Raw genomic sequence first — 144,179 nt, 5'->3', positions numbered from 1 at the left:
GCTAGAGTGCACTGGTGTGATCTCGGCTCATTGCAACCTCCGCCTCCCAGGTTCAAGCAATTATCCTGCTTCAGCCTCCAAAGTAGCTGAGATTACAGGTGCCCACCTTCACGACTGGGTAATTTTGTATTTTTAGTAAAGACAGGGTTTCACCATTTTGTACAGGCTGGTCTCAAACTCCTGACCTCAGGTGATCCGCTCACCTTGTCCTCCCAAATTGCTGGGATTACAGCCATGAGCCACTGCACCCTCTGCTTTGATTTTTAAACCATTCTACTTTAGAGAAAGTGCAGATGGTTTTCACTTAGCTAATCTTACCTGCAGGAAGCTTTTGATTTTGAACCCTGAGCCCATGTAGAGTCTCAGAAACAATAAATCTTCACAGTATTCGACCTGCCCATCCAAGCTCATACAGTGTGGCCCACACCCCAGGGGCTTTGAGTCCTCCTTCCCACCACCAAGAAGCAGCTTCTTCAGGCCTAGATTCCCTGGCAGGAAGTCCTCCCTGTGAGAACACATCACATCTCCAGCAGTGGGCAAGGGGAGCCCTGGGCCTGGGCCAAGCAGAGAATCATCTTCTGTGGGTTTACTGTTGGGGCACCGGGAAGACCCAGCCCCAAGATCCAAATTCTATCTCCTATCCCCCTAGCACTGTTACCTGACACTCCTCCTCACCACCCTGGGAAATGAATTACTTTGCATTAAATATCATTTCCCAGGCATTACTCTCAGAAGTAATCTTTTACTCCTGAGAGGAATAAAATAGTATCACTGTCAATTTAACGCGAGTAGATTTAGCAGACGACTTTTCTCAGAGTCAGGAAAAGCCCAGTTTCTTAGCCCGTTTTCTGCTGCTATAACAGAATGCCACAGACTGGGTAATTTCTAAAGAATAGAAGTTTATTGACATCCTAGCCTGCAAACGCATATGCATACCTTCAAAATGAAAAAAAAAAAAAAAAAGAATAGAAGTTTATCTGGCTCACAGTGCTGTAGGCTGGGAAGGCTCAGAGATGGTGCCAGCATCGGGCAAGGGTCATGCCACGGCAGAAGATACCACATGGCAAGCAAGTGCACCAGACACAGAGAAAAATGGGGCTGAACTCACCCTTTTTATCAGGAGCCCACTCCAGAGATAACTAACCCACTCCCATTATTATGGGATTAATCCAGTTATGAAGGCAAAGTCCCCATGGCCCAATTAGCTCTTACTACTGTTATAATGATACTTCGGGGTTTTTACATTTATTTCATTTTTCTATATGTTATTGGGCACGGGCAGTATTTGACTACGTAAGTTCTGCAGTCGAGGCTTGTGAGATTTTGGTGCAACCATCGCCCAAGCAGTAGGCACTGCACCAAATTTGTAGTGTTTTATCCCTCACCCCTCCCCCTCCTCCCCTCAAGTCCCCACGTCCATTGTATCATTCTATGCCTAACAATTAAGTTTTCAACACATAAACTTTCAGGGAACACATTCATGGTCTCAGAACTCCGTATGTCCAGCAAACATGGAAACTAGCATGCAGGGAAGCTCCTGCTACAAATACCACTAACATGCTCTTCCTTCATCTCCAAGTTTCAAGGGGTAGACAAACAGAGAGGACCCCTTCCTTCCCAGAGCTCGTTCTCCCAACTAGGGAGATTACGGGATTATAGAAGGGAAAAAGCGGGGGGGAGGGGAAAACAATGACAATATTGCTAAAGGTTTTAAAAGTCTAATTTACTGAGCAATTCTGTGTGCCTGGCACTTGGAAATACACTTTGCTGGCAAAGTCTCAGGTACTCCTCACTCCAGCTCCATGAGGTAGATAATTCTTATTGCCTGCATTCTACAGATGATTAAAGAACAGAGAGGTTAAGTACTTGCTTAAAGTCGCACAGTATGAGTGATGAAGCCAAGAGTATATTCAAGATAGCAACGTTTTTTTAAAAAAAAAATGCCCCAAGAATCAAGAGCAGGACCTTGGGTGGCCTCAGAGCCTCAGTTTCCTACTCCATAAAATGAGAGGCAGGTTGATCTCAGGGCTCCTCCCAGCTCAAACATCCTACAAATCTATTGAAACATAATCTTCCCATCCAGCCAGCCACTCTCTTGAACAGTGTAATTAACAGCACTTTGTGCTAGCAAGGAATAAACACAGTTTTCAGGAGGCAACCAAGTGTTAGGATGGCTTTTTTTCATTCTTTAATTAAAAGTGGCAAAGTTACTGTAGCACTAATAAGATCAATACCTGGGCATTCAAAGGGTTGGCTGGAAAAAGAACTATCAACCTACTGAGTGGACGGGGAAATCTGAAGTCGTGCTGTTGTGTTATGACACTGTGTTGCTGTAACCAAGGCTTGGGGAGGCTTAGTGCTTCAGCTGTTCCATCAGCTGGGAACTATTCATATTTCTCAATCCTCAGAGTTACTGTGCCTTAAGCAGAATTATTTTCCACAAAGACACTTAACAGGTGGCCGAGAGTCCCTGTTTGGTGCCCAGGACAGTCAAAATAATCAGTCCTTACTGCAGACAACTTTTCAGAAGAGGAAGTGCCTTTCTTTATAAACTGGAGGAGACTTCCTCTGGGACCTGCCTCTTGTTGATTTCTCTTAAGTATACTTTTATCATTCTGGGGACGCTCCATGAATAAGCTACTCCCGGCTGTGGCTACGGGCTCACAGATCTCACCTCAACACTTAATAAGAACGCCACCATGGTTATGTCACCTAACACCTCCAAACCTCAGCCTCCTCACCTGGAAAACTGAGGTGCTAGTTGGTGCAACAGTAATTGCCGTTTTTGCCATTGTACTTTACAGGGTCACTGACAATATTAATTAGGGGATTCTTTATATGAGAATATGCCTAGCATAGGGTTTGTATACACTAAGTATTGCATAAGCATGTGTTAAATCTAAATGGTAAGTTGCAAATCTCACAGCCTGGAAGAGGAAAGTTAAAGATTTTATGTCACGCAGAGGAAACTTCTTTTGGAACTCTAGCCTCCAAAAGTCATTGGAAATTTAATGCCATTTATTCAGCCAGTCTTTATTGAGTACCTGCTGTGTACCAGTCACTGTTCAAGGCATTGAGGATACAGAGATGAACACAAGGCAAGAATGTGCTCACATGGCACTTAATGTAAGCTACTTGGAATTTTCAAAAGTTTAAATCCACTTGGAGACAACAGTATCAGATAAAACTATTAGGTCATTTTTTTAAAACCCATCTCAGGCTGGGCACAGTGGCTTACACCTGCAGTCCCAGCACTTTGGGAGGCCAAGGTGGTCAGATCATCTGAGGTCAGGAGTTTGAGACCACCCTGGGCAACATGGCAAAACCCCGTCTATACAAAATACAAAAATTAGCCTGGCATAGTTGCACACATTTGTAATCCCAGCTACTTAGGAGGCTGAGGTGGGAGAATCGCTTGAACCCGGGAAGCAGAGATTGCAGTGAGCTGAGATCGCACCACTGCGCTCCAGCCTGAGTGACAGAGTGAGACTGCCTCTCCAATAAAAACAAAAACAAAAACAAAAACAAAACAAAACAAAACAAAAACCTCCTCTAGCCTCTAAGCTTGGCTTCAGCAAAGGGCAGCCACAAGCTGTTACAACACTTTTCTTGGTGGCCCTGTCAGAGAGCAAATTCCTGGGCTGGAAGGACGATACTCTCACCCAGTGTGACATTTCCTATGTCCTCAGGTATCCTTTCTGGCTTCAGTGGACAGGCAGCGTGGCCTAGCACAGCCTCTCTTTCCCAACATGTGTTCCTCAAGGCATAACTAGATGAGCAATGGAAGCAGCCACAAAGTTCAAGCAACAATGAACTGAACCAGGTTAAACAGGCTTCTCTGCTGCACACCTTCTCTGAGACTTTAGCAAGCTAAGGTGCTTATGAATCTCCAAGATAGAATTTGCAAAGTGCAGCCTTCACCTATTGGTTTGACCATGGAACGTTCTTTATTCCAGAGGAATGTGGTTCTTCTATTTTTTTTTTTAATTTATTTATTTATTTATTTATTTATTTTTTTTTTTTTTTGAGATAAAGTCTCATTCTGTTACCCAGGCTGGAGTGCAGTGGTGCAATCTTGGCTCACTGCAACCTCTGCTTCCTGGGTTCAAGCAATTCTCCTGTCTCAATCTCCCGAGTAGCTGGGACTACAGGTATGCACCACCACACTCAGCTAATTTTTGTATTTTTAGTATAGATGAGGTTTCGCCATGTTGGCCAGGCTGGTCTTGAACTCCTGACCCCAGGTGATCCACTCACCTCAGCCTCCCCAAGTGCTGGGATTACAGCCATGAGCCACCATGCCCGGCCAGAATGTGGTTCTTTATTCTAGCATGTTCTTCATTCTAGAGCAAGAGCCCCCAAAGATCTCTTTCAAGAGGAAGACGTCTTCAACAGCACACATTTGCAGGCTTGGAAAGAAGTCCAGAGCCCCAAGTTCTGGTCCCAGTACGACACTGACTCACTGTATGACCTCAAGTAGGTCAACTTACCTCCCTAAGGCATAGTTTCCTCAGCTAGGAAATGGGTTTGTGCCGTTAAGGTGGGCTAGGAAGGTATTAAAGAGGAGAGAGGAGGCTGAACTACATCCCCTCAAGGGTCTCTTTTAGGAGGACGACTTTATCATCAGGGAGGCCACCTACACCCTGGTGTACAAGCAGGCTCAAGACGTTCCACTGGCCTGCTGAATTCAGAGATCCCTCACCACCAGGACGCTGTGTTCGACAGGGCTGCATTCTCCATCCCAAGGAGAAGCTCCTGCTCCTCGCCTTCAAACCTACGAGAGCCTCTCCACCCGGTTGCCTGCTAGTTCTCCAAAGCCCCTCCATAGCCTGTGTCATCAGCAAAGAGGAGCCTTTAAGATGGTACCACACAAGCAAGAGTCAGCACAGTCTCATCTGAACTGTTTCTAGACGTCCAGGTGAAAATTGTACAAATAGTATTCACATTTCTGGCACGACCAACCACATACAAATCATATATTGATCTCTCTCCCTTGAGAGAGCTCTCACTTTATGCATAGATATCTATGGAAATGAATACAGAAAGAGATAATCTAGAGTAAGTACAGCCAATACAATAAAATATTAACAGTGGTTTTCTTTGGGTTATAGGACAAACCACTGCTAATATTTTATTATTCAAAATATTAAGCTTATTTAAATGTTTCTGCATCCCCTAAATGGCCTTTAATAAGCAGGTATTATTTTGATGGTGCAAAAACAAAACTAGCCCCTCCCCTCCCCACTTTGTAAAGTCATCTAGTGTAGGTTTGAGTGTGGAAGAAACCACCCAGCATTTTGTCAGGTTGCCCCAGCAAGAGTCCTCTGTGTTCCTGTCTCCCATTACTTTGGCTGTCTTCCCCGATTCCTAATTTTCAACACCAACACCCAAGGAGTTTTTAATAGCTCCTCAACTGACTTCCCAGCATTTCCCTGCAACCTCCTGCAATCGGCTTGTGCAGGCCCCAAGGCCTCAGAGTGGCCACATGTGGTTGTGCAGATTGTCCCCTGCACAACTCAAGGGGTTACAATTAGCATATGACAATGTAAACGGCACCTCCTGAGTTGTGCAGTGCACAGTCCACCCAACCGTACATGGCAGCCTTGCCTGGTCCCCCGAGCCATTATCGTAACTGTCTAAACATTTTGTTACATGAGGTGCTACTCAGAAGATGAAAGTCACCGGGCTTGGGAGGCAGCACACAGATATATCACAACATGGGCTCCAGAATCAGACGGCCTGGTTTATACACAGCTTCTGCCACTTAGCAGATGAGTGGTCTTAGATAAATTACTAGTACAGCTTCAGTTTTCTTCCCCGTAAAGGGAGATAATGCTAGGACTTACCTTCTACTGTTGCTCTGTTGATAAAATAAAGTTAAAAAATAGTTCACTTAACTTTCTGTCCCATGATAAGCATTCAGTATATGTTAGCTATTATAAGTGATTCATTTCCTGTGAAGTCACACACGGAGACCTAACACAAGGTCTTCCATGCTAATTACATCTTGCATTTTTATTTAGCTTTCTCTGGGTGGGATGTGGGGCCAGGCCAGCTAGGGTGGGGGTACATTCCATAGGATCAGAGCCGGCTCATGGGTACTCACCAAGGCTGCAGAGTCCAGAGAGCCAGAGGGTCAGGCTGATTCAGGGATGCTGAGGGTTGCCTAAGAATGGATTTCAGCAGCAACGGCCAGAGGCAGGACAGAGAGGAGGGCAGGGACGCCAAGACTGCAGCATCCAATGGGAAAGACACTGAGGAGAGCAAAGAACGGAGGCGACGGCTCCTGAGCCACCGCTGGGACACTCTTGGGATGCTCCCAGCTAGCGTGTGGAGACACTGGGTCTGTTGGGCCTCCTCAAATGTCCGCGTTAAGCCCGTGTCTTTCTGCAATGGTTAGGATTGGCTCCAGCTGTGCGTTTTGAAAACACCTAAAATAACAGTGGCGTGGCTGGTACGGTGTCTCACACCTGTAATCCCAGCACTTTGGGAGGCCAAGGTGGGTGAATCACTTGAGGTCAGGAGTTCAAGGCCAGCCTGGCCAACATGGTAAAAACTGTCTCTACTGAAAATACAAAAATTAGCCAGGTGTGGTGGCCCGCACCTGTAAGCCCAGCTACTCAGGAGGCTGAGGCAGGAGAACAGCTTGAACCTGGGAGGCAGAGGTTGCAGTGAGCCGAGACTGCACCACTGCACTCCAGCCTGGGCAACAAAGTGAAACTCTGTCTCACAACAAAAACAAAACGTGGCTTGAACAAGATAGAAGTTTACTTCTTGCCCAAGTGAAGGCATGGAGGTGGGAACCCTCAAAGCTGGTCCTGTGGCTCTGCTCCCTCCACTCATGCCTCCAGTCTTTGCAGGGTGTGGCGTCAACCTCGTGGTCCAATTAGCATCCATGTCTAGAGAGTAGCGGGGGGCGGGGGGGGGGAAGACATAAAGGGAGGGAGGGGGTCTAGCATTGCCAGAAGCTGCCACACAACGCTTCCTCCTTTGCCCAGACCTTAGTCATGGCCATACCTGAATGCAGGGAAAGCTGGGCAGAGTCCTTTTTATTTGGGGCAGTATATTTGTTTCCTATTGCTGTGTAGCAAATCACCATAAACTTAGCAGCTTGAAACAACACAAATCTATTATCTTACAGTTCCAGAGGCCTAAAGTCTAAAGTGGATCTCCCTGGGCTAGAATCAAGGTGTCAGTATGGCTGGTTCCTTCTGGAGGCTGTAGAGGAGAATCTATTGCGCCTCTTCCAGCTTCTAGCTGTCTGCACGTCTTAAGGCATCGTCCCCTTCCATCTTCAAAGCCAGCAACGTCTGGGCGAGTCTTTTTCCCGATGGCGTCTCTCAAGTTCTGCCTCTTTCTGCCGCCCTCTTTCCCCTTTAAGGGCCCTGTGATTACACTAGGCACACCTGCATAATCCAGAATACTCTCATTAAGAACAGTTTATTAGCATCCTTAATTCAACCTGCAACTTCAATTCACCCTCCCCACCCTTTCCATGAAACATAACAGACGCCCAGGTTTTAGGAATTAGGATCTGAACATTTTTGGGTGTGGTGGCAGGAGATTATTTTACCTACCACAGACAACTGTGGCAAAAATTGTCTCACTGTAGAGGGAGCAAGGACATGCCATATTGTCCAACCAAGCTAAAATTTCAGAGATGGTGCCAATCAGAATTCTGGATGAAGCAATTGTTTCAGGAAATGGGCCTGTGACCCAAGCCAGGTCAGACATGTCATTTCTGGTACTTGGGCTGGAATTTTGATACTCTTTTTTTCTAGGATCATCAGTTCTGAGGACAGTGAAAACAGGGAAATACTAGCGGCCATCTTTGTCACCACTCAGAAAAGCCCTCTGGTGTTGAAGCCAGTGCCGAAGTGAGCAAGGATCTGAAATGGAAAAAAAGAGACGGAGACGGGATGTCCAGCCATGCCCACAGCCCAAGATCCACCCCTGGGCTTTCAAGCACATGGTCCAATACATCTCCTCCGCTCTTGTGTTTTTCCTTAATTTGAGTTTCTTTCATTTGTAGCCAAGTGCCCTCATTAATATACTCAAAAAATATATGTTGGGGTCGGGCATGGTGGCACATGCCTGTAATCCCAGCACTTTGGGAGGCCAAGGTGGGTGGATCATGAGGTCAGGAGTTTGAGACCATCCTGGCCAATATGGTAAAACCCCATCTCTACTAAAAATACAAAAATTAGCTGGGCATGGTGGCGGGTGTCTGTAGTCCCAGCTGCTTGGGAGGCTGAGGCAGGAGAATCGCTTGAACCCGGGAGGTAGAGGTTGCAGTGAGCCAAGATCGCACCACTGCACTCCAGTCTGGTGACAGTGTGAGACTCAGTCTAAAATAAAAATACACATATATATATATATATGTTGGGACAAGTCACAGCTTCCCTGAACCTTGGAGTGTCTCCTATCATTCTAAATCAATGATTAGGACTGTGAGTCCCTTCCAGCTTCTATATGTGCTAATTAATATTCAAATGTCCTTGACGCCCCTTGGCCTAGCTCAGCTCAAAGGCATACACAATTTCTCCAAGTCTGTTATTCTGCATGGGAAATGTCTCATGTAACCAAACTTGCCTTCTCTCTTCCTTATGCATCTGCTAGAAGCACTAACAAATACGCATGGGTAAGTGCAGGTCTCCATGCCTCTCGTAGGACATCCATATGAAAACCTGTGGCAGCAGGAAGAAGAGGACTCCAGAGAGAAGGAAGAAACAGCTTGCTTTCTTTGAGTGGCAGCTGCAAGGGAATGGAGGTATTTCCTCTCTCCCCGAGGCTCGGGGCTCATCCCTAGCACAGCATTTCATGGCCGAGACTCTCCCTAAAGTCCAGCTCTTGGCTCTGTTCCAAGTGAAAGTCACATCTTGAAATGCAGCCTGAAGCAGGAATACTACCTTCCAGGAATTCAGCCATTAAGAAAGACATTTAGGAGAGATAAGCATTACCTAGCCATCTGCTCTGCAGCGTAACGTCAACATCAGAGCCTCCTGGAGTTACCAGAAGAGGCTGTGGAACTGAAGAATTTCCCGAACCAGTGAGAAGCCATGTCACTAACATAACTGTCCCATTTCAGAAGCCCCTGTGGGTAGTGTCCCTGGCTCATGAGAGCAGGTGGGCACATCCCTCCACAGACTTAAACATGTCCTCGTACCCTTCACATTCTCCCGAGTGGATGGGACCTTCTCCATCCTGCAGGGCTAGAGAGCCTTGAGGTTTCATCTGGATTCTGGTGACTATAAGGACACCAATATCCTTTTAGGTCACTAATTAAATTAGAAATTAATATTCTGTCTAAAATGAAGTGTGAAATCATACTAATAACCACCATTTATGCAGTGCCTCCCACGTACCAGGCACTTGATGCCATTACCTTCTCTAAAGCCAACTACAACCTACCAAGGAGCCCTTATCATCCCCATTTTACAAACCCAGAGAGGGTAAGTTAGTTGCCCAGGGTCTCGCTTACAACAAGAAGGTGTGTGCTCAAAAATAACTCAATTCTACTGAATTAATAAATTTTATCTAGCATGTAATTCCAAATGAATGTCTCATGGTAAATATACGATAAGGTAGAGCAGCTCTGTACTGATCTATCTTCTATATGACTTTATTCTGAGAAAACTCCCTTGATGACATGGAGCCTGAAAACTATGGAGGTTGTACAAAGACCCCAGATCTTGGAGAGAGGGTTTTGGATATAACTCTGGCTCTGCCACTAACTAGCTGTGCAATTTTGGACCAATCAGGTGCTACGGTATGAATACTTGTGTCTCCTTCAAAATTTATACTGAAACTTAATTCCCAAGGCAACGGTCTCAAGAGGTAAGGCCTTTTAGTGTGTTTAGGCCAGGGGCGCTCCACTTTTACGAAGGGATGAATGCCTTTACAAAAGGGCTTGAGGGAGCATGTTTGCTCCTTCCGTCCCTTCCACCACTTGAGGATGCAACGATGTGGCACCGTCTTGGAATCAGAGAGTGAGCCCCTACCAGACGTCAAATCTGATGGCATCTTGATCCTGGATGTACCAAACTCCAGAACTGTGAGAATTAAATTTCTGTTCTTTATAAATTACCCAGTCTAAGGTTAGCGCCATGAAGAGAGTAAGCGTCAGGTAAGCAAGCTGAGCTTCAATCTTACGTTGAAAATTGGAGCTACAAATACCCACCATGTGCTCATTGCTAGGTACTTCACAAAAATTATCTAAAATCCTTTTGGAAGGAAGTACTCAATTACATGTTATTATAAGAACTAAGCATGATAATTGATTGACCTGGGACAAAGTAATGGGCTCCACGGATGGGCAGATGGTGAAGGCAGAGAACCCACTGAAAGAAAGCCTGGGAGATCTACAGTTAGGGCACTGGATGGCCAGCCCAGAGCAGAGGTCACCAGACAGTAAGATTCGAGTGCAGGGAGGTGCAGAGGATGAGAGGCTGTGGGGACAGAGCTGATAGCCATGGAAGAAGTGGTTCCATTACCAACATGCCAAAGACGCCATGACTCAAGAGCTGGCAGACAAAACCCCCTCTAAGACCTCTCTTCCAGAAGGCACACTTACCTAGATGATGACCTAACACCAAGGCTCTTGAGTTACTTCCTATGCAAAGCGGCTGAGACTCAAGCAATTCAGCTGCTCACTTGCTCCTCCATCACAAGATCAACAGCCCCTCTGCCTCTCCTATCCCCTTCCCCCATCAACCTCCAGGAGGCTGAGTTGATACATTGTCTAGAGCCGCCTTTCCTTTGCAAAGCATGGCAGGGAGGCTCTTAAAAATCAAATATTCAGCCTCATAAACATGTCATAAATCTATAACCAAGTTCTCCGTGTTCTTTGTGTTTTTCTGTGATACATCTAATATCTTTCTATCCATGACTTTGAACCCACATCTTCTAGGTTCAGGTTACTAAGAAGTGGCTGTTCACAGGATATTTTATTACTATTATTACTTTTGTGTAGATGGAGAGGTTGATTTTTTTATTCATCTCCAAGAAAAATATATTCCCTGATGATCTCAGATAAAACCTATCAGACAATATTTTTTTAAGAAGTTGCTTCTACTTCTGGTAGGTTATTGTGTGATCTGGATTTTCCAGAAGGTGGATTGCCTTCATGGTTTGAGAGTGGTGACCATTGTGTGGGAAACGATTAATACATTCGTTTTTTTCCCCTCAGAATGAATGTGCTCAAGATAAGTGCCATCTGATGCCCAGCAGTCCCCTTGCAAATTCTGTCCATAAACATCCACGAATGAAAAAATGCATGGGAGCCAATTCTTGGTTAACCAGCATTCAGCACTCCCAGACTCAGTTATTCAAAGCTTTGTACATGACTTCAGAGGATACGACTAAGAACATGGAAGAAGTTAATATTACAAGGTTTGCTCTAGAAACCAAAATCTTCCAGTGGGTATTTTGATAATGGCCAATACTTACAAGGAGCTTATGGGGTGCTGGACACAGTGTTAAGCAGCTTTTTCTTTTTTTTTTTTTTTTTTTTTTTTTTGAGACAGAGTCTCCCTCTGTCACCCAGGCTGGAGCGCAGTGGCATGATCATGGCTCACTGCAATCTCTGCCTCCTCACTCAAGTGCCCCACCCACCTCAGCCTTCCAAGTGGCTGGGACTATAGGCACACGCCACTACACCCAGCCAATTTTTGTATGTTTCATATATATGCGCTTTTGTCATGTTGTCCAGGCTAGTCTTGAAATCCTGGGCTCAACTCAAGTCACCTGCCTCAGCCTCCCAAAGTGCTGGAATTACAAGCATGAGCCACTGTGCCCAGCCTACACACATGATGTAATTGAATCCTTATAACCCTTGAGGGAAGTAGTGTTATTGTCCCCATTTTGCAGATAAGAAAACTGAGGCTTACAGTGGTTGAATAACTTGCCTAGCATCACACAAGTCTGCCCTTGAACTCAGGACACTGACTTCTGAGTCCACAGGCTTAATTTATATTCTGTTGTTCTAGGAAATCAATAAATTCATGTCCTATGCCACAACTTCTGCAGAGACATTTAGAGCTGAAAAAGCCTATTCACCTCTCTTTTTATAGGCAAGGAAAGACATATCCAAATAGAGAAAGGAGTCCATCTGAACTCAGCCAGCAATCACCAGAACCAGGATTTGAAACAAGTTCCTACCAGCAGTGCATTGCCTAGAGGCTGCATGTTTAGAAAGATGACAGTCTCCCGTCTCCTACAACAGCCTCCCCTACTGTTTCTTGGGCTTGTTAAAAATAGGACAGTGAGATCTTATCTTTTGGACATATTTCCAATAAGAAAATTGAGAGGGGAGTAAGTTAATCATTTAAACTTTTTAATTAATCAGTTAAGTAACAGGGCCTAATCCAAGGTTCCTCTGGATGCTAGATTCAATAATCCAACGTGATAGATAACAGCCATGAAATACACACAATATGCCAAGTTCCATCCCAAGCAATTTACACGTTTTAACTTTGTTCATCCTCACAGAACTAATGAGGGGGGACGAATGTTGCCCCCACTTCACAGGTGATGAAACTGAGGCACAGGGAGATTAAACACTTGCTTGAGTTCTGTTAACTTTACCTAATATCCATATCATAATGCTTCCACACATATTTTCTTATTTAATGTCATAAGCTTGAGATTCACGGATAAATATTTTATTTTTATCCCCTCCATTTGTGGAAAACCAAAGTTTTTGCTTTGGCCCTGTCACTACTGAGCTAAGGATCCCTGAGCTTTTCCCCTCCAGGCCCCAGTTTCCACCTCTGTAAAGTGGGAGCCTTGGAACTGGATTGTTTCTAAGGTCTCTCCAGCGTAAATACCCAAGATAATGAAGAGACAATCTTGTTCTCTGGAATGTCCTTCCCATCTGGTCTGACAAATGTGAGGTCTCTTGGCTTAAATACAGGCAGGTTGGCATCCCCACCATGGTTGTAAATAAGTATGAGATTTAATTATCCATGTGCCCAAGGGCAGAGGAAAGTGGATGCATTTTGACATTGATCTTATCAAAGCCTGTTTAATTCAGGATGAGGCTTCTCATCTGGTGTAACATCTCTGTTTCCATGAGCACTAGATGTATGGTCTGGGGCAGGCTTCTCTTGAGATGATGATGAAGATATTGGAGTTTACTCATGAAAAGTCCTGGGGGCACTAGCCAAGAAACAATCCACGTGTTTCTCAATATATTTTCCTTTAGGACAGAGTGTAGGAGAATTTTTGCCGTCAGGCCACAACTCTCAAGGGCTAAGGCAGCAGGGAAACTCCCCACTCTCACATGCATGGCAAGATTGAAGTCCTAGTGTTTTTTCTGAGTATTTTTGTTTTGGTTCAGTTTTTGCTTTTTAAGGTGATTAATTCTGCCTATATTTAAAAGGGCACTGTGTGTTCTGGCAAGGTTTGCTTTTAAAACAAAAGGTGAGAGACAGATAAGAAATTAATAGGCCCCTTGAGTACATGATGACCTGTCATAGCTTTTGACACCTGACATTTGGATAGTGGGGAGTACATGGGAAATAATATGGTAAGCCTTTCAATTAATCAAAAGATTCAGGGAACTGGGCCTTTTGTCAGAAACTGTCCAACAACTATAATGTATTCAAACTTGGCTTTCTACCTATTACTAAAGTGAAAATTGTTTTTCTCCACCCAACACAGAGCCTTCCTGCTCTGCAGAACTTCCCCACAGTGTGTCCTAGGGGAAGGCAAGCCCACTTTTACTGTAGCAGCCAAAAAGACCGAATATTCACTTTCCTGGCTTCCCTTGCAGCTAAGTCACAGCCAATTAAATAGACCTATGGACTTTCCATCAGAAGCTGATGATGCAAAGAAGCATCAATGGAAAAGGCATTCTGGTGTGGCCAGCAGCAGTAGCCACAATGTCTGATATCCAGGGGCCAGGATGGTAGCAGCGATACACTTGGTGATGTCATTGGATCCGCGGGGGTACCAACAGCATCCTTAACAGGCTTTTCTCAGGTATGATTTTGGGCATGGTCTGGGCTGCCATCTTGCTTTCCTTGTTCCAACTGGTGTTCCAACCCTGGGTCTTTCTGGTGATTTTGTGAGCTGTCAATAAATTCCTTTGCTTAAATCAGCCACAGTTGGCTTCTGTTGTTTATAATTAGGAATTCTGATGGATGTACTAGTTACATGACTTGGATACGTTATTTAATCTCCCTGACTCAGTTTTCCTGTTTGTGAAATGAGAATCCTTCTCCTCTGTCTTTACAATGAAATATCATTCAGCTATAAAAAGAAATGAAGTACTGATACATGATACAATATGGATGAACCTTGAAAACATCATGCTAAGTGAAAGAAGATGGGTACAAAAGGCCAGATATTTCATGACTCCATTTCTACGAAGTGTCCAGAAAAGGCAAATCCATAGCAACAGGAAAGGGATTAGTGGTTTCCAGTGGCTAGAGAGTGTGGGAATAGGGGCTTGTAAAGGTTATAGAGTTTTCTTCTGGAATTTCCTTCTGGAAATAATGTGAGAGGCTCATATGATTACTGCTGCTGTTGCTGGCCCCACCAGAATGCCCTTTCCACTGGCCCTAGTTCTCTGCATCAACGGCTTCTGATTGAAAGTCCATAGATCTATTTAACTGACTTCTAATTTCCTTCTGGAATTAGTGGTGATGGTTGCCCAAACCTGTGAATATACTAAAAACCACTGAATTTTACATGTTTACAGGGCAAATTTTAAGATATGTGGATTATATCTCAAAAGAGGGCTTTCACATTTATTCAGTTCTTCATCACTGTTTCCCTTTATGCCCCACCTTTCTCTCCTAAAACTGATAGTTGTCCTCAGCACTGCTAAGAAAGCCTCTAGCAACCCTCCATGCTTTCCCTCTGGCTTGGCAGCCCGGTCAAACAGAGGCCCTCCCTCTCTGGGGGTCTCCCTGGATGAATTCCAAAGAAGTCTCTGATTGGCCCTACTTGGGTCACATGCCCATCTATGGCCCAATCACTGTTCCGAGGGGTAGAAACTGTAACTGGCTCAGCTTTGTTACCTGGCAACCCGTCGGTGCTGTGGGATGAGAGGGTACTGTGACGAACTGCCCCACCAGAACCACATGGAAAAGGGAAATTTTTCCCCAAAGGAAAGGAGAGGCAGTAAGCAAAAAAAAAAAAAAAAAAAAAAAACGAAGGATGAGATGGTGTACTTGGCCACCAACATCTATCCTGATCCACTGTGATCACTACAGAAACCAAGCCTGTTCTCAGGGTTGCCAGCAAGACTCTCCTTGAGGACATTAAAGCTGAGACCAAGAGAATAAGTAGAGATAGTGAAGTACCTGAGCAAGATTGCTACAGGCAGCAGGAATGCCTCACCGTAGATAATATATATTAAAATGCATCATCAACGCTAAACCACTATGTTGTTGTTATTATATTAGGACCCAGGAATCCTGACTCCCAGATGAGGGCCCTTTTTACTCTGCAGAGCTGGGACCCTGCCTCAGGTTCCCCTTCGAAGCTCAACCCTGAGAGCCATCCCTGTCAGTGGAGTAACTGCCTAATTCTTGAAGACTCTCCAGCTGTTTAGTATCATAAGCACAGTAAATACCATTTCATGCCTGGTGTTCCAGCCATCTTTTCACATAAAAGTTATAAGCAGATATTTTAATAGTCCTTGCTTTCATCTAGGTAAAACTGCCCAAAGGGACGATAACATCGGCTCAAGCACATTGCTTGCATCTTGGAATGCTCTGCACTGCGGGCTTTTTTTTTTTTTTTTTTTTAACTGCAAAAAGCGGAAGGGAAAGATTGCAAGACTGGCCTGATACAGATTCGTAGACTTTCTGGGGCTGGAAGATAACATTAAAACCAATCCCCTGCTCATCTTAAAGTTCAGCAAATCAAGGAGAACTGACTGGAAGGCTTTAGTTGACTTAGTCAAATCCACACAGATGTTCCTGTCCCTTGAACTGCCCATTTCTGAGTTAGTCAAGACTCATTTGGTTGCAAAGAACAGAAAACATGAGAAGTCCACCGGTGGGGTTGAATCTGGGGCTGACACAGTGTCCTCAGGACACATCCTCACTCTCTCATTGGGGTTACCAACTGTCCTGGTCTGCCTAGAACTGAAGGGGTTCCCACAATGTGGAACTTTTAGTTTGAAAATCAGGACAGTCTCAGGCAAACTGGGATGCGTTTCTCACCCTAGTCGACAACTTCAGTTACGCTGTCCCCTGTGTTAAACTCTGTTCTCTGGCAGGTTCTCCCCCTCACAGAGGCAACTTGGCAGACAACAGCTCCAGGGTTACATTTCACCCTTTCAGCAATACCTGTGGAAAGCGACCTTCCCAGTCTCACTGGTAGAAGTCCTGCAATTGGCTCTGATTGGCCTGATTTGGGTCACATGCCCTGAATGCACCACTATATCCAGAAGGATGATTGACCAAGCTGGCGCTCAGCTTCCTAAACCTTCTAGAAAAAAACACACAAGCCAACGTACTGGTCACCCCATTCCACCACTGTAATTGTATGCCCATGTGTGATGCCTGAAACCATACATATATATGGTTACCCACCCTTTATTTAGGAATATTTGGATATCCCTAATCTAAAAATCCAAAATCTGAAATGCTCCAAAATCCAAAATTTTTTGAGTGCTGACATGACATTCAAAGGAAATGCTCTTGCATTTTGGATTTCAGATTTTCAGATTAGGGATGTTCAACCAATAGATACATGATATAACCATAGAAGAAGATATATAACCCAGGAACCATATAGCAACATGGCGCTGATGACCCAGGGACAAATTGTTCCTATAACCTAGATGTCAGATCCAGGTGACATAGCTAACAAAAGGACTTTTTGCAAGTTCATATCACTGCAGTGATTTCAACAGGACTTCCTCAGCCTGTACAGGCAGAACCCCATCACCATGAACCCAAATGTGTCTCCTATGAGAAAAATGAGTAACCTAAAGTAGTTCCAAAACATCTTCCAGCCTGAAACCCTCTGAGCACTTTGCTAAGAGTGGACCCTCTGTGCTTACCACATCGGTAAGATTGTGACTTCTGTAAGATTCAGGGTCGGCTTCTCCAAGCCTTCAACCCAGCCCTCTGAGAACTGTTTCACCTGGGCCCCATGCCCACACTGTCACCTCAGGTGGGGCAGCCCACTTGACACACATGTGTGAAGTATCTGGAAGGGCTGGTTCATCAAGGAAAATGGGGGTGCTGCCACCAAAGAAAGGAGGAAATGGGTGTCAGAGTGATCAAAACAACACACCTCTACTCCACCATACCAGAGCTATTTAACCTGTGCTTTTTCACATTATCCTTCATTCAGACTTTTATAAAGGTGATGTGTGTAAACGTTGAAGAGCTGCTGCTTTAACATGCAGAGCAGGCAAGCCAAGGGACCCGAATCAGGCATCTCTTCTTTATCACTTACTGGTTGCACTGGGTATTTTCCATTTTCCTTTCCAGACCCAACACTTTCCCCTTCTCTGCCTCAGTCTATGCCCTGGGAGGCTGACCCATATGGGCTGCATCAATGGGCTCATTTGGTCTCTAGTTTCTTGCTGGGCTTTGCCAATGAAGGCGCTGGTAAGAGATTGACAGGCAGAAGGAGAGTGAGTTCAGAATCTTGATTTCCCTTTTGGTTGCATCCTTCTACCAAAGGCCACGGCTCCCATCTGGAGGCCCTCCCCTACATCATAGCCCTTCTCTCCAGGACCCTGTCATTGCTCCTTCTGCCTGCCCCATTAGGCCTAGGGGTGGCAGCGTCCCTCCCCATGGATATCCCCAGGTTGCCCCACCATCCTTTGTTCATTTCCCTTGCGCTGCCCATTCCACTGTAAACTGTCTTTTCACTAAGCTGTTCTCAATCCCCCCACCATCTGCGAGTGCCATCTATTTCCTATAGGGACCCTGATTTGATACCCCAGCTAGGTGACCTCAAGCAAATTACTCAACTTCTGGAACCTTAGTCTTACAACTGAGATTGAGGACAACTATACTCATGTCCCAAGGTCATTATGGGATAACATCTATGAGCCCAGCACATTGTATGACACACAGCAGACACTCTGCCTGTAGGCATGTCTCCTACACTAGACTGGTCTGATCTCTCAGACCACAGGTATCATTTTATTCATCCGTGAATCAGTAGCAACTAACACTGAGTGTGGTATAGTCTATGTGCTCAATAAACACGATTTTATATATTGTCCATCTCTTTTTGGCCCTTCTTCCTTCCCTTTAGTCCAGGAAAAGAGATAAGAAAAATAAAGCAGCACTTGACATCGATTCCTAATGTCCGCCCATGCCAGAAGCTCATTCTTCATGTTGTATCTTACATTTCTGATATGTTATAAAAGGAAACTGATTGGGGAACACACAATCCATGCGCTTTCTCTAGAAGGAACCCTGCCAGGAAGGGATGCTATTTACACATGATTGTTCTGTACCAATATTTGGAGACTGTACTTCAAGACAATACTCTGGGGAAACCCACTGGTTTCCCCTTGCTTAGGGACTTCTAATGCAGCTTCAGCCATTTGAACTATTTATGGTAAACTGGTTTCAACATGCCTCCAATGTTCTAGCGTTGAACACCATGGAAGATGCTCACCTCACTCACATAGAGCTCTCTGCTTCTACTCTAGCTGAAGACTTCATATGGCAGAGGCAGGTCTTCACAGCAGGCCCTAACTTATCTTCTGCTCTTCCTCTGTATCTCCTTCCATGTAGCCTCTGCTCCAGCCAAACTGAGTTCACCACCTTTTCCAGAACACCACAGACACTCTCACTCTTACATGGCTTTGCCCTCTCCCTGGAATGTCAGCCTCCTCATCATTTGTCCAGTGAAATCAGGCTCCTCTTTGATTATGTTTTGTTTTGTTTTGTTTTGCTTTGTTTTGTTTTGTTTTTCTGAGACAGAGTCTTGCTTTGTCGCCCAGGCTGGAGTGCAGTGGCACAATCTCAGCTCACAGCAACCTCCACCTCCGAGGCTCAAGGATCCTCCCATCTCAGCCTCCCAAGCAGCTGGGATTACAGAGGCACACCACCATGCCTGGCTAATTTTTGCATTTTTTTGTAGAGATGGGGTTTCAGCACGTTGCCCAGGCTGGTCTTGAACTCCCGAGCTCAAGCAATCCACCCACCTCAGCCTCTCAAAGTGCTGGGATTACAAGTGTGAACCCCTGCACCAACCCCAGGCTTTTCTTTTAAATATCACCTCTTCCATGGGACCCTCCATACTTCCCCATAACAGAATAAGTTCTTTCCTTCTCTGCACTCCCTTCTTTACACACGTGTACATACCATGCACTACATTTTATTGGAATGGATCTGTCTCCCCAGTAGATGCTCATAATCTCTAGCATGTATTAGTCATCTACTATGTGCCCACCACTTCATTTAATTCTCATCTCACTTAATTCTCACAGCTCTGTGAAGGGGATCCCTGGACCACAAATGCCATGACTGCAAAGGTAATCTAGTAAGCGGGATTTATGTTTGTTTGGGGTATGTTTTGTTTTGATGCTTTTTCTTTTCTTCTTGTATTGAAGGATTTTGTTTTGTTTTATTTTGCTTTCTTTTCTTTTTTGGGATTTTTCCCCTCAGTCTTCTGCCTCCACTGCCTGTACTGGCACATAGCAAGCATTCAGTGAGTAACTGGTGAATGAATGAAAGACAGTATTATTTTTACACATGAAAACACTCTAGGCTGGGCATGGTGGCTCATTCCTATAATCCCAGTGCTTTGGGAGACTGAGGCAGGCCAATCACTTTGAGTTCAGGAGTCGGAGATCAGCCTGGGCAACATGGTGAAACCCTGTCTCTACTAAAAATACAAAAATTAGCTTGGTGTGGTGGCATGCACCTGTGGTCCCTGCTACTCAGGAGGCTGAGGCTGGAGAATCGCTTGAACCACAAAGGCAGAAGTTGCAGTGAGCCTAGATCAAGCCATTGCACACCAGCCCAAGTGACGGAGTGAGACCTGGTCCCCCCCAAAAAAAAATGCTGGGTGCAGTGGTTCATGTAATCCCAGCACTTTGGGAGACCGAGACAGATGAATCACCTGAGGTCAGGAGTTCAAGACCAGCCTGGCCAACATGGTGAAACCCCGTCTCTACTAAAAATATGAAAAATTAGCTGGGCGTGCTGAAAGGCACCTGTAGTCCCAGCCACTTGGGAGGCTGAAGCAGGAGAATCACTTGAGCCCGAGAGGCAGAGGTTGGAGGAAGTCGAGATAGCGCCATTGCACTCTAGTCTGGGCAACAAGAGTGAAATTTCATCTCAAAAAACAAAACAAAACAAGCAGAAATACCAAAAAGGAAAACACTCTAAAGCACAGACTTGAATGAACTTGCCCATGGCCCCTCACACTGTGCCCAGCTTATTCCTGGTGGGCAAAGGCCACAGCTCACTTATCTTTGTTTCACCAATGGCAGAGTCTTTGCGTGGCACTCAAAACTACCAAATAAAGGCACGGAAAAGGAATACATGAATGTTTGGTTACTGCAAATCCCAAAGGATTATCATTTGATGATAACCAATATAAAAAGGTGGAGGAACAGCCAAGTTCTACCACATGTCTGTAGAAGTCAATCTTCTCACTTATGACGCAGACGTTTTTGTGATAATTCCGCTAGGAGGAAAGTACATTTATCTAACTTTCTTAGATAAAATCAACTTTTAAAGTAGCCTCCTCCCCCTATTTTATATGACTCCTGGCATGACTTCTTGGAAGTCTGCATATAAATCAGCTGTTTGGAGAGCCAATTGACTTAAATATCACAGAGACATGTGTGTTCAAGAAATACTGTACATATCTTGTGGGAAAATGAAGACTGCTTCAATAAAATGAAATCAGTTCCCAATTTGTATCATATGGGGACCCAACAGGTTGCAAAACTCTGTTCAGATGTTTTGACTTAAGAGGTTTTTAATAACAGGACCAGTTACAGAGGTGTGGATAGGGTTAGTGGAAACTACGAGACCAGCAGCTGCAGGAAGCTGTTGCTACCTCTGGGTCTTAAGGGGCAAGGGGAGGAAAGTGATTTCACAGAATCCAGTGACAGCTGATATCAGGGCAGAGGGGCTGCCTGGCAGGAACTGAGGTCACAGAAGAACTAAGACTTAGGTGCTGAAGCCTAAGCTCCTCTCATCTTCTGCTAAGAACCTTCAGTGACCAACAGCAACTGGAAACCAGACAGCAAGAGAACCCAGGTGAGGCAGTTTGGAGGCCTCAGCCTCCTTGGGCCCAGAGAAGACTAGAGAACGGATTGGAGAGAAGTGGAGGGGAGAGCTACAGAGAATAACCTGCATGGTCCACCCTTTTGTATCCACTCAGTATCTATCTTGTCCCTCACTCAGGTGAAGAAACTCTCATCCCCTACATTTTCAAGACAGAGAGTCTCATACGCGGCCATGTCATGGTAAGAGCTGTCAATACAGTCACATTCTCACCTGGAACCTAAATTGTAATGTGCCCTTCACACAACGGAGCAGAAAGGCGAGAGGGAAAAGAACATTATAATGCATTAGATAAGATGAGCATGACAGTTACAATCCACACCTCAGTAGCTGGTCATGAAATGGAAGTAACACGCACAGCTTCCTCCTTCCAATGCCCGTTCCACCTCTCCTTACCCTCAGCATCTTAGATGGGTGGAGTTTTTACCCAACAGGATGACTCGACCTTTTATTGCCCAGGATCCAAGCCCTAGTGATTCTGTATTTACTGAGTTGTCACAGTTTGCCATTAACCATTATAATTGCACATAGGAGTGCTAAGAAGTGACCCACTGAGTCTTCTAAGCTCCTAAGCATGGTTTTTCTTGCCATCGTTAGATAGCAGTGACTTAATTTCCCTTAAGATCAATCACTCCAGTCACTACAGTTACCTTCTTGTCTGTCTGTTGACTGAGTGGCATGAGGATCTTAAAATGCCTAGGGGACAGTTTCAGTTTCAGATTTAATAGAAGCATGTCTGTGTTCCCCAGTGGAAATCAGAACCTCCAAATGCACCAACCCACAGTTTCAGGGGTGGAAACCCAAAAGGCTACAAGTAAGTTACTAGGTGTAATAGTCTCAAAGAGAGATGGGGCTACACTCATTCCTGCTGCCCTTGGTTCCAAGACCATGTATTCTGGACATAGGGAGAACAACACCATAGTGACCTCATTCTGTAGGCCAGTGCCCTTAAATTTTTGGAATGTTATTTCTCAGCCAGTCTTTAGAAGGTCATTCTGCAGTTCTATAAAGCTTCTGAGGGACGAGTTACTCAGAAGCTTTAAAGATCAGTTCATTTTGTCAAAAAGAAGGCAGGCCTGTACTTCTTTTGCTGCAACGTGAGTTTCTTGGTTATTTCGAGGTGATATTGTGTAAGTTACCAAGAAGTGATATTGTATGAGTTACCAAGACAATGAAAAACCAGTCAGCTATGCCTCCAGTCCCGATTCTCATTTACATGGAAAAAGAATGTTCTACTAAATTCTAAAGTCTTTCTAATACTTTTCTTCCCTGTTGACTTCATGAAATCTTTGAGAGGCAGATGGTATGATAGGAAGAACACAAGCTTTGAAGTCAAAACGCCTGGATTCAAATCCCAGTTCTGCCACTTGTCAACTGTATGATTCTGAGCAAGTCACCTAACTTAGTTTCCTTGTGAATACAATAGAAATGTTACACCTCCCTTGTAGGGTTTTGGAGTAAATTAAATAAACCAATGTAAGGCCAGAAGTAATGGCTCACACCTGTAATCCCAGTACTTTGGGAAGCCAAAGGGGGAGGTTCACTTGAGTCCAGGAGTTAAGACCAGCCTGGGCAATATAACAAGATCCTGTGCCTACAAAAAAATATTTAAAAATTAGCTGAGTGTGATGGCACATGCCGGTAATCCCAGCTACTCAGGAAGCCGAGGTGGGCAGATGCCTTGAGCTCAGGAATTTGAGGCAGAAGTGAGCTATGATTGTACCAGTGCGCTCCAACCTGGGTGACAGAGCAAGACCCTGTCTCAAAAATAAAATAAATCCCTAAACCAATGCAGATAAAAGTCATTCACACAATAGGCACTCAATAAATGTTGTTCCCTTCCTTCTGTCTTCAAACTAAATTTCACATCTGAAGCATGAATTTTAGAAATTGTTTGCAATGAAACACATGCCTTGGGTACATTTGTAAAATCTCTCCAAATGCACTTTCTTGGGCTCACCCTTGCTGCGGTGATGACACTCTTGCCATGGTTTTATAAGCAAAATCTACAGCTCTAAGCTTTTCAATGCCTCATCTTTGACTGTCACAGAGGGATCATTCAACATTCTTTTCTGTCTCAATATTTCTAAATCTGCCAGTTTTGTGCAAGGCAAAATCCCTCTGGGCTTGAGTCCAGTTTTCTCAGCAGATGATTTCTTCTGGTAAGTCCTAATACAAATCATTCTTTCTGGTCTAATTCAACTCCTGGCCCCCCATAAACACACATGAGCACATAAGATTGGAGGGGCTCTGGGGAGTAATGGGTGAAGGAGAGGGTGAGTGTGCATGACCCTGTCCCTGGATACCTCTCCTGCAAGGAATGTCTACACTGTCAAGACCAGTTTGCACGCAACAGAAATCAACCCTGGCTCAGACAAAGATTTTAAAAGACTATTTGGGTGCATAATGTCAGCAAGAGGCTAAAGACACAGACTTGGAAAATGCAGGAACTTAGAAAGCTCCAGAGAACCAGGTAGCAAGAACCATAGCAAAGCTCCCACAGTGGGAACCATTTGTGGCCAGCACCCCTCACCGATGCTGGCAGGAATGTCCTCCAACAGAAAACCTCCAACCTCCTTCCTTCACTCCCTCAGAAGAATGTGTCATCCGTCAAACCTTTAAGTCGCATGCCTGACCCTGGCTGGACCACAGCAGATAGTGAAAAGATCAGGTCCCTTTAGGTCCTGTTTTTGGAAGAGAGCATGACCTCCCACCAAGACTGCACACAGTGAAGCATTCTCTAAAAATCAGGGGGCTAGCAGAGCAGTCCTAACCAGATGGCAAAAATAAATAAATAAATAAAATCAGGCAGGCTGGGCACAGTGGCTCATGCCTGTAATCCTAGCACTCTGGGAGGCCGAGGTAGGTGGATCATGAGGTCAGGAGATCAAGACCTTCCTGGCTAACACAGTGAAACCCCATCTCTACTAAAAATACAAAAATTTAGCCAGACGTGGTGGCATATGCCTGTAGTCCCAGGTACTTGGGAGACTGAAGCAGGAGAATCGCCTGAACCCAGGAGGCAAAGGTTGCAGTCAGCCAAGATTACACTACTGCACTCCAGCCTGGGCTACAGAGCGAGATTCTGTCTCAAAAAAAAAAAAGAAAAGATCAATTTTTACCATGAGTTCATCGACTTGTTGATTTTAGGTAATTTCATTATTTGTTTGGTTAAAAAGAAAGTTTGTCATAACTATTTATAGAGAGAAATAGCACTATATATATATTCATAACATTTTTAAGGCATTTGAAAATGGAACATGTACGGGAGTGCTGTAACCACTGGCAGAGAAAGATCATCTTATTCAAGATGGATCAGATAGATGAAGATAACAAGAACTACCCCTTCTGAGTGTTATTCCAATACAGTTCCTGCCTCTTCCTCTGGGCAGGCCTGGGCAGTTAGGAAGAAGTCCTTCCAGCAACACAGGCCATCTCCCCAGGGGCAGAGGAAGCAGAGAATTTGTTCTGTTCTTGGCTCTAAAGCTAGCAAAAGTGAGTCTCTCTCAGAACAATGAGACTGTAGTCCTCAGGCTTCCACTCAACCACTTATTTCTTCTTTTACCAAAACCAGATTCTTGAAAGGCCCTGCTTGGCTCTTCCCTTTCCTCATCCCTTGCAAGGAAGCAGTCAGCGAGTGCCACAGTGCTTGCCTCTCAAACGGGTTGTCTGTCCCAGCAATCTGTGGCTCTCCGGGTTCTGCTGCTCATCAACTGCTGCCTGGAAACAGCCACATCCTCCTAACCAGTCTCTTGCCTTCTGTCATGTGCTTCCATCTCTCTACTCCACAAGAGAATCTCCCTACAGTGCTATCTGCCCATTGGTGGTTCCCGATTACAGCTCTTCCGCGGCTCCGTTGTTTCAGATAAAGCCAGGCTTTCCAGTGAGGCACATGGAGCCCTCTGCAATCTCATCCTTGTCGATTTCCCCATCACCAGCTCTCCTCATGCCTTGTTCCACATCCTATTCTTCACCATGTCCTATGCTGCTCCTCTCCCCTCTGCCATTGTTCCTGCTGTCTCCACTCTACCCACTCCTATCCTTCCCTCCGTTTGCTTGATTAGTTCCTACCCATCCTTCAAGACCTAGTTCAAGACCAACTCCGCAGTTTGCTCTGACTATTCCAGGCTGGTGGTTAAGTGCTTTATCCTCATAAGTGTTCCAATAGTATGCTGTCTCTCTCTCTCTCTCTCTCTCTCTCTCTCTCTCTCTCTGTCTGTCTCTCTCTCTCTCTCTCTCTCCTTCTCCCTCTCTCCCCCCGCCTCCCTGCACATAGGTGGTTTTAGGTATACATATTAATGTCTCCTCTCTCTCTTCTTATGGCCTGTTCACCTGCTAAGGGCAACTGTTCTTCGTGTTCTCAAATTTGCTTTAGAAGAGCACCAGGAATGTAGCAAGGATGTCATGCATCCCTGTTGAGACAATGAATGAGTAATATTTTATAACAAATTTTATCACCCCAAAAATGCTCTAAAACAGAACTAAAGATAAGCATTCCTATTGCTTAGCTGACAGAGGAGGGGGGGGAAATCTAAGCTATGTACCATCTCTTCAGCAAATACACAGTTTCAAGACATTTAGCAAAGGTTTTATGGCATACCATTTTTAGCAAAGCAGATGTTTAAAAGACTAAATTATTCCTTAAATTACTATCAACACTCAACCATGGTCGAAAATATTATGTCCCTTAAGGGACTGAATTTCTCAGGCTGTAGTTGGAATGAAAGAGAAGATGAACATTCTGTACTTCTTTTTAAATCACTTTCTTCTTCCTGAAATGAATGCACTATTTAAAAGAAATTATGGGTTCATTTGCTTTTTATTTGCATTGAATCACCTGAGAGAGGCAGAAAGATGGTTTGCAGTTGACGGGCCACAGATGACACACACTGAGATCTATGTGCCAAGCATCAGGTATATCTTTTTTCATAAAATAACTTTTATACAAGATTAATCAATCTGTTTACATATAAAAAACAGAAAGGATCTCATTACAGTTAGATTTCACATAAATTACACTTTAATTTTTAAAAACTATTATTCGACTTAATTTAAAATCCCTTTTAAAATTTTTATTTTGAGGCCAGGTACAGTGGCTCATGCCTGTAATCCCAGCACTTTCAGAGGCCAAGGCAGGTGGATCACTGGAGGCCAGGAGTTCAAAACCATCTCAGCCAACATGGCGAAACCCCATCTCTACTAAAAATACAAAAATTAGCCAGGCATGGTACCACATGCCTGTAATCCCAGCTACTCAGGAGGCTAAGCAGGAGAATCACTTGGACCCAGGAAGCGGAGGTTGCAGTGAGTCAAGGCTGCATCACTACATTCCAGCCTGGGTGACAGAGTGAGACTCCATCTCAAAAAAAAAAAAAAAAAAAATATTTTGAAGGCACAGTGCATGAAATAAAACAAAGACTGAAGCACTTGAGTGAGCGAGTGTTGGGTACCTCATATAAAAAGCTATAGATTGCTCTAGAACTGGGAGTATCACTTGGGAAAAAAATGGAGAGGTGAAAAGTTGAGCAGAATATAATGGCAGACTTTTGCTTTCTGTGAAAAAGTGATAGACACAACAAGCAGAAGTAGACAAGCCACCCAAGGAAAAGGATCAGAGGAATTGATCTTTCAACTGATTTTCAAATTGATTTTCTATTTCCTAATGAAAGCTTGTCATTGTTGTTAATGATTATCCTTCAGTGATCTCAAAGATCTATACAACATGGCTGGGCATGGTGGCTCATGCCTGTAATCCCAGCACTTTGGGAGGCCCAGGTGTGCAGATTGCTTGAGCTCAGGAGTTTGAGACCAGCCTGGGCAACATGGTGAAATCCTATCTCTACAAAAAAAAAAAAAAAATGAAAATGAAAATTAGCCGGACATGGTGGTGCACACCTGTAGTCCCAAGTACTTGGGAGGCTAAGGTAGGAAGGTTGCTTGAGCCCAGGAGGCAGAGGTTGCAGTGAGCCTAGATCATACCACTGCACTCCAGCCTGGGTGACAGAGAACCACTCTGTCTCAAAAAAAAGTACCATACAACCATACCATCTTTATAACGTGTGTATAAATGTGAAACCAGAGCACCAAACAGGCTACAGGACTTCTCCAGAATCCAGCAAATCAAGAGCTGACTCATATGAGGAAACACACTTAAATGACTCACAAAATGCTTCTCCAATCACTAGAGTCGACCAGTCAAAACATGCGGTGATGGCAAAAATGTGTCCAGGAATAACCAGCAGCAAATCTGCATTTAATCTGGTGGTCAGGTAAGGACTTACAGGGCATCTGATTTTCAAATCCGTTGTTTCTGTAGGATCCTGGCTGACTCTAAAGAGTAATTTGCTTTTGGGGCGTAAGTACCTGTTACTGTTTTTCCTGTATTCTTTGGACTAAACTCATTAGATGAGAAGTCATGAAAAAATTCAATCACTGGAATGTGTAAATCAGATGATCTGAACTCTACTTCAGAATTACATTTCTCAGCGACATTGGTCAAAACAGCAAGTGTAACAGAATATTCTATCCCTGTTGGTTTGGTTTCATGGTGTCTAATTCTGTTGCTACCAGCTAGCTCTGTGTACCTCAGTGAGTCTCACTTCTGTGGGACTTAGCTTCCTCACGGATAAAGGAGGATTGGACTAGGTCACCTCTAAGATCTATTCTGGGTTTTTTATCATTGTTTATTTTTTGTTTCTTTGAGACAGAGTCTCACTCTGTTGCCCAGGTAGGTCTCAAACTCCTGGTTGGTCAAGTAATTGTCCTGCCTCAGTCTCTCAAGTCACTGAGATTACAGGCATGAGCCACCACACCCAACTCCTGTTCTGATTTTTAAACAGACCTATGAGTAAGTTAACATATCCGAACCTCAGTCTCTCCATCTGTAACATGGGAATAAAAATATCTACCTTGCAAAGTTATATGAACATTGTTGATACAAATAAGTAAGCCACCAGACACAATACCTAGACAAATTTCAGCCCAAGCTATTTTTGCATACAAGAAATCTCAGAACTAAAATTAGACACTCACTCATCCAAGATACCATTTGAAGGATTACTGATAGGCTGGTTTTAACCAATTTCAAGTGCTAATATTGTATTGAAAGCTTTGTATAACATACAAATGGACTGTGACAAGTTTTGCGTCCTCAGTTTAAAATCTTTATTATAAAGATACACTAAAAGTTTGACCTATTGATATGAATGCTGTGGTTTCATTCATTTCCTTAGATTACACCAAAGTTAGCAGCCTTGTCTTCAAATCCTTTTTGCTACGTATTAAGAGAAAAAAAAGAATTTTCATTAAAACTGAGCAATTGGCCTGCAAACGGAGGAGGATTACAAAACGCCCTTGACCCTCTCCCAGAAACAGAACCAGGCCCACATTTGAGGAATGCCAAATGATTCTCATTAAAGTAATGAGCATATTTTCAGTGACATGTGTCTGACCGACTTTAATTTAATTGGCAGGACTTGTGGCAGCCAGAGACCCAAAAATAACACACAGCTGGCAGTTCCTGCTCACACACCTAACAGACGTATTTCACACTGTTTCAAGGATGCCACACCCTAGACAGATGGGGTGTAAGGTCATATGCAAATTGTTGTGACATTAAACACACATTCCTTGTAACCATACTAACAGGTTGAATTTAATACACTGAATTCCTCTAGCTCCTCCTTTATAAAATTCCCTCTAACTTAAACAGATTTAGTTGATTTCTGCTACTGCCCTACCCTACAAGCTAAAGTTATTTTTAACTTACAACTACCGCTGATAAGTACTTTTCACCCAAAAAAAAAAAAAAATCCCCTTTCAGAAAGAGAAACTATGAAAAAACAAAATACCCATTGCACTTTAGTGAGAAGTTATCAGTCTCTCAGCCAATGCTATAAATGAATGTCAATTTGGTTTAGAAGCAACAAAATGCTTTATATTTACGATTCTTTTCACAGTCCTTTCTACAAACAATTTCTGTCAACAGTCTTATGAGGAAGTAGACAGGCTAAATTTGTGTTGTGTATATGTTTGAAGATATAGTCTCCACGTTTTCTACAGAATAAGGCTCACTTCCATAACTCAAGTGTAATAAATAGTAACTAATAAAATGCAAGGAATTATTTTATTATACTTATACTCCCACAGACACATTTGTCCCACATCTGGAAATTTGTTGAATGAGCTATGCTCCGTGCCCTCAAAACTTACAGTTTGATGGGGAAGGTGGACATGGTTTAACCAAGTAAAAGATGGAGGTGCAAACACTACATAAAGATAATGACAAGAAAAAGCCATTGGCCTTAGCACTGTTAGAAGTTTTTCATATTATTATCTCAATAAATCCTCAAACATCCTTTGAGGTAGGTACTATTATCCCATTTTACAAATGAATGGAAACATGGTACGGAGGTATTAAGTAATTTGCCCAAGATCACACAGCTTTTTAAGCGGAGAATATGATTTGAACCCAGTCAGTCTTGCTCTAGACAGGGTTAGAGAGATACCTGGGTGCCAGCTGGAGTCCCACCGCATTTGCTAGGTGATCTCATGCAGGCTATTTAACTTCTCTGAGCCAAAGTTTCCTCATCTATAAAATGGGAATAGCAATTCCTAGCTCACAGGTTTTATGAGGCGTATCAAACAGGATTGTGTCTGCAAAGTGACTGGCACAGTGTCCTCAGCATGGCAGGTGTCCATCATCAGTGGAATAGGACATTCAAATATTTTTTTTTCTAAGATGCCGCCTTTTAGCAACCTTCCCTATCTGCTTCACTGAGCCATAAAGCATCACTGTTGGAGAATGCAGCTATACAAAGTGGGACTAAGGGCTGCCAACCCTCCCTTTGCCCCATCCTGCTATGTCCCTAGAAGTAATAAGATGTCAACAGGTAAACACATGGGAATAACAACCTTCCCGGTCAGCTCAACAACATTTGTTGATTTTTTTTTTTTTTTTTTTAGGAGTCTCCCTCTTGTCACCCAGGCTAGAGTACAGTGGCGAAATCTCTGCTCACTGCAACCTCCACCTCCCAGGTTTAAGCGATTCTTCTGCCTCAGTCTCCTGAGTAGCTGGGATTACAGGTTCTCACTACCACATCTGGCTAATTTTTATATTTTTAATAGAGACGGGGTTTCACCATGTTGGCCAGGCTGGTCTCGAACTCCTGACCTCAGGTGATCTGCCCGCCCTGGCCTCCCAAAGTGCTGGGATTACAGGTGTGAGCTACGGTGTCAGACCCATTTGTTGATTTATTGATGTAAATGTACCATGTACCAAGAACCTCGTTAGACACTGTGGCACTGAACTCCTAAGACACAGCCCTTCCATCAAGGAGCTCACAGTCCTAAAGGGGAAGAGAAAACACACAAAAAAATCAAATACCCAGCATGTAATCTGGGTAATATGTTGTACAAAACTGCGCAGGAGAGGTAGTAGCTAAGTGTCTAAGCAATGAAACACACAGCCGTGGTATACATACCGTGTATGCTGCACAAACCATTAGGCTGCACGAGATCCTAGCCAGTCTGTGCTGGGCCTCGTGAAATTCTGTGAGTATCTACATGTCACTCTGTCTTCAGCTTGAAGCTATAATTATCACTGATATTTTGCCTTTGGCAATTCTCAAATTCTGAGCTATGACAGAGCTTCCAAGCACAGAGTCTTTGCAAAGTCAAGGCAGCACCTGATGTGAAGGTAACTGTTCTGGACATAGTCTAGCAAATTCTTAACCTTGAAGGGTCCAGCATTACAAAACTCCCCAGTAGAAACCATGTGTTTAAATAAGTGGCAGCTGAGCATGGTGGCTCTTGCCTGTACTCCTAATGCTTTGGGAGGCCCGGGCAGGAGGCTCACTTGAGGCCAGAAGTTTGAGATCAGCCTCAGCAATATGGCAAGACCCTATCTCTCCGAAAAACTTTTTTTTTTTAATTAACCAGGCATGGTGGTGCATGCCTGTTGTCCTAGCTGCTCAGGAGGCTGAGGCAGGAGAATCACTTGAGCTCAAGAGTTCAAGGCTGCAGTGAGCCATGATTGCACCAGTACACTCCAGCCTGGGCATCAGAGCAAGACCCTGTTTCAAAAAAAAAAGAAAAGAAGTATCAAGGTAGCTTTTGCATGGTAAGAGAAATCTAAAGCAATCAATCATACTTCAGAAGAAGCCTACATTAAGACATGATAGCAACAACTCTGGGGATTTTTTGAGGAACAGAAAGCTGAAGGACTAGAGACAAACACTAAGGCTTCCTAAGATTACTTATCAGACAAAAGACAAGGATAAAAGTAATTCTAATTTCCTATTTGTACTTGAATTTTAGAAGTTAAACATTCACCAACTTTGAGCCACTCAACTCTTTATAGTAGTCAGCTATTGACACATTATGTATAACAATGGCGTGTAACAAAAAAAAAATCACAAAAATCTCAGTGGCATTCAAGACACATTTATTTCTTGCTCACACATCTGTGGGGTCAACTGGAGTATCTGTTCCACATGTCACATCCTGGGACACATGATGCCACTCAAGCCACTCCAGGAGCAGTGGCTACTCAGGGTATGCTCTTTTCATGAAGCAGGTGAGCACAGGAAATGTCAAGACCAAGCCCATACATCAGATCCTCTGCTCACATCACATCTATCAGCATCCTAAAGCCAGTCACATGGCCAAGCCCATTGTCAAGAATTAAAAAAATACACATCACCAAAAAGTGTGGGTGCATGACACTACCGGAAAGGAGGGAAGAATGGGTACCAATAACTCATCTACCACTGCTTTTAAACCATACTGAAAGGTAGGTATTATTGGCTCCATTTTTTCTTGACAGTTGAGTAAATGAGGCCCTAAGAGTTTAAGTCATTCATCCAAGGGAGGACAGGTAGTATGCTGCTCCAGCAGAATTAGAATTCAAATCTTCTACCTTCTGGCCATCTGTGGTTTCTACAGGGATGTAGTTAGCTTAACAATACATAACAAACACACATCTTTAATAATCACATCCCAGCCAGTCATGGTGGCTCACACCTGTAATCCCAGCACTTTGGGAGGCCAAGGCAGGAAGATCACTTGAAACCAGGAGTTCAAGACTATTCTGGGCAAGATGGCAAAACCCCATCTCTACAAAAAAAATATTTAAAAATTAGCCTGGTGCATTGGTGAGTGCCTGTAGTCTTAGCAACTGGGGATCAGGGACTGAGGCAGGAGGATTGCTTGAGCTGGGGAGGCTGAGCTGCAGTGAGCCATGATCACTGCACTCCAGCCTTGGTGACAGAAGGAGACCCTGTCTCAAAAATAATGATTATAATAATAATCACATCCCTTAATTATCCAGATACCAACTCCCTCCAACAGAGACCAGACCCAACACTGCCTCACTTGTTAGCACTATCACAGTGTTTAACATTTGCTTAGAACTTCCGCATGTTTTACAAGCTTTTTTTTTTACTATTACCACACTAATAAATTATTTACGGTGGGAAATCTAAATCAGAAAGCTCTGGCTACTTGAAAACAAACTTTATTAAAAACATCTTCCCAGTCCAACATGTAGCCTCATAGGGCACACACAGTTTCTTTGCCTGAGCCTTAAAGATTATACCGAGTCAATGGAAGGGATGATACTGATGGCTGCGGAGTATGGAAGAATCACGTTTGAAGCTGAAGGTAGAGCATGGGATTTTTAGTCTGCTGCTGCTGCCCTATGCAAACTAATTGCCAAATAGACCAGGCTGTAAAGCATCGTAACTAGAGGTGATGAAGGGCAAGAAGCCACCCTCATGCCAGCAGCCTCCCATATCCATTCACTTATTCACACAACAAATAGTTGTTGAAGGCCTGCACTGGGCCTGGCAGGGTGCAGGGGCTGAAATGCCTCCGGAACAAGACAGACCAGCTCTCAGGGAGTTTCTACTGCAGAGAGGGGTAGATTGTTACAACAGCAACAGAAAGTAAAAGCAAACGGGGTAGTTTCAGATTGTACTGTAGTACTGGCCCTGGGTACATCACTTAACCCCTCTCTTAGAGTGTTCGGGTGGTGGGGCGGGGCCGGGGGGGGCTGTTCTTTTTCTTTACTCCCACCCTGCGCGAACCCTCTCCTTCCCCTTCTTTGCCACCCTAGGGACAAGCCTGATGGAGGACTGGTTAGTGACAACTCGGGCCCAGGAGGGCTGGGAGGCTGTCCCTCCTCCCCCTGCTCCAACACCCGCGTGCCAGGGCGGGGTCCGGGCAATGAGTGAGGCCAGGAGGCTGCGCCCCCTACTCTGCCCCGGGCCATGCGTTGCGGGCCCCAGCTCTGCAGACGCCCTTGGAGGCTGCTCTGGCTGCGGAGGTGGATCCTGACAGCTCGGGGCAGGAGGAGGCTGGCCTTGCTCCCCACGCCCACCTAGCAGAGACCCAGACGCAGCTCCGGTCTGCTCCCTGCACCTCGCCAGCCCAGGAGCTTCAGGAGACCCGGGCGCAGCTTTCCGAGCACCTTGCCTCGCTTAGGGGCGGCGGTGCCCTGGGGGAGGGGAAGGCGTGCGGAGGTGGCAGGGGCGGCGAGGGACCTGGCCTGGCAGCGCCGCTTCAAGTTTCCACCCGCGCGGTTGTGCAACCGGGAGGGGAGCGGGAGCCGCGGAAAACAAGCCGAGCCCATAAACAAAGCCACGTGGCCTCCCGGCCTGGGGGCCGGGCTAAGAGCAGGCGGCTCTTCCGGCAACAAAGAGCCGCGGCCGGCGGCGGGGATAAATACTGCAGCGGCGACAGCCGCGCAGCACTCCCGGAGCCCGCAGCGCCCGAGACCCGCCCCGCGCCCGCAGCCCCGCAGGGTACCCCGCGCAGTTCCGCTGCCCCGCCGCCCCCACGCCAGTTCCCGGCCGCCGCCCCCGTCGCAGGCCCCTCACCCTGAGCATCCGCCCCGGGTGGCGCGTCCCCGAGGCCGCCAGGCCGGTCCCGTCTCCCAGTCCGCCCCGTCCGCTCGCTCTCGGTGCCATGCCATTCCTCGGCCAGGACTGGCGGTCCCCCGGGCAGAGCTGGGTGAAGACGGCCGACGGCTGGAAGCGCTTCCTGGATGAGAAGAGCGGCAGCTTCGTGAGCGACCTCAGCAGGTGAGGGGACCCGCCACCAACTTCCAGCCCCGCGACACTGACCCGGGCTGGTCTGGGGGCGCAGGGACGGCGAATGCGGGGCAGGCGGGGCTGGAGCGGGCTGCGGAGGGAGACCCTGACCGGGAGGGTGGGACTGCCGTGCCCGCATTTTTGCAGAGGTCTCCAGAGCACGGGAGACGGGGAATCCGGTTTCTCTTATTGTTCAACGTCGTTGTCCCCAAGTGGACACGACTCCTTACGGAACACCTGGTCCCTCTGAGAATCGGACGACATTCACGGGTAGTGTCCCCGAACGCTCGCTCGGACTTAATCACACAGCTTTAGTGGTCCCTGCTTTAAGGACCCCAGAGTCGCTCACTTTGCGCGTTTTGGGGCTCGGGCGGGTGGGCTGAGCCCCTTCACCTCCTTGTCGCCGGGTTCCCAGCGCCGAAGCGCGGTGGACGCGACCAGTGACGGGATGCGATGCGGGTCCCACCTGGAGCGCTTCCAGGCCCTGCCCAGGCCCGGGCAACCACGAAGGGGCCGGGAGGATGAGTAACCAGTAAGGGACAGCCAGATGGTCCCTGGGGGAGCTGCTTACTGGGCGGGCTGCGGAGGTGCAGAGGGGGCTGGGGGCAGGAGATGAAACTCAACAGCGCTCTGCTTCTGGGAGGACAGGGCTTTTGCACCTGTTTCCTGGTGGCCCTCTCGTTCGGTCTGCTTTGTATAGAGCGTGCACTGTTGCCAGGGGTGCCTGTCAGCTGCGGAAAGCCTGCCTGGCCTGGGTGAGCCTCTGGATTGGAGGTCTCATCTGAGCCCCGTGATCTGGTGGGAAACTTGAGGTCTGCTCCGCTCCCCTCTCAGCTTGGCTAATTACGCCAGCGCCCGCTAATAAGTGAGGTTGCCTGGAATTTGTCAGCCCCTGACCTCGACAGTTGACTTTCAGAGACTCTTACCATTTAGCCCGGTGGTGGTGGTGGTGGGGGGGGGGGGGCATGAAAGTGATTCCAGAAAGGACTGGTGCAGCCAGGGTCACCCCTGGGTGCCTTTTCCTGCCGCCTTTGGTTAAAACCATGGGCCCCTGCACTCTTAAATTGACTTCGATGGAGAATTCTATTTCTGGGCCAGGTTCCCACTTACTGAGATTTACCACTGGTTGCTTGGATAAAGCACTGGCAATAAATTTAGAGAAAACTATCAAGAATATGTGGTTATTTTGGCAGCTCGGCCTCCCGTGCCTCCCATTTGTTTGCGATTTGTAATGCGTCAAATTCCCATTGTCTCACAAAGTAAAGAAAGACATTATTTAATCCTGTAGTCTGTCCGGAGAGACCTGAACGTACTAACCGCCAGCATATAACCATTTATGTTGAAGTTACTTGGAGGCAGTCCCAGAGGAGTTTAGTGATCACCATAAGGAAACCTTATTTACACAAAATCAGGCAATTTATTTCCAGAAAAGACCAACTGCTATTGACAGACTGTGTCTTTTATTGACTGGAGTTACCAATTATGCCTGAATTATTCCCTCAACGAAATGGGAAACTTCCTTTCTCCTTGTTCATAAGGACAATGATCTAATATTTTGGTCCTTTATTTCTGTATACAAATTCAGGTACTTTCTATAAAGGTGCAGAAAGGGTCTGAAGAGCCATGTTAGAGCCGCTCACCCAAATATAATTGCAGGTTGCTCCTCAGCGGGGAGCAGATGATTGGGTTCAGCAGGAGAGGGTTTAAAATGTAGGGTCCTATTCATACTCACCTACCTGGGAGGCTGAGGTGGGAGGGTCACTTGTACCCAGAAGTTCAAGGTTGCAGTGAGTCATGACTGCGTTCCAGTGTGCCACTGCATTCCGGCCTGGGCCACAGAAAGAGACTCTATCTAAAAATAACTAAAAATTTAAAATTTATTTTAAAATACCCTATACCAGCATCAGAAGATAAACTGGTGTCAATCTCCTTTAGAAATAGTGATATCTCTCTCTTCACAGTATAGAAGACCTGAAGATGGTTTTAACTTACCACAAAAGCTTAGACTGGGCTGGGATCAGGTGGCTTCCTGCACAGCCCCCCTCTTCCGTGTCCCGTTCACTCTTGGCTTTCCTCCCGTTTCACACCTGAGCTGGAGCTGTCACCTCCATCATTACCGCAAATAGTCATTGATATTCTGACCACCTGTGGTCCTCTGAGTCAGCGTTTAAGAATCATTTGGTAGCCTCCTAACAAAACAGCTGGCTGTTTGTTTGCAGGGTTTTTTTTTTTTTTTTTTTTTTTTTTTTTTCCAGCAACTGTAAACAATCCCTTCCCTACTTAGCACGAGAAGCCTGCCAACTACTTAAAAGCAGTTGGCCTTCTGTGGTCTAGGTTTGTCATCTCAGATATCCTCACTGTTTTTGGTCTTGGTGATGTTTCCCTGTGAAGTCAGGTTTGGGCTGCATGCCTGGCGGCATAGGTGAAGCTGAATGCCTCTCCTGTTCTGAGAAAACAAAAGGTAGGTCCTTAAGCAGGGAGGAACCCTGAAACAGAGGACTGCAGAGACATGGTAGACCGACTTCTCTGATTCCATGGACCATTCTGTGAGCCGCCCAAACAAGAGCAAGGGATGAATGAAGGATGTGTTGGGCGGTTTTCATCCTGGGGCTGTTGTTTCGTGTTGACCAAGGCTTGCCCACACAGCGTACCCATTCTGGACTCAGCTGGCCACCCTCTCTGTGGCTCAGGACTCCATCCTCCTCCAATGTATGTTACAAATCCAGTCTCAGCCATGTGCCCAGGAGTGAGATCACAGGAGGATTTAAGATAAGCTTAAAGCAAAGAGCCCTTCTCAAAAATGTTGACATTATATAAAATACAAGGGGAATGGCAAGTGTTAAATACGGTGGGGCAGATTGAAAATGCAAGGAAAGAGCTTGGCGTGAATGGGGATGATCCAAGAATGCTTCAAGGAAGTGGTGGTTCAGGCGCCCGCACAGCCCTCGTCAGCAGCCACCCCCTCGCCGCCCACCCCCAGGATGAGTAACCTAAACTGTCTGAGCCTCTGTCAGTCTTCTCTAAGCCTACACTTCTGTCATTGAAAACTGACTCAAATCTTGCTTTACTGTATAGCTAAGGCTGGACCCAGAAGCAGGAAGTTTACCTTGGTGCCTGGGTAAAAATAATAGTTAAGATTTTATAAGAGCTTACTGTGTGCCAGACACTGTTCTGTGAGCGTTATACACTAGGCTGTTTGTTTCACCAGAGCATTCTGGGTACTAACCTTGTGAGTCTGGTGATCTAGAGATGCATGAGTCAATTAGCGTAGAAATCTCACTGGCTTTAATCAGGGCTCTGTAACTACAATTAAGCCTCTTGGGGCACGTCACAGCTTTCTTAAATGGTTTTTATTGCAAATGAAATGAAAAATAGGGCTCCATTTTTTTTTACATTCCCTTTATCTGCTGCCAAAACCATCTTATTTATGGTCTTATTTTGAAATTTTTTTAAAGTTGCTTTTAAGTGTCTTGGTACGTGGTAATGTGGGGTTGGGGTCTTTTTCTTATTCTAGACCTGCACCTATAAAAATCAAGATTAGTAAAAAGTGACACAAAATAGCAATTTGCTGGCTAGTATTGAATTTTGTGAAGAAAGCAGCCTCGTTGAGGTGGTTTTGCTTATTAAAAAAAAGAATCCAATGCTACAATTCCTAAATGGTAGTGGTTTTTCTTGTTAAAAATTTCAGTTGTAATTTTCCATTGGCTTTGCATTTCCTTGAAAAGGACACAATTGGACTCTCAGAATAGCCTCTAACTGAATATATTATTGCTTAAAAGAAAACATATAAGTAGGCAACACAAATAAACCCCATAGCCCTTCTTTCCAGGCCCTACCTCCAGAATCCAAAACCTAGTACCAAGTGAAAAGTATAGGGTTTCTCTTTGGTTCAAACTTTTCTACGTTCTACAGTGAGAGAACATCATCAATTATGTAAAATTCTTTCTAAACTGGCTTTTGAAATGAGTCACTCAGCCTTAAAGCAGGTTATTGTAGCTTCTGAGGAAAGTGAGTGCGCCAATTCCTTTGAAGAATGTTTTCAGTTGGAAAAGAATAAGATGAAATATAAATATTTGAACTTGCAAAGTAATGATCATAATCTACAGTCCGGGCTGGGCAAATCTGCTGCCGGACCTTAAATGTTGTCACTGAGACTAAGACAGCCTCATTTTATGATACTCTATATGTGGATTTATACTGTAGGTTTTGGTTGTTGGGGGAGTGTGTGTGTTCTTTCAAAGTAAGCCTTCATGTGGTATTTTTGCACACAAAATGTTCTAGCTTTGCTTTCTAAAGCTGTTCTCAGCTGTGGTACATCGTGGACCACTCAAATGACCTTCTATCTTTTGCTCTTTTTTTCTCGGCGTTGATTGAAATGTCTTAAGTTAGCCTCAGGGACTCAGTTCTGCTCTGTGTGCTGTCCCTCTTTTCCTTCTGACCTTGGAGCAGATAATCAACTGGTCAGTAATTCTGTACCCCTGTAGTCATGCAAGTAGACAGAAACACACTCATGTGTTATACAAAGCCTGGCCCAAAACACTCAACCTTGGCTTGCTTCTGAAAGTGCTTCTGAGAGGACGTTTCTGCAGGACTCTATCTGAAACCTAAAAATATCCCGTTTCCCTGAATGAACAGGAGAACGCTATTGAGTTTAGTAGGAAACTCAATAAATGGTATGAAACATGGCCTTAAGAAGGAAGATTAACAAATGATTATTTATCAAGTTTGTCCTGAAAGATCTAGAAAAGCAGCACTGAGTATATTGTTAGAGATGTCGCATGTAAGCATATTAGCAAGATACTTATCCCATTCGAAGTGCTACTTGAGAGACTATTGTCTTAATAACAAAAAGATACTGGAAATTGCTTCAAATCTTCTCTTTTCTTCTACCATTTACACAATGCCAAGGAAATAGAGAAGTGCAGATGTACATAATTGTACCCAACAGATGTATATGCAAAAAAGATAGAAATCAAATTACACTTTAAATTCAGCAGAGAAACTCAGAAAATTGAAGGAGTAGGAAATATCAGTAGTATAGACAAAAAAAAAAAAAAACCTAATTTAGGTTTTACCAGTTGGCATTATAAGTCCTGTTTTACATACTTCGTGGGGGTTGAGGGAGTTGGGAAACCTATCTTATCATCATACCTCAGTATTTCTCCCGCATTCTTTCTGTGGAAATTATTCAGAGATTTACTTGGCGGTTACATTGTATAGTACAGGCGTCCCCAGACTTTTTACACAGGGGGCCAGTTCACTGTCCCTCAGACTGTTGGAGGGCCGCCACATACTGTGCTCCTCTCACTGACCACCAATGAAAGGGGTGCCCCTTCCTGAAGTGCGGCGGGGGGCCGGATAAATGGCCTCAGGGGGCCGCATGTGGCCCGCGGGCCGTAGTTTGGGGATGCCTGGTATAGTAGAATAGCTCATTACCCCTCAAATGATCGCTCAGCACACTGAAGGAAATAAGCGCCCACATTGAAGCTGCCCATCCTTCAAAGACCTGTGAATTAGGCAGGGACATCCAGTGTCTGTTCAGCCCGTATAAAGTTATCAATTATAAGTTTACCTTGTTTAGTCAAGGGTCTTCACCTCGCAGCATGATGCCTAGTGTGTGTCAGTCCAGGCACTACCTAAAACTTAAGCAGCTAGTACTCTGCACTAAGCAGCTCCTAGAAATGGAGTTTATAGGTCAGATTTTTGTAAACATGATCATGTTTTAAAGACATGTTAGGAGGATGCTACTTAAAAGCAGCTTGGGTCTACTTTAAATGGATGCATTGTGTGGTATGTGAAGTTTATCTCAATGAAGCTTTTTTTTTTTTTAAGAAGCAGCAGCAGCTTAGGGTAGATGCTTTTGCAAAATGAAGGCATTGTGTAGAACATGATGTCAGTAATCACCCCTCCCCCCATTCATCATTTTTGTTTAAAGTAATATTGTAGTTCTCTACATTGCTCTTAGTTGAAGAGTAGAGTGCTGTATTTCAAATTACAATGCAAGGCACTGTTAGGGAATTCAAAAGAAGTAGAAGCCCCCATCCCTGCCTTCCACACAGATGCGAAAATGTTTCCTCCTGAAGGGGAAGTCTGTGCCTGTATAGGTTTTTTTTTTTTTTTTTTTTGAAACGGAGTCTCACTCTGTTGCCCAGGCTGGGATGCAGTGGCATGATCTCAGCTCACTGCAACCTCCACCTCTGGGGTTCAAGCAATTCTCTGCCTCAGCCACCATGCCCAGCTAATTTTTATATTTTTAGTAGAGACAGGGTTTCACCACTGGGCCAGGCTGGTCTTGAACTTCTGTCCTCGTGACAGGAGTCACGACCTCCTCAGCCTCCCAAAGTGCTGGGATTACAAGTGTGAGCCACCACCCATGGCTGACTTATTTTTCAGTGATCATTTTATTGTTTTATCTTGTTTGAGAAGCCTGTATGTTTGTTTGTTTTATAACTCACTAAGTTATTTATAGAAACAACTCAGGTTCATGTATAGCTTTTACATCTCATCTTCTTTGTCTTCTGTTATTCATAGTTACTGCAACAAGGAGGTATACAATAAGGAGAATCTTTTCAACAGCCTGAACTATGATGTTGCAGCCAAGAAGAGAAAGAAGGACATGCTGAATAGCAAAACCAAAACTCAGTGTAAGCCATTTGTTCTGAACTTAAGAAAAAAGCTGTTTGAAGATAGTTATGATTGGTTCTTGTAGGGAAAAAAAATAACACCTCCCATGTCACACATCTGCCTCAATGTTTTACTGTGTCACTGACAAAGGTTACTGGGATCCTAACACTCAGACACCTGGCTGTGCATTTTACAAGCAAGATTAACATGTTCTTTATAGTCTTGTTTATAAAAGTCAGTTGCTAGTTGAGGGCTTTTTTTCCTGCTAGTCATTTGTATTTGACATAGGTTATTTTATAGTGATATGGTCAGCCAAATCAGTTCCAGTGTGTACTTTTATTTTGAACTGTTTCGAGGCTTTGAAAATAGATTTTTCTCCCTCTTTCCTTGTATAAATCCTATTAATATTTCTAGATACTATAGTAAGTCTCAGCAGAGAGTATAAAGTTTTGTTAATCAGCAGTAATTATAGGTTATTTTATCTGTAATGCATGTTTTCTTCATGCTATCTGTTTGATTTCTACTTTTCATGGCCTTATATAAGTTTCAGGTTTGGCATTTAAAATAAACTTGTACTTGAGTATTAGTGGGTTTTGTTTTAATTTGGAGCTTTGTTAAAAAAAAAAAAAAAAATTTTTTTCTTTGAGACAGTGTCTTGCTCTGTCGCCCAGGCTGAAGTGCAGTGGCATGATCTCAGCTCACTGCAACCTCTGCCTCCTGGGTTTAAGCGATTCTCATGCCTCAGCCTCCTGAGTAGCTGGGATGATAGGTGCCTGTCACCATACCCAGCTAATTTTTGTGTTTTTAGTAGAGACGGGGTTTTGTCATGTTGCCCAGGCTGGTCTCGAACTCTAGGGCTCACGCGATCCACCCACCTCTGTTCACAGCATGTGACTTATTCTGTCAAAACCTAATTTCTTTTAATTTCTTTTGTTTTTGGAGGTGGGAGACAGAGTCTCCCTCTGTCGCCCAGGCTGGAGTACAGTGGCACAATCTCGGCTCACTGAAACCTCCACCTCCCAGGTTCAAGTGATACTCCTGCCTCAGCCTCCCAAGTAGCTGGGATTACAGGCACCCACCACTACACCTGGCTAATTTTTATATTTTTAGAAGAGATGGGGTTTCATCATGTTGGCCAGGCTGGTCTCAAACTCCTGACCTCTAGTGATCTGCCTGCCTCCACCTCCCAAACTGCTGGGATTACAGGTGTGAGCCACTGCACCCAGCCTGTAATTTCTTAAGACATAAGGTTTTAGAAAAAAATAATAATTTGGAGCTTTGGTATATGAAATCTGGCTAGCACAGATTTAGAGTGCTTCAGACAAAGCAACTGATAGTGTCAGTATTTCTACACTGCAGAAATGAAGCACTTGAAACTTCTTAGGTTGTTAGTAGAGTCATTATCTTTTTTGTCAATATTTTTAAAACTTTGGAATAAATGAAATGAAATGTTTTAAATCTTGGGCATGTTGCAAATGTTAAAGCTGTGTATTCTTTTTGTGCCTATAGATTTCCACCAAGAAAAATGGATCTATGTTCACAAGGGAAGCACGAAAGAGGTGAGCCTCTATCCATTTACTAAACAGTCATGCTAAGCCTTGTCCCTTCCTGATAGCATCGGGAGGAATATGGTAGGGAGGGCAATTGCTTCAAATCGTGAGTGTCTTCTTGGACGTGGGATGTGGCAGCTATTAGTCTACTATCCAGCCAACCATCAGAGTTTGGGACAACAGAGAGAAAAAGAGGCAAAAGACACTAAACGGACCCTCTAGTCATTGAATGAGATTATGTATGTAAAAGTGCCTTATAAAGATTCATGTGCCCATCTCAAAGGTATTATTATATTGTCCTGGGTTTTGTCTCAGGGCAGTGTCTCCCTTTTCTTCTAAGATGTCTTTGGGCTTCAACTCAGTTAAATTTCAGTACTGGAAGGGCTAATCACTAAATATAGTAGAAGTTGCCAGTGCCTGCTCAGTGACGTGGAAGGGGACAAGACATAATAACTGCATTTGTATGGCACTCTATAAAGCCCTTTTATGTATATTTTCTCTCCATGTAGGCATTTGCTAAAATAACTGGGATATAGGCAATATGGAAGAATTTCTATCACTGTCAGGGACCTTGGCAAACATCTAGTTCTCTCTGTGATTTAAGGCCCAGAGGAGCTCAGTGGTATTCCCAAGACCACCCAGATACGCTGAGCAGAGCTGGGACTGTGAATCAGCACTCTATACTCCCAATTACTCATGCGTTCTTAGGTGAAAAGATCAAAACTTCTTTCGCTTCCTCTCAAAACCTTAAAAACACTTTTGATGATCACAATGAGAAAAGCACTATTGGCATAAGGCAAGGTGGTGACACAGTTGACTCAAGTAGGTATAATTCTCTTCCCAAGAGTACGTTACTGTCATCAACCATCATGACCTCCCATATCCCATGTCCTGCTCCCAATCTCTTCTTAATAAGCAATTACTTGTTTTTCCAGACTAATGTGTGGAAAAATCATAAGCAAGGTCCCAAATATTATAAGTCACAAAAAGGGGGATTTTAACATGTGAGGGGCTGCCTGAGGCAGCTGCTGGCTGGGTTACCCATCTCAGTGGCTCTCAAGGGCTTGTGAGTAAGGGAAAGAAGCCAGTGCCCCAGTTCACCTAAAATGGGCATCAAGCTTATTCTGCAAACTCCGCTTGGGTTGTTCTAACTGGCTCATTCTGACTCAGATGACCTCTGCATGGCAGGAGTAACTTCTGTGCCTTTGTTTCCACGTTCAGCGTCATGGATATTGCACTCTGGGGGAAGCTTTCAACAGACTGGACTTCTCAACTGCCATTCTGGATTCCAGACGATTTAACTACGTGGTCCGGGTAAGTCTTAAATGCCTAAAGGCTCATCCTGGCTCCTTCTCAAGTTGAATCATCTCTTTGGGTTGTCTTGAAGTAGTTTCCCCAGAAAATAACTTTTTAGGACCCTAAGAATTTTGAGGCAAGCAGAAGACTGATCCCTCAATCTCTTTCTTTTCTTTTCTTTTCTTTTCTTTTTTTTTTTTTTTTTTTTTTACTTTTTTATTATACTTTAAGTTATTTACACATGTGCAGAACATGCAGGTTTGTTACGTAGGTATCCACATGCCATGGTGGTTTGCTGCATCCATCACCCCGTCATCTACATTAGGTATTTCTCCTAATGCTATCCCTCCCCTAGCCCCTCACCCCCGTTATCCCTAATCTCTTTCTTCTTCAACATACTTCAGGTTCTTAAGTGGGTCCTACTAGGATGTCCCTGAGATTGGCCAGGATGGGCAAGGGCCACCGTAATACCCCAGTGAGTCAGTTAGTGAGCCTCTCTCTTGAGGTGAAACTTCACACCAAGCCCCTTTCAAGCCCACCCTGAGGATACAGGGGAGCGTGTCACAGGCAGCACTGGCCCTGGCCACAGCCTTAGCAAGACAGAATTCAACAGGAAGCAAGCCCTAGAACACTCTGGCCTATTTCAAAACCCTGCCCTATGACTGTTCTCACTGTCTCCATCTTGTCCTACTGCAGCTGACTCTGAGGGGGGCCCCGAGGCACTCTCAGATGAGGCCACAAAACTGGCTGAGTTAAAGTGGGTCACTTCTACCCCCATGTGATAACAGTATTCAGTCCCGTGTCCACCTAAAGCTTAAAACTGCTTGTTTTGGCCGGGCGCGGTGGCTCACGCCTGTAATCCCAGCACTTTGGGAGGCCAAGACAGGTGAATCACCTGAGGTCAGGAGTTCGAGACCAGCCTGACCAACGTGATGAAACTCCATCTCTACTAAAGATACAAGAAAATTAGCTGGGCATGGTGGCGCACACCTGTAATCCCAGCTACTTGGGAGGCTGAGGCAGGAGAGTCACTTGAACCCGGGAGGCAGAGGTTGCAGTGAGCTGAAATCGTGCCATTGCACTCCAGCCTGGGCAACAGGAGCAAGATTCCATCTTAAAAAAAAAAAGAAAAAGAAAAAAAAAATCTCTTGTTTAGATCTGTTGCTTTCCATTTTAAACCATATTTTGAAATAAAAATAAGTTAATAAGCTTTAACAAAATATTAATGATGAAGGTAGTAAAGCGAATCAGTTTAACCATGGGATATGGGACTATCACGTTATTGATGATTTTTCATTGGTATACTGTTTTGTTCCCCCTGCCCACACTCAACGCTCCCTTGTGTACTTTTGTCAGCAGTTCAACCTGGGAGGTAGCAGCTGTTTGGGTTTTAGGCTCCGAAGTAGGGAAATTTCCCCCTGTGGGTGTGGGTTGGTTTGGTTTTTATTTTCTTTTTCCTGGGTTGTTGTGCTTCTCAGTGCCATGTTACTGAGTCAGATGATTGCAGAGGCTCAGCCAGGGTGATGACATTCAAGGCCCCTTGAGACCTGGATCCTTCACCTGTCATCTGGGCAGATGCAGGCTTGGCTGTCCAAAGTGACCTGATAAAAACCCAGGCCTGCAAGGAGCAGGTTAGGAGCTGTGAGCTGAGCCTGTGACCACATGAGCAGGTCCATTCACTCCAGCTAAGCTCTTCTTCCAATCCAAAAGGGATAAAAATAAGACACTTTCTTGGGTGAAATGGTCATGCCATTTAGTGTGACTTTGCAAGTTCATGGAGGTCACCTAGTCCTCCTAGGGCCCACAAACTAGTCTACACTGGTTGGACACAGGCCCAGAATGATCTGGAAACTTCCGTTGCTAAGAATACAAATAGTTTCCATCTTCTAGGTATTAGAGGAAGACACTTAGATCTGATGTCTTATTACAAACTGATCTTCAAAATGGTCAGTTTTTAGATGGTCTTCCTTTCTGCCTGCTTTTTTTTTTTTTTTTTTTTTTACAAGAAATAAAGCAAAGGAACAAGCATGGGGATAGTGATCATCTATTTCATGTATGTTAGTTTTCACCTTTTATCTTTTCAATAACCCTATAAAATGTGGTGCTTTTATGATCTCTCTTTAAACAAACGGCCGTACAGCAAGATAAAATGACTTGTCCACGGTCACAAAGGGATGAAATCAAGATTTGAAATCTGGGCAGTCTTAGAGTCAACACTTTTAACTGCTACCGTAAGTTCTCTGTGAGCAGAGGATCTGAAGTAAAATGGCCTGAGGGCAGGTCCCAGCTCCACTGATTTCAAACTGTCTCAGCCTTCCTAAGACTTGGTTTTCTTCTCTATAAGAAGGACTTACCTCAACTTTCCAGGGTAGCTGGGGAAACTCAGTGATATAAACAGAAGCACTTTGCAGCCTAGAATCTACTATGCAAAGTCAGCCACTAATGTTTATTATTGCCTACTTACCAAAATTATTCATTTCCCCCTAAAATGCCTTTTCAATTGAGTTAATTAAAATGTTTTCTACTTTTAAAAAAACAGTTGGCGAATCTGACCCTTGACTGAGACTCAGCACAGCGAACACTAAGAGTATCTAATTGTAAAATACATCGTGGGCATTTTGCTTTAAATAATCTAGAAAACCTGCTGAATGCTTTCAAAGTTGTTAGGTTCAGAAATAGTGGAAAAATATTTCTATTTTGCAAAGAACAAATTTTTCTCCAACACTATTAGAGACCTCTGTAATTTGAGAAATAATATGTTATTTTTATAAAGAACTTAAAAACATTTTAATGATAGCCACTGTGTTTTGAGGTTTTCCTTCTTAGGAACTCAATATACTTCTCATAAATTCTTATCCTTAAACCAACTCTGCAAAGTAGCTTGCCAGTATATCATCCCCATCTTCTACTTGACCTAATAGTGTTTAAATGCTACAATGATTACTGGTTTCGCTAAGGAGCTAAACCGATTTAAGGGCCATTTGGAAAAAAAAAAAAAAAAAAAAAAAAAAATTTTAAAGCCTTGAGAGCCAAATACATTTTCTGAAAATCTGTTATATTCATGCTGGTTGCCATCTTCCAAAAAAGACAGGCAGAGGTAATAAAAGAGATGGCTAACACTACTATCTCAAAATGTTATCATTTTTATCACTCAGCATGAAAATTTCATGGAATGTTTCAAGTCAGAAGATTTTTTACTATAACTTGGAAAGATGTTTATATAACATTTGTACATCATTTTCAGTGGCTTCAAGCTATATTTTTTGGCCCTGCTCCCTTCTCTACGCAGCCCCAGTGACATAAAGACAGTTCTAGCTATGTGTTTTAAAGATTTCACATCTCTAGAAGCAGCAACCTGCCGATTTGTGGAAGGACATTTAAAAAATAGTTTACCCTACACTTCAAGACCAGTACATTTTGGAAATTCTCATGGGGAGCTAGAGAGGATTCCAGAGGCTGAGCCAGTCAGACTGGAGGTTTGTAACCGTGAGGAGGTGAGTGCCAACCAACCAGGTCACAGAGAGGTCAGAGGATCAAGTGAGACTTGAGCATCAAGTCAACCCGGAGAAAGTTTCAGAGGCCACTACCCACTTAACGGCTCTAAAGTGAGCCTGCTATGACCCCAGTGATCCTTGCACATTTGAATCACCTTTGAAACTTGTTAGACTACAGAAGCCCACCTCTAGAACTTCTGATTTAATTAATTGAAGGTGGTACCCAGGCATTGCTACTTTTAAAATACCTGCCTGGTGATCCCAACCAGTTTTCAAGTTTACAAACCAGCTCAGAAACTACTCTGGAGCCTAGATATTACACTTTGCATATTAAGGAGAATTTTTTAATGAAGTGCCCTGAGACATTAAGCTCTAGGTATGACTTCTCGGGCATGTACTGAGGTCCATCAGGAATTTAGTGATGCAGAGGACGGCCCCTCCTCTATTCCAGCTCAGAGTTTGAAGCTTCTTTTTTGTGGTGCCGTCTGCAAATCGATCACTTTACTTCTCTAAACTGTAAAACTAGGATAAGCATACCTGTATTGAAGCATTGTTATGTGAATGAAAAAATAAAATGTAAAAATAAAGGCAACGGGTGTGAAAGTGTTACATAAATTTCAAAATGCAATGTAACTTACTTTTCAGAAAGTTAAGTAGGATTGTAGCATATGCAACCATCTTTCAAGGGTGATTGAAATTTGAAGACTCCATTCATAGACCAGATACAGTTGGGGGTAGAGATTTGCCTATTTGCAGTGGGATTTTTGAGGTCCTTAGAATGGTTATACATTTTTTAAATGTATAAGATGGAATTAAGATAAAAACTGGGCAGTACCTTAAAAAATATGACTTTAAAAGGGCAGAAAACCAACTGTTATAGAGTATCTGTTATTGCTGAGTACTGTGTAATACAGAGCTTGAACTTGAACTCAAACATATATTCCTCTAAAACCTGTATTATTTTCTCCAGGCCCTACCACTAGCCAGTGTGGGAAATAGATAAAATAGATATGACTCTGCCTTGAAAGTCTGTAGCAGGGGCCGGCAAACTTCTAGCCCTCAGCTTAATAGCCTGCCACCTGTTTTTATATGCCCCATGAACTAAGAATGATTTGCATGTTTTTCAATGTTTTAAAACATTGAAAGGAGTATAATATTTAATGACACATGGAAATTATGTACAGTTCAAATTTCAGTATCCGTAAAGTTTTATTGGAACACAGCTATGCTCATTCATTAGATATCGTCTATGGCTATTTTTGTGCAAAATGGCAGAGTTGGGTTCAGAGTTGAGCGACAGAAAGCTTATAGCCTGCGAGCTTAAAATATTTACTATCTGGATCTTTACAGAAAAAAAAATTATTGCCCCCTGCCATATAGTCTAACTGATAGCCTGAGAAGTATGCATTAAAAGAAGTTGGGGTAGTGGCTCATATCTGTAATCCTAGCACTTTGGGAGGCCGAGGCAGGTGGATCACCTGAGGTCAGGAGTTTGAGACCAGCCTGGGCAACATGGAGAAACCCTGTCTGTACTAAAATTTCAAAATTAGCTAGATGTGGCAGCACATGCCTGTAATCCCAGCTACTCAGGAGGCTGAAGCAGGAGAATCACTTGAACCCGGGAGATGGAGGTTGCATTGAGCTGAGATCACGCCACTGCACTCCAGTCTGGGCAACAGAGGCTGTTGTTTTAAAAACTCTGTCTCAAAATATATATATAAGATCATCAAAGCGTGTTGCCACGAGCTGTTTATGATGATCCTGGGCACAACTCACTCACCCATCTGTAAAATGGAAATCATGACACTAGCACCCTGCTCCTAGATATGATGAGGGCTAAATAAGCTAGCCAGTTGATATGGGTTAATCATGTGTAGTAAGAAGTTTATAAACACTAGTGATGGCTAGAAAAGGAGATTGGACAGACTTGAGAAGAAGCTTTGAGCATGAGGCTTCATTATCTAGTACGCAGGAGGAAGCCATTGGGAAAAAAAAAGAAAGAAAAGAAACAGAGTACCTTAGCCAAGCAGTGGTGCCAAAAGTCATGACTTCTAACAGGCTCTGGTATTCCCAGATGCCATCAACTAGCAAATTATAAATCTGTTACACTGTGGTTTACAAATTCCATCTTTGTATATCTATACCTTTGATAGGCACAGTCAGGCTGTAGAGTAGGCAAATGTTGTAAACCCATGTTACAGGTGAGGAAGCAGAGGCCAGGGAACTGGGTGGTTTGCACAAGGCCTGCCCAGGAAAGGATGTGGAATAAAGGCAGGACACCTGAGACTGCTTCTCCGACTCTTGCTTCCGTGCTCTCTCCTTTTGACTGAATTGCTCAGAGGGCAAAATGCAAAATGGAGCCTGCCTTTTATCATCACTAAAATATTTGCACACATACTCTCACAGGAGAAGGCCTTAATGCCAGAATGACCTTTGATCACTCCTAGCTCTCTCTATGGGATGAGAATGAGCCCAGCTATACAGTAACTGTAGCTGCCATTCACAGCCCAGGAAGGTCATGGAGAACTTGAGTACCAATTTCCTCACTGGAGTAAACTGACCCATATGTGCTAGTGGACCAAGAAGGACGAAGAGAAGCTTGCAACCCCAGTTTCTTTGTCCCCCTGCAGCAGAGCATCACGACCTAAACTGATGTATGTTCTTGTTTTTCTCCTGCATTACCACCCTAAGTGTATTTGAATGTTCCCAGCAAGTTACTGCATTCCTACCACCCCTGAAAGCATTTTCCAAAAACATGTTTTAGTTTAAGTTGACTGGCGGTTTGGCAAACAAAAGGCTGGAATATGGCACGATGAGTCAATTTTAAACCCAATGGCTTAAATTAAGGGCGTGCTGTTGCCAAGCCCTTGGTGGGCCTTCATGTGCATCAGCAGCCTGGCCCCTTCACACAGGTTCCTCTGCCACAGTGACTTTGGATTCACTTGAGGCTGTACAGGTGGTGGCCTTCCTCTGATGGAGGGTGGCCCTGGCCACCTGGGTTTCAAACTGGCAGCATCTGGGATGGAGAAAAGGCCAACCACTGTAACAGCAATAAAGTCAAAAGAGCAAAGCCACGGGCCCATTTGAAAATGATGTGCAGGGCCAGGCATAGTGGCTCACACCTGAAATCCCAGCACTCTGGGAGGCCATGGCAGGCAGATCACCTGAGGTCGGGAGTTCAAGACCAACCCGGCCAAGATGGTAAAACCCCATCTCTACTAAAAATACAAAAATTAGCTGGGCTGGTGGCACACTGCTGTAGTCCCAGCTACTCTGGAGGCTGAGACACAAGAATGCTCGAACCCAGGATGCAGAGGTCATAGTGAGCCAAGATCAGGCCACTGCACTCCATTCTGAGTAACAGAGGGAGACTCTGCCTCAAAAATTAAAAATAAAAATAAAGAAATAGAAAAAGGAAAAGAAGTGATGCACAGAAATGAGTGCGATCCCACCCTTCTGAAACTTCATAGCATATCTGCCTCTACCACAACTTGGTACTGGGGGCATTAACTTTGAGGGTACAGGGTGGATCCTTCAATGACTGGTAGTTAAACTGCTAGTGATTTCACAGGGGGAAGTCTACATCTCTTGAGATTTTTGGCTTTAGAAGTGGGGGACACTCACAGACAGGGGGACATGGCCACAGAATTGGAGGGGGCTGTGCAGAAAAAGGAGGCCACCTGAAGAAGTGGGAGATGCCCACATCACCCCAGAAGTAGGAAGGAACCCACAGAAATGGGGGCTTCCAAAGAAATGGGAAAAGACAAAGAGACTAGAACATATGGGCCTAATAGTACAAAATAACTTAAGCATGCACTCTCAATTTATGCATACTCATAAATTCACTTATCACTCATGTACCTCTAAAAGATGCCAGTCATGATGTCTACCCTGAAGTGTTGCTATGAGAATGAAATTGAACTGCAATCTGGAAAATGCTATAGAACCGCGCCTGGTATGTGATAACATTCAATGAGTGGAGTAGTTGTTGCTGTTGCTGTCGTCATCAGTGTTAGGTGCCTTATTCTCGGCATTAGAAAATACACAAAACCAGAGATTAAAGATGACATAAAATACTGCAATTTCTGTTTTATTATTTCTCTACCTGATTTTCTTTCCAGTACCACTTTGGAGACTGCTGGATCAAAAGTGTGCCCATTTTGTGTAATTTTTTTTTCCTTGAGGACTTGAGATCTAAACCTATACCTCCAGTATCCCGGCAATGTTTTGTAACAAAATTCTATCTAAGCATCTAGGTTCCATCGGGGGCTTATATCATGGGATGTGCCAAATTGGGCAGGTGAGCTGGGTTTTCAGTGCCAGTACCACTGACCGTTTCTCATCCAAGGAGAGATGCTCTTGAGAGTATTTACACTGTGCTCTGAGTATCTGGGCCCCAGAATCTGAAGGCCTCATGAATCCACTAAAGGACGAGGTCTCCCATGGCAAGGAGTGGGAATTGACCGCATCCTCCCACTAGGTCTGCATACATGGCAAATTGCTTCAAGTGAATGCTTTTGAATCCCCATACAGGTATTTCTGTATTGGGCCTGAACACCCAGTGTTGCTGTAGCCACTTGAGAATCATATCAGATCTGGCCCCTGCTTGTCAGGTACTTCTGGGCTACTCTGGGGGACAAAGTATAACTATTCAAATGGCAAGTTGAATTAGTACAGTCTAGGAACATTGGAGATGGCTTCTTGAAAGAGGTAGAACCTGAAATTCTCCTTCTTTGAAGGATGGCCAGGATTTGGCCAGATGGTGAGGCAAGTGGAAGTCTTTGCAGGGACAAGCGATGTAAGCGGAACCTGGAAATGGGAACGAATGACTGTGGGTCAGGGGCCAATGGCGATGTGACATTCAGCCTCATAAAACCATAGGGCAGAGGTAAAGGTTGCTGGAATAGAAGGGAGCTCAGTTTAAGGAAGATCACCAAGCCAAACATCGCTGTTCAGATTGATGCAATGGGGAATAAACTGCCATTGTCAATTTACAAGTAACCAAGGCCAGGTGTGGTGGCTCACACCTGTAATACCAACGCTTTGGGAGGCTGAGGCAGGTGGATCACTTGAAGGGAGGAGTTCGAGACCAGCCTAGCCAACATGGGGAAACCCCATTTCTACTAAAAATACAAAACAGCCGAGCATGTTGGCAGGCACCTGTAGTCCCAGCTACTCAAAAGTCTGGGGCAGGAGAATCACTTGAACCTGAAAGGTGGAGGTTGCAGTGAGCTGAGCTCACACCACTGCACTCCAGCCTGCACAACAGAGCAAGACTCCATCTCAAAAAAAAGTAACCAGGATACGTGAAAGATGAAGTGGCAAGTTTCTGTCTTCTGAGAATACAATTAATGCATGTAAACTTGGCTCTCCTTATTATTTTAACTGCCTCCGTTAGAGAGCTGTTTCACTTGCAAATAATATTTACCCGATCTTGACATGCCTGCAGATTATTCATGTCGCTGAAATGTTTTTCTCTTTCAACCTGTCAGTGTTCAAGCTCAAAGTCAGCACAAGACTTTCCAGGTTTTTAATCTCTGTTATCCATTGAGTAAATAAGGGTCTTGGAAGTGCCCAGCACTCAGAGCAGGGAGAGGCACTGCCTAGTGTAACTAAGGGTTTATTCTAGAAGATGCAGTCTTCCTATAGATGGGCACTCGACTTGGGTATTGAGCATGTGAGGCACAGCAGGGCTGCTTGAGGCTGGACTTGTTTCTGCCTCTGATAACTCTGGGAGATTTTCCAGTCAGACATATACCTCATACTGCAGCACCCACTGTCATATGACATAGAGGAATCTGGGGGTAAACTGTGTTCTTATTCTTAACAATTCTCTCTGGAATGATAGAGTACGCTTAGGCAACAGCCTTGTGGTTTTGTCCTTTGAAACTAACAGGTAGAGGAAGCTGCTATTTTTGTTGATGCTTCTGAAAGCCCACATGTTTACTGTCCCTCCAGACCTCAGGCTGCTTGCCCTTCTGGAAAGGGATCGAGATATGTTTACATTCTAAGTCATTGACTCCTAGGCCCATGCCATCCCCAGGGCATCAGTCTGGAACCAGTCCCCATATAGCCAGATGGTCCACCATTGACGTGGATATGTCATTTGACCATCATGAGCCGCCTCATCTATAGCAGGAGGAAATTTGGGTAAACTGTTTCCTGGATCCCTTCCAGCTATAACACTCTTAGATTAAAAAAAGACAAATGTATGTTAAAAAAAAAAAAAAAAAAAAAAAAACCACTATTTTCTGGGGGCAGAGGCTCACACCTGTAATCCCAGAACTTCGGGAGGCTGAGGCGGGTGGATCACAAGGTCAGGAGATCAAGACCATCCTGGGCAACATAATGAAACCCCGTCTCTACTAAAAATATAAAAATAAGCTGGGCGTGGTGGCACATGCTTATAATCCCAGCTACTTGGGAAGCTGAGGCAGGAGAATCTCTTGAACCAGGGAGCCAGAGGTTGCAGTGAGCCGAGATCACGCCACTGCACTCCAGCCTGGTGACAGAGTGAGACTCCATCTTAAAAAAAAAAAAAAAAAAAAAAAAAACATGCACACTATTTGTTGAGTGCTTACCATGTGCCAGGCTCAGGGTAGAGTGGGAAACAGGACAACACTTGCTGTCTTGAGGGTTCCATCCTAATTAGCCAATCAGCAAGTAAGTGAACAAGACCAATTCAGATATGCATAAATGGAACAATAAAGAACGATGAAACCATCGTAAGGTAAAGACGGCAACAGGGAGGTTTTCACATAGGATGGCCAGGGCAGGGCTCTCTGAGCCCAGGGCAGGCCACATTTGAACTGAGACCTGAGAGGTGGGATGGAGCCGAGAACGTAAAGATGTGGCAGAGGCAAAGGCCTGGAGGTGAGAATGAGCTTGGCCTATTCGAGAAACCAGCAGCCTGTGTAGCCAGGGCAGAATGAATTTATGCAAATTAGGCTGGAAAAAATGCAGAAACCAGATCAGGGAGAACCTTGCCAGTCATGGTAAGGAGCTTGAGTTTCTTCCTATGTGCAAAGGAAAGCCATTTGAGGATGCAAAGAAATAACGTGAACTGATGGATTTTTAAAACGATGAATGTTATGCTAAAATAAACTGCAGGGAAGAAAACGTAAGAAGCCTGCTCTTTACACGAGTGCAGGGAGCTAGGAGGGAAATCTCCCTTCTGCCCATTTATCTTGCACACACCACTTCAAACTTTAGTTGATATCCGCTCCGAGATTTGCTATATGATGTTGCTTGCAACTAGATGTTTCTCCTACTCATTGCCTCCAGAACTAGCATGAGCCAAAGCTGAAGGGCAGGATGTGGTTTCATCATGCGGTGACCACCATCCCTCCTTCCAGTAGCTCACAGCCATTCCTGGTACTGCACGGCTCATCACTGCAGATCCTGCCGGATGCCCAAAGTGCCCACACAATAATGACACCATGAAATTCCAGAGGAGCCGAGAAGCCTCCTCCTCCTTCCCCTTCCCTCCCCCTGCCTCTCTTTAAACATAGCCACAAGTTACTGGCACCTGGACTAAACTTTGCCCAGTCGAAAACAAGCAGCCACTTCCAAAGAAGACATTTTCCTCTGTTCTCTTTTTCTCTTGTGGCTAGAGGCAAAGAATCCAATTGGCTAAGTCATCTTTGTACACAGATTGCTAGATACAAACCTACTTTCCTAGCCACACAGCTCTCCTAACACAAATAAAACCAATAAATATGGGTTACACGTGATGGCTCATGCCTATAATTCCAGCAGTTTGGGAGGCTGAGGTAAGCAGATCAGCTGAAGTCAGGAGTTCAAGAGCAACCTGGCCAATATGGCAAAACCCAATCTCTACTAAAAATACAAAAATTATCAGGGTGTGGTGGTGGGGGCCTGGAATCCCAGCTACTCAGGAGGCTGAGGCAGGACAATCACTTGAACCCAGGAGGCAGAGGTTGCAGTGAGCCAAGATTGCACCATTGTACTCCAGCCTGGGTGACAGAGTGAGACTCTGTCTCAAAAATTAAAAAGTTTAAAAATCGGTAAATTCTGCTCTCTTCACTACCAGTTCCATCCATCACTACCTAGTAGTTCTGGGCCTGTAGAGTGATGCCAATATGGAAAGTAGACCCAGTGGTCTACCCAAAGCAATTGCCTCATCCTAAATGTGCTGTTAGCACTTTCTGGCCATTATCGTACCCTTAATATTAAAAGTTGATTACCAGTCACAGCATGATATATAAAATTTCTAGACTCTGTTTCCCCCAAACATAACAATAAATGGTATTGCTCCCATTTTTGGACTAAAATTTGGCCCTCCATGTAAATCGATTAGGCTTGACAACCTGAAGTCCTGAAACTATCAGAATACATGTTCTGCCAGGCACAGTGGCTCATGCCTGCAATCCCAGCACTTCTCAAGGCTGAAACAGGAGGATCACTTGATCCCACAAGTGCAAGGCCAACCTGGGTAACATAGCAAGACCCTGTTTCTACAAAATAGAAAAATTAACCAGGTGTAGTGGTGTGCCTCTGTGGTCCCAGTTACTTGGGAGACTGAGATGGGAAGATAGCTTGAGCCTCAGAGGTGAAGGCAGCAGTGAGCCATGACTGTGCCACTGCACTCCAGCCTAGGTGACAGAGTGAGACTCTGTCAAAAAAAAAGAAAAAAAAAAAAGGAAGGAAGGAAGGGAGGGAGGGGAAGGAAAGAAAATGTGTTCTCTGTTAAACATATCTGGGCTCAAGTCCTGGCTGTACCCCATTTGCTACTGCTGGTATGGCTTTAGATGAATACTCCTCTGAGCCTCAATACCCTCACTGGTTAAATGGAGAACCTACCTCATTGGGTGGTTGTTGAAGATAAACAAGATTATACCTGTGCAGTGCTTAGCGCAGTTGATGACACATAGTAAGCACCTTATTGTTGTTAGCAAAATAAAACTCCACGGTAGATAACACGATGCAAGTCATAAAATGTATCAGCATTAACTTTTCTCAACAGATAGGGTGCTATTAAATGAATCACCAACATAGTAAAATGACAGAGAGGACTATTCCATCGTAAAAGCATTTATGCATTTGTTTGACAACAGGCACAACTGAAATACAGTGATTCTGAAGGTCTTTAAAGGTGTTGTACTTTGCCCTGTTGACTCACTATTTCCTGACTGGCAATAATTTTACTTAGTAATGCTCTGTGTTATGGTAAAAGCTAATGATAATAATGTATCGAGTGTACCAGGCATGGTTATAAGTGCTATGTGAACACATTTAATCTTCACAGCAACTTTGAAGTAGGTACTATTACTGTGTATATTTTACAGATGGGAAAACTGAGGCAGGCAGTTCGCCTCTGGAGCCCTCATTCTTAAACTCTATGATATATACCAGAAACTCTATGATATAGCCTAGGTGCTAAATCTGGCCCTCCACCTGCTTTTTTAAATAAAGTTTTATTGGAACACACGCATGCCCACTCATTTACACATTGTGTGGAGCTGTTTCTGTGCTATAGCTGCAGGGTGGAGTAGTTGCTAAAGAGACCATGTGGCCCACAAACCTTAAAACCCCTACTCTATGGCGCTTTACAGAAAAGGTTTGCCAACCCCTGATGTCAACCTTAAACTTACAAAAAGATTGGAGTTTAGAAGGGAAAGAAATAATACCTAATAATAAAAATGCCTATGTTTAGTATTTACCATGGATTTATACATATTTATCTCACTTAATTCTCATAAAAATCCTGTGAAGTAAATAGTCTTTTTATTTCCATGTTAGAAATGAAGAATCTGGAGTTGAGGGATTAAATGACTTACACTGTAGGCTGGAGAGCAAACTCCATGAGTCTAGGGATCATGTGTCTTCATCATCATGTCCCTGTCACCTACCATGCTGCTAGGACAGGGTGGACACTCAGAAAATACTTGCTAAATGAATGACAGTTACAAAGGTCACCCAGCTACAGAATCCAGGTCTTCTCCTATTCCAGAGTTCTTTCTCCTGACTCCACAGCTGTCTGACAGTTAAAAAAAAAAAAAAAAAAAAAAAAAAAAAAGGCTGTTGGCAGTTGGGGGGGCAGGGTACTTTCCCTTGAGACAGAATGAAGCACAGATTGGTTAACATGTCATTATGCTGTCAGTTGACAAATTTTTGCTATTACCTCCTTCTCCTTAGTCAGAGAAGATAATCAGACCAAAAGGCGGTTCGTTTCTCCTCCAATGCACAGTCATGGTGTTGAGAGTTTACTTGTCCTTGTGATTGGTGCATATTTAGACAAGATTAAAACTGACACCCTCATGAGATGGTAGTCACATGGAATCTGGGTTTTGGATGGATTTCAGGCAGAGCTCTGGCTGCCTTCCTCCCAACCCCTTGCCCCACCTCCTACCCAGTGATGAGTCACAGTACACAGCCGACTACCCTTCAAGAGCCGACCCAAGGCTTTTGTTTTCTTTTATCTTGCTTCATGTTGGTCACGTGAGGATCAGAGTATTAATAGAACATTGCCTCAGCCTTCTGAATCTTGCTGTTGGTCAGGGAGATACATGAAAGGTTTGGCCAGCCCCTTTGGGCCATTTTCACTCCTTTGTTGACTATCACGTGCTGGTTGGTGGCAAAGCTAAACCACAGCATTTGGTGTACTCACCACCCATGGCCAAAGTCTATACTGGTGTTTTGATTTCCTGCCTCTTTTAGCGGGCACTCGGTGACCTCCTGACTTCCAATTAGATCACCAGTACTAATTGTAACAAAACACCTCCTCCTCCCAGTCAGCTAGCCTCATCCCTCCCTGCATGTGGAAAAGATACAGAAGCCAGGGAGAAAAAGGAGTTTGGTTTGGGAGTGTTCACATATATATATATGTGTGTGTGTGTGTATATATATATATATATATATATATATGTATGTAAGTAAAATTACATTCAGGAAATTAAAAGTCTGTGTGTAGTTTAACAGGCTCCTGAAGGGCTGCATGGGGACAAAAATGTTATAGAAATGCCATGGAGGCAGAGGTGCTCTGAACTGCCTAGGGCCTTGATCCAGAAGTTTCCATTCTCCTCTGCAACCCAATTTTTAACATTTCATTTTGCATGCTCGATAAACACTGAGCATGACACTGGGGTGGGTGCTGGAATTACTCAGACTTGATTCCAGCACCCACCATAGTGTCATGCTCAGTGTTTATTGACCTGAAGGGAAGTAGGGCTGAGGCCTGGCCAGGAGATGAAACTCTCTTGGAAAGTTTCCTCGGAACAGAGATCCTAGCTTCAACGTAAAGGAGGGGTCTTGGTTCCCTACGTCTCATCTATTGAGTCTCAGGCTAGATATTACCACAGTGGTTTTTGCATCAACCTAATAGTTTTCTCTGGGGGCCTGGTGGGTTCTCATGAAGTTAATTATTTTCACTTTACATCAACCTCTTTTGTTTGTTAAGTCTTTGAAAGCATGACGTGTGTCCTTTTACTCTCCTGTGTTGACATGGAGTCTGCTGAGTCCTCACTGGTTGTGGAGTGGCTCTTAAGATGGGTCTCTTGGGCCATCTGTTAAATGGATTGAATTAGATGGGCTCTAAGACTCCTTCTAGTCTAAAGTTTCATTTTTCAACAATAGAATCTTTGTGGTTTTTTTATTTTTATTTTTCGAGATGGAGTCTTGCTCTGTTGCCCAGACTGGAGTACAGTGGCGCAATCTCGGCTCCCTGCAACCTCTACCTCCAGAGTTCAAGCAATTCTCCTGTCTCAGCTTCCCAAGTAGCTGGGATTACAGACATTTGCCGCCAAGCCCAGCTAATTTTTTTTTTATTTTTAGTAGAGATGGAGTTTCACCACATTGGCCAGGCTGGTCTCAAACTCCTGACCTCAAGTGATCCACCTGCCTTGGCCTCTCAAAGTGCTGAGATTACAGGCATGAGCCACTGTGCCTGGTCTTTATTTTTATTTATTTATTTATTTTTTGAGACGGAGTTTCACTCTTGTTACCCAGGCTGGAGTGCAATGGCCCAATCTTGGCTCACCGTAACCTCTGCCTCCTGGGTTCAGGCAATTCTCCTGCCTCAGCCTCCTGAGTAGCTGGGATTACAGACATGCACCACCATGCCCAGCTAATTTTCTGTATCTTTAGTAGAGACGGGGTTTCACCATGTTGACCAGGATGGTCTCGATCTCTTGACCTCGTGATCCACCTGCCTCGGCCTCCCAAAGTGCTGGCTTTATTTGTTTTTTAATCTTTCTATGTGGGTAAAGAATTTTGCTATGGAAGGAAAGAAAGATTGGACTAAGTATGCATTAACTTCAGTTATTATCTTCATTTACTTTTGGCAATTGTGGGGGTGGTAGGAATGGGATATACTTTTACAACTAACAAACTGGCCAGGCACAATGGCTCACACCTGTAATCTCAGCATTTGGGGAGGCCAAGGTGAGTGGACCACCTGAGGTCAGGAGTTCGAGAGCAGCCTGGCCAACATGGCAAAACCTCATCTCTACTAAAAAGACAAAAAGAAACATTAGCCAGGCATGGTGGCATATGCCTGTAATCCAAGCTACTCAGGAGGCTGAGGCAGGAGAATCACTTGAACCCAGGAGGTGGAGGTTGCAGTGAGCCATGATCACACCATTGCACTCCAGCCTGGGCAACAAAGCAAGACTCCATTTCAAAAACAAAACAAAACAAAACAAAAAACTAACCTTTATTTAGGACCTAATTAGTGCCAGGCACTTGCTGAGGGCTTTATGTACATTCTCCCATTATTGGTCACAACAACCTTGGGAACTCTAGATATTATTAATATAGGTGAACAAACTGGTTGGGGCACCAAGGAATGTAGTAACTTGCCCATCATCACGGAGCTAATACACGATCAAATCAAGACTTGAATCTAAGGCCAAGAGCTACAAGGATCCTAGTTTTTAGCCACAGTGACATCAGACAAAATACATCCCTGAATTTCTCTCTTTTTCCCATGATTGACATCTTTCTACAAAAATTTAAATGCAATGAAAGAGTCTAATTAATAGACACGTTTATTGAACACTGCAGAAGCAGGAGGTATCGGGATAAGACTTTCTACTTCCATGGAAAGTACATATGGCTGCTGAACGTGGGCGTTAGGTGTCTTGCGAGTGGTCAGTGCCAATAAGGAAGAAGTTCATGTGGGGTCAGAAGAATTCCCGCTGGGAGGTGATTCTGCAGAACTCAGCCATTCACAGGTCATGGGAGATTTTGTTCCCTTCAGGGTACGTCAGCTTCACTTGCGGAAGTAGGACAAATAGAATGAATTAGCCCCGGCTGAAGCCAAAATTTTTTATATTTAAAAGAAGAAAAGCAGCTAAATATTCAGCCCGATCCTGGGTTTTGAATTATCCCATTTATCTTTCACTCTGAGCATCTGCTTTTTATTGCATTGTGGCCCTGCCTGCCATTTATCTCCCCGTCAGTCTGTATCCACGTGTCATGGGACTCAAAAGTGAAGATTAGAGGAGAAAAATATCTCTGTATTCTAAGCCTGGCAACTTCTATTTTTATCCTCAGCTGTTGGAGCTGATAGCAAAGTCACAGCTCACATCCCTGAGTGGCATCGCCCAAAAGAACTTCATGAATATTTTGGAAAAAGTGGTACTGAAAGGTGAGCCTTCTCTCAATCTCTTACCCCTTTTTATAGGCAGATGGGTTTTCCAGTGGAGTGGACATGTCATTTGATTTAAAGACATGTGAAGGGATGGAAATGAACGACTCCAGCTCCATTTCAGAAGCACTAGATTCCACTTCAGAAAGGGGTGCAACTCATCCTCATGGCAAAGGCTGAAACCGTCACCTTCCTGTCCTTTCTTTGGGATCATCCACTTGCCCTACTATAATCCTCGTAGGTTTCTCAGTGTAGGCACAGGTCCCAATGCTGGCTACGGAGCCTCCAGGTTCCAAATTCCTAGAAAATCAACCTATGTACAAAGTCAGAATAGATTCATAGACTATTTCAGCTGGAAGGAATGTTAGGTCTCTGGTTCAACTGTCTCATCGTACACGTGGGGAAACTGAGGCCCATGAGGAGAAGTGATTTGTCCATAATCATACAGAGTCAGCCAGACAGGATTAGAACCCAGGCTCCAAACCCCTGGAACTGTGCTCCTTCCATTGACTGTCCTACAGGGGGGTCACTTCTGGGCAAACAGAGCGGCCTTCTGATCAGGTGAGCCATGGCTGCTGGGAGAACAATGAAAAGAGAAAGAGGCTTTATAAAAAATGAGAGAGAAGAGAACAAAGAGGAACCTAGATAATGGAAACTCTACCCCTTAACCTCAAGTGCAGAAGCTTGGCCAAGCATACAATAAACACCAGTGAGAAAGAAAACCATATCCCCAGAGGCAGTGCCTGGGTAATGTGAGCAGAATAGAGACAGAGAAAAAAAGCTCATGTTTGAAATACAGGGTGTTCCAGAATCATAACTTCGATTATTTTTTTCTTTCCTACTCAAGTCCTTGAAGACCAGCAAAACATTAGACTAATAAGGGAGCTACTCCAGACCCTCTACACGTCCCTATGTACACTGGTCCAAAGAGTCGGCAAGTCTGTGCTGGTCGGGAACATTAATATGTGGGTGTATCGGATGGAGACGATTCTCCACTGGCAGCAGCAGCTGAACAACATTCAGATCACCAGGGTAAGCCAGCAAGCCCAGCCTCCTCCCGCAGTGGGTCCCTCCACAGAGACACTGGATAGCCTCGCCAAGACTTTGAATTCACTCCCGTGACAAGAGTCTAGTCTTTTCTGATCTGCTGCCTTGTCCTGGTGCTGAGGGTGGGCTGGGGAACCTCCTGATAAAGGGAGGTGGGAAGAAAAACTTGGCAAAACAGGATCAAAGTACATGAAAGATGACAGCCTGGTGAACCGTCGTGGGAAACTTGGCTTTTGGGGAGATAGATGCTGGCTGTCCTGCTGAAATCTTTAGCGGGGTTCAGCGATCTCTCTTTGCTCATTCCCTCATAAAGGATGAGTTGTTTGCAGCTTTAGGTTGCTGTCTTGAATACAACAGAGCTGGGAAGGCAGCGGCTTGGAGAACTGGTACCAGCCTTTTAAAATCCTAGTTCTGATTATTGGTAGTTATGACAAAGGAAGCCTTTGATTAAAGACTGTGAGCTTGCATGTTGGAAAAGGATGAGCAAGTCTCAAAGCAAAAAGAAAAGGCCCTGTATTACCAGTGAAGTTTGGCGACCTATAACAGTCGTTTCGTTTGGCTTTCACAACATAACTTGGCCCTCAGCTCTTGTCCTCCTATTAGCGGCAGGAGAACCGAGGCACAAAAAATAATAATAATAATAATAATAATAATGGGAGGAAGACGCTGGTGTAATCTCTTAGGGCTCAGTAATGGACAGACACACTCAGGCGGCTCATGAAGCACTTAGCTTTCTTATCTCATCCCTGACCATAGCTGGCTAAAGTGGTTTCCGGGACCCACACTGATATACTTTGAGGTTGCCCCCTATCAGGAGAAGGTAGCAGGAAGAAATCCTTTGACTTCTTTTAAATAACTCTTTTACTAGATGAAGTTTTTACAATGCATGTCCATGACTTTACTGGTAATGACCTCTCTGTACCTTCCCTTTTGAAGCTGCGAAACAGAGTAAGTTGAAGCCTCAGAGTTATGTGACTTCCTTAGAGTCGCTTAGGCTACGACACCTACACGCTGCACCCACAGACACACACGCACAGGGCGGAGCACAGATGCAAGTCATCTTTCAGAAACTGTCTCAGGTATTTGACTTTTTTAAGAGAATATGGGCCAGGCACAGTGGCCCACGCCTGTAATTCCAGCACTCTGGTAGACCAAGGCAGGTAGATCACAAGGTCAGAAGATTGAGGTCAGCTGATGAGCATGATGAAACCCCATCTCTACTAAAACTGCAAAATTTAGGCAGGTATGATGGTGCGCACCTGTAGTCCCAGCTACTTGGGAGGCTGAGGCAGGAGAATCACTTGAACCAGAGAGACAGAGGTTATAGTGAGCCTAGATCGCACCACTGCACTCCAGCCTGGGCAACAGAGCAAGTCTCCTTCTCAAAAAAAAGAGAATGTGCATATTTATTATGAAAATTAACCCAATTCATTCTAATAAGGTACCCCATTCCCACGGCTCAAGTGTAGGCACATAGTCTGACCATGTGAATGTGAGACCCAGGTTTCCAGCTTCTCTCACAGAAACCCACATATACTTTCTACCTGATTTCTGCCATTCTCTATGACCTGGAGTGACTGACTGGGATTATTCTAAGGCCAGGAGAGAATAGCCCAGCTAGTGATATCAACAAGCAGGTCCATATTTCCCAAGGTATCTTCCCTTTAGCAACTTCAGAACACCCATTTAGATGGTCACACTTGGCCAGGCGTGGTGGCTTATGTCTGTAATCCTAGCAATTTGGGAGGCCAAGGCAGGTGGATCACCTGAGGTCAGGAGTTTGAGACCAGCCCGGTCAACATGGTGAAACCCCATCTTTACTAAAAATGCAAAAATTAGCCAGACATAGTAGTACACATCTGTAGTCCCAGCTACTTGGGAGGCTGAGGCAGGAGAATCACTTGAACCCGGGAGGTGGAGGTTGCAGTGAGCCAAGATCATGCCACTGCATACCGAGCCTGGATGACAGAGCAAGACTCTATCTCAAGGGAAAAAAAAAAAAACCTCTAGATGGTCACACTTGCCTGGAGTTTGCCTCTGTTCCCTCTGTCCACCTCCAAGGACCCCTCTTGGCCACATCTGCTCGTATACCCCGCACTGCCATAGGCTTAGATCCTCAGAGCCCTCCTTAGCTCATCCACAAACACCCTTCAGAGGCAGCTATTGTAGCTGCTGTCACCCCTCTTGGAGTGGAAGTGCAGTGGGGACCAGAGATGCCCAGTGACGTTCTTAGCTATAGACAGCAGTTAGGGCCAGAGCTGAGGCCGGAACCCTGGACTCCCTATTCCTAAAATGGCAAAGCTTGCTCAACATCAGTGGTTTCCAAACTTTTTCAATCCAGCTTTCTTCCAGCTATTTATCCAATGATCCAGCTTTTTAAAAGACCCTCTTGAATCCAGTGAGATCCTATGAAGAAGAGATCAGACACTGAAGTTCACTCACTACTCTTCTGCACGGGCAGCTCTAGCCAAACCAAGCTATTCTCTGCATACGCCAAGCTTGGCCCTGCCTCAGGGCTTTGAAGCTTGCTGCCTTCCTTGACCCTCCAATCTATGGACATCACCATTCATCACTATCATGTCACCTTCTTCCGAGCAGTTATGATCTGAAATTTTCTTGTGTGTGCACTTTTCTGTCTCTGTCCACTGGCTTATAAGCTCTACAAAGAAAGTACATTACCCATCTATTCCCTCTTCCTGGCACAGAGCAGGAGACAGTCAGCAAATCTGAGTTGAATGAATGAATGGTTGAAAGGGAATCTCCTCCCATTCCCTGCCTGAGTACTCGTTCAATGGTCAAAGGAACACAAGTGGAAAATATGGCCCTGTATTATGCATGATGATAATAATTTACCAACTGCAGGATTTCTTTTTTTGAGGCAGGGTCTCTGTCACCCAGGTTGGAGTGCAGTGGTACAATCTCAGCTCACTGCACCTTCCACCTCCTGAGGTGATTCAGGTGATTCTTCCACCTCAGACTCCCCAGTAGCTCGGATTACAGGCATGCACCACCATGCCTGGATAATTTTTGAATTTTTTGATAGCCACGGGGTTTCACCATGTTGGCCAGGCTGGTCTCAAACTCCTGACCTCAAGTGATCCGCCCACCTCGGCCTCCCAAGTTGCTGGAATGACAGGCATGTGCCACCATGCCCGGCCCCAACTGCAGGATTTGAGGCAAGTTATTCAGTCTCTCCATGCCTCACTTTCCTCATTTGGAAAATAGTTGCAACAGTGTCTATGCATAGCCGTGGTGTGAGATGTAATCAGTTAATATATAGAAAGCAGATGGCGCAGTGCCTAATGCACAGTAAGTCTTGTAAGTGTGTCGGCTGTTAGCACTAAGGGCTGGCTCTGTGCAGGCACTCTTCTGAGTCTTTTACATGTATTAATTAACTCACCTAGTGAAGAATTGTAAATAGGAGTCATGACAGTGGCTAGCATTTACTGGGCACTGTACTATGCTTCTATGCATTAGCTCATCTGCCCCGCCCAGCAACACTGTAAGATAAGATTTTTTTCACATTCTAACTGAGAACAATTAGACCAAGTGGTTAAGAATAATTTGGCTGAGGCCTCACACTCGGTAGGATGTGGTACAAGGACTGACTCCAGGTCTGTCTGCAGAAGCTATGCTTTCAGTCACTGCACCTGCCTCCCACTGTCCTCTGTCCCAACCCTCCTTCACTCTGAGCTTCCTTATATTGAGAGCTGTACTGGAAACAATGAAGCTTTAAAGGGCTTTTCTTTTTGGTTTTTTTTTTTTTTTTTGGTTTCGTTTGTTTTGTTTTGTTTTTTGAGACAGGGTCTTATTCCCATTGCCCAGGCTCAGGTGACTCTCCCACCTCAGCCTCCTGAGTAGCTAGGACTATAGGCGCTTGCCACCACACCCAGCTAATTTTTGTATTTTTAGCAGGGACAGGGTTTCACCATCTTTCCCAGGCTGTTCTCGAACTTTTGGGCTCAAGCAATCCTCCCACTTCAGCCTCCCAAAGTGCTAGGATTACAGGCGTGAGCCATTGCACGCAGCCTCCACACAGATGCTCAACCCTCCAGAGGAAAGTGAAATTGAGAGAGAAAGAGAAAGAGAAAGGACTTAATTACTTCAGTCTGGACTGTATTTTACAACTTACTTTTTTTTTTTTTTTAACAGTTTGACCCAAAGACAAGTATGTTATTACATGCAAATATGAAGTCGACTTTCAGAGTAAATGCTTTCTGTTTTGCCAAAGTTCTATCTCAGTCTCCTCCCAGCATAAAATCTTGTTTTCCTGCAAAATTTTCGTATCTAATTCTATGGAGCCAATTTTTATTGGCAAAATGATTAATATAATAAAGAAGGAAGGAAAAAATTAAGAGAATGTTTTGAAGCATGTGAGGGGTGACATAGACCCGAGTGAATGTCAGCCAAATGCTTGACTACAGGAGCGAGAGTGACTATTTTTTCTTGTATGTGTTTAGTTCAAAAGGAAGAGGCATGTAAGAAGTTAACCACTTATCAGAAGGAAAGGCTCAGCATGGGTTCTGGGCAAGGATTTTGGAAAAGTTCAGGTTTAAAAATTTGACAGAGTGAACTCTGCCAAGTGGACTTGCCTTTAATAGGAGTTAATGTAATAATTGGCCTGGGAGTTTTAACCAAAAAAGTAGAGGCTTTGAAGTGCTGGAAACGAGAAGAAAATCTCATGGCAGTTTTATTAGCTCATATGATCAGCAGCAGATAATAAACGATAAATAGGTCTAGGGCCTTCTGCAGTTGGCAAAGACCCGAAGCTTGCAAACAATGGAGAGTTCTGCCCAGCAGCTTGGGGTAGAACCGAGGGGTAGAAATTGTCAAGTCATAGATACTTTGAATGAAATAGGAGGCTGAAGTCCTTCGACATCTGAGATTGTTGGAGCTGGGAGGGATCATCAGTCTCCTAAGCCATTCATTTTGGACATGGGGAAACTCCCCAGGGGACGTGGGATGCAGCCATGCTGCCTGTCCCTCCCCTGCACCTCCCATTCTTCTCCACAGCTCAGCCACCTCAAGCTCCCTTGCCACTGCTCCCTCCCCACCTCGGGCCTACCCTGCCTTGCTGGGGACAGAACTGCCCAGATCAAGTGTCTCCTGGAATCCCCCGTACGTTTGGGCTTCAATGTGCTTCGTACAGAGTTTGGCTCCTGTAAAAATGTGAGAAGGGAAATTGATACCCACTCTCAGGATATTTTCCCCTGAGCTAGGTATGGGTTTCTTCATCCTGTATTATTTTTTCTGTGAACTCTCAAAGGTCACAGAACATTGATGTAAAAATGTGAGTAGTCCAAAATCAAGGGCTCACCCAGAACCAGCAGGGTCTGGACAAGGAACTGCAGTTCCCAGGTGATCTGTTGACTGATCTGGATGGCAGCAGCCTGTTGCTGTTCGAGGCACATCAGCAAATAGATTTGCGGATCCCCGGGTCCAGATTCTTCCCACAGCACTTCGTGCTTCCCTCCATGACACCATTTACTGTATTATTTTATGTTACTTTACAGTTATTTGTTTCTGCTTCTGGGTCTCTCACCAGCCTAAAGAGCTCATTGCAGCAGCCTTAGCACCAAGCCATAGGAGGCACTCAGAAGAGGTGGTTTGTGCTGCGCTAGGCTACAAGGGACACAGAGTGAGACCCTGCCTTCAAGGATGTACATCTGGGCAGGATATCATAAGCCCATCAAAATTTAAAACAATAAAGGCTTAAATATATTAAGTTCAGGGATATACCAGAAGCTCTTGGAGAAGTTTGCGATTAATTGCCAAGATATTATCCACAGACCACCAGTTTTCAAAATGTTCCACGAAGCCCTAGGTTGGAATAGAGATGTCTCAAGGAAGGGTGGAGCTTGGGCCAAAGGCTTCTGGACCTGCCACTCCCAATGTGCGCGCGCACACGCACACACACACACACACACACACACACACAACCCAGCACAGAGTCTTTGTGGTGTTGCTTTCTACCTATTTCATTATTTGGGCTTCATTTATTCCACAGATATTTGTTGAGTGCCTTCTATGTGCTGGCCACTCTTATAGACACCCAGGACACAGTAGTGAAAAAAGATTAAAATTCCTGCCTTCATAGAGCTTAAGTTCCAGCAAGAACATTCCCTTCAAAGGTTCTTTTGGAAAAAAAGTTCATGTTCATGACAAAAAGAAGGATATTGCAAAAAGTGTCTGAAAAAGATCCCAAGAATCCTAGGAAGGTGCAGTGAGTAAAGTAGTCACAAAAACAGAAAGGCCTTTCAGAGGAAGCGGGTTTGAACTATATCTGAGCAGGAGGACTATGTGGCTGAGCAGAGAGGACTGGGAAGGTGGAGGCATTGAGTCCAGGCTGTGCCAGGCGTGTTTGGGTGCCAGTGAGTAAATCTACCTGGAGGGACCTGAGGTCTGGAGAGTGCCAGAGAGATGGGACTTGGGGTGGCAGGCTGGGCTACTCCATCCAGGGCAGTGAGGCCTTCAGGAAGGCAGCGAATCTTATAATTGTGTGAACTGAGTAAAGCATGAGGATCCAACATGCCATACTGGGAGAGTCTCTAAGAGTGAAGGTTGAAAGCTTCATGAAATGTAAGGAGATCCCTCTGGTGCCTCTCAGCTCAGCCCACCTCACGCTGTTCTTTCTGGGTGATGGCCATGGTCCTGTGTCTGCATTTAGGATGGAGAGATTTACTACTGCTTTCAACCTCTTATCAATAAACTGCCTCGAGGGTAGAGGACAGGGGGACAGCTGCATGGTTGGAGGGTGTGGTCTGGTGAATTGCTGCTCCCCGGCCCCTCACCTATTATCACCCTTCTCTCTGCAGCCTGCCTTCAAAGGCCTCACCTTCACTGACCTGCCTTTGTGCCTACAACTGAACATCATGCAGAGGCTGAGCGACGGCCGGGACCTGGTCAGCCTGGGCCAGGCGGCCCCTGACCTGCACGTGCTCAGCGAAGACCGGCTGCTGTGGAAGAAACTCTGCCAGTACCACTTCTCCGAGCGGCAGGTCGGCAAGGCCCGGCAGGCTTTCCTCCCACCCTCCTTCTCCATCTCCCACCCCAGCTTCCTTGGCACCCTACTCGAGCCTGAGGTCTGGGTTCCCCCTACTCCAGGTTTCCCTGTTTTTTGAGACAGCATCTTGCTCTATGGCCCAGGCTGGAGTGCAGTGACACAATCATAGCTCACTGCAGCCTCAGCCACCTGGGCTCAAGCAACCCTCCCACCTCAGCCTCCCAAGTAGCTGGAACTACAGGCTCATGCCACTGCACCTGGATGATTTTTTAATTATTATTTTTGTAGAAACAGGGTCTCTCTATGTTGCCCAGGCTGGTCTCAAACTCCTGACCTCAGGTGATCCACCTGCCTCGGCCTCCCAAAGTGCTGGGATTACAGGCGTGAGCCACCATGCCCGGCCTTAAAGTACGTTTATAGATATTATTTCATTTTATTCTAATGGCCCAGGGAAAGATAGGTATTGTTGTGCCCACTTTAAACAGATCAAGGGACTAAAGCCACAAATGGCTCAGTGACACATCCGAATTAGTGAAGTGGCTCTCTGGGTGAGGAAACTGGCCCTGACCTTGAATCCGGGCCTTCAGACACAGCTCCAAGCCTGTTTCCCTTCATCATGCTGCCTCGAGTCTGTTGGTCTTTTTCCAGTTTCTTTTTATGGATGTGTGAGTTCAACAAGTTCTGTTCATGAAGCCACTAATATTTAGATAGAAAATAGAGCCCTAGTGCCAAGCAGTTATTACAGCTCCCTGGAAATGATCACTCAAGGCTATAGCAAAGAAAAGATTGAAGTTGTTTATTGAAATCACCTAAACTTTAAAGGACCATCCAGCCACAGTTTAGTAAAGGTCACTAGTAACGTGTCACCAGCCACCTGGTTTTTTTTGTTTCGTTTTGTTTTAAGCTTGGTTAAAAGCTACTGTTTAACTGAGGAGAGCTAAGAAGATATTTCTTTCTATAATGACAGCTTTCCCCCCTGGCTATCGGAGAAATCAAAAGAGGGGAAAGAAGATGAGAGTAAACCTTTTCAGAACCAGAAAAACCACAAGCCATCTTCTTGACAAACTCTCTTGCAATTCCTCTTATTCATTTTAGATCCGCAAACGATTAATTCTGTCAGACAAAGGGCAGCTGGATTGGAAGAAGATGTATTTTAAACTTGTCCGATGTTACCCAAGGAAAGAGCAGTATGGAGATACCCTTCAGCTTTGCAAACACTGTCACATCCTTTCCTGGAAGGTATGTGTCTCAGAGGTGGCCGCCACAGACCCCCAGCCCAGCCCCTGAGAGCCAAGAGTGCCAGCCAGCATGGTGAGGCCAGCACGGGCCTGCCTCTTCCCCATCAAAGAAACTGATTCAGCACCAGAGAGGGTGGAAATGGAGGACTTTTACAGACCTCCATTTTCCTCACCTTCTTATGTTTATTTTTTTCTGTGTTCCACCCACCCACCCTTAAATCCTCCTCTCTCTGTGTGTACAGGTACGCACTTGCACATGGAAACACACAGCTCTTAATTTTTCCAGACCTGTAAAATTTTTTCACTGATGCATCATAGATGGACGTAGTTTCAGGTTCCATGTGATAATGGAATTCATGTAATTTGTAAAGATTAAATCAATGTACTTGACACATTCATAACCTTAAATATTTGTCACTTATTTATGCTAGAACCATTCCAATTCTTTTCTTCTGGCTGTTTTGAAATACTCAACAGATTTTTTTTTTTTTTTTTTTTTTTGAGACGGAGTCTCACTCACTCTGTCACCCAGGCTGGAGTGCAGTGGTGGAATCTCAGCTCACTACAACCTCCACCTCCCAAGTTCAAGCAATTGTCCTGCCTCAGCCGCCCCAGGTAGCTGGGATTACAGGCATGTGCCACCACTCCCAGCTAATGTTTGTATTTTTAGTAGAGACGGGGTTTCGCCATGTTAGCTGGTCTTGAACACCTGACCTCAAGTAATCCACCTGCCTCAGTCTCCCAAAGTGCTGGGATTACAGGTGTGAGCCACTGCGCCCAGCCTGAAATGATCAATAGATCATTGTAAACTGTATTCACTTACTGACCTAACAGCAGGTCTTACTCCTTCTATCATACCACATCCTTGTACCCATTAATCTACTTTCCTGCATCCCCTTCTTTTTCCCTTTCCCTGCTCTGGTAACCACCAGTTTACTCTCTATCTTCATGAAATCTACTTTTAAAGCTCCCACATACGAGAAAGAACATGCACCATTTAGGCCTGTGGCATTATTGACAGAATCGTTGCTTTGAAGCTAGAAAATGCCTTATGGTGCCAAAAGCCAATGAGCAGCCTCTGAGAACTTGAACCTAACCACGTCATAACCATGTGTTTCTTTCCAGGGCACTGACCATCCGTGCACTGCCAATAACCCAGAGAGCTGCTCCGTTTCACTTTCACCCCAAGACTTTATCAACTTGTTCAAGTTCTGAACCCCAGCACGTGACGGCACTTCAGAAGGATCCCCCTGCTGCCTGGAGAGCTGGGAATATGGCATTTGGACACTTCATTTGTAAATAGTGTACATTTTAAACATTGGCTCGAATCTTCAGAGATAAGTCATGGAGAGGACATTGGAGAGGAGAAACGCAGTTGCTGACGGGGAATTTAAGAATGTGCACTGCTCACTAGGATTGGTATGGAAAAGCAGAAATACTGTAAATAAACTTTTTTTCTAACAATTTGCCAGCAAGACTATAAGGGCAATAATTCTGTTTCAACGGTGAAAATGGAATTCTCTTGATGTTCACGGAAACTCCTTTAGAGTTCCCTAGGAAGAAAAAGGCAAAACTCAAATACAAAATAGAATGCTTTGTTTACAATGTGAAAGCGTGTTTAGAAAAAAAAGAAGAAGAAGAAAGAAAACTGCATAGGAGAAACCCTTGGGCTCTGGGGTTTGATCTGGTGTTTGTTTTGAGAAGGTGGAGGAAGCGCCACCCATCGTAAACCTGCATGGGCACAGAACCTTACCCTACAGAGATACCACACAATGGTCTACCTCTAAAAGCGTAGAGTGCCCTCTCTGACAAAGCATGTGATTCAGTAGGCAGTGTCTGTTTTCCTTGTAAGTGTTTTCATCACGATAAAAAGTGATTTAAAATGGAAAGAGATATTAGAGGCAACCGTCCTCTGGTTTCAGACTTCCTTTTCAGGCAAACAGGGCCCTCCTTGGAGTTGTCTGTTTACCAGAACAACCCCAAAGTACATGTTCCTTTTTTCCTGTCATGTTGTAGCTCATCTGGGGGAAGAGGAGGCTAATTTAAAACAATCCCCAGGGGAGAATTGCTTGAGCCCGGGAGTTCGAGGTTTGTAGTGAGCTATGATCGTGCCACTGCACTCCAGCCTGTCTCTAAAACAAAACAAAACAAAAAAAGCTGTCCCAGAGGACGTCCTGCTGCAGAAAAGATGATAGAATTAGTCACCCAATAAAATAGCTGTGAAGGCTTCCTTATTCCTGCTTAACTTCCTTCCTTGGGTATCTTCATGGATAAGCCTGTGTCTGTGGACTGAGTGGGGCTGGAGTGCTGAGGCTTGAAAGACGGGTTTTACAGTCAGCCAGTTAAACAGCTTACCAATTGCTGTTTCCCTTGTCAGGGAGATGAGCTGAGGAGCTTCTTTTCTTTAGGGCCAACATCAAAATTAGTCCATCCGAGCTGGGGCTTTTTGCAAAGGTGAGTGATTAAAAATCAAGGCTAGAGTTCCAGCTAAATAGGGAGAAGAGGTACCACGAGTTCATCTTAAGTTTGCTTCCGGGATGGGTAATTAAAACACGAAGATTCCAAGAGGATCTTGCGAGGCAAATATCAGCAGGTAACTGTGGAAGAAAGGAAATCTCAGGACCTAATGAGTTCATTGTAAAATATTCCTGGGAGCAGATGGGGGATGTTTTTGTTTTTCACTTTTTATAGAATATTGTTGCTTTCCTACAACAGTGTACATATATTTGCAGTTGTATATGCTTTTTTTTTTTTTTTTTCCAAATAAAGTTTGCATGCCTTTGGCAAATAAGTGAAGCAGAAATAGGAACCTGGTCCACATTCAAGTTGAGAAACAGTGTGTCTTTAAGAGGTGACCTTTGGGGTGACCTGGAAAGGGGGAATATGGCTAAGCATGAAGAGAAAGGAGGAAAGAGACAAGCTAGTGATAGAACACCTCTGAATCCCCGCCCTCAATAGCACACTACCCACGCATCAGCCTTCTGAAGAGAAGGAAACTACTCTTAGGTGCTCCTCACTTTGCAACATTTATGCTTACACCAGGATTTCTCAAGTTTTTTTTTCATTATCATCCCCCAAAGGAGAAAAAAACTACATTGATTTAAATTTTCCCTAATAAGAAAAATTAAATATGAAAGAATAGGATTTTGTCGGGTAAGACTGAGCTTTGGAGGGTCACGAACCACTGTAATATCTAAGGTTTGGTTTTGTTTTGTTTTGTTTTGTTTTTTGTTTTGCAATCTCCCTCCCCTGAATCAATCTCCCATTGGGAATGCGGGACCTAGACTGTTGAATAAAAAGCTACTTCTTCCGTAATTGTCAGGTTCTCTCCAATTTCTCAGCAGCTTCCTTAAAGACGTGGGGTGGAGCTGGGTGTGCCATCACTGAGAGAGCTCTGGAACCTTTGACTCTCAGTGACATTTTTTAGATTTAGGGGTTCGTGGCCTTCCACATCTCACCATCAACTTGTGATCTCTGCCCCTTCATGCTGATCAAGACAGAAACTCCTCATTGCCTTCAGGTTTGCAGTCCCAGAAACATTGCCTGCTGTGGACTGTCAGCACAAAACTGGGACAGTGGTCTCAATTAGACTGTCAACAGTGCACATGCCTGCACGATCAACCCCAGGCAACCATGTGCATCTGTGCAAGATGACCCCTGCCCCAAGAGAAGGGTTACGGTCTTCTGAAATGTTTACCAAGATGGTGCCGGTGGGCTCTCCCCTTGTCCTTTGGTGTTACTGAAGCTGGTATATGACAGAGTCAAGGAAATTTTTTAAGGAAAATGAAAAAGAAATCAACCTTTGTGGTTGTCTTTCATTGGAAGAGGAGAATAAGGAAGAAAATGGCAGGTAGCGAGGGAGAGGGAAAGGAATGGAAATGGCATGTCTTTAATGTTGTGGCTTGTGTGGGGATGATGGGAACAGCACAGCAGGCACAGTGTATCTGTGTTAGTGCCACGTGGTAGCTGTTAAGTATGGCCAGAGCCTCACATATAAGTAGAGTTAAGACAATTCTTGCTCTCTAAACAATAATATTAGCAAACCATCCCGGACAACCTGACCTATCAAACGAAAGCAAATAATGCCTGTCTCAGAACTGCTGGTCTAAAAGCCAGAAGGGGCACAACAGTGGAAATTGCTGGGAGAGAGAGAATGCTCTACTCTCTTTCTTGTGCCTACCTACCCCATCCTAAACCCTGTAAAACAGAATTCCAAAATAGATGTCAAATATGAAGTAATTCAGACTTCCAAATAAGGAAAGAGTTTGCCCAGGGCAGTATGAGCAAATCCACAGGGATGTTAAGATTTGGTCCAACTCAAAGGTTTATGGGCAGTGAGCCTAGAGTCTCTTGAGAGTAAGGCCCGGCGTTTGGGATAAGGAGAATACGTGAAGCTCAAGAGTGCTCACCCTAGAGAGCAAGACCCAGAAAAAAATCCAAAGGCATTTTAAACTAGATTGCATGATTACTCATTGCTGTTACTTTGAACAGACAAATCAATTGGATGGGAGGGCCAATGGCAGATGAACAAAAGCCATTAGGTGAAAGCATCCCCAATGTATCAGTTGTGAGGTGATTTTTGTGTAATGATGACCGGGTTTACATTCAAGTGGCTTGAAAGATGTATTTCAGAGGAACCGAGTTTGCACTACAAAACTCTGAACACTAGGGCAGGTTCTACTAGCACTTGGGAAGTAAGGTAATAGGTGTGCATTCTGCCACTGCCACAGTTCTCATCTTTGTGGATTCACATACCCTTTCCCATGAGGAGCTTGCTACTAACGGAGGCTCCTTGTATCTGTTGTTTTTATATGGGAGAAGAGACACAGCTTGGAATTTCAATTGTCTAAACAAGTGGTATGATTTACAAGGAGGCAAACAATTCAAGAGCTGTTCAATAGTATATCATTCTTAGCATTCAATACAATGTTTATTATAAAATACACACCTGAGTTTATGTTTTTCTACCAGGCTATAAGTGCAATAATGTCTTGCTACGCAAACACTCCATTTTATGTGTGAATTTTTTTAACTAAACTCTATCATCATTTTCTATGTTGACATCTATTTTTTTTTAATCTGTTTCCAACTCTCTGAGTCTGTGAACCATCTCTTCTGACTGGATGCTGGCCTAAAATCCTATTAGTGCTTAAACAGACCTCAAAACACTCTGAACCTCTAGGCCAATACAGAGATGTTGCTCTTTGATATATCTTGGGTCCTTGATGGTTTCAACAAACAAGGTCATAATTCCTTTAAATTCAGTGTTTTCTGTAGATACTTTCTTCTCAGTTTCATTAAGGAGAGTAACCCTCTTTGGTTTTCCAAAGAATGGAAACTCCTACCCCAGACTTTAGACTTAGAGCTTCTGTCTTTCAAGATGAGAAAGAGGTCCAGAATGTTTAGGGGACATGCCTCAGCCCACCTAGTACTCAGTGGCAGAGCTGAATGCCAACTTCAGCTGCCCCCAGCCCTCCACCCCAAGCACCTTTTGGTATAGCTGGAGACACATGACATTGGATGTGATTTTTCTCAAGACCTTCACTGTGGAAGGCATGGGAGACTGCCCAGAGTTGGTCATCTGGCCATTAACATGTCCATTTCAAGGCCCTGATTCTTACTGGAGAAGTTAAGGAGCTGCTTAATGTTTTTACAGAACTCTGATTCTGTTGTGAATGTGGCATTCCAATGAGTACAACCTGCCTGCTATAAAGAAAGCAGCAAATTTTGACAAATTTATTTTTTCCTTGGGTACTTAACATTTTTATTACAAAAACGGCCCTTATAAAAAAGACAGAAGGGCTGGGCAGTGGCTTGCTTCCTAGAAACTGAGATTCCGAAGCAGGCGTTTCCTCTCCCTGGACTCAGAGGTACTTTTAATCCATCTTCTCCATTTCCTCCTTCAGGACCAGCTATGAGATTCAGTGCATTTCTATCCCAGCAGATGTTCATTCTCCACTAAACCTCATCTTTTACTAACCAAAGGGGGATTATTCCATGAGGCAGCCAGGCGCAAGGGGCCGTGATATTCATGACTTTGTCTGCTGGGCATTTTTCAAAGTGTCCTTGAATTCACTCAGCAAACAAAGCTTCCTGGAGAATCTCTCAAAACTTAAGCCCTGCTCCATTTGGCCAAAAATGATGGCTGCTGCAAAACTCTGAACTTCTTGAAACTCCATCTGCTACAACATTAATTCTGGAGTTTAAACATGACTTTTTCTGTCTTTGAGTATAGATGTGTTTGTTTAATTAACGATGCACAAGTCTGTTAAGCAGAAGGCTCCAAGCTGTATTCTATACTTGGGAACCCTTGGTGCCATCTTTATTCTACCAAGTGCCAATCACCCTGGCTAAAGTGGGTGTATATTACAGCCTGTGTCCTAAGCTTAGAAGCTTTAATGTACTTTTTTAAATGAAAAATATTAGATGGGGTTGAACATTGTAACTAAAGCATACAGTTAGACCAATTACATGTAAAGATGTTTATTTAATAATGTGTGAGCTAAGTCCTTCTGTATAAATTATTTGCACACTTTTCTTGCATGTGAACTGATTTTTTATAGTTGTTTGTACCAGACGGTGGCATATTTTTGTAAAAAACTTTTGACACTGAATTGCAATAAATGTTTTTCCAACAACACACACTGGTGCATTTTTAGTGTGTCTCAATTCAAGTTGGCTTTTTATCATACCAAGTATGTTTATCTTTTGCCTGTTGAGACTTACATTCCTTCCCCAGAAACTTGTTACCATTTTTGTAAAATTTCTAGGAATCCATAGAAAAATCAGCTGGTTGCTGAATACCAACCTGAGTCTATAATAGAGCATTATGCTTAAACTGAATATTTTCATATACTGTTTGCACAGTAGAATATTTAGGGAATAATGAATTTTGAAGTTAACATCAATTTATTCATCAACAGGCATTCATGGAACAGCTACTATATGCCAGACCTGTGCAAGGCACTGGGAATAGGGTGGTGAATAAGACAGAAAGTGTCCTTGCCTTTTATGTGGGTGGAGGGGCGGGGGAGGGCGGGGTTTGTTTTTGGTTTTTTTGGTTTTGTTTTTTGGGGTTTTTTTTTTTGTTTTGGCAACAAAGATGGAATCGTCCTTGCCTTAATGAAATTTAGATTCTAGTAAGAAAGGCAGCCCAGGTGCAGTGGGTCACACCTGTAATTCCAGCACTTTGGGAGGCCAAGGTGGGTAGCTCACTTGAGGTCAGGAGCTTGAGACCAGCCTGGTCAATATGGTAAAACCCCATCTCTACTAAAAATACAAAAATTATCTGGGCCTGGTGGCACATGCCTGTAGTCCCAGCTAATTGGGAAGCTGAGACAGGAGTATCTCTTGAACTTGAAAGGCAAAGGTTGCAATGAGCTCAGATAGTGCCATGCACTCCAGCCTGGGTGACAAAGCCAGACTCTGTCTCAAAAAAGAAAGAAAGAAAAGAAAAAAAAAAGAAGGAAGGGAAGGGGAGGGAAGGAGAGGGGAGGGGAGGGGAGGAGAGGAAAGGGGAGGGGAGGGGAGGGGAGAAGGGAAGGAGGGAAGGGAAGCAGGGAAGAGAAGGAGGTAAGGGAAGGAGGGAAGGGAAGGGAAAGGAAATCAAGTACAAATTATTTGTAATAACCAATATGAAGGGAACAGACAAAGGGTTGCGATATAGAATAACAACTGGGACCCACTTAAGACAGTGAGGACGGAAGCAGCAGGGGCCTCTCTGATGAAGTGATGTTGAAGAAGCCAGCCCCAAAGGAATGAGGGCAAGAGCATTCCAGAAAGAGAACCAGCTGTACAAGGTTCAAATCATGGTCCTGCCACTTACCTGCAGAGTGGCCCTCGTCACCTCACTTCACCCCTCTGTGTCTCAATTTCCTTGACTCTAACAACACCTAACTCTTATGGCTCAGGCGGTTAAGTGAACTAACACATATGGAGTGCTTGGACGCAGGCACAGACTATGAGCTGAGTCAATGTTAATGATTATTGTTATTCCCTGAGCAACAAGAGTCTAAGAATCAGGTTCAGAATTGCACTGTGTTTCCAGGTGGGTATGATTTATTCAGGTGACTGATATGCAGGAGACTGGCTTACTTGATACTTTCACTCTGGGACACCCTCTGATCTGGTCAGTAACTGTCAATCAGAAAATGACAAAAAGTGCATGAGAGTAATTAGAGATCATTTTGTTAAACCTCCACCAGGATCACAAAATTTCGCCATTGCCTAAATATGACAAGACTTCTTTGCTCAGGTAGTGTGCCTACTTAGAATGTTCTTCCCCTACCATCTACCATTCATCTGATTAGCACCTTTAAGCCACAGCCTCACTAAAGCCTCTCCCAGCTGAGTAAATCTCATTTCCCATCACACTTCTTTGCCTAGGGACTTTGTTACATCATATGTGGCAATTGCATAGTACCTAGCACAGTGCTAGGGCTGAATGAATTAATAAAACTATATACACCAGGGGTCCCAATCCCGAGGCTATGGACCAGTACTGGCCCGTGGCCTGTTAGGAAGGAGATGAGCAGCAGGCAAGTGAGGGTCATCACCTAAGTTCCTCCTCCTGTCAGATCAGTGGTGGCATTAGAGTCTCATAGGAGCGCGAACCCTGTTGTGAACTGTGCATGCAAGGCACCCAGGTTGCGTGCTCCTTATGAAAATCTAATGCCTGATGATCTGACGTAGAATGGTTTCATTTCAGAACCATCCCCCCCGCATCCCTCTGGTCCACAGAAACCAGTCGTTGGTGCCAAAAAGGTTGGGTGTTATATACGTTAAGAAAAATACTCTTGAAAGTCTTAGGACCACATACCTATCCTTAACTAGACAAAAATTGGCATGAGTTTATGTGTATAGATAAATTACTTACAGCTTGTTGGTTTAAAATTAATGTTCATTGATAAAGTAACAAATACAGAGACCCAGTTTTCATTAAAGTTTCCTTTAAATTCATCTAACAAATCTTGATGTTTAATTTACAGGTCTCGTAAATTTTAAGACAAAATAATAGGACCTTTTATTACTCTTAGTAAACTCAAATTTAACAGACTACAGTCCCTCTAAAAAGTAATTCTCTTTTACAAACTTAATTTTAAAAATTCCTTTAAACATTTTAAAGCTGCAATTATAAATCTGATACATTTGATTTTTAAGCACTTCGATTATAAATTGAATGCATTTGCTTTTTAAAAAAGCACTGCAAATACCTGCTCAGATAAGCTTACAGCCTTAATAACCAAAACATTCTCAAGTAAATAAGTTACAAATTTAATAAATAAAGCATAAATATATTTTATCTCAAATTCTCTAGAAAGCTCTAACATTGTTAAACAAGTAAAATTATCATACATTTCCATTTAAAGCTATATCTTACACTAATTACTTATTTTAAATGGAAATCATAAGACCACCATGGTGGGTAAAATAATAGCTCCCTAAGGATCTCCACATCCTAATTCCTGTAACCTATGAATACGTTGCTACCTGTGAAAGGGAAATTGCAAATGTGATTAAATTAAGCACCTTTAGATACAGGGGTTATCCTGGGTGGGCCCAGTGTAACTATCTGGGTGGGCCCAGCGTAACTGTATTTATTTATATATTTTTTTGACATGGAGTTGCTCTCTGTCGCCAGGCTGGAGTGCAGTGGCACGATCTCAGCTCACTGCAACTGCCAACTCCCTGGTTCAAACGATTCTCCTGCCTCAGCCTCCTGAGTAGCTGGGATTACAGGCACATGCCACCATGCCAAGCTAATTTTTATATTTTTAGTAGAGACTGGGTTTCACCATGTTGGCCAGGATGGTCTCGATCTCCTGACCTGGTGATCTGCCCACCTGAGTTTTCCAAAGTGCTGGGGTTACAGGTGTGAGCCACCGTTCCCCGCCTTTTTTTTTTGAAACGGAATTTTAGTCTTGTCACCCCGGCTGGAGTGCAATGGCACAATCTCGGCTCATGCAACCTCCCAGGTTCAAGCAGTTCCCAGGTTCAAGCAGTTCCCAGGTTCAAGCAGTTCCCCTGCCTCAGCCTCCCAAGTATCTTGGATTACAGGTGCCTGCCACCATACCTAGCTAATTTTTGTATTTTTAGTAGAGACAGGGGTTTCATCATGTTGGCCAAACTGGTCTTGAACTGACCTCAGGTGATCTGCCCACCTCAGCTTCCCAAAGTGTTAAGATCGCAGGCATGAGCCAGCGCTCCCAGCCCCAATGTAACATTTACGGATGGGTCTTTAAAAGGAGAAGAGAAACGTAGCAGAGGTCAGACTGATGCAACGCAAGGACTCCACCGGCCCTTCCTGAGTTTGAAGGTGGAGGACGAGGCCACCAGCCAAGGTATGAGAGCAGCGCCTATCATCGGGAAAAGGCAAGGAAAGAGATTCTCCCTTTGAGCTCCCAGAAGGGAACACAGTCCTGCCAATATCTTGATGTCAGCCTACCAAAACTTACGTCAGATCTGACCTGCTGAACTATAAAAATAACAAATGTATGTTGTTTTAAGCCACTGAAAGTGCAATTTGCTGCAGTAGTAATAGGAAACCAATGTAACTTCTCGAGTATGTGTAGCAGCCCACCCCTGCAGAAGCTTTTCCCCCCCGGCAGTTCCATCCCCACCCCAGACAAACTCCCACCGTCCCTAATGCTACACAGCCCTCAGTCGAAGCTGAGCAAGGATCTGTCTGAAAATAAAAGGCGCAACCATCTTCACAGCCTAATTCATCAGCAAGACTTATTTCGACCGCCAGATACGTCAAAGTGCAAAAGCTAAAGAGGCGGTGTCAGCCTCTGTCCACGGTAGGCGTAAAGTTTTCTCCTTCCTTGTTTACATAGGCTTAAACTGAGGCTGACCCGCCAATCACGTTTCTGCCCAAGAAACATCACAAAGAATCAGTTGCAAATCGTTTCCAATGAGCAATGTTGATGAAGCAGCAGCGTCTTCGGCGCAGGGCAGCTACGCAGACGTGTGAGCTTAGGGCTTGCGCTCAGCAAACTTACCCCGCTGGTGGAGGAGTGGGAGGGGCTAGAAAATGTGTATCGATTACAATACAGGAGCCAGAGTGTTAAGTGCCCAGAGTCAGGTACAGCGTACTAGAGGAGTTCAGGTCGGAAGAACTGAGTTCATGTTTTTGAGGACGACAATGTGGGATGAAACATGAGCTCCTTCTTTGGAAGCCAGAAATGGGACTAGAAATCAAGGGCCGGAGACCAAGACTTAGACTTACCAACCAAAGTCCAATTCTGTGCATTGATAGATTTCTTGGGAAGGGAAAAAAAAAAAGTACTCTAAAGTTTGGACAGAGTTCTCTTTTAGAGAGAACTAAAGCTGTGTCCCCTGGGGTCTCAGTACCACAGCCTTCCCAGTGTTCTAGAAAACTAACAGAAGCCAAATGATCCCCAGCTCCCTTCAGGTGGTTCTGCGATGGTTAATTTTATGTGTCAATGGTACCCAGCTGTTTGGTCAAACGTTAGTCTAGTCGTTGCTATGTAGGTATTTTTTAGGTGTGATTAACATTTAAATTAGTAGACAGTGGGTAAGGCCTTCAATAACATGGGTACGCCTCATCCAATCAGCTGAAGGCCTTGAGAGGAAAAGAGTGACATCTCGCAAAGAAGGAATTCCGCCTCTAGACTCAAGATGGCAACATCACCTCCTCCCTGGGTCTCCAGGCTGCCAGCCTGCCCTGGAGAGTTTGGACCTGCCAGCCTCACAATTGCATATGCCAATTTCTTAAAATAAATCTACAGACATACTGCATTAGTCTGTTTCCATGCTGCTGAGAAAGATATACCCAAGACTGGGAAGAAAATGAAGTTTGATTGGACTTACAGTTCCGCATGACTGGGGAGGACTCAGAATCTCGGTGGGAGGTGAAAGGCACTTCTTACATCACGGGCAGCAACAGAAAAATGAGGAAAAAGCCAAAGCGGAAACGCCTGATAAAACCGTCAGATCTCGTGAGACTTACTCACTATCACGAGAATAGCACGGGAAAGACCAGCCCCGTGATTGAATTACCTCCCCCTGGGTCCCTCCCACAACACATGGGAATTCTAGGAGACACAATTCAAGTTGAGATTTGGGTGAAGACACAGCCAAACCATATCACATACATACATAGATGATAGGGATCAATAGAGATAAAAGCATAGCGAGTGATCAAAACATTTTTTTTTTTTTTTTTGAGACAGGGTCTTACTCTGTTGCCCAGGCTGGAGTACAGTAGTGCAATCATAGCTCACTGCAACTTTGAACTCCTGGGTTCAAGTGATCTTCCTGCCTCAGCCTCCTGCATATCTGGGAGTACAGGCACACACCACACACTGGGCTAGTCTTTTTTTTTTTTTTTTTTTTCTTTTTTTTGTAGAGATGGGGTCTCGCTTTGTTGCCCAGGCTGATCTCAAACTACTAGCCTCAAGTAATCTTCCCACCTTGGCCTCCCAAAGTGCTAGGATTACAGACATGAGCCATTGTGCCTAGCCAAACATAGGTCAATTTTAAGGAATAAAATATTTCACTTTACATAATAAAGTAGTTAAAAGAATAAAATATATCGGCCAGCTGCAGTGGCTCACACCTGTAATCCCAGCGCTTTGAAAAACCAAGGTGGGCAGATCACTTGACGTCAGGAGTTCAAGACCAACCTGGCCAACATAGTGAAACCTGTCTCTGCAAAAAAATACAAAAATTAGTCCGTCATTGTGACATGCACCTGAAATCCCAGCTACACAGGAGGCTGAGGCACAAGAATCGCTTGCACCTGGGAGGCAGAGGTTGCAGTAAGGCAAGATCGCACCACTGCACTCCAGCCTGGGCGAAGGAGAAAGACTGTCTGAAAAAAAGAAAAAACTACCTGCATAAGCATATATGGAGATGATAGATGAGAGAGAGAGACACAGACAGAGAGACAGAGATCCTAGAGAGAAAGAGAGATTTAGAGACAGAGAGATTATATATATAGATACATTTATAGAGAGACATGCACTTCCTACTGGTTCTATTTCTCCAAAAACTAATACAAGCTCCTAGAAAGAGAACAAGGGCAAGGAAAGTCTAGAGGAAGGTTTCAGAGGGCAGGGGGAAAGGGAGAAAAATCAGAGAGAGAACGGAATCCAGTGGCTGCAAGGGCAGTCAGCCAACCACCACATCCTGAGAACTCACGCTTGGCAGATGCCAAAGAGTACAACACAGTCACTCCTGACCCACATAAACGTGCCTGTGTGGCTCCCTCTTGTTTGTACTTAAAATGTGTATTCAGAGCCGGGCGCGGTGGCTCAAGCCTGTAATCCCAGCACTTTGGGAGGCCGAGGCGGGTGGATCACGAGGTCAAGAGATCGAGACCATCCTGGTCAACATGGTGAAACCCCGTCTCTACTAAAAATACAAAAAATTAGCTGGTCATGGTGGCGTGTGCCTATAATCCCAGCTACTCAGGAGGCTGAGGCAGGAGAATTGCCTGAACCCAGGAGGCGGAGGATGCGGTGAGCCGAGATCGCGCCATTGCACTCCAGCCTGGGTAACAAGAGCGAAACTCCGTCTCAAAAAAAAAATGTGTATTCAAATGTTCTCATTATATTTTACTATTTAATCCTTTCTTAATTTTGAAAATATCCTGAGGAGCCACTACTTCCTTCAGAGAGGCAGCATAGCACAGTGGTGAAGGGCACAGCATCAGAAGCTAGCCCACCACTTCCTAGCTGTTCAACCTTGACGTGCCTCAGCCCCTCCATCTGTAAAATGGGCATGATGACAGCGTCTGCATCATAGAATTGCCATGAGGAGTCATTGAGTTGGTGTGTTTTGGATGATTTGATACATTTTATGTCGTTAGAGTAGTGCTTGGCACACAGTAAGCTTCACATAAGCACTTGTTACTCACATTCACTAAGTCCACTTTTCTGTCTTTGTTTTGTATGCTCAGATCTGCCTAGCCCTATACCCAGTGTTAGGTTTTTTGGGTTTGTTTCTTTGTTTGTTTCAGAGATGGAATCTTGCTCTCTCACCCAGGTTGGAGTGCAGTGACGATCTTGGCTCACTGCAACCTCCACCTCCCGGGTTCAAGTGATTCTCCTGCCTCAGATTCCCAAGTAGCTGAAATTACAGACATGTGCACCATGCCCAGCTAATTTTTGTATTTTTTAGTAAAGACAGGGTTTTACTATATGTTGACCAGGCTCGTCTCAAACTCTTGACCTCAGGTGATCCACCCACCTCAGCCTCCCAAAGTGCTGGGATTATAGGTGTGAGCCACCACGCCCAGCCTAGCCAGTGTTCTTTTATGACACCACTGTTGTCTCTCCCACACAGCACCTAGTACAATGCTTTGGAAAGAGTCTGTGAAATACGTTTCCTGCACCAGATACCCAAGGTCTCTAGGATAAACTTTCATTAGCCTTGCCAACCAATGGGCTTTCGATTGGAGGAAGACTTGCTGACAAATAACTCTGAAAGAACTCTTGACTTGTGCTAATAGCCCTGCCTCTGGTAGCTGGGAATAGACTAATGAACACAATCCTCTCTCCTCCTTCCCCAGCTAGGATTTGTCCCTCTTTCTTTCTTTGTTTTGTTTTTTTGGTGGTTGTTTGTTTTTTTGTTTTTTGGGGGTTTTTTTTTGAGACGGAGTCTCAGTCTGTCTCCAGGCTGGAGAGCAGTGGCGTAATCTCGGCTCACTGCAACCTCCGCCTCCCGGGTTCAAGCGATTCTCCTGCCTAAGCCTTCCGAGTACCTGGGACTACAGGTGTGTGCCAGCACACCCAGCTAATGGATTTGTTCCTCTTTCTATGCCTGGCACTTCACAACTATGAAGTGCTTTGACATGAATGTAGTTTTTGAAACCAAGATGAGAAGAGAAAAAGCTTGAACTCAAGCAACCCTAAAACCATGAACTCTATAGACTCAAAGCTCTACCTGACAGATCTGAAGAGGCGACGCCATCCAGTTTCTGCCACGTTCCTAGAGGCACAGCCACCACCCCACCTCACGATGAAACAACCAAGACCTAGAAATGTGAATGATCTGTTCCAGAAAGACTACAATAGAGTATCTTACTCTGTAATTAACTAATGACTGCAATAGATGTTGAGTGGAATTTATCTTATTTTCCCAGAACTTTGGGTAAAACCTAATGCTGGCCAGCCATGGTGGCTCATGCCTATAATCCCCGCCCTTTGGGAGGCTGAGGCAGGAGAATCCCTTGAGGCCAGGAGTCCAAGACCAGCCTAGTCAACATAGTGAGACCCCAATCTCTACAAAATGTTTTTTTCAAAAAATTAGTCTGGCATGGTGATGTGCACCTGTGGTTCTAGCTACTCAGCAGGCAGGAGGACCATTTGAGCCCGTGGTTGAGGCTGCTGAACTATGATCCCACCACTGCACTACAGCCTGGGTGACAGAAGGCCCTGTCTCTAAAATAAACAAGTAATTAAAAAAAAAAAAACAACCCAGTCCAGAGGACAAATGGCACTGAGTATCCTCCTGCTATTCTGGTTTCCAGTTTCAATAACTTGCTAGATACACTGAACTCCAAGTTTCTCTTCAAAGAATCAGTATGTCAGTATGCTCAGCTCTCTTGTTCTTTAATTCTCCATTTTAAAGTTTAACTTCCTTGTAGTTTCAGTAAACAACCTTTTCCACCAGTTCTAATCAGTAGTTCACATCTGTTCCCCTGGTCCCCTGGTCTGTTCTGACTCATCCTGGTCACCTGCTCTGGTCATCTGCTCTGGTCACCTGCTTTGACCCCTGGTTACCTGCTCTGACCTGTCCCATAACTGTCCTGCCTGCCAAATTACCCACCCTGCCACTCCAGCTCATACCCCTGCTCTCTTTAAACTAGCCAATTGGAATTAGCCTAGACTGTGCAGTCTAACCCTGGCCAATAGGGGAATGACACAGCAGTAGGGGCTACCTCCATCAGGAATAAGAACCGCGTCCCCTCCCTTGTCCAGGTGTATACTCGCCATTGTTCCATCTGTGAGCTGCACCCTTCTATAGAAGTAAATGGCCTTGCTGGGGAAATTTCTATTCAAGTGCTACTTTCTTTGTGGCACTGAAAATTTACATATAACAAGTTGGAGCCAGCCACCTCCCTACAGGGCTTACCAAGAGGCCAGAATTGATCCTACTCATTCCATTCCCAGCATCAATATAAAAGAAGGGGTGAGGAAAAAGGACAGCCTAAAAAAGAGAACAGTATTTATGGAAAGAGCATATCTTCTCATGTAAGTCACACTGGGGACTCCAGGAGAATCATTCATAAAGCCCCAAAGTGAAACAGTGTCATTCATCTGGGGTGATACCTGAGATTCATTGTCTCATGGCCACAGAAAACTAGGACACAGACACACAAAGAGTGAGCTTAACAGTGGAAGCTTAATAGGCAAAACAAAGAGAATAACTCTCTCTGCTACAGAGAGAGGGGTCCCCAAAGGGTTTCAATTCTACAGTCAAATGCAGGAGTTTTTTTTAGATGACCTTGAAGTGGTGTCTGATTTACATAGGGACAAAAGATTGGTCAGACCAGGTGTGCCATTTGCATAGGGTATGAATTTCTGGTCACCCCACCCTAATCTTTTATTATACAGATGTTCTCTATCTGGCTGGCACCAGGTTGCCTATTTCTTTATTGTACATGTGGTAACAAATAAAAGGGAAGATGGAGCCTCCATGTTGGACCTGCCTGGCCCCAGGTAGCCCTTTTCTATTGGCAAAGCAGCTGGCATTCACCCATGGAAGCTTCCAGCTTGCTTATCTAGGTTTGCAAGCTTGATTTTTCAGGCTGCTCTTTATTAGAAAAAATAATTTCTTAGGCTGATTTGTGGTAAAAGGGAAGCCCTGCAGAGGACTCTTTTACCCTCAATGTCTGCCTAAATAATTCTTTTTTTTTTTTTTTTTTTTTTTTTTGAGACAGAGTCTCACTCTGTCACTCTATTACCCAGGCTGGAGTTCAGTAGTGACGTCATCTCAGCTCACTGCAACTTCTGCCTCCCGGGCCTAAAGGATTCTTCTGCCTCAGCCTCCCAAGTAGCTGGGATTACAGGCACCCGCCACCACGCATGGCTGATTTTTGTGTTTTTAGTAGAGACAGGGTTTCACCATGTTGTCCAGGCTAACTCCTGACCTCAAGTGATCTGCCTGCCCCAGCCTTCCAGAGTGCTGGATTACAGACATGAGCTACTGCACCCGGCCTGCCTGAATCATTTCTTTCCGTCTCCTGTACCAGAAGCTCCAGTGCGGAATGTATTGGGAGATGTTCCCAAAGGACTTGCTCCCATGACCCACGGGATAGCCAGCTTGGAATGCCTGCCCCAGGGAGACCCGCCCACAACAACCCACAGGGAAAGGAGAGAAACCTCTCTTGAACAGCCAAGTCAGGAGGCAATTCTGCCTACTCCTAACCACTGCCCCACCACGCCCTTATTCCCCAACCCCCACATAAGCTCCAGAAACATAGACAGCTACAAGGTTACCAGGGGCCACTGTAGCCACAGCCTTGCCCTGCCCTGTCAGGGAGAAAAGAACTGCAGACGGATGTGAGATGGACATTATGAGATCATGTCCTGTATCCGAAGTGCCAGCAGCGTGCAAGGCGATCAATTCATTGCCCTATGCATGGCTGTTGCAGCAACAGACTTGCAAACATCGCTTGAAGCTGGGGAAGAGGGACCTGAACAGGACAGAGGTCTGGGAGCTGGAGGGGTGGTGAGGCAGCTTTCATTTCCCCCCAGCAGCACACAAGAGTATTAGAGCTTTCCATGAATTGAGTGGATACCAAGAAGGTAGCTGGGTTTGAGCCATCTGCTGCATCTCATTAAGGGATGTCCCCCAGTTCAGTGGCCTCAGCAGCCAGGGAAGAAGGTAGGGACTGAAGTGGTGTTGGTAGAACCATCCCACCTCCCAAACAAGGGCTGCTAGTCCCTGTGATTACAAGCTTGCAGCCTGTCACTGGGGAGAAAAAAAACACGGATAATAGCTCCATCTGCCTGTGGAATCCAAGCTTTCTCTGGGAGCCACTGACATTCAAAACATCTATTTTTATTAAATAAACAGAATATAGCTGTCCCCTGCCTGAAGAGGACTGTGCCCTCATAAATGACATCATTTCATCTAGGGTAGCATTTTGTGAAACCAAGAGGCTCCTCTGAGGTTCCCAACCATACAAATCTCCCAAGTCATGTTCTTTACCCAAGAATAGCGAGTTCCACTTCATAAGCATAAGACATGCTCATTAATCCCTACTGTGGAGCAGGATTTCCAGTACCCAAATCCTGCATAGCATCTTAGATCCAGTGAAACACACTCGTGGCTGAAACACGATAAATTTAAAAAGCCATGAGATTCCTTTGGTATAAATTTATTCTTGAACTTATGGCGGCCTTTCATGACCATAGCTTCTCTAAGTATGTCCATTAATTTTTCCTCTTGGAAATACTTGACCACCTGTACCACTCCTTCTTCCTCAAGATGCCCTCTTTCACAGGCTTCCAAAGTCCCACACACTTTCTGTTGCATACAAGAGAGTAACTGGTTGATGGGCACAGAAGTAGGAAGGAGTCACTGTATACCCTGAGTAATTTTATTATTTTATTTGTTTATTTTCCTTTTGAGATGGAGCCTTGCTCTGTTGCCCAGGCTGGAGTGCAATGGCATGATCTCAGCTCACTGCAATCCTGGGTTCAAGCGATTCTTTTGCCTCAGCCTCCTGAGTAGCTGGGATTACAGGCTCCACGACCACACCCAGCTAATTTTTGTATTTTTATTAGAGATGGGGTTTCACCATGTTGATCAGGCCGGTCTCAAACTCTTGACCTCAGGTAATAACCTGCCTCGGCCTCCCAAAGTGCTGGGATTACAGGTGTGAGCCACTGCGTCTTGCCCCTTTTGTAATTTGAGATATTGATACCTTATAAATAAATTACATGTTAAAAAATAATTTAAAAAAAAAAAAAAAACTTTGGGAGGCCAAGGTGGGTGGTGTTCAAGACCAGCCTGGCCAAGATGGTGAAACACTGTCTGTACTAAAAATACAAAAATTAGCCAGGTGCAGTGGCAGGCACCTGTAATCCCAGGTACTTGGGAGACTGAGGCAGGAGATCACTTGAACCACGGCGGCGGGGGGGAAGGGGTTGCAATGAGCCAAGATCGTGCCCCACTGCAAGCCAGCCTGAGTGGCAGAGCAAGACTCTGTCTCAAATAAATAAATAAATAAACAATTTTCTTCTCTTTGGGAAAATCCACAAAATACTCCTTTTCGGATTCTGCATACCATCTTTCTTTCCTTAGGTAAGGCATAGAAAAAGTCCCAACATGTAGCACTACTTCCTTAGTTCCTAACCTAACAAGCCACGTCCTGGGAGTGAGCTCCATCACAGTATTTAAAATTGGGGTATATTATGTTATGGTTCCAAATGACTATCCTTTTGTGTAAAAGAATAATTCTTCCTAGCCCCATTGACATGGAGCTCTGACGCGTAACTTACTTCTGCCAACATAATGCAAGCAGAAGTGACGTGTGTCACGTTGAGTAGATGTTTCAAGAGTTATTACACGGTTCTACCATAGTTCTTCTCCATCTGCCATAGATTGGTGTGTCCCAGATATGGGCTATTCCTTCAGCCTGGATCCCAGTTGAAAAGCTACAGTGGACTCAAACACAAATTAAAAATAAGCTTTTGCTGTATAAATCACAGAGAATTGAGGGCTATTTGTTACTGGAGCAGAACCTAGCAAAAACTGGCTAAGATAGTAATAAGTTTACATATTTGTTTACTTTAATACCCATGAGATGGTCTTCCCCCAAATTAAAATCTATGAGTCACCTTAATCTCTCCCCTTTCCCTCATTCTCCACATCCAATCCTCATGGATCCAGTCTTGTCAATTCCAAATCTGTCCATCTGTCAATCTGTCAGCTTCTTTCTCTCCACAGCTGCTGCTTCATCCAAGCCACCATCATTTTTTGCACAATGAGGTCCAACAACCTTCTTATTCCATCTAGTCCTTTCTCCACATGGAAGTAAATCAGCTCATGGCACTCATCTATTCAGGCCCCTTTGGAGAGTTTCTGTTAAACTTGGACAAACCCAATTTCTTATCAAGAGCCATGAAGACACTGCATGATCTGGTTCTGGTCTCCTCTCATCCTGTTAGGCTTCAGCCACACTCATCCTGTAACCCAGGGTCCCTGGTCTTTGGGTGCACACTATGATAGGGTAACCACTTGAAACTGTTATGCCTTGAGCTTCTGTTGTTCCAGGAAGAAGCCCACCTACAGCAAAACCAAAACCAGCTGGACATAGAGATGCCTCTTTTAGAGATCAACTTTGGTGAACTCTCAGCATTACCACACTAAAAAGCACACCAAGGGGGGAGCCTATTCGCCATTTTTTTTTAAAGGATTGGAGAGTTTAATAGACAAGAAGGGTCAAGAAGGAAGGGAGAAGGAAGAAGTTCCCCTGTACAGAGGAGGGGGCTCCAAAGCTGAGACAGGGAACCCCACCTGCCACAGATACCAGCTAGGTATATATACAGAGGCTGGAGAAGACGGTGTCTGATTTGTATAGGGCTCACGGGATGGGTTTGATTGGGCATGTCATTCATGTATCCCTCAAAAAAGCTGGCCCTCCCACCCTAGCCTTGTAATATGCAAGTGTAGGGTGCCATGATGTTCTACACACATGGGGATACGTGGGGGTGGCCATGTTGCTAAGAACATGTGGACAAAGGGCAATTAGGCCACGGGAATCTCCATGTTTGGGTAGACCCAGATTCTAATGGCTGGCATTTGCATATCAAAGGTTGCCAGCCTGGCTCTAAGGCAGGCGTCCCCAAACTATGGCCCTGCTGGCCGCGTGCGGCCTCCTGAGGCCATTTATCCGGCCTCCCGCAGCACTTCAGGAAGGGGCACCTCTTTCACTGGTGGTCGGTGAGAGGAGCACAGTATGTGGCGACCCTCCAACGGTCTAAGGAACAGTGAACTGGCCCCCTGTGTAAAAAGTTTGGGGACGCCTGCTCTAAGGGCTTTACAAGAAGCTTTTCTGGAGATGCTTTAAAAAATGAAGACTTCCCAAGGACCCCTTTTCCTCTCTATCTGCCTAAAATAATTTTTTAATAATTCCTATAACATTCCCCTCTGTGGAGATACTAACTGCTGTTAGGGGATTTTGAGCGACAACTCCTTCCGGCTATTTCCTGCTGAAAAGGGGTGTCAAATGGGGAACAGTAGCTAGAGCTCCTCCTGGGTTGATCTCAGGGTCCTGGGAAGAATTGTGTGTCCCTGTGTGGTTCAGTTTACAGCACCATTTGGAGTTTGATTGTTTCTAGGCAAGAAGAAACTATGTGAATTATAGTATTGTGTGTACAGGGTCCAAATATCAATACAAGACATATAAGCAAGAGAGGGCTTAATAAAGGGTTAACCAATTCCATAAAGAAGACTGGAATTTATTAAAGAGGCATAGTAGCCACTTGGGGCTGAAGCTGATATTTTCCCTGAGCCTGTCAATAATTTTCTATTCGCCATTTTCAATACATGCCATGTGTGAAGAAGCAGGATCTGTGACCGCAGGTGCACCACCTTTACCCTACCTGCACTCCCTTTACCCCACCTTTACAGGCAATGACTCAGCCAGCAGCACAATAAAAGCCCTGCTCTCACCTTCATTCCAGGAGACACTGCTTTGGGAACTGTCCCCAGTGTTCTTACTGGTTGCAAGTACTGAAACCCACTGTTGCATTCTCCTTGATCGTGGTCACTGGGTTCACAATAGCCCTACAAGGGTATAGCATCAAGAACATATGTTATACGGAATCATATTGATTTGGGTTCAAATGCCAGTTGCTACTCTTGCAAATTCCTTAACTTTCATTTCTTCATCTGTAAAGATGTTCACCCACCAAGCAACTGAACCCACCGATTATATAACATTCCTCCAGCTCCTCGAACTTGTCAAGCTCTTTCCCGCCTCAGAGCCTCGTGTATACTCTTCCCTCTTCCTAGGCTCTTTCCCATCATCTGGTCTTAAATGTCACCTACTGCAGGAAACCGTCCTTTACTACCTACAAAGTAAGATCCAGACCCTCTTTCCCATGTCCCAACTCCATTACTCTGTATCTTAACTCTTTGATTATTTTCTTCGTGGCACTTACCATAATTTGCAATTTTTTTTTTTTAATTCTCTGCTAGACTGTAAATTCCATGAGCAAAAGGATTAAGTCTTATCTAACATTGTATCCCTACAAGCTTTGAGTCTGACAAAGCAGGCACTTGGTGCGACGTTTGTTACATATTTTATATAGTCATTTTATAGAATCTGAGCAGCAATGGTTGATCAAGCCAACACTGCAGACTTTATCTCAGTGTAGATCAGTTTTCTTTACTTGTTTACAAACTCTCTAAACTGATCAACTGTCACCATCATTGTATGTTCAGCCTCACCGCAATGCTGCATAATATTAATACATTTAGCACCAATTATCACCACCACTATTCAATTCTTTTCAAATCAATAGATACTTAAGAGCATTAAGTGCCAAGTGTCTTATTAATACACCAAGAGAATGAGTAGCATCACCTCCTTACATGATAAAACAACATCATTTTGCTTATACATGTATGTAATATCTGGAATTAATTGTGATGCTTATCATGGACCGGGGACTGTAATAAGTTTGTTACATACATCATCTCCTGTAATCTTCAAGGGTATAGCATACCAAGTATGCACACAGGTTATAAAATAATATCAATTTGGGTTCAAATGCCAGTTATGCTACTGTTGCCAATTCCTTACCTTCTCTGTGCTTTCATTTCTTCATCTGTAAAATGGGAGCAATAGGCTGGGCACAGTGGCTCACGACTGTAATCATAGCACTTCGTGAGGCTAAGGTGTGCAGCTCACTTGTGCTTATGAGTTCAAGACCAGCCTGGCCAACATGATGACCCTGTCTCTACTAAAAATACAAAAAAAAAAAAAAAAAAAAAAAAAAAAAAAAAAAAAGCCAAGCATGATGGTGCACGCCTATAATCCCAGCTACTCAGGAGGCTGAGGCACAAGAATCGTTTGAGCCTGGGAGGCAGAAGTTGCAGTGAGACAAGATCATGCCATTGTACTCCAGCCTGGGTGACAAAGAGAGACCCTCTCTCAAGGAAAAAAAAAAAATGGGGGCAATAGTGGTAACCACACCTTAGGGATGATTGCTTTGAGGATTAAATAAGAATGTATGCAATGTGCTTAGCTCAGTGCCTGACACATAGGAAAGTGTTCCATAAATGTCAGCTGTCTCTTCTTAAACTTGCTCTTCTGGGGGTTATTGTATATCCTAAAGCATCAACGTGTCCGGCACAGAGGGAGAATGAATTCCTGCCCTTTAGGAGGACATAGTCAGAGGCAGCTGGGAGCACATTTGCAATCAGAAGAGGACAGAAAACCTGTTCTTAGAATGGTTGCATTCATTTCTACGGTCTGAGCATAGTAAACTCATGGTCTCATTTCCTTTTCCACCAGAACAGCGATCTCTGCTCCCTGAAGAGGCCTTGGATTATTATAGCTCCTTAAACGCCCTGAAATTTCTCAGGAGAGAAGGAATGTTTTTATAAAGCAAGCACAGCTTGGAGCTAGAAAACAAAAGGTTACTAGGACAATGTAACTCATTTCCTGTTTTTCTCAACTGTCTAGACACAGATCTCATAAGCATTAGCCATGAATCCCACCATCAGGTTAAAAATAGAAGGTTTAAATATGAAATGCTGTAGTGGAGGAAAGATTATAGGTTTCTACCTTTGTCCACAAAATGACTACTTTGAAATAGGATTTTTTTCCCTTTTTTGTTAGTGTTGCTGTAAGTTTTGTGAAGCAGTATTTCAACGGCAGGAGTAGAGAACACCTTTTTTCTAAAGAATATATTTGCCCCTTGTAAAGCTAATTCAATTTAGGTTTTAAAAGCCACTGGAAGCAAGCTTATGGCAGCCTCTCCAAACAAAAAATCTGGTCACAATTATAATACTTGCAACATTTCAGGTTATTGCACAGACCAACATTTAGCCTCAAATAAATTTGTGCAACAGAAAATGCATACAGATTTGACATGTTTACTTTTTTCTATCTTCTGCCTCCATAAAATTATTAGACAAATATTTTGTTTTGAACACAGAATTATTCTGTAAAACAATTTTTTTTTTTCGAGATGGGCTCTCACTCTGTTGCTTAGGCTGCAGTGCAATATCATGATCTTGGCTCACTGCAACCTCTCCCTCCAGGACTCAAATGATCCTCCCACCTCAGCCTCCCAAGCAACTGGGACTATGGGAGCACACACAGCTAAAATTTTTGGTATTTTCAAGAGATGGGGTTTTGCCATGTTGCCCAGGCTGGTCTCGAACTCCTGGACTCAAACAATCCACCTGCTTCAGGCTCCCAAACTGCTGGAATTACTGGTGTGAGCCACTGCACCCAGCCTGGAAAACAAGTTTTTTAAAACTCCTTTAATAATCCATAGGCATTCTGGGCATGGTGTCTCACACCTGTAATCTCTCAACTCAAGAGACTGAAGTGGGAGGATTGCTTGAGCCCAGGAGTTTGAGACCAGCCTGGGCAACATGGCAAGAACCCATCCCTAAAAAATAAATAAACATATAAATAAAATAATCCATGAGCAGTGTTACACAAGTATAGAGGATCTACAATGCTGTTTCCCAAACTTAGTGAACCACAAAACCCTTTAATCAGGATAATGCTATTAACACCTCCTAAAATAGTATTCCATGGAATACCAGTTCAGGAAATATGAATTGGATACTTCTATAATGTTTTTTTCTGGTTCCAGAATTATATAAGGCTAGGTCTCTTCTCTGACAACTTCAGCTACCTGAATTACAACATAAAACTTGAAAGTAAACAAGTACTAATGACTCTGCAATATTGTAATGAACTTACTCTCTTTATTTTTGGTAGATAAGTAAAAGCATGCCTTAGAGATATTCATGCATTTACCTTTGAATGTATTCATTGCGGTCTTTAGTAGTTATACAGATATATGTTGAAATAAATATAGATTTATAACATTTATAATTTTCTAATATAAAAATTTAAAATTATACAATTTTATAATTTATAAATATAAACATATTTATGTGTGCTAGCATACCTACATATATTTCCAAACTCTGTCCACCAAGAGGATGTAGAAGCAATGACACCCCAGTAGCAATAAGCATACTCAAGGCCAAGATCTTGGTTTCTAAGCCCATTTTCCAATAAACGCAATTAGAGTTCTTTGGAGAAAAGATCAATTCCATGGCTGGGGCAAAGATAGTACAAATGAGCCTAGATTAAAAAGTAAGCATCAAAAAGCAAGAAAGCACTAAAAATAATAAGGCGTGTTGAAAGGATACAAGAGCCAACCTGTTTAAGCTCCTAACAGCCAGAGCTGGAACCATTGGACCAACAAAATAAATAATGACAGTCTTAGATTATAGCCTATAAAATAAAATAAATGTTCATCATTCCATATTGATATAAAAAAAATTAATGAGTGAGAAGGAATGACTCTTTCTTACAGAAGAATTCCTATTAATAGAAAAGAAATGAAGGAAACAGAAAATCACTAATAGGCAAACACCATAAAAAACTAGCGGGTGAAGGTCCAAGAAATAGGATATTTGCGTAGTTTTTTTGTTTGTTTGTTTTTGTTTTGTTTTGTTTGGAGACAGAGTTTTCTCTTGTCCCCCAGGCTAGAATGCAATGGTGTGATCTCGGCTCACTACAACCTCTGCCTCCTAGGTTCAAGCGATTTTCCTGCCTCAGCCTCCTGAGTAGCTGGGATTATAGGCATGCACCACCACGCCCAGTTAATTTTTTTATTTTTAGTAGAGATAGGGTTTTACCATGTTGGCCATGCTGGTTTCCAACTCCTGACCTCAGATGATCCGCCCGCCTTGGCCTCCCAAAGTGCTGGGATTACAGGTGTGAGCCACCACACCCGGCAGTATTTGCATAGGTTTAAAGTATTTCCCCAAGATATTTGTTAGTCACAGAGGGAAAAATGGTGATTTAGTGAAGAAACCTGGAAGACACCACTTTAACCAAGAGATCGAAGTTAACTTCCCCTGTAATAATATATACGAACATCTTACACTTCTTGATATGGTGTATGGGAAAGGACATAACATTACTTCTGAGGTATTCTTGCCAAACTTGCATTGTCTCAATTTAATCAGGGAAAACACAGACAAACCCAAATTGGAGAACATTCTACAAAGTTACTGACCAGCTCTCCTCAAAAGTGTCAAGATCACGAAAGACAAAGAAAAACTAAGTTATAAAAGACTGAGTTTGTCTCCTTCTCAGAGCTAAGTTCAATGGGAGATCCAGGTTTGGATCCTGGATCAGAAAGAAAATTATGGGAAAACTAGCAAATTCAAGTAAAATCTATAGTTTATTTAATAGTATTGTGGCAATGTTAATTTCCTATTTTGATCATCATACTGTGTTTATGTTAAACAATAGGAGAAGTTGGGTGACGAAATATATAGGAATTGTCTGTACTATTTTTGTAACTTTTTTAAGACAAAAATTATTTCAATTTTTAAAATAACAAATACGTTCACAAGTCAAATATTTATAACTCAGTGTCTTGCATACCAATGATATTGATAATAGCAATAATAATAACAATGCGATTTTTAAAAAAAACTTTTACTTCTTAACTACCTATAATGCACTAGGAGCTTTTATATGTACTGTTTCCTTTAACCTTCACAATCTGAGATCATAAAGTTAAGTAACAGGAACAAGATGATGTTTCTAGTAAGTGACAGAAATATAATGTCAACTTTTGTTGTAACTTAGCAGAGAACATCAAAGTAAATTACTTACTGCTTGAAATAGATCAAATAGAAACCTAAAATTATGTGGCAATGCTGAATAGCTGTACTACATGATTTCTGATTCTTGCTCATCATCTAAGACTTCAAGGTATGTCAACAATGTAGAAATTCAAGAAAACAGGCTGGGCACGGTGACTCACGCCTGTAATCCCAGCACTTTGGGAGGCCAAGGCCAGCAGATCACTTGAGGTCAGGAGTTTGAGACCAGCCTACACAATATAGTGAAACCTCATTTCTACTAAAAACACAAAAATTAGCCAGGTGTGGTGGCATGAACCTGTAATCCCAGTTACTCAGGAGGCTGAGGCAGGAGAATCGCTTGAGCCCAGGGCACAGAGGTTGCAGTGACCCGAGATTGCGCCACTGCACTCCAGCCTAGGCAACAGAGCAAGACTCCATCTCAAAAAAAGAAAGAGAGAGAGAGAGAGAGGAAAGAAAGAAAGAAAGAAAGAAAGAAAGAAAGAAAGAAAGAAAGAAAGGGAAAGAAAAGAAAGAAAGAAAGAAAGAAAGAAAGAAAGAAAGAAAGAAAGAAAGAAAGAAAGAAAGAAAGAAAGAAAGAAAGAAAAAGAAAGAAAGAAAGAAAGAAAGAAAACTAATTAATACCCTAGGTGTGTAATGGATGCCTTACTTTCTGGATAATTTTCTACAAAAGTCCCTCAGGGCTTGTATGCCTTGGAAGATTTTCCCAGGCACTTTCTTACACATTGATTTTGTGATTGCTTGTATGTGATTTGATAATACATGCAATCACCAAATGAAACAAGTTTCGTTTTCTCCATTTTTACAAAAAAAGACAACTCTCAAGGAGATTGAGAGACCTTCCACAGCACAGCTTCCCATCTCCTCACCCCAACAGTTTACAGTTAACAATGGGCATTGTTGTCCATTCGAATGAAGATAAACTAATACCCAGGTCATCCTTCAATAAGAAAATAGGTGATGAAGGGAAGGAGGGCAGAGGAGAAGAAGGAAGACATTTGGACTAGTGAATATGGGTAAAACTCAGCTCAGCCACTTAACTGTGATCTGGGCCAGTTACTCTCCCTGCCTCTTTCTCTTCCACAGAAAAAGAGTTGTAGGAACTATAAGGGGTTGAATAATGTCTCCCTCAAAATGCATGCCTTTCCAGAATCTCAGAATGTGACATCTTTGGAAACAGGCTTTGCAAGTGTAATTAACTTAAAATCAAGTCATGCTGGATCATGGTGGGCCCTAAATCCAATGACTGCTGTTTTTATAAGAAGAGAGGGCACACAGAGAAACAGAGGGAAGGCCATGTAAAACAGAGGCAGATAGGCTGGGAGCGGTGGCTCACGCCTGCAATCCCAGCACTTTGGGAGGCCAAGGTGGGTGGGTCACCTAAGGTCAAGAGTTCGAGACCAGCCTGACCAATATGGAGAAATCCCATCTCTACTAAAAATACAGAATTAGCTGAGCATGGTGGCACACACATAATTTCAGCTACTCGGGAAGCTGAGACATGAGATTCACTTGAACCCAGGAGGTGGAGATTGTGGTGAGCCAAGATTGCATCATTGCACTCCAGCCTGGTCAACAAGAGTGAAACTCCATCTAAAAAAAGAAAAAGAAAAATGAAGGCAGATATCGTGGGGAGCCAGCTGCAAGCCAAAGAACACCAGGATTGCCAGGAACCACCAGAAGCTAGGGAGAGGCAAGGAAGGATTGAAGACTTCAGTCCCTGGATGACTTCAGATGGAGCGTGGCCCCTCTGCCACTTTGATTTTAGACTTCTAACTTCTAGAACCATGATACAATATATTTTTGCTGCTTTAGACCATCAAGTTTGTGGTAATTTGCTGACATCCCTAAAAAACAGAGGAAGCAATATCAGAGGCCATGCCTGCAAAGTGACTAGCAGAGGGCAATTAATAACCCATGAGCCATCTCACCCACTCTGCTTTAGCAAGGAGGAAGGGCAAAGGAGGTCAGGGCTAATTACACATGTCTTAGCTTTGGGTATTTTTTAGCACTGTTTAGCATACTTCCTTCCTTTCTTCCCCCACTCACAGCTCTCCCAAGGCATTGCCCAGCTGCCAGCAACCCTAAAATCCTGGAAAATAGCTTCCGCCGTCATTGATGGGTGGGAGTGGCGTAAGACCCCTGTCAAATAATAACAGTACAAAGCAGTAAATACAGATTTGAATTAATCCTTCTATCTCTTCATCTAGAAAAGTTCTCTAGGCATGATGGTTACTTTTACGGGTTGAATTGTGCTTCCCAAAAAGACACTAAAAATGTGATGGTTAATTTTATGTGTCAGCCTAACTGGGTCATGGGGATGCCCAGATATTTAATCAAACATTATCCTGGGGGTTTGTGTGAGGGTGTTTCTGGATGAGAGTAACACTTATATCGGCAGACAGAGTAAAGCAGATTACCCTTCCTAATGAGGGTGGACCTCATCCAATCATTGAAGGTCTCAATAGAACAAAAAGCTGATTCTCCCTTGAGTAAGAGAGAGTTTCTTCTTCCTGACTGCCTTTGAGCTGGGACATTGAGTTTTTCTATCTTTGGACTTGAACTGAAACACCAGCTCTCCCTGGGTCCCAAGCCTGCTAGACTTCAGACTGAAACTGCACCATTAGCTCTCCTGGATCTCAAGTCTTTGAACATAGCCTGGAACTAAACCATTGGCCCTCCTGGGTTTCCAGCTTCCTGATTCACTATGCAGATCTTGGGACTTGCCAGCCTCCATAATCATGTGAGCCAATTCCTTATAATAAAATTTATTTCTACATATAGATATGAGACAATCCTATGGGCTCTGTTTCTCTGGAGAACCCTCACTACAACAAAGTCCTAATACCCAGTACCTTAGAATGTGACCTCATTTGGAAATCATGTTGTTACAGATATAATTAGTTAATTTGAGATGAGGTCACAGTGAAGTGGAGTGAGCCTTTAACCCAAGATGACTGGTATCCCTATAAGAGAAAGCAGAGGCAAGGCATGGTGGCTCACACCTGTAATCTCAGCACTTTGGGAAGCCAAGGCAGGAGAACTGATTGAGCCAAGCAGTTTGAGAGCAGCCTGGGAAACATAACTGACTAAGATACTGCCCCACCTAGGTTAACAGTCCCTTCAAAATCCCAACTGAGTATACCTTAGATTTCCCTGCAAGACCCTGATTAACATACTAGCTATGTTCTATAGCAAAACTGGTATCAACCAGGCCAAGGCTGGACTCCGTCAGGGCAGCCCACACCTGCATTCCTCCTGGGGACTGGATTCTTAATTACAAGAACTGATCAGTGTATGGGCTGCAAGAGTCCATTAGGGTTTACCCAATTCAGAAAGCTGCTTTTAGTAATACTACATTTAATAAAAGTACTAGAGAAATGTTTTAACTCTGGGCTCTAAGAAGATCACAAAATAATGCATTAAAAGTAACGGGCTGGGTGTGGTGGCTTATGCCTGCAATCCCAACAGTTTGGGAGGCCAAAGCAGGCAGATCACTTGAGGTTGGGAGTTCAAGGCCAACATGGTAAAACCCCATCTCTACCAAAAATACAAAAATTAGCCAGGCGTGGCGCATGTGCCTGTAATCCCAGCTACTCAGGAGGCTGAGGCAGAAGACTCGCTTGAATCAGGGAGGCAGAGGTTGAAGTGAGCCAAGACACTCCAGCCTGGTGACAGAGCTAGACTTCATCTAAAAAAAAAAAAACACACACACAAATAAGTGAATAAATAAATTGGATCGTGGACTAGAAAAAGGATGTCAGTGGAAACTCCGGTGAAATTAAAATAAGTGTAGAGTTTAGCTTATGATAATGCACAGTGTTAGCTTCTTGGTTTGGACAAAAGTACCATGATAATATAAGATGCTAACTAACATTAGGGGAAATTGAAACTGGGTAAGGAATAAATGGGAACTTCTGCAAATTTTCGGTAAATCCAAAATATTCCAAAGTAAAAGTTTTATTTAAAAAATATTGGGGTTGGAGGCCGGGCGCGGTGGCTCAAGCCTGTAATCCCAGCACTTTGGGAGGCCGAGGCGGGTGGATCACGAGGTCGAGAGATCGAGACCATCCTGGTCAACATGGTGAAACCCCGTCTCTACTAAAAATATAAAAAATTAGCTGGGCATGGTGGCGCGTGCCTATAATCCCAGCTACTCAGGAGGCTGAGGCAGGAGAATGGCCTGAGCCCAGGAGGCGGAGGTTGCGGTGAGCCGAGATCGCGCCATTGCACTCCAGCCTGGGTAACAAGAGCGAAACTCCGTCTCAAAAAAAAAAAAAAAAAATATTGGGGTTGGGGTGGGGGCTGACACCTGTAATTCCAGCAATTTGGGAAGCCGAGGTGGGTGGATCACTTGAGGCTCAGAGTTCAAGGCCAGCCTGAGCAACATGGCGAAACCTCGTCACTAATAAAAATACAAAAATTAGGCAAGTGTAATGTGTGCTTGTAGCCCCAGAAAAATACATATTTTGGACTTACGTTTATAAAATGAGAACTTATATATAGGTTAATAGTTAAGCATGAATAATTTTTTACAACAATGAATGTTGTGAACTGGATTTCTTACATCAACCTGATACACCTCTCTCAGGATATTGAAAACTCTTTATCATGAAGACTTGAGAGAAGTTGTATTGAGAAAATCGTCAACATAAAAGAAACGCCAACTCACTGTGCATTCCCACCCCATCAGGAAGAAATGAAACCAAGTAACCGCAAAACAAGCAGTAGGTTAACTCATACACAATCACCGTTGTTCAGCCAATGTGAGAGTGCTATTGAATGTCTCCTCTGTTAGGTCGTGCCTTGCAAAAGCAATATCATGCCTCTTTTCATCCTAATTTGTGTTTCTTGAATGGAGCACTTAGGTCATGGAAATGACAGAAACTCTGGTTTCAACCAGGGAGTGGGGAGTGGAGTCTGGAGAAACACTGAGAAATAGTTCCACAGACAGTCCTTCAGGTGGGACACAGACTCCTTCAGGCACCTGATTACAATCCTCAGCCTTTAGGGCCTCATCGCTTTTATTCTCCAGTTATGAAATGTGTTCATCTCATCAGTTATTTGCCCTTAGCAAAGAGGGGTGAACACAGAGGGACTGCAGAGGCCATGGTAACAACAAGTTCACGAGCCCTTGAGAGAAAATGAGCAGCATGTCACTGTCCCTTATGCCTTGTATTAGTCTGTGTCAGCTGCCATAACAAAATACTCTAGACTGAGTGGTGGCTTCAACAACAGAAATCACAGCTCTGAAGCCTGGAAAGTCCAAAATCAAGGTCCAGCAGGGCTCAGTTCCTGGTGAGAGCACTCTTTCTGGCTTGTAGATAGCTGCTTTCTTACTGTGTCCTGATATGGCAGAAAAAGAGAGAAGAACCTCTCTTGTCTCTTTTCTTATAAGGCCAGTAATTCCATCATGGGGACCACACCTTCATGACCTCATTGATAGCTAATTATCTCCCAAAGGCCCTACTTCCAAATACCATCAGACTGGGGGTTAAAGCCTCAATATGTAAATTTTGGGGGACACAAACATTTAGTCCATAACATGCCTCCCCAAACTTCTAGCAGAGGGAGGGCAGGCAACACGTTTGTTGATGCTTCTAACAGAAGATGAGATTGTACATAGACTCACAGACAGCAGAAACTTGTCTCTTACACACATCCATATTGCCTTGGCTGGTTAGTGCCCAGAACATAGTAGACATTTGCTAATCACTTTTGGTGAATGAATTAGTCAAACAACTGCTGCTCTGGTGGCATTTGAAGAAAAGCTTTAAGTAGGTCTCCATCTGATAGTCTCAAAGTTTTATTCACATTTTAGTATTTTATTTTGACCTCTTCACCTCAATCAAAAGATTACATGCTCCCTCATCTACCTTATAAAAGAAGAATTCTATTATTTTGTGATTTTTCCTGCAGTTAAAAAACTTAACATTAGAAGAGAGAAGACAAACAAAAATGATTAAGTTCACATTATTAGTGGGATCTTGGATTCCATGGTGTATGGAAAATGTACAGGAAATTTGTAGGGCTGTTTTACAGGATGAGTAGCCAGCCTAGTCTCTTATCTATAAGCTTGACCAAGGCTTACTTCTCCAAGATGTTAAAGTCCACTCAGACCTTATTGCCTCCCACAGGCTTAAACAAATGAAAAAACATAGTTCCAGCAATAATGTCTTGGTATGATACTAAATGCATAGGCAACAAAAAGCAAAGTAGACAAATGAATTATATCAAACTTAAAAACTTTTGTGCACCAAAAGACACAATCAAATATAGTGAAAAGGCAACTTATGGAAGAAATGGAAGATAATATGCTCATATGATACAGCTGAGAAGGGACTAATACCCAGAATATATAAAGAATTCCTTCAACTCAAGAACAAAATTCAAATAACCCAATTAAAAAATAGGCAAAGTACTTGAACAGACATTTCTCTAAAAGTGATATACAAATGGCCAACAAGTACATGAAAAGATGTTTGCATTACTAATCATCAGAAAAATGCAACTGAAAACCGCAATGAGATATCACCTCATACCCATTAGGATGGCCACTATGAAAAGAAAGAAGGGCCAGGCACAGTAGCTCATGCCTGTAATCCCAACACTTTGGGAAGCCAAGGGGGGCGGATTACCTGAGGTCAGGAGTTTGAGACCAGCCTGACCAACATGGAGAAACCCCCATCTCTATTAAAAATACAAAATTAGCTAGGCACGGTGGTACATGTTACTCAGGAGGCTGAGGCAGGAGAATTGCTTGAACCCAGGAGGCAGAGGTTGTGGTGAGCCGAGATCGTGCCGTTGCACTCCAGCATGGGCAATAAGAGCCAAACTCTGTCTCAAAAAAAAAGAAAGAAAGAAAGAAAGGAAGAAGGGAGATTGTATAACAAGTACTTGCTGGTAAAGACAGAGAAATTGGAACACTTGTGCACTGTTGGTGGAATGTAAAATGGAGCAGCCCAAGGAAAACAGAATGGAGGTCCCTCAAAAAATTAAAAATAGAATCACCAGCAATTATATGACTAGCCATCCCATTCCTTGATATATGTCCAAAAGAATTGACAACAAGATCTCACAAAGATATTTGTACATGCAGGTTCCTTGCATCATTATTCACAATAGCCAAGAGGTGGATGCAACCTAAACGTTCAGTGATGGAAAAAAGGATAAAGAAAACGTGATATAGACAAACAATGGAATACTATTGAATCTATCAAAATAAAAATTCTATCACACACTATAATGTGAATGAAACTGGAGGATATTAAGCTAAATAAAAGAATGCAGATAAAGGCTTTATGATTCCATTTGTATGAGGTTATCTAAAGTAGTTAAACTCATAGAAACAGAAGGTAGAAGATCGGTAGCTGGGGATATGGGGAGAGGAAAATGGAGAGTTGTTTGATGGGTACAGAGTTTCCATTTGCAAGATGAAAACTTCTGGAGATTTGTGGCACAACAATGTAAATATACTTAACACTACTGCACACTTTAAGATGGTTAAGATGGTAAGTTTTATGTTATATTTTTACCATAAATAAATAAATATATAAATAAAGTTTTGAACTTATTGGTGTTTAGGGTAGGAGGAAGCATATTCCCTCCCCCACTGCCCTCTTTGGGGGCCATGCAAAAATCCCTATTTCCTGAGGCCCTTTCCCATCACATCTCCTAACATCACAGTGGCCATCTCATTGCTCTGGCCTCCTGCTTCAGTTTACCTCTCATTTAGAGACCTTGAACTTCCAGCACTTTGGGAGGCCAAGGCAGGTGGATCACCTGAGGTCAGGAGTTCCAGACCAGTCTGACCAACATGCTGAAACTCCATCTCTACTGAAAATACAAAAATTAGCCAGGCATGGTGGTGGGCACCTGTAATCCCAGCTCCTCGGGAGGCTTAGGCAGGAGAATCACTTGAACCCGGGAGATAGAGGTTGCAGTGAGCCAAGATCGCACCATTGCACTCCAGCCTGGGCAACAAGAGCAAAACTCCATCTTTAAATAAATAAATAGAGACCTTGAACCTGTCTCTTATATTCACTGTTCCTCTGGCCCTTGCCTCTCCCTTTCTTCCTTACCCACAATTCTACAGGATTTGGTCTGGTTCTTACTGCTCCCAGGAACCCTCTGGAACCTGGATATGATTGGCCAGTAATTAATTTATGAAATCAGACTCTCAGTCACATTCTGTACTCAAGATATTAAAGCCAAGCTTAGAGACATTGATAAAATATTTAATACAAAAATTATATTATAAAAACACTTTAAAAATTATTCCAGGCGGGTGGATCACGAGGTCAAGAGATCGAGACCATCCTGGTCAACATGGTGAAACCCCGTCTCTACTAAAAATACAAAAAAATTAGCTGGGCATGGTGGCGTGTGCCTGTAATCCCAGCTACTCAGGAGGCTGAGGCAGGAGAATTGCCTGAACCCAGGAGGCGGAGGTTGCGGTGAGCCGAGATCGTGCCATTGCACTCCAGCCTGGGTAACAAGAGTGAAACTCCGTCTCAAAAAAAAAAAAAAAAAAAAAAAAAATTATTCCAAACATCAAAATGGCACTTAAACCCCATTACATTTATAATCTTATAACATTATCTCATGCCATTGAATATGTGATAAAACCTTCATACAATATTTGGTGGGAATGTAAGTTGGCACAAACCTTTGGAAAAGCAATTTGGCAGCTGGACGCAGTGGTTCACACCTGTAATCCCAGCACTTTGGGAGGCCAAGGCAAGCAGATCACTTGAGGCCAGGAGTTCAAGACCAGCTTTGCCAACATGGTGGAAACCCGTCTCTACTAAAAATACAAAAATTAGAGCTGGGTGCGGTGGTTCACGCCTGTAGTCCCAGTACTTTGGGAAGCTGAGGCGGGCAGATCATGAGGTCAAGAGTTGGAGACCAACCTGGCCAATATGGTGAAATCCCGTCTCTAATATAAATGCAAAAATTAGCCGGGCATGGTGGCGCACACCTGTAGTCCCACTACTCAGGAGACTAAGGCAGAAGAAATGCTTGAACCCAGGAGGTGGAGGTTGCTGTGAGCCAAGATTGCACCACTGCACTCCAGCCTGGGCAACAGAGCAAGACTCTGTTTCCAAAAAAAAAAAAAAAAAAAAAAGAAGAAGAAAAAGAAAGAAAGAGAAGCAATTTGGCAATATGTCTCAAGAACCACAAATATTTCCCAGCTCTTTGACCTATTAATCCCATTCTCAGGAATTTGCTCTAAGGAAATTATACTATTAAAACAAGAGCTTACGGATAGAAGATATTTATTTCCAAGTTAAATATGTAACTGATATGGTAGCATAATCAAAACACCACTTCTTACTGTTTTTCTTCCATCATCGCTTTAATGTAAAATGGTAACACCCATGGAAAACAGAATGGAGGTTCCTCAAAAAATTAAAAATAGAATTACCAGCAATTATATGACCAGCAATCCCATTTTTTTTTTTTAAGCTGGGATTACAGGCACGCGCCACCATGCCCAGCTAATTTTTATTGGTATTTTCTTTAGTAGAGACGGGGTTTCACCATGTTGACCAGGATAGTCTCGATCTTTTGACCTCGTGATCCACCCACCTCGGCCTCCCAAAGTGCTGGGATTACAGGCTTGAGACACCGCGCCCTGCCAATCCCATTTCTTGACACATATCCAAAAGAACCGAAAACAAGATCTCAAAGAGATATTTGCACATCCATGTATACATTTTGTCGGGGAATAGGGAGGAGGGGTAGCAGGAGGGAAGAATCTCGTCCTCATTCCAGATGAAAACAATTGCAGGCTCCTGCCTGCTGTGTCATTTTCAGGAAATGACAGTCTCATGGTCTTTTAGAGTAATTCAATGAGTCAGTTCATTCTATTAATCAACAATTCCATTTTCGCTTAAAAGATTTCTTCCCCTTCTTCGTAAGAGCTGGCAATTCCCAGGGAGGTGAGGGGAGAAATTAGTCATTTTCTTCTGTCTTGCACCATGCCCGGTAATCCTCCCCAACTCACTACCTGCTGTTTTATATCCCAGGACCAAATGGACAGAAGGCAAAGAGATAAGTTGTTGTGTCTGGAGCTACTTTAATTGGCTTCTGACCGGCACAGTTGTAAGCTGACTTCCTGCTCACTGGGCTTTGCAGCTATATAAAGCTGCCTCTCATTTGGGGCACTCTTCTTGATATCTTTGAAGATTCCCATCTCTGGGAACCTCTCCAGTTGGAATTCTCAGGACAAGAGAGAAGCATTCCATTCCAGCTGCCACTGCCCTCAGCCCCTGGTTCTCTGGCAATCCCCTCCACTCAGGCTTCACTCCTTCACTTTCTCTCACCCTCCCAAAGGGTCCTCTTGGACCAAATTTAAAATGACCCTCATGCAGAATGACAAACTGTGAATGAGTATACAACTGAATATGACTCTAAGTTATAGGGAAAGAATGCACTATTGACATACACAACAACATGGATGGAACTCAGAGATGTCGTGCTGGCTGGGTATGGTGGCTCACACCTGTAATCCCAACACTTTGGAAGGCCGAGGTGGGTGGATCACTTGAGCCCTGGAGTTCGAGACCAGCCTGGGTAACATGGCAAAACCCCGTCTCTACTGAAAACACAAAAATTAGCCTGGCATGGTGGCGGGGGCCTGGAATCCCAGCTACTCAGTAGGCTGAGGCATGAGAATGGCTTGAACCCGGGAGGTGAAGGTTGCAGTGAGCCAAGATTGCACCACGACACTCTAGCCTAAGCAGCAGAGCAAGACTGTCTCAAAAAAAAAAATGTTATGCTGAGTGAAAAATAAACAATCTCGAGGAGAGAGATCCAAGATGGCTGATCACTAGCAGCTCAGGATTGTAGCTCCCAGTGAAAGCACAAAGAACGAGAGGACGCCACACCTTCACATAAATTCTTATCGCTCACGCACCAGGAGATTCCCAGCGGAGGAGCCCCACGGGTCGCCAGCGCGACTCTTGTGACCAGCGAGGCTGTTTTGGCGGCGCCTCGGAGCGTCGGTTCTTGGTGCAGAGGCAGAAAAGCACCATCAATCTTAACGCCACTGATTTAGTCGGCGCAGTGGGTTGCTCAGATTTCGGCGCTGAGAATCAATAAGTTGGACGTCCACTCAGACACCCAATTACAAAGACGGTAATTATAAAGACCACAGATGGATAAATCTACAACGAAGGGAAGAAAACAGTCAAAAAAGGCTGAGAATACCCAAGATCAGAACGCCTCTTCCTCAGCAGGGGATCACAGTTCCTCATCAGCAACGAAACAAGGCTTGATGGAGAACGAGTGTGTTCCAATTACAGAAGCAGGCTTCAAAATGTGGATAATGAGAAACTGCTGTGAATTAAAAAAACTTGTTCTAACACAATCCAAAGAAACTAAGAACTTTGAAAAAAGGTTTGACGAAATGTCAACAAGAATACAAAATTTAGAGAGGAAAATAAGTGAATTGATGGAGCTGAAAAACAGAATACGAGAACTACGTGAAGTATGCACAAGTTTTAACAGCCGAATTGATCAAGCAGAAGAAAGGATATCAGAGGTCGAAGACCAACTCAATGAAATAAAACAAGAAGACAAGATTAGAGAAAAAAGGATAAAAAGGAACGAGCAAAGTCTCCAAGAAATATGTGACTATGTGAAAAGACCTAATCTACGCTTGATAGGTGTACCTGAATGTGACGAAGAGAATGAATCCAAGCTGGAAAATATGCTTCAGGATATTATTCAGGAAAATTTTCCCAACCTAGTAAGGCAGGATAATATTCAACTCCAGGTAATACAGAGAACACCACAAAGATATTTCTCAAGAAGAGCAACTCCAAGGCACATAATCATCAGATTCACCAGGGTTGAAATGAAGGAGAAAATACTAAGGGCAGCCAGAGAGAAAGGTCAGGTTACCCACAAAGGGGAGCCTATCAGACTTACAGCAGATATCTCAGCAGAAACCCTACAAGCCAGAAGCGAGTGGGGGCCAATATTCAACATCCTTAAAGAAAAGAACTTTCAACCAAGAATTTCACATCCAGCCAAACTAAGCTTCATAAGTGAAGGAAAAATAAAGTTTTTTGTGAACAAGCAAGCACTCAGAGAATTCATCACCACCAGGCCTGCTTTACAAGAGCTTCTAAAAGAACCACTACACATAGAAAGGAACAAACAGTATCAGCCTTTCTAAATAATACCAAAAAGTAAAGAACATCAATATAATGAAGAATTTACATCAACTTATGGGCAAAATAGCCAGCTAATATTAAATGGCAGTATTAAACTCACATATATCATTATTAATTCTAAATTTAAATTGACTAAATTCCCCAATTCAAAGACAGACAGGCAACTTGGACAAAAAACTAAAACCCATCGGTATGCTGCATCCAGACCCATCTCACATTCAAGGATACACAAAGACTCAAAACAAGGAATGGAGAAAGATTTACCAACCAAACAGAGAGCAAAAATAAATAAATAAAAAGCAGAAGTTACAATTTTTGCCTCTGATAAAATAGTCTTTAAAGCAACAAAGATAAAAAGAAGCAAAGAAGGACATTATATAATGATAAAAGAATCAATGCAACAACAAGAAGAGTTAAAGATCCTAAATATATACGCACCCAATACAGGAATACCCAGACATACAAGACTTATAAAGAGACTTAGACTCCCACACAATAATAGTGGGAGACTTCAACATTAATATTAGACAGAGCAATGCGACAGAAAATTAACAACGATATCCAGGACTTGAACTCAGATCTGGAACAAGTAAACGTAATTAACATTTATAGAACTCTCCACTTTACACAAAATATACACTCTTATCAGTACCACATCATATCAACTTAGAAGTTTAAACGAAATGTTGGTTGGCTCCTTGTTTGTTATTCTCTTCCCTCATTTTCTTTCATGTCTCCATTATTAAGGACAATTATAGGCATACCCATATTTAGACTGCATTCTAGCCCAGGCAACAAAGCAATACCCCCATTCTCTCTCCCTCTTCCTCTTTCTCTTTCTTCCTCTTCTTTATTCTTTTTCTCATTATTCTTTTTTTCTTTATAAAAATAAAAAATAAAGAAAGAAATTTTAAAAAAAGAACATTGTTCTCACTCTAGAAAGAAACTCTGTACCTATAAAAAAAAAAAAAAAGAAAAAGGAACAATCTCAAAAGGGTATATACTGTACAATTCATTTGCAGAACACTGTTAAAATGACAAAATTCTGGTGGTAGAGAACAGATGGGTGGTCGTCAGGAGTTAGGGTTGGCAGGAGGGTCTGACTACAAAGCTGTAGTATGAGGGAGTTTCTCTGCAGTGAAGGACACTTGTGGTGGTGGTGATTATACATATCCATATGTGTGATAAGATTTTATAGTACTATTTATACACATGCACACACAAGAGCATGTCAAAACTCATGAAAATCAAGTAAGGTCTGTAGTCTAGTTCACACTATTGTGTCAATGTCAATATCAATTTCCTAGTTTTGATAATGTACGCTGGTTCTACGTTATCATAGGGGAAAGCCTGATGAAGGGTACATGGGAACTCCCTTTTATTTTTGCAATTTCTACTGAGTCTTAAATTCACTCAAAATAAAAGGGTTTTAAAAATTATTCTGGCCCAGTATTGTCTCTCCCATGGGGCCCATACTTTTTTTTTCCCCTGAGACAGAGTCTTGCTCTGTTGCCCAAGCAGAAGTACAGTGGTATAATCTCGGCTCACTGCAACCTTCGCCTCCTTGATTCAAGTGATTCTTTTTTTTTTTTTTTTTTTTTTGGCCTGGGCTTGTTGGATCCTCCAGATGGTCTTTGGGATCTCAAAGTTGTAGTTGGAAGGCAGGACCTGGACTGCTGCCTGCAGCTGGGGGTTGTTCAGGATCTCAGAGGGGATCTGATTGGCTACACGGCCCCGAGGGACCCGACCGAGAAAGCATGCAGGAAAACATGCTGGTCTAGGTGCTAAGGATCTTCCTGGGCAGGGAATGTTAAAACTTCATTTTGTCACTAACAATTGGCCAAATATTAACAAGAAATTACAAAAAAATTAATAGAGAACTAGAAAGATAAATCTCCAAAACAGCTTCGGGGGGGGGGTGGAAATCCTAGAGGAGAAAGACTGACATGGAACAAAGGAAGAGAGAGAGAGGGAGAGAGAGAGAGTCAGAGAGACAGAGTCAGAGAGAGAGTGAGAAAGAGAGAGAGTGAGAGACTCAGAGTCAGAGAGAGAGTCAGAGAGAGAGTGTCAGAGAGAGGAAGAGAGTGAGAAATATAGTCAGAGAGAGTGAGAAAGAGAAAGAGTCAGAGAGAGAGAGAGTCAGAGACAGAATCAGAGAGAGAGAACGAGAGTCAAGTGATTCTTGTCTCAGCCTTCCAAGTAGCTAGGATTACAGCCACATGACACCACACCCAGCTAATTTTTATATTTTTAATAGAGACACGCTTTCACTATGTTAGCCAGGATGGTCTTGAACTCCTGACCTCAAGTGATCCACCCACTTTGGCCTCCCAAAGTGCTGAGATTACAGGCTTGAGCCATAGTGCCCAGCCAAGGGCCCACATTTAAGTCCCAGGAAACACTCTCTCATCTCTTGCCCCAACAAACCCTGGGAATACAGGACCAAACCCAGCCCTCTGTGTCCTGATGCCACAGGCCATTCTAGCCAGTTACGTATTTCCCAACCACAGGAAATACAAAAGTTCAGTCTGTGGTCCTATGGGAGCTCCCATTGTACCCTTGAAGTGAAGGTGGTAGCACTCCTGGCCCTTCCCTCTGGGGAGGGAGAGTGGAGGCGCAGCCTGGCAATGCTCTATCTCCAGTGGCATCTCTCTGCCCCTCCTCCTCCTCACGCCACTGCCACTCTGACCTCTTGTGTATTCAGTCTGAGGGGATCCAAGGTTAGGCAACATGTTCATGAGCATTTCCCTGCTGTTATGGCTGTTATGGATGCTGTGGTACCTGCTCAGGACTCCCCTTCCTGACTGACACCCTCATTTCTATTCCAAGTCTCTCTGAAAATTGCTCTAAGCTGAAGGGAGTTTCTGTGGTCACATCTCTGTCCCAGGGGCAACCTGCATCCATTGACTGGTCCCTTTAGGGGTATACAGAGCCAGTCTCCTCGCCCCAGAAGGGAATAACTTCGCAGGACCATCTGTACTAGTCTGTTCTCACACTGCTAATAAAGACATACCTGAGACAGGTTAATTTATAAAGGAAAGAGGTTTAATGGACTCTTTAACGGTGGGAGATGAAGGAGAAGCAAAGTCACATCTTACATAGCAGCAGGCAAAAGAGTGTGTGCAGGGGAATACCCTTCATAAAACCATCAGATCTCATGAGATTTATTCACTATCATGAGAACAGCACATGAAAGACCCGCTCCATGATTCAATTACCTCCCACCGGTCCCTCCCATGACACATGGGAATTACGGGACTACAATTCAAAATGAAATTTGGGTGGGGACACAGCCAAATATCACCATCCCAGCTCTAGAGCTCCCTGGGGATTGGCTGAGTAGGGACTGCATCACAGTTAAACACCTCCCAGTGTCTCATCCTGCTTCCTTTCTTCACCCTTAGCTGTTGATCCCCAAACACTCCCTGATAAACTGCCCAAATACAAATGTCCATCTAGAGTCTTTTACAAGGAACCTAACCTGTGACATTTGATGAATTCCGTAGACCATGTCAATCTCATACTCATGGCTGGGAGCAGAGGCTCACGCCTGTAATCCCAGCACTTTGGGAGGTCAAGGCAAGCAGATCACAAGGTCAAGAGATTGAGATCACACTGGCCAGCATGATGAAATCTTGATCCTACTAAAAATACAAAAACTAGCTGGGGTGGTAGCATACACATGTAGTCCCAGCTACTTGGGAGGCTGAGGCAGGAGGATCACTTGAACCTAGGAGGTGGAGGTTGCAGTGAGCCAAGATCACGCCACTCCACTCCAGCCTGGTGACAGAGCGAGACTCTGTCTCAAAAAATAATAATAATAATAATCTCACACTCACTTTGGATTCTGATATCTATTTAATTGGTGTCTGGGTCAAAATTGAGAAAAGGAAAGTTCCACTTAACATCATGGTATATTTATAATAGGAATAAACAATAGCAATCAAAGAGAAACTTAATAAAGCATGGCAAATCAGCTTTATGGGTTATTCAATGGGCAGTAAAAATCGTAAGCATTTTGTAGAAAAATATTCCAGAGGAATAACTGATCTAATATTAAGAAAACACAAAATTTATTCTAGATTGAAACCAAAATAAGCAATAAAGAACATCTTGGAGATATCTGGAGAAGTTTGAGTACAAACCACATATTAGACATCATTGTAGCATCGATGTTAAGTTTATTGGACATGATGATAATATGATAAAGCAGAAGAATGTCTTACAAAAGCCTTTTGAAATATTTATAGGTGAAATCTCATGAGATCTGCAATTTGCTTTCAAATTTTTCAAACAGAAAGATGTGTTTTTTAGTGAGAAAATGTTCTTCCCTACAAACAGCAGGAATACGCATTTCCCACAGCCACTTTATTCCCATTCCTGTACTAAATGCTCCCCCTGGTGTACCAAGAGAGCAGAATGCATTCATCAAAATGTATTTCAAAATGCCCTTCATGGCCAGGCACAGTGGTTCACTCCTGTAATCCCAGCACTTTGGGAGGCCGAGGTGGACAGATCACGGGGTCATGAGTTCCAGACCAGCCTGGCCACCATAGTGACAACTCATCTCACTAAAAATACAAAAAATTAGCCGGACATTATGGTGGGCGCCTGTAATCCCAGCTACTCAGGAGGCTGAAGCAGTAAAATTGCTCAAACCCAGGGGGCAAAGGTTGCAGTGAGCCAAGATCGCACCACTGCACTCCAGCCCAGACAACAGTGCAAGACTCTGTCTCAATTTAAAAAAAAAAAAATGCCCTTCACAGTGGGACAGCAAAGCCCCAAGACTTTTACAGAACATGATCAAAGTGTCACACTTTTTACTATATCTTCTCCCAAGTCCTAACCAACAGTGTAGTTCCTGTTCCCTAGTTTGCTCTCTAGGGTGTGAAAATCTTGAGTTTCAATTCTGGCGAAGTGGGGGCATGCTTGCGGAAGGAGTGGAGAGATGGGTACCTGCAGCCTTGTCCGTGAAGGCCATGGGCTCTGGAATCAAATAGCCCTGGGCTGAATCCCACTTTGGCAACTTACGAGCAGGGGGACATCTTTGAGTGTCAGCTTCGTAATCTGTGAAGTGGGAATAATAACAGGACTCTTATCAAAGCCTACCTAGAGGATTCAGTGAGATAACGCAGACTAAGACTTAGCCTGGGGCTTGGCACTTGGTCTAATTAGAATTCAATAAGCATTAATCAATTATTATCATCTCCTCCTTTTTGAAGCAGCTTCTAAGACAGTGTCTTAGAAGTCCTAGTGCCTTGTATAGTTCAAAACCTACTGCTCTAGAGTATCTAAGTCGTAGACTTAACTCTGCTGAGAAAATACATCCAATGTTCTTTCTGCAGTTATGATAACTAATCTCACATTAAAAACAAAACACAGGCCCAGAGCAGTGGCTCACGCCTGTAATCCCAGCACTTTGGGAAGCCCAGGTAAGCAGGCCACATGAGGTCAGGAGTTCAAGACCAGCCTGGCCAGCATGGTGAAACCCCTTCTATACTAAAAATACACAAAAATTAGCCAGGTGCAGTGGCACGCGCCTGTAGTCCCAGCTACTCCAGAGGCTAAGGCATGAGAACTGCTTGAACTTGGGAGGAGAAGGTTGCAGTGAGCCAAGATCATACTACAACACTCCAGCCTGGGTGACACAGTGAGACTGTCTTTAAAAAAAATTAAAGAGAACACCTCCCTTTTAGGGAGACATGCACTGAAAAACATTTTTTCACTAGATTTCCCTCTCATATATAATGTCCAAGAAAATTGACTTTCCAAGTTCTCTAGTTTTCTGCTCACCCATGGGTCTCCTGGGCTTCTGCTTTTGACACTCTAGCCACAGCCTCCTCCAAAGCAAGTCACTCTTGTGCCCCATGTCAAAAAGGGACACAAGAGTCTCTCCTCTGCCCCAGTTTCATGCTCCCAACTGTCTCCTCTTTCCCTCAGTCACTGTTCCTCTGGCTCCTATGTCCCTTCCTTTCAGTAAATTCTTATTGAGCATCTACTCGCTGAAAGACACAGTTCCTGTTGTTCTTGAGCATACAAAGTTATCAAGGTCATAGTTTCACTTTTGAGGAGTTTATGGTCTAATAGACCAGACTCTTGCCAGAAAGCCCAACATGCAAAAGGACCTAGGGTGTCATTACAGCAGGTACTAAGCAGGTAGAGCAGAAGACAGCACCAGGCCGGGGCTAAGGAGAGCTGGGTTAGAGTCCTAGATTTGTTACTTACTGGTGTTACATACTGGATATGTGAGCTTTGGCAAGTGAAATGACCTCTCAGGGCGTAGACATTATCATCTGGAAACTGCATTGGGTTGAGTTTCCCCAGGGCATACCTTGAGACAGGAACTTGAGTACAAGTTGTTTATTTGAGAGGTGATCCTAGGAAACACCTCTCAAACAGGGATTAGAGATTAGAGTAGGGATTAGAGATGTGAGTCAAGGAACAAGGAAGCCAGCCAGGTCACTGAGCAGGTGCCAAGGGCTGTTGTGGGCAGCTGGGGACCAAGCCTGCTGGGGACCCTGGGAGACGGTGCAGCATCTAGCCCAGAGTTGTACCCTCTGAGGAGCAAGAAAGCTAAGCCATTTATCCACCCGCTCCCACCCATCAGGCCTGAAGGCTGCTCCTGGAGGTATTAACTCCACGCTTCCCGCCCACCCAGGACCAAGTATGTTAAGTCACTTAGGCAAGGAGTAGTAAGGAAGGTGCATATGGGAAGCAGGGATTGATAGCATCCACTACACCACCTGCAAACACTGTTTTGGGGGACGAATGAGAGAGATTCCAAAAACCCTGAGCAGAGTGCCTGACAGAAGTGTGGAATGCGCCTGAATGTGAACATCAGATGGCACACCTCCTCAATCCGTCCCTGGATGGCGGAGCATGATATTCTCTCCTTGCTTCCTTTGTAATCTTCAGCCAATGCAAACTCTGCTACATCCTCAAAACAAAACCTCCCAGATCCATCCTTCCTTCATTTCACTCCAGACTCCCTGCCATTGCATGCAGAGGTCTCCCCCAGCTGGTTTCCACTGTCCCTTCTGATAGCTCCAACCTGCCCACCACAGCCAAAGGACACTGTGCAAAATGCTGGTCTTCTGATATCTCGTGTCAAAGAGCTTACCATGACCGATTTTTTCCTACAAGATTAAGCCCTACTTCTGGGCGTGGTGGCTCACGCCTGTAATCCCAGCACTCTGGGAGGCTGAGGCGGGGGGATCACGAGATCAAGAGATTGAGACCATCCTGGTCAAGATGGTGAAATCCTGTCTTTACTAAAAATATAAACATTAGCTGGGAGTACTTGTGCATGCCTGTAATCCCAGCTACTGGGGAGACTGAGGCAGGAGAATTGCTTGAACCTGGGAGGCAGAGCTTGCAGTGAGCTGAGATAGCTGAGAGACCAGGCAAGACTCCATCTCAAAAAAAAAAAAAAAAAAAAAAAATCCCTACAGTGAATGCTGTGGTTTGAGGCCATCCAGTAGTAAAGACATCCCACGTGCCACAGACAGTCCACCCATCTTGTCCCTTGGCTCTCTTCTCTGCAATATGCCCCAGCTCAGGCACAAGACCAGCACAAGAAGCAATACCCTGATTTTGCCTTTGGATTTATTCTAATGTGACTGTATCTCCACTTCATGGTGTAGTGATCCCGGAGTCAGACCCAGGTTCAAATCACATTCCTTTACATACTAACTGTGCTACTTGGGGCAAGTTGCCCACACCCATTCATTGGAAATTTAAGGATAATAAAAATTCCTACTCCATAAGGTTATTGCAAGGACTAATAATTTCATATCTAACAAGCAGTTTTGAGCAGTGCCTGGCACAAAATGAGTACTCTATATATTACCTATCATTTGGGGTTCTCTCAAGGTGCTATTTTAAGATTTTTTTTTTTAAGAAATCAAGAGATATCTGCTGTGAAATAAGAATGATGTATATTGGGTTGGGCGCAGTGGCTTAAGCCTGTAATCTCAACACTTTGGGAGGCCGAGACAGGAGGATCACCTGAGGTCGGGAGTTTGAGACCAGCCTGACCAACATGGAGAAACCCTGTCTCTACTACAAATACCAAATTAACCGGGTGTAGTGGCACATGTCTCTAATCCCAGCTACTTGGGAGGCTGAGGCAGGAGAATCTCCTAAACCTGGGAGGCAGAGGTTGTGGTGAACCAAGATCGTGCCATTGTACTCCAGCCTGGGCAACAAGAGAGCAAAACTACGCCTCAAAAAAAAAAAAAAAAAGAATGATGTATACTGGCCTCTACCCCAGGTTCCTGGCACAGAGCTTCAAAAACCCTTGTGATTTCCTGAGCAACAGGAGTTCTGGGATAAACCTGTGTTGGAATTATTTGGTCTCTGCCCCAGGTACCTGAGACAGAGCTCTTAAACCTTTATGATTTCCTGAGTGATCAGGACATCTGACTTAGAGCTCCTGAATCTCTTGGAAGTTTTCTGAGGAGTATTTTTTTTTCTAATGAGGGGACTCTTGGTGAGTTCCTGGACAGGGGCTGATCACTGGAAAGACTGAGCCATGATTAGAAGCTTGGAGCTTTCAGCCCCACCCTCCATTCTTTAGAGATGGGAATGGGCTAGAGGCTGAATTAATCATTGATCATGCTTACCTGATTAAACCAAAGTCCTGAACTGCGGGATTCAGAGAGCTTCCGGGTAGGAGAACACAGCCATGAGCTGGGAGGGTGGTGTATCCCAACTCCATGGGACAGAAGCTTCCCACTTCTGTGGGTACCCTTCCACACCCGGTCCTATGTATCTCTTCATCTGGCTGTTTTTTTTTTTTTTTTTTTTTGAGACAGGGTGTCATCCTGTCACCCAGGCTGGAGTACAGTGGCACAATCAAGGCTCACAGCAGCCTCGATCTTCCGGGCTCAAACAGACCCTCCCACCTCAGCCTCCTGAGTAGCTGGGACTATAGGCATGCACTATCATGCCCAGTTAATTTTTGTATTTTCTTTTTTTTTTTTTTTTTTGAGACAGAGTCTTGCTCCTGTCGCCCAGGCTGGAGTGCAATGACACAATCTCAGCTCACTGCAATCTCTGCCTCCCGGGTTCAAGCTATTCTCCTGCCTAAGCCTCCAGAGTAACTGAGATCACAAGTACCGGCCACCACGCCCAGCTAATTTTTGTATTTTTAGTAGAAATGGGGTTTCGCCATGTTGGCCAGGCTGGTCTTGAACTCCTGACCTCGTGATCTGCCTGCCTCGGACTCCCAAAGTGCTGGGATTACAGGCATGAGCCACCATACCTGGCCTGGTTTTTGTATTTTCTATAGCAATGGGGTTTTGCTGTGTTGCCTAGGCTGCTCTTGAACTCCTGGGCTCCAGTGATCTCCCAAACTCAGCCTGCCAAAGTGCTGGGATTACAGGCGTGAGCCACCACGTCCAGCCTCGATCCTTTATCAGAGCCTTTATTAATACAATAAAAGAGTAAATGTTAAATGTTTCCCTGCATTCTATAAGCCGTCCTAGCAAGTTAATCGAACCTGAAGAGGGGGTCAGAGGAACTCCGATTTACAGCAGAAATGCAGGCGACAACCCACTACTTGCAACTTACATATCAAGTAGGGGAGTAGGGGACAGTCTTGTGGAACTGAGCTCCCTACCTTGGGATCTGACTCTAACTCCAAGTAGACAGTGTCAGAATTGCATTGAATTCTAGAATAGCTGGCTGGTGTCTAGAAATGACTGATATGTAGGAAAACCTCACACACAACTGATATCAGAGGTAAAGTATTGAGTGTTGAGTGTGAAAGCACCAACTGTTTTTCCTGTCTCATGCATCTGCTAAGAATGTTTTCTCTCTTTGCATGAGCTCATGGACTATCTGAGCATTTCTGTACCCAGATCGCAGCTTAATGTTATATATGGCACAGAAACATAGCCCTGAGCAGCACACAGACAGCTACTTAGCTGTTTAGTGGTTTCACCTAGACTCACAATTTCAAGGTCTCACTTTCACTCACAGTAGCCCAATCAAAGGATTAGAACTGGTGAACAAACAGGCTCAGAGCAGTATAATAGGAAAATAATTTCTATTGGCTTTTCTTGAGTTTGGTCAACGAAACTTTGACCAGACAGAGCATCTGAGGCTATACTTGTTTTAAGTTGTATTGGTTTGAAAAAAAAGTTAGCCAGGCACAGTGGGTTATGCCTGTAGTCCCAGCACTTTGAGAGGCTGAGGCAGGAGGATTGTTTGAGTCCAGGAGTTCTAGACCAACCTGGGCAACATACTAAGACATTGTTTCTTTAAAAAAAAAAAAAAAAAAAGTTGTTAATAAATATGTAAGGGAAAGTGTGATTTATTTATTTATTTATTTTTAACTCTATTCTTTTTTTTGAAACAGTCTCACTCTACAGCCCTGGTTGGAGTACAGTGGTGTGATCTCAGCTCACTGCCACCTCCGCCTCCTGGGTTCAAGTGATTCTCCTGTCTACAAGTGCATGCCAACACACCTGGATAAATTTTGTGTTTTTAGTAGAGACGCAGTTTCACCATATTGGTCAGACTGGTCTCAAACTCCTGACCTCAGGTGATCCACCCGCCTCAGCCTCCCAAAGTGCTGGGATTACAGGGGTGAGCCACCGTGCCCAGCCAATTCTACTCTTAATAAGTAATATATTCACAGGGCTCACAACCCTTAAAAACACAAAAGGGGACCGGGTACCGCCTGTAATCCCAGCACTTTGGGCAGCCAAGGCGGGTGGATCACAAAGTCAAGAGATCGAGACCATTCTGGCCAACATGGTGAAACCCTCTATCTACTAAAAATAGAAAAATCAGTTGGGCGTGGTGGTGTGCACCTGTAGTCCCAGCTACTCAGGAGGCTGAAGTAGAAGAATCACTTGAACCAGGAGGCGGAGGTTGCAGTGAGCCGAGATCATGCCACTGCACTCCAGCCTGGCGACAGAGCAAGCCTCCGTCTCAAAAAAACACAAAAGGGTCCACAATAGTTTCCCTCCCTCCTGTGACCCTAGCCACCCAGCTCTCTTCTCAGAGACAACCAATATTGCCAATTTGGTACTGGATACTAGATATTCCTGTGGATATTCTGTACAAATATAAGCAAATACACATATATGTTTTTCTCTTTTAGTACACATTTCCACTTGCTCTTTAAATTTAATTGTATTACGTATTTAATATAGATTTATTACATATTTAATATAGGTTTAATTTGAAAGTAGACAAAAACTGCAATTACTTTTGCACCAACTAATGCATACAAAAGAATATTTATATCGTGTTTAAGATTTTTTTAAACATTTTGGCCGGGTGCAGTGGCTCATGCCACCCCATCTCCTAACCCCTAAATGTAAAAGCTCCCTTAGGCTAGGTCCCTGGACCTTGTCTCTATCCACACGCATTCTCTCAATGCTATCATAGTCCTGTACCTTTAAATACCATCTATTAAAGGATGTCTCCCAATTTGATACTCCCATCCTACACCTCTCCACTGACTCTTGGACCCCTTTATCCAACTCATAAATGTCTGTCTGTCTGTCTGTCTGTCTGTCTATCTATCTATCTATCTATCTATCTATCTGTCTATCGATCGAGATGGACTCTCATCCTGTCACCCAGGCTGGAGTGTAGTGGCATGATCTCAGGCTCACTACAACCTCCGCCTCCCGAGTTAAAGCAATTCTCATGCCTCAGCCTCCTGAGTCGCTGGGATTATAGGCTCATACCACCACACCCAGCTACCAACTCCTATTTGACAGCTCCTCTTAGATGCCCAACTGGCACCTCAAATTTAACATGCCCCCAATAAAACTCCTGATCTTCCTCCCCAAAATTACTCTACCCACAATCTTCCCCAAATCAGTAAACAGCAACCAATCTTCCACATACTGTAGAAGTTCATTGTCTTCTCCACAAGAATGTAACATCCGTGAGTGCAGGATTCACTGCTGAATCACCAGGGCAGTAATACAGCAACAGTAGAGGTTTTGAACTCCTGGCCTCAAGTGATCTGCCTGCCTCAACCTCCCAAGTGCTGGGATTATAGGCATAAGCTGTCACACCTGGCCCTCCAGCTCTTTTAAATAAGCATCCTCCATAAGCATAATTTCTGCAAGTCATCAAAGTGTTAATTGCTACATGCTGAATATACCCAAGCCCCTACCAGTTTGAGAGTCCTACGTAAGTTATTCTCTCTTTCAAACTCCTGATGAAAAGGGGACTCACAGAGAATCCAAACCACACCCTGCAGGCATCATGCTTCTATTTCACTGCTGAGCCAGCCTCTGGCCATGGCCTGTACTGCTGTCAACCACCAAAATACCAGACTGAGTCAGACTATTGCTGCCCACTGTTCTACAGAACATTAGGAGCAACTTACAAAGTTCCCACAGAGCCATGTGGGTCCCCTAGTGACATAGTTCTTTCTTTCATTACCAGGAGACAGGGCTTTCGAGAGAGTAAGAGAGTGGGGGTAAGGGTGCACCAGGGCACATCTCTCATTGCACCTGTCAGGAAGAAATCCTTAAAGTCTAATCATCTAGTCTGGTCCTCTCAGCGAGTTCCTCTTCACTTACATTGATTTTCTCTCAGGAACCTGTTCAAGTTTTTCTCTCCTCTAGCAAAGAGATCTTTGAGGACCTCTAGCCCATAGGACAAGCCTATACATGTCTGAACCCTAAATGGGATCACAGACCGTTTGGCTTCTTTCCCACAAGGTTCCTGAAGCTCATGTGAAACAACAGGACTGGATAGACATCTGTGTTCAAGGTTGTGACAAGCACGACGTTGAGGTCACTACCTGAGACGCTGATCACCACCTGCGGATATGTCTTGCAGACTTTGACTTAGCAACGGATGAATGAATGCACTCACACACACTGAATACAGTGTTGAGTGGGCTAGGGATGGTCATCAACTGCTTTCAGAGGGCAATTGCAGCTAACTGGCCACGACTCCTTGTTCCTCTTAGCATTTATTCAGTAGAGATTTAATAACAGAGGTTCTAAGTCAACACGCTTGTGGATAATTAACACGGTTAAAGAGCAGTTTTATGAATAAAAGCTTTTGGTTCTGGGGCCTAGAATAAACACCATTAATGACCGCCTCCTGAGAGGACCATCCAGCACAAAGTTTACATGAGTAAACAGCTAGAATAGAGACAAAGGGATGTGGGGTAAACAGACTTAACTGGGGAAGCTTCTATTATCTTAATCTTTACACCTTATGATTGAATATTCTAACATAAGAACTGGCTCTCTTCAGCCCATCTCATTAAAACCTTTTGGCCTGCCAAAAGGTTAGAGACTATATATTATAACTGTTCCCTAGTATTTCCCTTAATATTTTGCCACCCACCCTGAGTGAATCCCAACATGAGGTTTGTGAACATTCTGGAAGGGGCAATAATTCCACAAAAACTGTGAGATACTTAGGGGGCAGTCTGTGCAAGGACACAGAGGCTCTCACCCTATATGGAACACCACAAATTCTTTTTTTTTTTTTTTTTTTTTTGAGATGGAATCTTGTCACCCAGACAGGAGTGCAGTGTTGCAATCTTGGCTCACTGTAACCTGTGCCTCCCGGGTTCAAGCAATTCTCTTGCCTCAGCCTCCCAAGTAGCTGGGATTACAGGTGCCCACCACCATACCCAGCTAATTTTTGTATTTTTAGACAGTGTTTCACCATGTTGGCCAGGCTGGTCTCGAACTCCTGACCTCGTGATCCATCTGTCTTGGCCTCCCAAAGTGCTGGAATTACAGGCATGAGCCACCACACCCAGCCGACACGTCTCTTAATAAATAGAAAGCTCATCTAAGAACAAAAGGTCAGACAACCTTGCTGTAAGAAGCTGTTCACTTTTAAAGCAGAATCATGAAAATATGAGAGCTGGTACTATACACCAGTATAATGCCAAATATCTTTTATCTGGAATGTGATTAAAGCCAAATGACCAAAATGTCTTCAGGAAGGCACGTGTGATAAATATATTTTAAAGCCCTGGTACTCATCTACAATTGAGGTATTTTTAGGTATTTCAGATCATCAAGGGTGACACAAAAATCTTCAAAACAAAACCAATGTTAAATCAATTTTATTTAAAGCCATAAATAAATAAGCCAAATAACACTCAAGTCTGAGAGGGCTGCCCTCTTTTTAACAATACCATAGTCCAAAAAGACTAATACTTATTGCTGATTCAGCTCACAATATCACCCCTTTCCAAACAGCACATTCAGATGTTCAAAAAAACATTTTTAGTCTGTGAGTCTCCCTAAAAAAAAAAAAAGAAAACATTTTATGGGCACCTTTTATGGGCATTTGAGATTCACAGAGCAATGGACCATGGGTCTGCCCTCAAGGAGCTTACATTGTAGTTGGAGAGACACAAAACATCCAGACAGATATGAGGGGCTGGCTCAACCTCCACACCTCTATCTGAACAAAAATGATCACTGACTTAAGTCCGCATGTTTTAACAAATAAGCCACAGGAATATCTTAGCAAGTACACACTATAACAAGTTTCAATTTAACATGTCAAAACAAAAGTTTTTATGTTGTTCATTTATATTTGTATTCACTCAGGTTTCCACTCAATCGAATTAAAAAAGAAAGACATAATTCCAAGCCAACGCTACCCTAGTGTTTGCTGTCCTCAATGGAGGAATAGCATGTTCATGTCCTAGAACTTCTCCACAGTTCCACATCTTGAGGCCAACTTCAGCAGTTTTTACTGCCAAACCAATGTGTAAATTCAGAAAGTGTGTAGACAGTGCCCCATCCTACCTCGGGATCCATACTGATGAAATCATTCAGGTTCATTTTGGAATCTAGAAAGATATATGAAAAAAGATGTCCACTGAAAACATAATTTTTAGTCTAACAGAAATAAAAACAACACAGAAGACCAAAAGTAGGTAAAATTATCCAAATGGATAAGGGCTCAATGTCATTTCTGTTGTTTTCTTGCCTCGAATGTGTAACTTCAATCCAATTGTGACAAAACACACACACCCAAATTGAGAGAAACCATACATCAGAGAAGAGGGAACTACACAGAGAGTGAGAGCTCCAGCGATCAGCAGAGGGGTTCCCCTGAGTCTCTGGCTAAGTATTGATCTTCTCTTCTATGGAATGAAACTTCAAGAGGCCAGGGGAAAAAATCACCAAGAAGGAGTAGATCTAATAACACCCAGAACTTTCACAGGGCTAGAAATAATTCATGTCACCACCAGCCAGAGTGGAGAGAACTTGTAACATGCAGCATTCAGTAGTGTCCTCAGAAAGGTCATGTCAGAGTAGGGGGGCTAAGTCAGCCCTCAATGAAAGGCTGCTCTGAGCCAGGCATGGTGGCTCACACTGTACCTCAGCCTGGGCAAGAGAATGAGACTCCATCTCAAAAAAAAAAAAGAGTTAATACTGGCCAGCATGGTGGCTCACACCTATAATCTCAGTATTTTGGGAGGCCAAGGTAGGAGGACTGCTTGAGGCCAGGAGTTCAAGACCAACCTACGCAATATACTGAGTCCCTATCTTGAAAAAAAAAAAAAAAAAGAGTCAATTTCATAACTAAACCCAAAGGCTGCTATATGAATGCATGTATCTAAAACATGCACTAATTTAAATTGTCTTCTTTTTTTTGAGACAGCTCACTGCAATCTCCACCTCCCAGATTCAAGTGATTCTCCTGCCTCAGTCGCCTGGGTAGCTGGGATTACAGGCATGCACCACGACACCTGGCTAATTTTTGTTTGTTGTTATTGTTATTGTTGTTGTTTGAGAAGGAGTCTTGCTCTGTTGCCAGGCTGGAGTGCAGTGGCACAATCTCGGCTCACTGCAACCTCTGCCTCCCGAGTTCAAGTGATTCTCCTGCCTTAGCCTCCCAAGTAGCTGGGACTAACAGGTGCATGCCACCATGCCCAGCTAATTTTTTGTAGAGACAGGTTTTCACCATGTTGGCCAGGCTGGTCTTAAACTGTCCTCAGTTAATCACCCACCTCAGCTTCCCAAAATGCTGGGATTACAGGCGTGAGCCACCATGCCCAGCCTAAAGTCTGTTTTCTTGAGTCATTTTTGTTTGTTTTTTAAATTCCTTATTTTTTTAATAAAACACCACTCATTGACCACAAGTAATTCACACTTACCCTAACTTCTAAATACATTCCTTCAATAAATACAGCGTTTGAAGTAACAAATTTACCATATAAGAGAATATTACAATTTGATTAAATTATTACATGGGAAACCAATATGTTTACCCCATGCTTCAGAGTAGAGTCCCTCTAGGTTCAATTTCAAGTGCAGAAGGCTCCTGATAAACTAACTACAGATGAGGCCAAAAAGACTCCTCCTGTAAGAAATCCCTCCTCAAGGCTGGGCATCGTGGCTCATGCCTGTAATCCCAGCACTTTGGAGCCTGAGGCAGGCAGATCATGAGGTCAGGAGATTGAGACTAGCCTGGCCAACATGGTGAAACACTGTCTAAAGATACAAAAATTAGCTGGGTATGGTGATGGGTACCTGTAATCCCAGCTACTTGGGAGGCTGAGGCAAGAGAATCGCTTGAACCCGGGAGGCACAGGTTGCAGTGAGCCAAGATTGCAACACTGCACTCCTGCCTGGGTGACAAGACCCCTAAGTGGGAATGTTGTAAATTACTTACAAATGTAAATAATGCTTCAAAGTCATACGAATGCCAAACATAGTAATAGGGTAAAGAACCTATTATCTTCTTAAATGTCAGGAAAATGAGACAAGTGGTACAATAAAACCAGCTAAGCTCATGTCTGTCTAATGCAGATTTGATTATATAGCCAAAGAAATGACATTTCACACATCATAAGGATGCAATGGGGATTTCTTTCACCAGAGCACGAAACCCTACCATGGCAAAGTGCTACTACTCCTACTGTTAAATGACACAAGCATGCGAGTCTCCTGATGTCCAGTGCCCCAGCAGTAGCTACATCCAGCAGTTTCCAGGTGCCCTGGTTCTGATTCTTAACACCCTGCCTGGTCAGGCACGGTGGCTCCCGCCTGTAATCCCAGCACATCGGAAGGCTGAGGCAGGTGGATCACCTGAGGTCAGGAATTCAAGACCAGCCTGACCAACATGGAGAAACTCCGTCTCTACTAAAAATACAAAATTAGCCGGGCGTGATGGTGCATGCCTCTAATCCCAGCTACTCGGGAGACTAAGGCAGAAGAATCACTTGAACCCGGGAGGCAGAAATTGCAGTCAGCCAAGATTGTGCCATTGCACCCCAGCCTGGGCAACAAGAGCAAAACTGTGTTTCAAAAAAAAAAAAAAAAATCCTTCCTATTCCATGAATTCTTAAGCCTTCTAGTCCAATTCTCTGATTTCTTTTTTTTTTTTTTTTAGAGACAGGATTTCACCACATTGGTCAGACTGGTCTCGAACTCCTGACCTCAGGTCATCCACCTGACTCGCTTGGCCTCCCAAAGTGTTGGGATTACAGGCGTAAGCCACCGCACCCGGCCTATTTCTGAATCTAATACAAACACAGAAGCAGTATTCCCTATTAACTCCTTATTATTCATGGAGTTTTATGCAAAGAATGACCTGACTTTTGTTCTCCATTTAGGAAAAATGCTAATGTGTACATGATCAATCAGAACCCCCCTCTGAGAAGGCATCCTGGCTCACCTCCAGTCTCAATGCAGGGATATGGTGGAGGAGGCTCTCTCCAATTCCCACTGGAGTCTTTCATGTGAGATCGGTCAGAAGCAAAGTTCTTCAAATATGAATCTGCACGGATCACTCTAAATTTCCTGCAGACAAATCAATATACACTCACATTAGGGAGGTGTCATGTTTTGAATTCTAACTCAATTTTTATATGGACTCATTTCCTATGATATGCACAAAACTACTCATGCATTTCTGTATGGTTAATAACATAGGCCACTTTACCACCTATTAGAGAAGCACAGGAAATGATCAACTAAAACCTGAAACAGAAAGGCAAAGGCACAAAAATATATCTGTTTGCCTTGATTTACTTGATTTGTGTATCAAGGGCAAGGGGCATGATTTTCTGTTGCTGCCATCACAGACCTCTCAATGGTGACAGCATGAGTATCTCCCCCAAACCCCAAACAAAAACAGCATAAGAAAAACCCCCAATCTGCCTGAAAATAAATGTTTGAGATCTCATCACACAAACTTGTAAAAGAATGTCAACCTTTTATACGATGGATAACTTTTAAAGCTTTAAAACATTTTGAATCTTCTGTGTTGTAAGCACATCATTCTTAAATACCAACTCAATGGTAATGCCAGACAAGTGATTTTTACAAAACAATTGCCAAAAATAAAGAACCTCTGGAATTGTCAAGGTCTTACTTCAGAAAATAAGTAAATCCATCCTGAATGTCCTCACCTCCTAAACTGTGGATGAATGTCTTCATCAGACTTAAAGGCATCTTCTACATAAGTGTCAAAGGGGCAGGGAAACGGCAAGACAGTATCGAGGTCATAAATGAAGCTCTGTCCTCCACTTGAAACATGAAGCAAAATGACATGGTAATCCTAGAAGTAAAAATTGCTGAAGTTAACCCAGGTTACTTCATGATGATGATATCCCAGTATTCATGCACATACATTATCACTAAAATGGATATAAGACTGCTACAGCCCTCCTTATGATAGCAAAATAAAATAAAGCAAACACAGTACCCTGAAAACAGACTAAAGGTCCAACAGACAGGGAAATGGTTAAATAAATAATGGAAATGTTCATAGACATTAAATGCACACCCTCTGACCCTGCAATTTTACCTCTAGAAACATATATATATATTTGAGACAAAGTCTCACTCTGTCACCCAGGCTGGAGTGCAATGGCGTGATCTTGGCTCATTGCAACCTCTGTTTGCTATGTTCAAGCAATTCTCCTGCCTCAGCCTCCCAAGTAGCTGGGACTACAGGCATGTGCCACCATGCCCAGCTATTTTTTTATATTTTTAGTAGAGATGGGGTTTTACCATGTTGGCCAGACTGGTCTTTGAACTCCTGACCTCAGGTGATCCAGCTGCCTCAGTCTCCCAAAGTGCTAAGATTACAGGCGTGAGCCACCACACCCAGCCCCACCTGCTGTTTTTTTTTTTTTTTTTTTTTTATTGAGACAGAGTTTTGCTTTACTGCCCAGGCTGGAGTGCAGTGGCACCACCTCAGCTCACTGCAACCTCCACCTCCCAGGTTCAAGCAACTCTCCTGCCTCAGCCTCCCGAGCAGCTGGGACTACAGACACCTGCCACCACACCCAGCTAGTATTTGTATTTTTCGTAGAGACAGGGTTTCACCATTTTGGCCAGGCTGGTCTCCAACTTCTGGCCTCTGGTGATCCCCCTGCCACAGCCTCCCAAACTACTGGAATTACAGGTGTGAGCCACCATGCCCAGCGCCCCCTGCTATTTGTTAAAAGTTGTGTGTATGTAAAGGCACATGTGCATATTCAGAAGTACATTTGCATGCATATGAATGCAGCGGAAAACATCTGCCAGGATCTCTTCCAAACTAATAACAAAGGAGGCTTCTGGAGTCAGCCTGGAGAGGAGAAGGAGGACTTTAATTCCTGGTTTGGAACCACTTTTGCAACTAAAAGAAAGGAAAAAATATTTTTTAAAAAAAGAAGTTAGCCAAGCCTTCATCTAGCCACTAAGGGAGAAAGAAAAAGACAGCTTCTCCCACACAGCTTTGTCATAGCATGGATGTTCATACTAGCAAAGGGCTGAAAGGACATGATGAAGGAACATGAGCACATGTGATGCTCTGAGTTCTTCCAAAGAAAAACACTCTCACAGAGAACAGCACTGTGAAATAAAAGCCATCTAGCAACATTAGTAATACCATCTTACATTTCTACAATATTTCAGAGTTTAAAAGGCACTTTCTTTTTTTTTTTTTTTTTTTTTTTGAGACGGAGTTTCGCTCTTGTTACCCAGGCTGGAGTGCAATGGCGCGATCTCGGCTCACCGCAACCTCCGCCTCCTGGGTTCAGGCAATTCTCCTGCCTCAGCCTCATGAGTAGCTGGGATTACAGGCACGCGCCACCATGCCCAGCTGATTTTTTGTATTTTTAGTAGAGACGGGGTTTCACCATGTCGACCAGGATGGTCTCGAACTCTCGACCTTGTGATCCACCCGCCTCGGCCTCCCAAAGTGCTGGGATTACAGGCTTGAGCCACCGCGCCCGGCTAAAAGGCACTTTCTTTCTCAAATATCATTCTACTTGAGCCCTATACAAACCCTATGAAGTAGGAATAACACTTAAGACTAGGGATGTTGTGCCTTTAAGAGCCTGAGTGCTGCCTTTGGCTCTAAGTCTATCTTAGCGAAACAGAAAGAGAATCAAAAATGAATGCCTAATCTCTGGACTTCCCCAGATGCATCCCACCCTTCATGCCCCCAAGACAGTTCACCACTCCTCCCACTGGGTCTGCTCATGTCATTCCCCTCTATCTGCAGCAACCTTCTCTACCTCTATCTACCACACAAGCTCCAGCTAAAGGCATTCTTCCCATGAATCAATTTTTTTATCTTCTCCCACCTCTTGCCAGAATCTCTGCCCTACCCAAATTCTGTTTCTCTCTTAACATCTTCCAATGCATACTACAGGTTTGTTGTTGTTGATTTGAGACAGAGTCTCTGTCACCCAGGCTGGAGTACAGTGGCATAATCCTGACCCACTGCAACCTTCCCCTCGTAGGTCCAGCGATTTTCCCACTTTAGCCTATCGAGTAGCTGGGATTACAGGCGAGCACCACCACGCCTAGCTAATGTTTCTATTTTTAGTAGAGATGGGGTTTCACCATGTTGACCAGGCTGGTCTCGAACTCCTGGCCTCAAGTGATCTGCCTGCCTCTGCCTCCCAAGGTGCTGGGATTACGGGCATGAGCCACCAAGCCCAGCCTCCTATCAAAGTTTTTTTAAGCTGCTGGGAAAATACTGACTGGGCTAGGAACATGGATGTGACCTACAGATGCCACCATCTGCTCCATGTTATTTGGTCTAAGACAGATGTACTATAGGCATATTTTCTTTTCTTTCTTTCTTTTTTTTTTTTTTTTTTCTGAGATGGAGTTTTGCTCTTGTTACCCGGGCTGGAGTGCAATGGCACAATCTCGGCTCACCACAACCTCCACCTCCCAGGTTCAAGCAATTCTCCCTCCTCAGCCTCCTGAGTAGCTCGGACTACAAGCGTGTGCCACCATGCCCAGCTAATTTCTGTATTTTTAGTCGAGACGGGGTTTCACTATGTTGACCAGGATGGTCTTGATCTCTTGATCTCATGATCCACCTGCCTTGGCCTCACAAAGTGCTGGGATTATAGGTGTGAGCCACCATGCCCGGCCTATAGGCATATTTTCTTTTAACTTTTTGTTTTGAAATTATTATAGGAGGACAGACGCATTGGCTTACACCTGTCATCGCAGCACTTCGGGAGGCCAAGGCAGATGGATCACTTGAGGTCAGGAGTTTGAGATCAGCCTGGCCAACATGGCAAAACCCCATCTCTACTAAAAATACAAAAATTAGCTATGCATGGTGGCACATGCCTGTAATCCCAGCTACTTGGAAGGCTGAGGCAGGAGAATTGCTTGAACCCAGGAGGTACAGGTTACAGCAGCACTGCACTCCATCCTAGATGATACAGCGAGACTCCATCTCAAAAAAAAATAATTCCTATAATAATTTTTTAATTTTATTTATTTATTTATTTATTTATTTATTTATTTATTTATTTGAGTACCCAAGTAGCTGGGACTATAAGAGCCTACCACCACGCCTGGCTAATTTTTGTATTTTTAATAGAGATGAGGTTTCACCATGTTGATCAGGCTGGTCTCAAACTCCTGACCTCAGGCGATCCACCTGCCTGCCTCAGCCTCCCAAAGTGCTGAGATTACAGGCATGAGCCACCGCGCCTGGCCTGAAATTATTATAGGAATGATTTTAAATGACTACTGTGGTAGATACATTTGTGATGTCCTAGACTCTTATCCATTTAGCACACGAAGGGATGTCAGCAATATGTAGTCTGGCTACACATTAGAATTATTCAGAGACTGTATTAAAAATACAGTTTTCTGATTTAGTACATCTAGAAAGTGGTTCAGGATTTAGTGTTCTTGACTTTTACTCACTTCTACTCACTAGTGTCTCCACTCACTCAGTGAGGCCTACCTATGCCCTACAACAGGACAGCAGTGAGGCAAAGAGAAATCTGCCAGAGGGGTTGGGGAGACTGCTTGCAACAGGATTCCCCAACTTGTGCTGCCATGAGATGTGTACGGGGGACATGGCTACAGGTTCTTCCCCTCCAAGTTTCCCTAGGACAGGGCGTAAGACCATGACTCAGAATCAGCTGAGCTATTTAGCAACGGGGATGCCTTCTCGTGCACACGGACCATCCGTAACAGGGGTTAGGTACCACTGCTATCAGTAACTGCCAATTCTTCCTGAGTACCAGTAGCAGACACCAGGAAAAGGCTTCTGGTGCATTATCTCATTTAAGCCTCACAACTCCACTGACCAGAGGGAGACATTGAAGAGAGAGGGTCAATAACCTGTCCAGATCCCACAGCTGACCAATGAGAGGCCTGGGACTTAAAACTAGTACACCTGATTCCAGAGCTCATGCTCCTAACCCCAGAGCTGAGGGGCTTTGGCTTTCATGTGAGAGCAGCAGATCACCTGCTGGCAACAGAACTGAGAATGTCAGCTCTATGAGGCCAGGGTTTTTCATCTGTTCTTTGCCTGGCATATAAACACACTCAATAAATACGTTAAATAAATTAGTAAGGCCAATCAAATGATACATAATTTTTTTTTTTTTTGAGATGGAGTCTCGCTCTGTCACCCAGGCAGGAGTGCAATGGCCACAATCTTGGCTCACTGCAACCTCCGCCTCTAGGGCTCAAGTGATTCTCCTGTCTCAGCCTCCCAAGTAGCTGAGATTACAGGCACGTGCCACTGCACCCAGCTCATTTTTGTGTTTTTAGTAGAGATGGGGTTTCACCATATTGCCCAGGCTGGTCTCAAACTCCTGACCTCAGATGATCCACCTGCCTCGACCTCCCAAAGTGCTGAGATTACAGGTGTGAGCCACTGCACCCAGACAAATGATACATAATTTTAAATAAATATCCAGAGACTAGGAGTTTGTTACATTTTATCAGTGTTGTTTTACTTTGTTTTCATGTTTATCAGCATAAAAACTCCTTTTTTTTTGAGATGGAGTTTTGCTCTTTTTGCCCAGGCTGGAGTGCAATGGCTCGATCTCAGCTCACTGCAACCTCCACCTCCCGGGTTCAACCAATTCTCCTGACTCAGCCTCCCAAGTTTTTAGTAAAGACGGGGTTTTACCATGTTGACCAGGCTGGTCTCGAACTCCTAACCTCAGGTGATCCGCCCGCCTCAGCCTCCCAAAGTTCTGGGATTAGAGGTGTGAGCCACCATGCCCAACCCTGGCCTCCATTCTTAGGGGAAATGGGTTAAGGTGACATGTAGATTCGTACTGGAAAGGATCCAGGTCTGAGACCCAGTTCTGCCACTGACCAACTATGCAACTCTGAGCTACTCACTTTGCTTTTCTGTGTTTATTTCCTCCCTGAAACATAAAGGGGTGGGAGTAGATCTGTATTTTTCTTCTTCTTTTTTTTTTTTTTTTTTTTTTTGAGACGGAGTTTCGCTCTTGTTACCCAGGCTGGAGTGCAATGGCACGATCTCGGCTCACCGCAACCTCCGCCTCCTGGGTTCAGGCAATTCTCCTGCCTCAGCCTCCTGAGTAGCTGGGATTACAGGCACGTGCCACCATGCCCAGCTAATTTTTTGTATTTTTAGTAGAGACGGGGTTTCACCATGTTGACCAGGATGGTCTCGATCTCTTGACCTCGTGATCCACCCGCCTCAGCCTCCCAAAGTGCTGGGATTACAGGCTTGAGCCACCGCGCCCAGCCATGATCTGTATTTTTCAAATGCCAGTCATGTTCATCTGGGAGTTCATCAAGAACACTAACTACTGAACCCCTCTCTAGATTTACTAAATCAGAAAACTACATTATTTGTTCATTTATTTATTGAAACTGGGTCTCTCTCTGTCACCCAGGCTGGAGTGCAGTGGTGCAATCTCAGCTCATTGTAGCCTCCACCGCCTGGGTTCAAGCAATTCTCCTCCCTCAGCCTCCCAAGTAAATGAACTACTGGTGCATGCCAACACGCTCAGCTAATCTTTGTACTTTTTTAGCAGAGATGGGGTTTTACCACATTGGCCAGACTGGTCTCGAACTCCTGGCCTCAAATGATCCACCTGCCTCAGCCTCCCAAAGTGCTGTGATTACAAGCATGAGCCACTGTGTCTGGCTTAAGTTTTGTATTTTTATTAGAGATGGGGTTTCACCACGGTGGTCAGGCTGGTCTGAAACTCCTGGCCTCAAGTGATCCATCCACCTTGGCCCCCCAAAGTTCTGGGATTACAGGCATGAGCCACCGCGCCCAGCCAAAAACTACATTTTTAACACAGTCTCCGGATAATTCTAACCTGTAGCCAGACTACATGCTGCCAAAATTCCTTCCTCTACTAAATGGATAAGAGTCTAGGAGATCACAAATACATCTGCCATTTAAAATCATTCCTATAATAATTTCAAAACAAAAAGTTAAAAGAAAATATGCCTATAGTATTTCCACCTTAGACCAAATAACAACTGTTCTCAAAAGATCAATTTATTAATAATGACCACAGCCTTTCTCTACTGCATAGGCCACTTCCACTTTACCAAAACATACAGAACACCAAGAGGTTACAAGTCATAATGCCTCAGTACTCTCTGTATTAACTGTCTTACCCAGATCACAGGTCCATCTCCAGGTCTCGCCTGTTGCTTCCAGATAGGTATCTACAAAATACAATACATTTCATAAGCCATACCCTCAGTTAAACCACTACTGAATTCTTTAACCTTTTTTTTAAGATGGGATTTTTTTTTTTCTTAAGACAGAGTCTCACTCTGTCGCCCACACTGGAGTGCAATGGCACGATCTCGGCTGACTACAACCTCCACCTCCCAGGTTCAAGCAATTATCCTGCCTCAGCTTCCCAAGTAGCTGGGATTATAGGCACGTGCCACCACACCTGGCTAATTTTTTGTTTTTATTTTTTGGTAGACACAGCGTTTCACCATATTGGCCAGGCTGATCTCAAACTCCTAATCTCAAGTGACCTGCTCGCCTCAGCCTCCCAAAGTGTCGGGATTACAGGCATGAAGGGGTTTCACTATACTGGCCAGGCTGGTCTCGAACTCCTGATCTGAAGTGATTCACCCACCTCGGCCTCCCAAAGTGCTAGGATTACAGGTGTCAGCCACTGCACCTGGCCGAGACAGGATCTTGGTATGTTGCCCTGGCTGGAGTGCAGTGGCTACTCACAGGTGCAATCATAGTATACGGCAGCCTTGAACTCTTGGCTTCAAGTGATCTGCCCACCTCAGCTGCCTCACAAGTAGCTGTGACTACAAGCATGTATCACTGTACCTGCAACTACTAAATTCTTTTTTTTTTTTTTTTTTTTGAGACGGAGTTTCGCTCTTGTTACCCAGGCTGGAGTGCAATGGCGCGATCTTGGCTCACCGCAACCTCCGCCTCCTGGGCTCAGGCAATTCTCCTGCCTCAGCCTCCTAAGTAGCTGGGATTACAGGCATGCGCCACCACGCCCAGCTAGTTTTTTTTTTTTGTATTTTTAGTAGAGACGGGGTTTCACTATGTTGACCAGGATGGTCTCGATCTCTCGACCTCGTGATCCACCCGCCTCGGCCTCCCAAAGTGCTGGGATTACAGGCTTGAGCCACCGCGCCTGGCCCTACTAAATTCTTTAAAGCAATACATGCATGAGAAATAAAATACTTTTAAGCATGCAAAAAATCAAGGTGAGAGAATGAATGAAGAGGAAGAAATCTAAATTTTTCTAAGTGTCCCCAACAATGAAAGCTCTCAAGAGCACAAGCTATTGAATGATGTTCTTTGGAGAGTGAAAAGGGATCTGAACTAGGAATCAGAAGTCCTGGTAGGTATCAAATGTTGCTTTTCCATTTAATTATTCAGAGGGCCACCCTAAGTCTTTATTTCCTCATCTATAAAATGAAGAAAGTTGTCCAAACCTTGCCTATTTCACAGGGCTTCCACTGGGATCAAATGAGATGATGCCTGCAAATGTGTTTTACAAAACATGAAGGGCTTACTTTTTCTAATTCTTCATATAAGTTGACTGCAGTTCTACTTAAACTCCAGAGACAAATCCTTACTTTAAAACTGAAAGTATGTGTCTCTAAGCAATTAAAAAAAGTCTACCTCTTCCATCTTGAATTTTAAAAAAGAAAAAAACAATGGTCAGGCACAGTGGCTCATGCCTGTAATCTCAGTCTTTGCGAGGCTGAGGCAGGCAGATCACCTGAGGTCAGGAGTTCGAGATCAGACTAGCCAACATGGAGAAAGCCCGTCTCTAGTAAAAATATAAAAATTAGCCAGGCATGGTGGTGGACACCTGTAATCCCAGCTACTTGGGAGCCTGAGGCACAAGAATCACTTGAACCTGGGAGGCAGAGGTTGCAGTAAGCTGAGATCGCACCATTGTACTCCAGCCCAGGTGATAGAGTGAGACTCCATATCAAAAAAAGAAAGAAAAAAACACAGGCCTACAGTAACACCTGAAGAAAAGTGACTTAAATCTGTGTAGATCATCACTTATTTCCTTACCTAAAGTAAGGGACTAGGCTGGGCATGGTGGCTCATGCCTATACTCCCAGCACTGTGGGAGGATCACTTGAGGCCTGGCCAACATAGCGAAACCCCATCTCTACTAAAAATTACAAAAATTAGCTGGGTGTGGTGGCGCATGCCTATAGTCCCAGCTACTCAGGAAGCTGAGGCAGAAGAATCACTTGAACCTGGGAGACAGAGGTTGCAATGAGCTGAGAATTGCACCACTGCACTCCAGCCTGGGCAACAGAAGGGACTCAATTCTTCTAACTCAATCATGCCTTGTATGGAAAAAAATCTCAGTCAAAAGCAAACTTTTAAATGTTGCTGTATTTTATAAAGCACACTTCAGAAGAGTACTACACCCATGCTATATTTAACTTTTTTTATTATTATTTAGCTTCTAATATCATCCTAAATCTCTTATTTTCTTTCTGCAATCACTCACCAACTTACCATCTTCCTCTCATTAGATATGAAGACAGCATAACATTCTTCTAAAGGATACTGGTCATGGTTTTTGATGTATTCACAGAGCTTCCAAATATTTTCTTCACTGAAATAAAATAATTGTTTAATTAAGATGAGGGAGAACACCCTGTGTCTTTTAGATTTGAACAAAATACTGATGATGACATCAAAAAGTTGGAAAAGACCTTAAATACCATGACATCCAACAATGCTAACGTCTGAATCTCCTCTAAAACATCCCAAAAAGCAGTTATTTAACCTAGACTGTGTGTAAACACATCTCCACACAGAGCTCATTACCTCCGCCAGCAATGCTTGTACCTGGAGGCATTTTTTTAACTAATAAAATATGTCAATATTCTACAAGTTTTGGGCCCAGCAACTTGAGATATAGCTGAAATTCCAATTCAACCACTTACAAGGTAAGAAGCTTTGACCATCTTGACCTCTACAAGAATCTGCTTTTCTCATCTGTAAAATGGGCATAATCATATCATACTGTAAACACACAAAAATTTTAGTTAACACTGGTTCTCTGTTCTCTTTAGAAACAGGGCAGGATGGGTGTTTTGGGTAGGAAGCCTCCTGGCTAGAAAGAATCAAGAGTAATTATGTGATATGTCCAGGAACTCATTTAGGGGGAATTCCTGTGAATGAGATTCCCCAAGCACCTCTAGTAAGGAAGGGAGATAACTTTTATTTTTTTTTTATTTGACTTGTTTTAGTTTCTTTTATTTTTTGAGACAGAGTCTCATTTCTTCTCCCAGGACAGAGTGCAGTGGTACAATCTCAGTTCACTGCAACCTCCACTTCTTAGGTTCAAATGATTATCATGCCTCAGCCTCCTGAGTAGCTGGAATTACAGGCACACACCACCATACCTAGCTAACTTCTGTATTTTCAGTAGAAATGGGGTTTTACCATGTTAGCCAGGGTGGTCTCAAACTCTTGACCTCAAGTGATCTGCCTACCTCAGCCTCCACCTCCCAAAGTGTTAGGATTACAGACGTGAGCTGCCACGCCCAGCTTATTTTTATTTTTAGAGAGAGGGTCTTGCTATGCAGCCCAGGTTGAAGTGCAGTAGCGCCATCACAGCTCACTGCAGCCTCAAACTCCCAGGCTCAAGCAATCCTCCTGCCACAGCCTCCCGAGTAGCTGAGACCACAGCAGATGCACACCACCACACCCAGCTAATTTTAAAAATTATTTTTCTGTGTGTGGAGACAAGGTCTTGCCACACTGCCCAGGCTGGTCTTGAACTGCTGGGCTCAAGCAGTCTTCCTACCTTGACCCTCCTAAGTACTGGGATTACAGGCATGAGCCACTGTGCCTGGCCTTCTGGAGAGGCCTGACTTTTAGAAAGTTCTCTCTCATATTGAACTGAAATCAATCTTCCTGTACCTCTGCCCCAGATGAATCTCTCTTCTACAAGACAGGTCTCTGGCCCTGTGAAACAGTGGTCAGAACCCGCCTAAGTAAAGCGATGCCCAGTGCATCAAACAGAGCAGTAACTGAGCTGCATGCCCATCTACAGGAAACCAGTCACTGCGCACAGTACTCACAGCTCAGCTGCTGGCTTCCTATCTTTCTTTAATAAGACACACAGGACGTTTGCTCAAAATGAGCTACACCAACACTGTTCACAGAACGTGACTCAGTCTGTCAAAGCCTAATTTCTTTTTTTTTGGGTGGGGCGGGAGGGACAGCGTCTTGCTCTGTCGCCCAGGCTGAAGTACAGTGGTGCAATCTTGGCTCATTACAACCTCCGCCTCCCGGGTTCAAGCAATTCTCCTGTTTCAGCCTGCCAAGCAGCTGGGACTTCAGATGCATGCCACCACTCCCGGCTAATTTTTGTATTTGTAATAGAGATGGGGTTTCACCATGTTGACCATGGCTGGTCTCAAACTCCTGACCTCAGGTGATCCGCCTGTCTTGGCCACCCAAAATGCTGGGATTACAGGCGTGAGCCACCACGTCCAGCCCAAAGCCTAATTTCATCTACATCATGCTACCTAAAAATGAAGCAAGGCGTGAACAGCCCTGAAGACGGTCACCATCGTATGGAAGCAGACACTCTTTCAGTTCATAAATCTTTGCCTTGCCTGTCTCAATGCTCCATAAAACTAGGCTTAAAACATAGAAGTTGGACATATTTTTCTCCCTTGGTTTTCCTTTTCCCTAAAATAACTAGGAAACCACAAGGAAAAAGTAAGTGGTGGTCGTGGTAAAAAAAAAAAATATATATATATATATATATATTCCGGGGATATTGCTACTGATACTGAATTCTTCATACCATATGTGATGCAGAATAATAAAAATTGTAATCTCAGCACTTTGGGAGGCCGAGGTGGGCAGATCACAAGGTCAGGAGATCAAGACCATCCTGGCCAACATTGTGAAAACCCATCTCTACTAAAAATTTAAAAATTAGCTGGGCATGGTGGCATGTGCCTGTAAACCCAGCTACTGAGGAGGCTGAGGCAGGAGAATCGCTTGAATCAGGGAGTTGGAGGTTGCAGGGAGTTAGAGGTTGCAGTGAGCCGACATCACGCCACTGCACTCCAGCCTGGCGGTAGAGTAAGACTCCGTCTCAAAAAATAAAAATAAAAACAAATTTACTGCCTGGGCCGGGCTCAGTGGCTAACGCCTGTAATCTCAGCACTTTGGGAGGCCGAGATGGGTGGATCACCTGAGGTCAGGAGTTCGATACCAGTAGGGCCAACATGGTGAAACCCTGTCTCTACTAAAAGTACAAAAATTAGCTGGGCATGGTGGCACATGCCTATAATCCCAGCTACTTGGGAGGCTGAGGCAGGAGAATCGCTTGAACCCAGGAGGTGGAGGGTGCAGCGAGCCAAGATTGTGTCACTGCACTCCAGCCTGTGACAGAGCAAGACTCTGTCTTAAAAAAAAAAAAAATACTGACTGTTTCAACATGACATATGTATATACACAGTAGATAAATTTTTCTTAATCTAAATGTTCTAAGACCAGGTTTCAAGAAGACATTTATCTGTCTGGCCTATAGAAGTTTTTGGAGAGTTTACCGTAAATATCTTCAAGAGCCTATAATGTACAAAATAACTGTGCTAAGTGCTTGGAGGATATGATGATAAATTAGAGCTTATAGACCATGAGCAGAGACATACAAATCCATAAATGGCAAGCATCATAGAAGGCCATAAAAGATGCATGCAGAAAGGAAGAGGGAGTCATTAATTCTGAGGGATATGGGAAGAGGTATAGGTTTTAGTTTCTCTTTGTTCATTCCCCTCTAAGAGTGGGCTTTGAGTTAATACAAAGAGGCTGGGTGAGGTGGCTCACACCTGTAATCCAGGCACTTTGGTAGGCCAAGGCAGGCAGATCACCTGAGATCAAGAGTTCAAGACCTCAGATCATCTGATGTTATGATTTCGAGACCAGCCTGGCCAACATGACGAAACTCTGTCTCTATTTAAGAAAAAAAAAATAGCTAGGTATGGTGGCACAAGTCTGTAATCCCAGCTACTTGGGAGGCTGAGGCAAGAGAATCACTTGAACCCAGAAGGCAGAGGTTGCAGTGAGCTGAGATTGCACCACTATATGCCAGCCTGGGTGACAGAGTGAGACTTCATCTCAAAAAAAAAAAAAAAAAAAAAAAAAAAAAAAAATATATATATATATATATATATAAAATTAGCCAGGTGTAGGAGCACATGCCTATAATCCCAGTTACTCAGGAGGCTGAGACACAAGAATCACTTGAACCCAAGAGGTGGAGGTTGTAATGAACCAAGATCACACTGCTGCACTCTACCTGGAGGCGACAGAGCAACACTCTGTCTCAAAAAAAAAAAAAAAAAAAAAAAAGGGCCAGGCACGGTGGCTCAAGCCTGTAATCCCAGCACTTTGGGAGGCTGAGGCGGGTGGATCACAAGGTCAAGAGATCGAGACCATCCTGGTCAACATGGTGAAACCCCGTCTCTACTAAAAATACAAAAAAATTAGCTGGGCATGGTGGCACGTGCCTGTAATCCCAGCTACTCAGGAGGCTGAGGCAGGAGAATTGCCTGAACCCAGGAGGCGGAGGTTGCGGTGAGCCGAGATCGCACCATTGCACTCCAGCCTGGGTAACAAGAGCAAAACTCCGTCTCAAAAAAAAAAAAAAAAAAACCAAAAAGCCAAAGAGTTCATGAATCCATAGACACCATAAGCACAGATGGTAAGGTGAACACATAACGTGGCTTGAACATACATTGTCTGTTATTTTTTAAATATATGTAAATGTTACACAGAAAAAAAATGTAAACTTCATGAGAGTCACTGAATTTTTAGTCCCTTTTAGTCAGTAACTGTTTTTCAAGAGCACAGCAAATATCATATAGGAGAATTCCATGAAAGTTTTGATGTTAAAAATAAAAAGTGGGGGGAAAGCAGTCTTTTACTTGGAAATGCGAGGCATCACAGCTGAAACAGAAGTATCTGTAGGTATGGCGCAGTAGCTCACACCTGTAATCCCAACACTCCAGCTGAGATAGGAGGACGGCTTGAGCTCAGGAGTTTGAAACCAGCCTGTGCAATGTAGTGAGACCCTGTCCTGGAAAGAGAAAGAGAAAGGAAGGAAAAGGAAGGAAAAGAAAGAAAAGAAAGAGAGGAAGGAAAGAAGGAAGGAAGGAAGGAAGGAAGGAAGGAAGGAAGGAAGGAAGGAAGGAAGGAAGGAAGGAAGGGCAAGCTGTGGAAGAATTAGAAGAAACTATTGTAAAATTAATATGTAACCAAAAAAGGGCCCAAACAGCCAAAACCATCCTAAGCAAAAAGGACAAAGCCAGAGGCATCACACTACCCAACTTCAAATTATACTAGAAGGCTACAGTAACCAAAACAGCATGGTACTGGTACAAAAACACACACACAGACCAATGGAACAGGTTAGAGAACCCAGAAATAAAGCCATACATTTACAACCATCTGATCTTCAACAAAGTCAACAATAACAAGCAATGGAAAAAGATTCCCTATTCAACAAGTGATGCTGGGATAGCTGGCTAACCATATGCCAAAGATTGAAACTTGACCTCTTCCTTTCACTATTTACAAAAATCAACTCAAGATGGATTAAAGACCTAAATGTAATACATAAAACTATAAAAACCCTAGAAGAAAACCTAAGAAATACCACTCTTCAGACATAGGCCCTGGCAAAGATTTCATGATGAAGACTCCAAAAGCAATTTCAACAAAAACAAAAATTGAAAAGTGAGACTTAAAATAAAGAGCTCTGCACAGCAAAAGAAACTATCAATGGAGTAAACAGACAACCTATAGCCAGGCGCTGTGAGACCCACGCTTGTAATCCTAGCACTTTGGGAAGCCAAGGCAGGAATCCTACTTGAGCCCAAGAGTTCAAGATGAGCCTGTCTTACAAAAATAGTGAGACCTTGTCTCTACAAAAATTTAAAAAATTAACCAGGCATGGTGGCGCACACCTCTAGTGTCAGTTATTTGGGAAGCTGAAGTGAGAATATTACTTGAGCCTGGGAGGTCAAGGCTGCAGTGAGTTGTAATAGTGCCACTGCGCTCTAGCCTGCGTGACAGCATGAGACCCTGTCTCAGAAAAACAAAAACCAAAACAGACTACCTACAGAATGCAAGAAAATATTTGCAAATTATGCATCTGATAAAGTCTATCCAGAATCTGTAAGGAACTTAAATCAAAAAGCAAAAAACAACCCCTAAAAATAGGCAAAGAACATGAACAGATACTTCTGAAAAGCAGACATACAGACGAGAGCAGTGGCTCATGCCTATAATCGCACTTTGGGAGGCTAAGGCACACGGATCACTTGAGATAAGGAGTTCAAGACCAGCCTGGCCAACATGATGAAACATCGTCTCTACTCAAAATACAAAACTTAGCTGGGCGTGACGGCACATGCCTATAATCCCAGGTACTCCAGAGGCTCAGCTGGGAGAATCAATTGAATCTGGGAGGCAGAGATTGCAGTGAGCCGAAATTGAGCCACTGCACTCCAGCGTGGGCAAGGGCAACGGAGTGAGACTCAGTCTAAAAAAAAAAAAAAAGTAAAAACAGACGTACACAGTCAACAAGGAGCATATGAAGAAATGCTCAACATCACTAGTCATTATTAGAGAAATGCAAATGAAAACCACAGTGAGATACTATCTCACTCCAGTCAGAATGGCAATTTAATAAAGTCAGGCCAGGCACAGTAGCTCACACCCGTATTCCCAACAGTTCAGGAGGCCAAGGCAGGAAGATTGCTTAAGCCCAAGAGTTCAAGACCAGCCTGGGCAACATGGTACAACCCCATCTCTACAAAAAAAATATAAAAATGAAAAAAATATAAAAATTAGCTGCGCATGGTGGTACATACTTATAGCCCCAGTTACTCAGGAGACTGAGGTGGGAGGATTGATTGAGACCAGGCTGCAGTGAGCCATGATCGCACCACTGCCCTCCAGCCTGGGCAACAAAGTGAGATTCTGTCTCAAAAAAAAAAAAAAAAAATTGATAAAAATGAACAAAAAAATAAAAATAATTTAAGAAGTCAAAAAAGTGGTGGTGCACACCTGTCCTCCCAGCTACTCAGGAGGCTTAGGTGAGAGGATCACTGAAGCCAAGGAAGTTGAAGTTGCAGTGAGCTACGAGTAAGCCCAGGAAGTTGAGGCTGCAGTGAGCTATGATCATGCCACTGCACTGCAAGCCTAGGTGACAGAGTGAGACACTGCCTCAAAAAAAAAAAAAAGTCAAAAAATAGCAGACGCGGGCAAGGTGGTAGAGAAAAGGGAATGCTTAAATACTGGTGGGAATGGAAATTAGTTCCGCCACTGTGGAAAGCAGTTTGGAGATTTTTCGAAGAACTTGAAACAGAACTACCATGCGACCTAGCAATCCCATTACTGGGTATATATCCAAAGGAATATAAATCCTTCTACCATAAAGACACATGCACACATATGTTCATCACAGTACTATTCTCTATAGCAAAGATACAGAATCAGCCTAGGTGCCTATCAATGGTGAGCTGCATACAGAAAATGTGGTATAGATCATCACCATGGAATACTACACAGCAATGCCAAAGAGTAAAATCATGTCATTTGCAGCAACATGGATGGAGCTGGAGGCCAAGATCCCAAGTGAATTAACACAAGAACCCAAAACCAAACACTGAATGTTCTTGCCTATAAGTGTGAGCTAAACATTGAGTACACATAGACACAAAGAAGGAAACAGTAGACTCGGGACCTACTTGAGGGTGGAGGGTGACAGGAGGATAAGGGTCAAGAAGTGATCTAGTAGTGTGCTCACTACCTGGGTGACAAAATAATTTCTACACCAAACCACCAAGACATACACTTTACCCATGTAACAAATCTGCCCATGTAACCCCAAATCTAAACTAAAAGTTGAAAGGGAAAAACAGATTTTCATTACATCAAAACTCAAATGAAATATGTGATTGGATAATATTGGAAATGTTCTTTAGACTCTAAACAAAAGCATAAGCGACTTGAAAGAAAGAGAGAGAGAGAGAGAAAGAGAGAGAAAGAAAGAAAGCGAGCTGCAGATTTGCCCCAAGCTGTCCACTGATCATCTTGGAAGCAGAAAGACTGGGACTCTGCAGGGGTTCCCCATGATGGGCTGAGGTCAGAGATGCATGCAGACGGGGAGGACCCCTGGCACAAAAGCAGGCACTCCACAATTGT

General features: G+C 43.9%; 2 protein-coding genes across 5 annotated transcripts in view; one reads left to right on the top strand and one right to left on the bottom strand.

Annotated features, from left to right (window-relative positions):
• The first annotated feature begins 33,974 nt into the window (after positions 1-33,974).
• FBXO32 (F-box protein 32) lies at positions 33,975-76,828 on the top strand. 2 transcript variants are annotated; one of them, XM_003933734.4, is made up of 9 exons: positions 33,978-34,318; positions 40,859-40,971; positions 42,461-42,510; positions 43,723-43,815; positions 60,807-60,900; positions 61,748-61,932; positions 68,763-68,945; positions 70,046-70,189; positions 71,314-76,828. In XM_003933734.4, exons 1-9 carry the CDS (start codon positions 34,203-34,205, stop codon positions 71,401-71,403), a joined length of 1,068 nt encoding a protein of 355 aa, XP_003933783.1. In that variant the 5' UTR covers positions 33,978-34,202; the 3' UTR covers positions 71,404-76,828. The 2 variants fall into 2 exon arrangements, with proteins under 2 accessions (XP_074243206.1, XP_003933783.1); XM_074387105.1 differs by lacking the exons at positions 60,807-60,900; positions 61,748-61,932 and having other exon boundaries at positions 33,975-34,318.
• A 46,465-nt stretch (positions 76,829-123,293) lies between these two features.
• Positions 123,294-144,179, bottom strand: part of NTAQ1 (N-terminal glutamine amidase 1) — a 24,153-nt gene continuing 3,267 nt past the window's right edge. The window contains exons 2-7 of one of the 3 annotated variants that reach the window (XM_074387103.1): positions 136,452-136,551; positions 134,090-134,140; positions 127,621-127,769; positions 126,885-127,009; positions 124,004-124,047; positions 123,294-123,489 (exon numbers count right to left, since the gene is read on the bottom strand). In XM_074387103.1, coding sequence (XP_074243204.1) covers positions 123,451-123,489; positions 124,004-124,047; positions 126,885-127,009; positions 127,621-127,769; positions 134,090-134,140; positions 136,452-136,551 — 508 coding nt within the window. In that variant the 3' untranslated portion in view covers positions 123,294-123,450. Of the gene's footprint in view, positions 124,048-126,884; positions 127,010-127,620; positions 127,770-134,089; positions 134,141-136,451; positions 136,552-136,885; positions 137,586-144,179 lie in introns of those variants that run through there. The other 2 variants (XM_074387104.1, XM_003933089.4) reach the window with 2 other exon arrangements.

The sequence above is a fragment of the Saimiri boliviensis genome, chromosome 15, assembly GCF_048565385.1.
Source record: "Saimiri boliviensis isolate mSaiBol1 chromosome 15, mSaiBol1.pri, whole genome shotgun sequence".
NCBI lineage: Eukaryota > Metazoa > Chordata > Mammalia > Primates > Cebidae > Saimiri > Saimiri boliviensis.
This window is presented reverse-complemented; position numbering and strand designations above follow the sequence as displayed.

Bases quoted from the DNA above. Each gene is read 5' to 3' on its own strand.
- FBXO32 (XM_003933734.4), top strand. From the start codon at position 34,203: ATGCCATTCCTCGGCCAGGACTGGCGGTCCCCCGGGCAGAGCTGGGTG. The intron at 40,972-42,460 runs GTAAGCCATTTG...TTGTGCCTATAG, and splicing joins TAGCAAAACCAAAACTCAGT to ATTTCCACCAAGAAAAATGG. The intron at 68,946-70,045 runs GTCGGCAAGGCC...TATTCATTTTAG, and splicing joins ACCACTTCTCCGAGCGGCAG to ATCCGCAAACGATTAATTCT.